The sequence below is a fragment of the Lissotriton helveticus genome, chromosome 2_1 (genome assembly GCF_964261635.1).
Source record: "Lissotriton helveticus chromosome 2_1, aLisHel1.1, whole genome shotgun sequence".
Classification (NCBI taxonomy): Eukaryota; Metazoa; Chordata; class Amphibia; order Caudata; family Salamandridae; genus Lissotriton; species Lissotriton helveticus.
In genome coordinates, this window is record NC_136059.1 from 1,550,147,607 (window position 1) to 1,550,291,785 (window position 144,179).

General features: G+C 44.8%; 1 protein-coding gene across 1 annotated transcript; it reads right to left on the bottom strand.

The window, feature by feature from the left end:
• Window positions 1-6,120: 6,120 nt before the first annotated feature.
• BMP3 (bone morphogenetic protein 3) lies at window positions 6,121-115,027 on the bottom strand. The gene is made up of 3 exons (XM_078676514.1): window positions 114,563-115,027; window positions 38,131-39,029; window positions 6,121-6,983 (listed from the first exon to the last, which is right to left on the bottom strand). The coding sequence occupies exons 1-3, from the start codon at window positions 114,777-114,779 to the stop codon at window positions 6,792-6,794; spliced, it is 1,308 nt and encodes a 435-aa protein (XP_078532640.1). The 5' UTR covers window positions 114,780-115,027; the 3' UTR covers window positions 6,121-6,791.
• Between the last annotated feature and the right edge of the window lie 29,152 nt (window positions 115,028-144,179).

Below are 144,179 nucleotides of genomic sequence, written 5' to 3' on the forward strand. Positions count from 1 at the left end.
TATTGACTCTGAATTAGATCCATCTAAGGATATTTAATCAGAAAAACAGCCGAAAACGTATTTCTATATAATTTAATTAAAAGAATTAGAAGCAAGTAAAGCTAATTTGTCCTACAGTTATAAGGAATTAATGGTCAAAGTATGCCCCCAGTCCAGTGATACTTTACTTTATGTCAGTTGGTCTAGACTCAATCGGCAGACATTTATCTAAGAAAGATAAACCCTTAGGAGAACAATCAAAAAGATGAAGCCAGCCTTTATAATTTATGAAGCTAAATTAGTAAAACAATTCTGCAAAGGCAGGCCAGTATGCAGTCCATATGATAATCATGAAATAGAGTTTCAGCTTTAACTACTGGCTGGCATACACCCAGATGTAATGCAAAGATAATAAGGATGGTCCAAACAATTTTCAAAGCCTGATTTCGTATGAGAACTAAGGCCAATATAATGATATTGTTGTGGCCCAAGGTATGAAGGAGGTCAATATTAAAACTTGAGTGTATCAAGGTCCCAATTTTATAGATCCTGAAGCAAATTGAATGTCCTGTAGAGGAAATGAGCCGTGAGAACGTGAGTCTAATCAGGCCCCTATATTCTGAGTTTTTTTCCAGGAATAATTGGTGATCCAAATACAGATGGGAAACAAAGCTCTGCATTAAACAAACAGGTTGCAGAAGCAATAAGGAAAGTCTTTTGAGATATTTAGTTTTATGGTATTGCCTGGAATTTATTCATCTAAATAGAAGAACTACTATAGTTTATGATTTAAAGTGTCATTGTTTGAATGACTTAAAATCATATATTAAAGAGCAAAGAGGAATAAGATAACAGAAGTGTAGTACATCTTAATATCCTGTAGTTTTACTTTTGTTTTAAATTATTTAGGAGGGAACTAAACACACTATAAAAAGTCCACTGTTGAAATGTTTGAGTCACTTTTGGTATGACGCAGTGTTTTGTGTTGCCCTCCTGAAATAAGGTAAGAACAGTTTACAGACGGAAGAATGTTGAGGAGTTTCTACAAGGCCATTTCCTATTTTTTTTTTTTTTGCTTTAGTCTTTGCCTATGAAATGAAAAAGACTAGGCTTTAAAGATGTTACAGAGAATGGTAAGTACAGGAAACCATAATGAGTATGTCAGAGAGTCAAAGACCAATCTGAAAAATGTGGAAACATCAAAGGATCATATCAATTAAAAACACGGCTTTGCAAACACATATAACAAAACCATAAGTGTTTCTAATAATAACTGGAAGAAATTGGTGGAAGAAGTAAAGATGATTAAACCTGTACAAGTGAACCAGTCAGAGCACTATTATTAATTTGGCCTAACTTTTGGGCTTTAGTTATTTTAGAAGGGCATATGAATGCACACAATAGACTACCACTTGTCTTAGACATTGAAATCTTCCTCTTGGTATTGTGTTTGTTTCTTAAACTAGGTTCCTTGGCCGTTGCTGATCAGGCACATCTAAAATCCAGGTAGGTACTTTAGGGGATTACAGTTTTAACATTGTAGAGAACATCGTGTACACACCAATATGCATATTTCAAAAACATCTATGTCTTTTAAAGTAATATATTTTCCAATATAAACACTGGTATAATCGAATATGAATAAATACAGTTCATATAAAAAATAAATCTAGTATATATATATGACAGCGTTAGAAAAGTTCAAAGCACTGAAGGCGCATGCCTCAACATAGGGCAACAGAACTAAATTATAGTATCTTGAATTATACAGTGGATTTTGAAGAACCTTCAATACACAAAAATATACAAATGAAAAGTGAATGAACTCAGTCTTTAGGACCAATGCAAAAGCCCTTGCCTTTGGTTTTCCAAGACAGTGAGAGGGTGAGCTGTTCAAATTGGAGAGGGTGAAGGCAGTGTGCTTTCTGACATTAGCCATCTGCAAAAATATGCAGGCTGCTCAGGTTCACAAAAGGTATTGGAAAATAAAAGGAGTGCCTGCGCAATGTATATATCAAGACAAAATACATGGGAGGTAGTCGGCCTTAAAAAACTTTAAAGTGCACTCTATTTTCACAGAAGAACCTCCATTAACTCATATCATATTATATTTGGATAACATAACACTGGGTTCCAATGCACAAAGGGGTTGGAGCTGATCATTAGTGAATAGTATTCTCTCTGCCAACTGCTTCAGTCGTATGCCTTTCTGCCATTTGTAGGTGTAATGTACGCATTGAAACGTTAAAAAAGAAACCTGGCCAAGTATCAATGTGATGATGTAATGGGGGGAGGGGGGGTGAACGACTCAAAATCATGTACAATGAATATGTGGAAGATGATGGAAGAGAGCTCAAGTTCTCTTTACAACATGACCTAGGTGCAGGAGAAGCTTGGAACTTCACTATTGGTAGTGGATGTGGTGCTCCTTGGAGAGACAAGTTTCCAGCAGCCCATAGTATGCATTTCTACAGATTAAGTAGAGACAAACTTAATCAGTGGAAATGCAAACTATGGGATGTTTTACAGTTGAAGGAAGCCTCCCTGCATCTACCAAGCCTGGCCAGTGAATCGAGAAACTAGCACCTAATGCACTCACAGTCCGGCATTAGAACATGGTAGTGATTGCAGGGTATGTGTAGTTTTCATTGACAGCATAAATACTACACATCACACAATATTGAATATATCTTTGCCACGAAGTGTCTACAAATGTCCAGAAAATGTAAACTTAATTTTACTCCTGCAGGAATTGTCGATAAGCCCACACCAATATTTGTTAGCAGAGCAGAATTTTACTACTTAGCCCAAAGGGAGAATCCAGTTTTAGAGACAAACTTAATCTGTAGACATGCAGATAAAAAATCTTGATTACAAGCTGGGGGATACATTTTGAACACTGTGCAAACAGAAGTTCATCGACTGTAATTCCAATCATCGAACAGCTGCTGTGTTACCCAGCCAAATATCTAGTTGCTGAAACTGCTGAGCTCTACATAGGGAAAGATCAGGAAAAAAGACAAAACAGAGATACTCCTGTGAGTTAAATACCGGTTTTTCATGTTATACAAAACTGGCATTTCAGTAAAAGAAACTTGGAATAGGAGCTATTTTCCACAAATGGTAAATACCTTAATCCAAGCCTCGGGTATTTACTGGATGCAGTAAATACCTCAGACCAATCTGCCCCACTTTTAATTATGGTCAGAATGTGCAAATAAGACAATAAAAGCAGCCAATGTGCAATCATCCTACATCATGCATCAAAACATTAACATATTAGCTTCTTAACTTGCTAAAATAACCAGAAACAATATCTGAAAAATTGCATGATTTGGATCATGAAAAAACATTCTAATAGGATTACTCAATCTAAACTATGCCTCCTGAGTGGTTGCAATGCTGGTTGGAAGAGCTTATGCAATGACTTTGAGTCAATATTGTAAATGTGTGCTTTTCAACACAATGACAATATGTTTTTCTAGTAGACTATAGGCAACTTGAGCATTATGTGGAAGTGTTTGATAAATGTTAGGATGTCTCTTTCAAGGCGGGCAGAAAGACGGTACTGGTGGATGAAGTTCAGGGTGTACCAAAGCATCTCTCTATATCCCTTAGGGTGTTGGTTACCACCACAGTACGCCAGCAGCAATACATCAGGAGTAAATAGTGCCATGTGCTTTAACCAGCTGTAGTATCAGAAGGCACAGGTAGCCAAAACATGTGTACTGAATTAATGCAGACTGTCCAAAAATATTACCCCATTAGAGTTACTGATTGAAAATCAATGTCCTTGAGGAAGACATGGGGACCAAAAGCATGCAGTCAGAAGTAAGACATAATCAAAATAAAGGCTTGACAAATATTGTTGTGCTGAGCTCCTGTCACTCAAGAATGACATTTTAAACTGTTCTTGCATACAGAGTGATAACTGTCATCTGCGTGGCTCTAACTAAGGTCACACAACACACCAATTTTGAAGCACTGATTTAGAGAAGATTGGAAGGGAATGAAAATCATGTTAAATGTTCTAGAAGTGGATTACTGTTCATACCTGAAGTAAAGCGGTATTACTGCATTAGAAATTGTGGTAATGCTGCAGATTGGGGTGCATATATATATATATATATAAAAATAATATGTCATTTATGATAATACAAAGTGCACTTTATAACTCTAGCACTTTTTCAATATTTCTACCCATAACTTTACAATTCATGTCCTATGTGTGCCTATGTTTTTAACATAAGTAAAAGAGAAAGAGGCTGTTTAATGTACAAAGGTGTTACATACATTAAGAGAAAGTGAGTCTCATTCATATCTATGCGCTCATACATGTGCACAAAGGTTGAGCCCAGGAGCATTAGCAGGCAAGAGAAGCCTATCTTTCAGAAAGGGGCAATTATATAAGTTATTTACTATTCAATTTACTATGATTATTATCCAATTTACTTTGAACTCAATAATCAGTCTACGATCATGTAAAACATCGATTAAGAGTACACTGCTTAAAATGGGCACCCAATCTGCATTTTGGTAAGCTGGGCCAAGGTAAAGGGACCTTTAGATGGGAATATCTTTGATTCTCACTATTCACAGCATATGAACCTCATTCACAAGAAATGCTCTTGCCATTCTCACAAAGACCCCTGTCCTATAACTGTCTTTTGAAATTAGACTATAAAAGTATAGAATAGCACCCATGAACTCCAGTCATAGAAAACTGAGCAGGGTGATGGACTGAAATAAGGACAATGTTGGACCAAGATGTTAACAACCAATCAGTCAATCAGAAAGCTCTAGTTGAAGGGCCCACATCATCCAGAAAAAACAATCAACTCATCAGCAATGTGCTACTCTATACCAAAACTACATTCCTTAATGTCCTAGACCAGTGGTTCTTAATTTGGGTTCTGTGGACCCCGAAGGTCTGCAACTCCCACTCACGGGGTCTGTGACTGTTTAGAAAATTCAATAATATTAGTAGAATAATAATGTATCCATACAGAGGAGAGGTGTGGAGCAGCTCCCAGAGCGGCTGACTCTGCAGTGCGGAGCTTATGGTTCAAACCCCCATTGGCAACTCAGCATCATGTGACTCTGGGCAAAAGCTCACTTAATCTCGACGACGGCTCCCAAGCCTTGAACCCGTAAGGGGTGATATGTACGTGCTTTACAAATAGGAGTTATAATTATTATACATAAAAATATAAATATAAAACTGAAAACTTTAAAACACGCTGTAAGTGTGTAGGAAATTGAAGGTTAAATATTACATTGGAATTCTTAACTTGATTTATGGGAGAAGCAAAGTACAACAAACAGAATCTAGTATGGTCAACCGGTTACCTATACTGAAGCACTGGTATAAGCCAACATTAAAAGCGAGGTTGCAATAGGAGCAAAAAAGTGGCATGGTAGTGTCAAACATATTAGTTCATCTTTCAGAATTAAGCTGCAAACTTCCCGTTTAAATAAAAATTATGACTTTTGTACTTTTTCTGTTTGTGAATTAAATGCAACATTTCATAACTTCTGTACTTTTGACATATGCAGGTTTGTGTATACATTTTTGACATTAAAATTATAGAAACTCCATGGGCCGTGATCACCAGCTTCGAGTAGTGACTAAGTGGGGGGCCCAGAGAAGCCAAAACATTAACAACCACTACCTTAGGCCCACCCAACCTGCAAGAGTCTGCCAGAGCTCATCTACCCCAAACTAATCCATTGAGTGCTTGTTTCAGAGATTATTCACCCATACATTTCTGAGCATATAGAGTCCATTGCAATCTACCTCCCATGCATCCCACAGTGCTAAGATGCAACACCAGTGGCAGACATGCTTTATACAAGTATCACGACCATGACATAAAATAATCATTAGAAAATAATATAGGTAACCTCATCACAATCTACAGCCAGTGGGTAGACTAGCTATAGTTAAGCCCATAATATAAAAGTTCACAAGCCTCTACATAAGACTGTTTAGAGACCTTGTGGAAGAGAAGCTTGCATGTTGTTTCAACACAGGCATTGCATTCACTGATACATTTTTTGTACTTCTGTTTTCTCGATGATATATATCAGTTTGAAGGTCCTCTCCTAGTATCCCGCATTCCATGTCGTTTCCTTGGGACATTTTATTTTTCTTTGACTCATTTCTAATATACAAGGAAAGCAGCACATTTCAGAGATGAATCATGCTACTTCAGAAAATATCACTGCAGTCTACAATGACGACACCTCCCTCGCTGTAATGAAATCTGTAAATAGTAATGGACACAAGTAAAGATACCCAAATGAATGCATGAGCCCTGGGTTATGCTCTCAAGAAAGAAGTGTGAATCTGACATTATGTATTGCATGTCATACAATGAACGACAAACATTTGACAAACACGGTTTTGTTGAGTTACTCAACACAAATAGGGCAGCTTCAGATGCTCCATTTACATGTACCCCTTCAAAGTCAATAAAGAATTGAGAAACCAAAAGCCACCGTTCTTATCTAAATCTTTTTTTAAACTTTGTACAAAAATAAATCAATGTGTCCTTCAACACCTTGAAGCAAAAAATGTCTTTCATTGAAAATCCATGGTATTGACTGTTTTTCTTTCAGTTTTATCCAAAGCTATGGTCAACAATATAGTCTTTTTCAAATCCATAGAATGCAAAGTTTGTATCTGTAGCTTCTTGCAATTTTAATGTTTGTGTTTTTTGTTTATAGTTCATTTAGAATGGAATGCAGAAGTGCAAAATCAGAAAAAACTGAAGAAATACATTTACACATCAGGTCCACTCTCAGAGATTTTATCTGCATGCGCAAGACTCGACTGTCATATTAGGGTAGACCTTGAGTACCACGTTTTGATTTTCATCGAAGAATAAGATGCTGAGAGAAGACATTTTTTCGGGAACACAGCATGGTTCCGGGATTCCAGGCACAACACCCACAGCTCGCACAATGCTTTGTATGGTGGCATGATTTGATGGCTTCAGTGACTAAATAAAAAAAAGGAAAAAAAAAAGATTATTATGATCAGGTTTGATCAAAATGATCTTACAAACACAACCGTGCAGCATCAACCTATTGGAAATCAAAATGAACCAGTAGTTTCCACTGGAACGATTAACCACCATATTGATAGTTTGAGCATTCATTAAGTGCAATGTAGCAAATTGCAACTGATATATTTTCGTACATGGATTTGCTATTGTTGGACCTGACCCTCTCTGCAGGGTCACCCCCAAACTTTTTGCCTCCCTCCTCCTATTTTCCTACTTTGCCACTTATAATCAGAGCTAAAATGCTTGTGCTCTCTCCTCTAAACACTGCAATATTGACTTATCTCCAACTGGCATATTTATTTTACTTATAAGTCCCTAGTAAAGAAGTAATATAGGTACTAAGGCCTTGTAAATTAAAGGCTACTAGGCCTACAGCACTGATTGTGCCACCCACAGAAGTAGCCCTTTAAACATGTCCCATTGTAGAGCCTGTGTGTGCAGTTTTAAACTGCCATTTCGACCTTGGAAAACAAACCTTTTGCCAGGCCCAAAAATGTATTTTTAATACATATGTCATCCATAGGGTAGGCCCTGGACAGCCCAGAGGGCAGGGTGCAATGTGTTTGAACATGCCCAGCAAATAAGGATTTAAGGTACTTTTTTCAGCTGGCCTAACTGGGTCCCTATAGCTGGCTAGTGATCCATCGTGGTAGGCCTGAACTTGTGACTTTGTCCCATTCCAGTGCAACCACGTTTTCAAAGTTGCCGATTTGTGCTTTTTGGTTCTATTTTTACCTAGAACTTTAACATTCTATTTCTCCAGATCTACTATTTAGATAATTGCCGTTTTGGTTTTGCTCTATTTTTTCTAACCTAGTGTGTGATCTTTTTGTGTGGTGTTTTCGCTGTTTTACTGTTTAGGTGTTGCACAAATACTTTACACATTGTCTCTGACTAAAACCTGACTGCTCTGTACCAAGCTACCTGAGGGATGAGCACAGGTTAATTTAGGGTTTATTTGTGCTTTACCCTGACAATGTTCAACCCCCAGTCAACCAGTAACCACATTTCTTACAGCTATGCCAAGAATTTCTTTATCTTATATGTTTCTTTATTCTCTAAATTTCATTAAAACTAAGCATTCAGTGGACAATTTGTTTCTGGAAATATATGTGTATATTTTTAATTTGAGGATTGGTAATATGCTGCCAATTTCATATTTGATTTTGAGGGGTACATGTCATAATATCAAGTTCACTAATATCAAACTACAGATGTTTTGTGGCCATAATATCGACTCCAAAATATCGCCGAGACAAACCTAGATTTATATTAATAACTCTGTTGTGATACATGTGGATTAATATTTCGACTGCAGTATTGTAGTTCAACATCGACTTTGGTGTACGTATTACTATACGATTTGGGTTTACATTTTTTTTTTAAATGCTACAATTAAAATGTAGTTGATCCCTGTTGCATCTTGGACATGGGTTTGGTTTCTTTTAACAGCTGATATTTTTATGATTTTTTTAACTGTACTCTTATAATTAAATGTTAAAACAACACACAGCGCAACGTGATCAATTCACAGCCATTCGCAGCTGAACTTGGATTTCCATGAGCGCTCTTCACAAAACAGTGTATTTGTGTGCACCATTTCCATTAACTTATCATTCTGTAAACTAAAAATGTGTGAATGGCACTTTAAATTAGTTTTCCTCAATATATTTTAGTGAAAATAACAGCTTCCAAGACACTATGAAGGAATATATGATGCCGCAACACAGCCACATGCCTCACAAGGCAATTCCACAATCTAGGCATGCATGCTATAGTTTTGTCTTTCTTTATGCTGAGGGTACTAAAAAGTAGAGAAAATTGACGATCTCAAATTTTAAATAAGGTTTACAGATATGATATTGATATAGAAGAAATCAATATTCTTTAATACTAACCAGATACCCGTATACGAAACAAATATGGAAGGAATTAAATGTCATATCAAAAAGTGTGGGTCGATCTGCTAAATATACAGTGCTGTACTGTTTTATAACTAGTCCTTTTCTGTTTTCTTTCTTACATGGTAAATATATGTGTATGTCTCCACAGAATTATGAGTCTCGTTTTGATGAAAACTGGGGGTGCCAATATCTCTATCTAAGAAGGCAGCCTGTGTACCATGAGTGCGCTGCCTTCTTGGAATTAATTATCCTAACTGTGGAATGCTTACTTAAAGTCAAATACTAAATCAAGGGAGGACAGCCATATGTGGAATTAGTTTATGGGCATCCATTAATACTTGGGCTTGAACATGTCAAAATAAATCACAAGAATTGATAATGTAGAACTACAGCAAAATATGTGTTGGCTCTTTTTACATTCTTAAGGAAATTGCCATGATGATGTTTTGATGGACTTGTATGGATACAGAGAACTGTAAATTAGAGTAGACATTTTGGTGACAATTTGGGCTGGACTCACTTACCCACAATCCTTCACACAAGAGTAGCGGCAGCGGGTAAGCACTATAAGGGGAAAAGCTGCTTCCCACACCGCTGGGCTATTTGGGTTAGACTCACTTGTTCACAATCCTCCATATATATCCATAAGGAGAAGGAGGACCCACAGGGGAGTGCCATACATCGCAAGGCTTGCTGCGCCACAGGATGTGCCAGACCCAAGAGCAGGCTAAGAGTAAGCTGTCTATCCCTGTCCAAGCCTGGAGGAGGATGGGGTGGGCCATCACTCTTTGCCCTGTGATTTCCTTTATGCAGTTACAATGTGTTGCATCAATCTGCTGCCACAATGGGGAAAAGGAAAGGCACGCTACCAACTGGTAAGGAACGCCTTATGTCTAATTCCATTGCAAGTTTTTTAACTAATGCAATGGGGGTAATTGACCATGAAATTAAGCTTATTTTTGAGCAGGTAAACAACTCCAAAGGGACAATACAAGGGCTTACAGCCATTAAATCGGTTAGCAACTACAAATCTGGCAGTACACCGATCTCGCCTGAGATTCTTGTGGGTAACCCCCACCAAACAATGAAATAAGAGTTAACCCTTTTATCTCTTAAGGCCAATTACTTTTAGAGCAAGAGGAAAACTCAGGCTCCAAGTCATGTACAGACACGCTGTGTACACTGCTCAGGGTGAAAAAAAAGGGAGATAAAGGCGCATCACGCGTTAATGGGAAGCAGGTCAATGCATCCTCGAGATTCCGATTTCCCAAAGTTGCAATACTCTTCTCAGGGGAGAGAAGGTCCACAATGATTTCCCCTTTGTTCTGTTTCAAGAACACTTGGTGCCATTGAAATTCTTTTCTTGGGACAAAATGAGAGCACAAGCCAACGGGTCACTCTGCTAAAGAAAGGTGTATAAACATCAACCCCGAAGGGCTGGCTATCCTATAAACAAGCCTCTGCTGTTCCAGTACCCTTTGTTGATAAGGAATTGACTTTGTCAATTCCTAATTCCAATTCTGCCTCTGCACCATCTCTAGCAACTCTACTGGGAAGAGACTAGTGAAGAAGACAGTAGTGAATTTGTGTGTGCTACCACTTCCATCTGAAGCTATGCATTATACCATAGTGCTGAATGGCGTCCCTCCCCTTAGACCAGAACTGGTAGAAAGACATGACCAACTTGTAAATAAAGTCACTCACTGGTTGAAGGGGCAATTGTGTGACAGAAATACACTACCCGAGGAAATAAAGATGGTCCACACATCAGCATGAATTGGAAATGACCCTACAAAATACATTAGTGATTATAGTGTTAACTTTAGGCATGAAGCCATTGTGAGAAACTTTTTTTCTAGGCTCAATCCCATCAACTGGGGCTATAGTAGAATAGAGGTTGTTCCTCTGGGTATTTTCTACAGGCCAAGTGCTACATTTGTCTCATCCATTTCCCCAGTAACATGACGCAGAGACACCCCCCCTCTAATTTTTCAGTTCCACTTAATAATAAATACTCTATCCTTGCTCATCATGAAATCATATATTCACAAACAAATAGCCTAGCATTAAGCACAACATTTATAAGTTAGGGGGTGGATTTTATCTCTAGTGCGCCTGAGGTTTCATCACATCTTTATAGTGCACACTAGTTTAGTGGGTGTCACAAACATCAAACATTATGATCAAAGAAATGCCTATGCACACACCAGGAGTACAATATACAGTAATGAACAAATTATACAATGTGGTTATACAGTATCCAAGACAGCATAGCATGAGTAATCAGACGTAAGAAGCAATCGTTGTCATGATTTCTGAATATTTAATCATTCCATAACCAGCCGACACGTGTTTTGTTGCGTTGGTACCGTTTTCACGCGACTCCTCAGGACTGGGAAAGATACAAAATATGTACAGTAGAACATCTGACATGATGTTTAGTTTTACAGTGTAAATGTGTAGCATCCATTCACGTATGCAGTCCAAAACGTAAGTGTGCACCCGGTGCATCGACCGTCCAGTGTATTCCTGGGATCCGTAACCAAGGACCCCAATTTAAAAACCCATCTGTTCTTGTGTCATGTATTCCTATAGGTTCTGAATCGATCCCCCTATTCCTGACCCTATTCTGGTTAAACTAACTATCAAGTTAACTAACAGTCAGCCCATGAGGCAAGAACAGCCCCCATGATGCAGATACCGTTATCTGACGCAGTCACACTACGGCACAGGAACGTGTTATCTGATTAGGTCATAACGCTTGAGATCTAATTAGACAAGCGACATTCCTCCAGCCCCTGATAAGGCATACGACGTTCTCATAACAAATCAAACCTATGACAACCTGGAAAATCCGTGCGGCCATTGTTTTGATTTCACAGAGAACTTCAGTAAAAGAATGTGCTAACGAGCAAGTCGTATGACATCTTTATTGACGTATCTATGTCCATCCTTACGTCAATCTCGGCACCTTTAAGGTATAAATATTGCCGATCTTGCCCTATGCAAACACACGCGTGGTGACAAGACGGAGCAGCCATACTTGCCGAAGCCGAGAGCAGAAGCAGACCCCGCTGGCGCAGCCCCGCCTTCCTGACGCGCTGAGAGACGCGCTGCTATCTCAAGCCGAGAGACCCAGCACCGGCGTTTCTGGGCAGCCCTCGCAGGCAGCCTGGAATATCGAGAGCAGAGAAAGAGACACCATTCCTCATTCATCCTAACTTCCAGGTACAGAACTGAATAACCCCTCACAGAGAATTCTTTAGTTATTCACTTGGCAAAAACAAACTTAACTTAAACTGTAACTTTCTATTCCCGCCCACGCATTAGACTTAGGTCAGGTACACGGGGTAGGCGTATTTAGAAACACCAGTTGAGTACGTTTAGTCAAATGTATATGTGTATGTAAATATATTTTAATCATTTTAAACATCATATGGCTCAGAAACCATATCAATGTTTTTACAGTATTATTTTATACTATTGCTTTTAATGTATGCACTTTACTTAACTATAAGTATTGCAATAATATCGATCCATTTCTCTTGTACGAGAAAAGAGACTGATCAATAAATAACATCTTTTTATTGAACACGCCCGTCTCTTCCTTTTCTCTACAATCTGATGAGACTAAGAATGCACGTACTGACTGAGTAAAATAATTGCCTTGTGCTCACACGACTCTCGAGATTGACTCTTGATTAGGGGAGAGCAAAGTTGTCATGTTCTATGGTTGTCAGAAACTAAATCCCTTCTTGTCTAATCAGGGGAGTTAATTCTTTCCTGAACATTCGAGAAAGTTTCTAGCGAACTCTGAGCTACGCTGGCAAACCCAAAAATTAAGTCTAGTATCGACAGTAGTAGACCTAGTTAACGTCTGGTCTAGGCCTTTACTGCTGTAGGTATTATTCCAATGCGCAGAGCCTATTGGGAAAATAGGAGCTACACTACATGGCGCCCAACGTGGGGCGCACCTGCAACTGAAATAGAACCATTCTTTCAAAGACTCTATAATGGGAGTTACATTCTTATTGTAGACCGCAGATGTTGTAGTCTTATGCCCGGGACTCCTTATCTAGTCACTACGACGGCGAAGGTCAAGTGCTGTGGACGCTCTTTATTCCCCAGCTCCTTTCCAGACAGGGAGGCAAGGGCATAGCCCAGTTTGAAAATTACTTCTATTCGAATAGATACTTTAAGCAGAATGAAAACAGTGCTTCTTCAGACGCCTACAAGGCTCACGTCATCAAAAGAAACGTATGATCTACAAGTCGCAAGGACGACTGCAGAGATACATACATTATTATCAACTAATTCCCCCGTACATTTCGCGGAAATCCTGAGCGAAATCTTAAATATTTCTGATACCACTGGGGTCTCAAAGGTATTTAAGACAGTATTTTCGATGGCATTAACACCATTCAAAGCCATACTGGGTATTTTTCCAGATTTCGTCCATTCGATTTTTGGCGGACTTCCCCTGATCCTGGGACTAATTGCAGGAATCCTATTCTTAGTCCTTATTTTTCGTTATGGCAACCCATGTCACAGATCAAACTCTCGCGACAATGGAAGATACGATCCTAGCCATTGGATACCGGGACCGGATATCAAAAATCCTGGGACTATCCCGGCTTAGAGGCCTGAACATGACTTGGTTTCTATAATTGCGACCAATGTGGCAAAGATGTGTTTTACCTGTATTGAGATGTCTGCTATGCGGAGAAGAATGCGTGTTAGACACCTGTCTGACGCTACAATCGGATGCGCCAGTGGATGCAGATACACTGTTGGTTCCTACCAAGGTTCACGCTTTGTGCTGCCCTCAAAGGCTACCAATCCTGATGACGGCATTCCTGGAATCTTCACCACTACGATTGAAGAGTAGTGAAGTTCAAGATGAGAGCAGCATTGAACAGGTACGACCTTCTGTCAGCAATGCGAATCAGAATGTCAATGCAGACAATCATGCGCACGAATGCATGGTTACCCCTATTTCCGACTTAGTGGAACTTTCCCATGAAGCTGTTGACAGTTTTTTCGAAAGCCTGAATGATATGATGTTCTCTCCAGAACAGAAATAGAGACTTTTGAGTAAACTCGCACACGGCGTTCCCTGAATTCGGCCTTCAACTTTAAAAATAAAGTCACATGAACAATTCTTCCCACCAGTTCACGGACAACAAATTTTAGCAGCCCAAATTATTTTTCACGAATTTTTCGGGACACTTATCTTCTGCTTAAAGTAAGAAATTATTCCTAGAGAACTAAGATTTCTATTTTTAGATACTTTATAAACTTTAGTTGCCCGCTGGGATGTTCACAAATATTTTATTATGTGATGAGATGGTCTCGAACTTCCTTTCTGTATAGCCATATTAAGAGCCATTTCATGTGTATTTCTAATATACCAAATAAGCAATAATGCATACAAATGCGTGTTTACTTTTGCATTTAATTCATAGCTTAAGTGCATACAATATATATGACTGCAATTTTTCAGTATATTTGAAAATTTCAATATGCATTTATGTATTTTGGGGTGGTAAGGTATACACTATACTCTATAGTATGTTGTACTATGTTATACTATGCATAGATTAGTAAATATGACCATAGTTAGCGTGGAGTGGGTGTCATGTATTCCTATAGGTTCTGAATCGATCCCCCTATTCCTGACCCTATTCTGGTTAAACTAACTATCAAGTTAACTAACAGTCAGCCCATGAGGCAAGAACAGCCCCCATGATGCAGATACCGTTATCTGACGCAGTCACACTACGGCACAGGAACGTGTTATCTGATTAGGTCAAAACGCTTGAGATCTAATTAGACAAGCGACATTCCTCCAGCCCCTGATAAGGCATACGACGTTCTCATAACAAATCAAACCTATGACAACCTGGAAAATCCGTGCGGCCATTGTTTTGATTTCACAGAGAACTTCAGTAAAAGAATGTGCTAACGAGCAAGTCGTATGACATCTTTATTGACGTATCTATGTCCATCCTTACGTCAATCTCGGCACCTTTAAGGTATAAATATTGCCGATCTTGCCCTATGCAAACACACGCGTGGTGACAAGACGGAGCAGCCATACTTGCCGAAGCCGAGAGCAGAAGCAGACCCCGCTGGCGCAGCCCCGCCTTCCTGACGCGCTGAGAGACGCGCTGCTATCTCAAGCCGAGAGACCCAGCACCGGCGTTTCTGGGCAGCCCTCGCAGGCAGCCTGGAATATCGAGAGCAGAGAAAGAGACACCATTCCTCATTCATCCTAACTTCCAGGTACAGAACTGAATAACCCCTCACAGAGAATTCTTTAGTTATTCACTTGGCAAAAACAAACTTAACTTAAACTGTAACTTTCTATTCCCGCCCACGCATTAGACTTAGGTCAGGTACACGGGGTAGGCGTATTTAGAAACACCAGTTGAGTACGTTTAGTCAAATGTATATGTGTATGTAAATATATTTTAATCATTTTAAACATCATATGGCTCAGAAACCATATCAATGTTTTTACAGTATTATTTTATACTATTGCTTTTAATGTATGCACTTTACTTAACTATAAGTATTGCAATAATATCGATCCATTTCTCTTGTACGAGAAAAGAGACTGATCAATAAATAACATCTTTTTATTGAACACGCCCGTCTCTTCCTTTTCTCTACAATCTGATGAGACTAAGAATGCACGTACTGACTGAGTAAAATAATTGCCTTGTGCTCACACGACTCTCGAGATTGACTCTTGATTAGGGGAGAGCAAAGTTGTCATGTTCTATGGTTGTCAGAAACTAAACCCCTTCTTGTCTAATCAGGGGAGTTAATTCTTTCCTGAACATTCGAGAAAGTTTCTAGCGAACTCTGAGCTACGCTGGCAAACCCAAAAATTAAGTCTAGTATCGACAGTAGTAGACCTAGTTAACGTCTGGTCTAGGCCTTTACTGCTGTAGGTATTATTCCAATGCGCAGAGCCTATTGGGAAAATAGGAGCTACACTACACTTGCATGCATAAAAGAGAAGTAAAGAATCATTTCTATTGATCCGGAAGTGTCATTATAAACACCCGCGCAAAAGTATACGTAATGGTGTGGCGAGGTGTGTTGTCCACATAACAATTTTGTATATATATATATACCCCCTTTTTTTATGATGTTTCTCGAAATTAGCAATAATGCTTGTCAAATGTGGGCGGCACTTCACGGCACTTTACGCTATTCGCCGACCACTATGACACCTCCTCATAGAAAGTTAATTCTTCCTCTATTACAAGAAGTACTTTTCACCATGCTAAGGCCAATTTTGGCACCTTTGACTTTTAACGTTTAGCTGTATGTTATTTTTCTTTATTTATATTTTGGCATGCAATCATTTTTCTTTTTGATTTTTTCACTGTACTGCTGACTTTCTCCAACTAGCTCACACTAAACGCCCCATACTCAATGGATATTTTAGACTTTCTCTTTCAAGACGATCTGCCATCAAACCAGTCAGTATCCACCAATTTACTCTTTTCCCTGTTACCATGGCATGATTTTGCGTTTCATTTTTTTCAATAATAACGAACAGAAACAATCTTGTCTGCGCGTTTTGTTTACTTCCTGGTTTACTGCCAATGAGTCTGCGCTCTAGTCTTTACAGATGGGCGAGCCCAATTATTTTCGCGTATTTAACCACTTCCGGTTTCCGGGTCACGTGTCCAGAATTTTTGGAACACGGCGACCCGGGAGACAGGATTGCGGCTTACGTCTCCGCTCTATCAGTAAGTACCTCTACACCTTTTCATTTAGCGAAGCTGTAGATACGGATTCCTTTACATATAGATGCCCGTTTATCTCTGGCCACCCTGTAACGCATGGTTGGTTCCTTTTCCTTGACAGATACCTGACTGCAAGTGATCCCCTCCGGTTTTTGGTTTACTGTAACTACTCCTGGGCTATTTTATACTGGTCTTCGCCACACGGGGTAACTTATTTATTTATTTATTTATTTTTTGGGGTGGATCGACATCTCAAATCCCCTACCGTTTTTTCAATACAGGTTCATATCATTGTTTACCTCTTTACATAGGGTACATACACGACTCTTTTCTGTTTTCTTTTTTTAAAGTGCTACATTTACCAGAGTCGCTTAGAGATTTTGGAGAACTACCCGCTTACGTCATCTCTACTATCTTACTTTAGACACTGGTATTTCAATGATTTTTTCACTTCTCCCCTTCTGGCCCTATCCTTTCATATCCCTACCTGACCTCTTTTTACTTTTTACCTGGTTAATTCCTGACTATACAGACTCTCCACTACCCAGGATTCAACCTTTTCCGGTCAAGAGCCCTGCCGGGGCGGAACTATCACCGGTGGAGCGGTGAGCATTTTAATCCAGCTAACCCCCCCTTATTGTTATCTATCACTTCTCATTTCTACCCTAAGAAACGCCCCTCACTGCATATACCCCTCTTTCTAGTATATATTCTAAAAACACTGTAATCCCTTACTCTTGTCTTCTTTTCTCTTTATTTCGTTTTTTCCTTTATCTTTTCAAACAGACCTTACAATCTTCTACACACACGTCGCAGGTTTGCTAGCTTTTTCCTCATATTCTCGGCTACTCACAGCACGTGCATTTTAGGCACTTTTTGACACGGAATGAACACTTGTATGAATTGCCGGGCACCCCAACACACCTCGCCACAGCATTACGTATACTTTTGCGCGGGTGTTTATAATGACACTTCCGGATCAATAGAAATGATTCTTTACATCTCTTCGATGCATGCAAGAACAGATGGGTTTTTAAATTGGGGTCCTTGGTTACGGATCCCAGGAATACACCGGACGGTCGATGCACTGGGTGCACACTTACGTTTTGGACTGCATATGTGAATGGATGCTACACATTTACACTGTAAAACTAAACATCATGTCAGATGTTCTACTATACATATTTTGTATCTTTCCCAGCCCTGAGGAGTCACGTGAAAACTGTACCAACGCGACGAAACACGTGTCGGCTGGTTATGGAATGATTAAATATTCGGAAATCATGACAACGATTGCTTCTTACGTCTGATTACTCATGCTGTCTTGGATACTGTATAACCACATTGTATAATTTGTTCATTACTGTATATTGTACTCCTGGTGTGTGCCTAGGCATTTCTTTGATTTACATTGTTGCATGTCAGCTTTCCCTGACATACAATTAATAGAGTGGTTAAGGGCTTTTCCCACTCGCCAGTTGCACCACACTTAAGATTTTCACCACTAAACGTTTTGCATACACTTTTGGCAGAGCGCCCTTTAATCTACTCTGTGCTTCCCAAACCCTTTCCAGTCATTTCATCAAACATTATGATGGTATCATTTCAAAATACTTTAAATACACCTTCCTCAAATCATAAGGGAAAATTGCTAGTTGAAATTTCGTACGTCTGAGGTAAAGCATAAACATTCCATAATGGCTAGAGTTTATTTGTGGGTATGATATTATCTGTTGCCAGGAAACATGGGTTACATATCCCCACTATGTTCAGGGCTTTATAACATATTTTACACCAGCAATCCTGGCACTTTAAGGTAAAACAAAGGGCTGGCTTTTAACCTTGGTATCCCTTGCCCTTCCAGGTAGTTACCGGGACAAACTTAGCTTCACCCCAATTCAAACTTTTGTGGAAAGAAGGCAGCTCAAAGAAATTCTTGGTAACATAACAGATCCCCTGGGAGAACCTCAAACACACTTTATCCATATCCCACAAGGTGAAGCACTTAATTTGCTCACTTCTAGAGATTTCCTTCAATGTGCTCCTGACTTGTTAACCAATATTCTGGGCAGGGTGCACTTTAGTATAACTGATTGTATTCAGTTTTCTCGTGATTTGTTTTTGGATTATTTTGTAACAGAGAATGTGTTCAGTGATCATCATTTTTTCTCAATCTCTTACAACAAATGCCCATCTTTCTCCGAGTCACAATGTAATCCTTTTACGAAGGGGAGGGGGTGGTCGACAGACGGCGAGGGAAAATACAATTTATAAAAAGGAAACCACTTACCTTGCGCTCGCTGATGCGGTGAGCGCAAGGTAAGTGTTTTTATTTTTATAAATCTTATTTTCCCTCGTTGTCATCTGTCGATTCCCACCCCCACACCCCACCACTCTTACCAGGACGGGCCACTCCAAATATATATGATTCTATTAGGGAGCTTCAGATTGTCCTTGCACCATCACGCAAAGCTGAAACCTTACAGATGATTTCATTCAGACTGTTTACAAATACACACTGATTTCTTACATGCTGTCAACTGGTAATATGGGGCACGGTCCTTGTTCGAAAATGTCGGGTAGCCTATAAGAAGACACTTGGAAAAAGGTAATTAGTGATGATGAATGCAAATCTTTATTAGCTACCAGCTTCCTGAAAGATGCCGGAGAATTCTGGCAGGTGATCAATCATCTGTATTTCAGTAGCTCCATAGAGACAGGTCTCGAAACAGTGATCATGTCCAACACCTGGATAGACCATAAGGCGATATCCTTCCCCCAGGTAAATTGCCTGCTGCTAGAGGGGATGTCAATATGGGACAATCTAAAGGACTGCTATATATAGCAGCTATTACTTAATGCAGCTCCACATCAGGCCCGGAAGGGGTCATTGCACATTACATAGTAGGCACCGCTTTTAACAAACATCCTGACCGCGTTTAGCAGAAAGGGCCCTCCAAAACTTTGTCTACGTCAGAATAGTACCCTTCTTTAAAAAAAGAAGTAAGAGTGGCCCAAAATGTTATTGCCCTATACCGCTTATCAATTCAGTCACACAAATTATAGGCAGGATTTTATTGGAATACCTTGAAGCTCGAGACCATGATAACAACTTTATCTCAGATCTGCTGTTCGGTGTTCATGCTGGTCTCAGCATTAGTGAGCAAGTGTCTTAACCTCTACCTATTAATAAATACTCTGTAGTTAAGATGGAGCATTCATGGAGCCTTTCCAGACCTGAGATCGTCTTTTGACCATGTGAACCGCTCGCAGCTCTGGCCCATTACGATTGGCAGGGCGGGGAGAGCAACATTGTCAATTTTCTAAGACAGCTGAATGTGTGGGGGTATGGTAATAATGGCAAGACAACAAAACAAATTAATTTAGCAAGAGGAGTATGGCAGGGTTGCCTGCTGGTACCACTTTTGTTTACGTTTTACATAAATGAACTTGTTTGTGGGCCTTCAGCCATTGGGACTTGCCCACTCCCAGTGCTACTCTACGCAGGTGATGTTCTGGTTGTAGCCAAGATCCCACTTGGGCTGCACAAACTACTCGACCAATTCACAATTTTGTTAACAGATCTAGAGTTATCTGTAAGCCAATTGAAGGCCCACGTAATGGTTTATGGTTAATAAAAATAAGTCCTTTTTGGTAAATAATTACAAAATCATGTCTGTCTCAACCTTTCCATATCGGATGGTTCTACTTTATGACACTTCCACCTGGAATCCACCGGGATGCACTATGAAAGCAAATCTTGCGAGAAGTGTGTGACATTCTAAGTTTGTGGAAAATATGGTTCTCAAATCTCTAAAACAGCTGGTGGATGTATATAGAGGGACGTGTCTATCGGTTTAACCTACGGTTTTGGGTTATGGGGAATTAAGGATTACTTCACTATTCAAAGAATCAAGAATGGGTTTCTCAGAAGACTCTTGGCAGTCCCCCAGAGTACTGTAACATAGGTATGCTACGCAGAATTAAAACTAGTAACATATCAGACAATATTAGACTTCAGCCACTCCTCCTTTGGCGCTCAATGTGGACTAAGCCAGAAACCGTCTTTAATTTAACCATAGGATACTGTTGAACTGTTTGAAACTAGACTATGTGATAAAGTTCTCATGGCTAGCTTACATAAAAAATGTTAGCTACAGTCTGGATATCTCTGAATTGTTTAGGAATCTGGAGGCTTGCTTGCCCTTTTGCAAACATACAATAAAGGCCTGCTTTCTTGCTTGGAATAGACATAATAGGGACCACATCGAAAGTGCCAAAAGTATAATATCATACTAAGGCCTTGATTCTGTAATCCAGGTATGGAACTGTCTCTCCTGGGTCTCTAAAAACTATCACAGAGCTCTACGCACTAGGTTGAGACTGAACCCGCTGCCCTTTATAGTTGCTTTCCTGAGCCAGTTCTATATGCCACCAGTCTGGCAGTGCTTATGGCAGCTAAGGAAAAGGATCAAGTGGGGTTTTGGAGATTGGTGGCAAAGGGGAATCGTACCGGAGGGGTGGTTAAGGATGTGTTCCTTGACAAAACAACTTGGGTTGAGCATTTTTCAAAGTTATATAGGGCAACAGATGACATCGCTGAATTTGACAAAGATAGACTAGGTTTAAACCCAAGTGTAGATAAATTGGTGTTTGAGATAGAGGAAACAGTGCTAGCAATTGATGCAGTCAAAAATGGGAAGGCGCCCGGAGTAGACAAAATCCCGGGTGACCTATACAAGCATGAAATTAAAGTCTGGGCACCATACATTAATTCTTTATGCACTGTTTTAGCAGCAGGCGTTGATTTTCCGGATAGTTGGAGGGGTCTGGAAATCGTACTAATTTTTAAAAAGGGTAATAGGAGCGAACCAGCAAACTATCGCCCCATTAGTTTAATGGATATTTTACAGAAAATCTACGCAAGGCACATTTTAACACGTGTGAATATATGGATGGAGGAAAGCTCTGTACTTACTAAGTTCCAAGCTGGCTTCAGACCCAGAATAAGCACTATAGATCAGGTTTTTAGGTTTTGTTGTTTATGTTGGAAATATGTTCATATAAGGAAAGGGCATCTTTATGTTGCATTCGTTGATCTTAGGGCCGCCTTTGATCTTGTTTCATGTGAATTGCTATGGGAGTCCTTATATTCCCAAGGAATCCCGGCTTGTCTTTTACAGCAGATCATAAGGCTGCACGAAAATAATTATGCTAAAGTAAGATGGGGGCCAAATGGCGAACTAACAAACGCTATTCCAATCAAGCGAGGAGTGCGCCAGGGATGTGTGTTGGTCCCCACATTATTTTCAATGTTTGTTAATGATATCCCTTCATACCTAGAGGGTTGTAATAATGATGCACCAAAACTGAATGGAGAAAGGGTTTCGTCACTTTTATTTGCAGACAATACTATATTGATCTCACAAACACGTAGAGGTCTGCAATCCCTTTTAAATTCATTCCAAACATACTGCAACAAGAAAGGCCTTGAGATTAACACCAGCAAGACTAAGTACATGGCCATAAACCCCCATAAATCTTTTAAGGGGAACCTGTTCTTAAACGCCCAGAAGTTAGAATCTGTGCATAGCTTTGTCTACTTGGGTGTTTCACTGGATGCGAAACTCTCGTGGAAAACACAAGCGGAAAAAAGTAAAATTATATTTACACAGAACACACTGCCTATTATGAAAAAACACGGGGCGAGCCGTAGTAAGGCACTTGAAGTCTTTAAGTTTAAGGTCCAGTCGGCTGCTTTGTATGGGGCAGAAATATGGGGGCATCCTACAAGAATGTATTTGTAAATAGTGAAAATAAATTGTATAGGACTCTCTTATGGCTGCCAGCAAATACACCGTTATTACCTTTAATGCTTGACTTAGGCATGAAGCGCACGGATCATTAAGCTACCCTGAGACCTTTGTTGTTATGGGTGAGACTGTGGTGTACACCAGAGCTATCTGATTTTAGAAATGGTCTGGAGGAAATAATGAGATTGGATTTGAATTCCTCTAATATTTGGTTAAAACATGTGAGTTCTTGGTTAAACAAGATTGGGTTAGCACAGTTCTGGGAAGAGCCTTTGAGCTTAACCCAAAACTCAAAAAAATTGCTGAAAACTGCATTTTGGTCATACATCAAGCATGACTTGTCAAATGTCCAAGTGGGTGGTACTCTGATATGCAATTTTCTTATTTTTAAAGACAGTCCCTGCTTCAAACAGTTTTTAGAGGAGGTTCAACCACCATTGGCTAAAACTCTATACATGAAATTTAGATATGGAACCCTGAAAACTAACAAGACCCTAGCGAGATGGACAAGTAATTGCACAGACAAGACTAGTGACCAATGTATCATGTGCCAAAACAGCGTAAGAGAAGATGAGTCACATATCCTCTTTTTTTGTCCAGCTTATGTGGCTGCCAGGAAAAGATGGATTAAGCCTCTTTGTCTTAATATAGGAATACGCTCTTATAAGGAAGAGAAAGGATTATCAAGACTGATACTAGGCAGATGATAGTCTTTGGTGTTAGCAAATTTTTACTTGCAATACATTTTCTACGTGATAAAGTGGGTCTGTAGTTATAAAAAGAATTGTAATATAATTTAATTTTGAACTTTTCAAATGTAATGATTGTTCTCATTTTAGGCTAGCTATATATCCTACATATATTCACAATTTTAGAGTTACTACTATTGGGAAAAACGAAAAAATGAATTTAACTAATGTTCCCATTGCGTACTTTTAATTGATGCCTTTTTAAATTAATTTATAATGAGATTTTATTGTTTCGATTTCCTAACTGTATCCATAAATCCTCAAAATGACTTGCCCCTCTATGTGGATTTTAAATTGTGTGATGATTGGTTTTATGTATCTTTTATGGCTCTATTGTGCCGAAATAAAGATTATAAATGAAATAAGGGAGAATTTTGTATCAGCTTACTTGGTAAAATTATGAAAAGCGGAAATCTAATAAAAAAGCAGTTTCTTGTATATGAAGGTATTTTAAGAAAAATATTATTATCGACTTTGTTAAATGCTATGGATATGTCAATGTTATCATCTGTAATACGATACAAGTCATCTTATTGTGCCACTAAAATAAGTTCTGATTCACAGCCAGGGTGCAAGCCGGATTGTAAGACATATTCAAAGAATTTCCTCCACAAAATCTGGAAGTTGGATATTAGCCTTCTTTTATAGCATGTTTGTTTTCAATGAAGAAGAGACAGTGGCCAAACGTTGGCTGGTTCTTTCAGTTCACTAGTTCTCATACTTTTTACTGTTGGTCCTCAACTGTTGGTCCTCTCTTTTGCCAACAGAAAAAGCTGAAGGTTTTTGAAATGTACTTTAGGTGGGTACTCAGTGTGGCTCTCTTTTATTCACGTCTATTGCCACCACTCACACAGCCTTGGACCCTCCTCAGAATTTTTGCTCAACCTGCCATTAATCTCATTGGTTTTCACCAGGGAATCTAGTCTGCCAACCACCAGGGGGAGAACACCTTATCCAACCTCTGCCGCATCACTCTAGTCCAGCTGAACACACAGCCTACACAGCGGACACTTTAGGACTCTAGAGGGTTATGATTCCACTCGCCTGCCTCACTCTCCAAGCAGTGCTGACTACCCTCTTTAGGCCTGGAAGGAAATGAACTAGGCAAAGGACACTTGACCTTACAAAGTCATGCTCATTTTGGATTTGCTTTTGTTAAAAAGGTGGGGCAGAGCATCTCTAAGATGATCTCTAGGGTGAGACTGAAAATGTAACAGCAATTTATCTTCTGGTTTCAGGAAGGTTCCTCTCCTTGTAACCTCTTTAGCTGTTCCCCACATGGTTTTATTTCAAAGCACCAGGGTGGACCCTCCATTCCTACAACAATGCAAGACACACCCTATTAGCTCCATGTGTAACTCTTTGAACCGATAACATCATGTTAACCCTTTTCATTCCACAAACTACTTTAGAAAGAAAATGATGGACATCAATTGCTTTGATCACCTCACATACATTATATTATTTTGCAGGACCCCATCTGTACTTTTTCTATGTCATTGGTTCTGAAATGTACCTTGACTACTGTTCCACCCTGGTAATAACCAAAATATCTTTAACCTTGCTGTAGGAATCTGAAACCGAGCACCTGAGAGGCATATCACATTTCAGTTGAAACTTTCCTTTTCAGTGACCTCACCAGCTGTATATTGTGCAACACATTGCACTACTCCGAAAAGATGGTGCTAGGAGATTCCTCTTCAGCCAACCCTCACCTGTGGAAGAGGGATTCCTCCGGCTACTAGAGGAGTTAGATAGCTCTTTGACTAATTACCTCCAACATGGCCCCTATGTTGGTCAAACGTGTGGGAGTGTATTTAATTACAAACTCCAAAATTTCATGTTTGCATCTCTTTATATAGCCATTGCAAATTTCTATTTCTTTGATGGCCAGTCCAACTAGCCCCCATCTTTGCTAATCGTATATGTATTTTTGAAAGTTTGTTTAATGTTATTATGGTATACTCAAAAGAACAGATTTGCTCTCACCTATCACTACATAAAACCCCTTCAGAAGGCTGACCAGGGATGGCAAATTATGCAATGTTCTGTATCCAATCCAGAAATGTTCATGTATCTTTCTTTCATGTAAAATATGAGCAGTGTTCCCTTTCACAATTAAGACAATTGAAGGTTTTTTATGGCAGACCCCCTTTAACCTAAAATGCTTTCTTGGTAACAGCATCTCTCATTTTCTCTAGGCTCTTACCTCTCCTTTTTGACAAAGTTAAAACCAAATTCTCAAATAGAAGTCCAAAATTCTAATTTATGCTTCACGTGCAGGTCAAGAAAGAACAGGAATCATAGAAATTCCTTAGAACGCCCAAGGAGTGTCCTGTAAGGTCTTCACAGCTCGCGTAGCTTATATTGTCCCATCAAAACTTTTGCAGAATATAGTAAGAATCAGTTTAGACACAACACTTGTACTAGACCTTAGTTCAGCGTACGTGTGCAAAAAGTGCCATCTACAGACACATATGCAGATCATGATTCATATAATCATGTTTTAGAAGGTTTAGACTTTCACATGGAATATAGAATTGATATCTTATGTTAACAAAACTTGATAAAATGTACTTTCACCTATGACACTAAATATCAGCTCTTTAAGCAACATTGAGGGAGAAGAGTACCAGTGGTTTGTTTTGAATATTGTATTTCGATGGTCATGAAATTGAGGCACAAGACACTTTCACAGGGTTGAAGCCAGGGTCGGACTGGGCACGGAGGAGAGAGGGGGGGTGCATGGGGTGCTAGCTAGAAGCACTGCTCCCGCTTTTGTTACAGGGGGCTGATATTGCAGCACTGCTTCAAAACCGGCCACCAGTGACAAAACCGGCCCCCACGGGTACAAAACTGGCCCCCACCCCATTTTGGAAGGTGGCAGGTCTGAAACATCATAGATATCAGTTACAACTCCTATTTGTTTGTGAATTGTTCCCAGCACCAAGCATACCAATAGAACTGATTGAGAGAGGAGGCTCCTGATTTTTGAAGCACAAAATGACTTTACCTGAGCTGACCCCTGCCTAAAATTGTCTCTGCTTCATATAAGTCAATGGGGAAAATATGTTCCCTAATTTTTGTACTACAAAATGTTGGTTTCATGCAGCCTTCAAATGGGGGTGGACTGTGACAGGCTATACAATACCATGTAATTCTAGTGTACGTTCAAGTCTCGTGATGAAAAAAAATATTTCTTATTGCCCAACTGCTCATTTTATCGACCTCTGTGTAGTGTGCGCCCTAGCTTCCCGTCACTGTACGTGTGACGCAAAACATCACGACGGGAAGCGGTGATGACTGCGCATGCGCGAACGGTGGTTCGCGCTCCAGAGTGCCCGGAGCGTTAACGCTGCTATACGCTCGGCGCTCTTTCTGCGAATTGTAATTACCCATATTAAACCTACCATTACACAATAAGTCCTGGGTCCTAGTCTTCATTTAAGTGGAGTACACGACTCCACAGTGGCGACGAGGAGTGGGATCTCCCACAGACACCCTCCTCAACAGGAAAAAGTCGAGGAGAGAGAGAAGGAAGACCTGGGGACATCACAGACTCAAGCTGATACCTTGTCCAATGGAAACCTAAGGCTGGAGGAGCAGAAGGAGCATGGCAGAGGCGTGCAAGAGAGAGCGACACCCAACCAGTGCCCCAGAGCCAGAAGGCACGAGAGACCGGCAAATAAAGCAAGGTAGGAGGGCAGCATTGCCCCGATAAGGCCCTGGCGGAAGGAGGAAACAGTGGAGTAGGGGGAGGAAGAGAACCCCGTCCCGACACGGAGCAAGAGGAGAATACCAGTGCGCCAGGCAGCCCCAAGAACCGGGGAGAAAACGCCAGCGCGACTGGCAGCCCCAGAAATCAAAGGGAAGAACCAGAGCGACAGGCAAAAATGAGCACCCAAGCGACCTCGCTCACAGCACTGATGCCATTTCTGCCCAAACCAGGCGAACCCCAGATGAAGTGGGAGGACTGGAAGGAGTACTTCAAAAACTACCTTGAAGCATTAGAAGATGAAAGCGGGGAAGAGTTCTCGAGTGCAAGGAGAAAACGAATTCTGCTGCATAACCTGGGCCCTGAAGGAATCAGAGTGTTCAAGAACATAGAGCCAGCGCCCTGGCAAGAGCCTGACGACGATGTGTACAAACATGCCCTGGAAGACCTGGACACGCACTTTCGCCCGGCGGTATGTGTCTCCGTCGATCGCTTCAACTTTCAACAGAGAAAACAAGGTGAAGGAGAACCCATCGAGGACTACGTTGCAGCTTTAAGGAGGCTAGCGGTTACATGCAAGTATGGAACACTCCAAGGTGACTTTATAAAGGATCAGATCGTGATGCACACCACCAATAAGGCCGTACAGGACAAGTTGTGGGCACACGGCGAAGCGACACTAAAGGAGGTAATTGCGATGGTGAAGAAAGCGGAGCTTTCGAAACGTTGCGCTGAGGCGGCGAAAAGAGAGAATGTGCAGAGAGTGATGGTCAACAAGGTGGATGCCGCCGAAGCGTCAGGCAGAAACAAAATGGCGCCAGGAGAGAGCAGAGGAACCAGCAAATGGGCGGGAAAACCGGGGCAAGCAGGGAAGCAAGTAGGGGACAGCAAAACCGCATGCTACAGGTGCGGAAGCACGAACCACGCGGCCCAAGACAAGCGATGCCCGGCTTTCCGCGCCAAATGCATGTACTGCGGCCTGATGGGCCATTACGAAAAGGTGTGTCGGCGGAAAGGGAAGAAGTCGATGGTGAACTTCATTGCACAAACTCAACCAGAATTGGAAACGGAGGAGGTATCGGATGAGGACGATCGGGTGCTATGCATCGAAGAACAAGTGATGGGAATTGACAACAAGCGCTCTGATAAACCGCGTGCAGACATGCTGATCGGGGGAGTCAAGATAAGAATTGCAATAGACTCGGGGTCCCCGTATACCATAGTCCAGAGGTCGGTGTGGGAAGAAGAGTTTAAGCCCATTCTGGGTTCCAAAATGGAGCGACCAGACATACGTCCGAAATCGTACACAGAAAACCCCATCCCCATGGTAGGCTACCGGAGCCTGAAATTCGAATTCAGAGGGAGATCTGCAGTGTGCAAACTGTACGTAGCAGAGAAAGGCCCCTCTGTACTAGGATGGCGAGATCAGGGAGATCTTGGAATCGAACTGGATCCGGGAGGTGCGGAACAAGTGTTGCTGACGGACTGCAGTAAATGGCCAGACGTGGAGAAAGTGAGAAGAGACTTCCCCAAAGTGTTCGGGGGGAAGGTAGGCAAATTGGAGAAGTTCATGCACAAGATAGTACTAAAAGAGAACTCCCAGCCGGTGTCCCACAAGGTCCGTAACATACCCATAGCGGTAAAAGAAGCGGTACGACTCGAACTGCACAGACTGGAGGAACAGGGAATCATCGAACCCATCGACAGTTCGGAGTGGTTGGCGCCCCTAGTGGTTGCCAGAAAACCTAACGGCAAGGTGCGTTTGTGCGTGGACCTGCGCGAGTTGAAAAAGTGCCTCGTTGAAGAAAAATTTTCCTTGCCAAGGATCGAAGAAAAGTTAGCCATAATGCGAGGGGTCAAGTGGTTTTCCACGGTGGATCTCACGTCCACCTATCATCAAATAGACTTGCACACATCCAGCCGGAGGTTCACATCGTTCATCACGCCCTACAGATGCTACAGGTTTCGCAGGATGCCCTTAGGGCTAGCATCCGCCACAGCGGTGTTCCAGAAACGAATGCACCGCCTGTTCAAGGATGTCGATGGCATCCAGTACTTCCAAGACGACATCCTGGCCATGGGGATGGACCAGGAGGACCATGACAGGAAACTATACAAAGTACTGGGTGTGCTACAGGAGAAAGGCCTGACGGCGGAATGGGAAAAGTGTAAACTGGGCATGACAACTGTCACGTACCTGGGGCACGAAATAGGCGGACAAGGGATCACCCCCAAGAAAGGAAATGTAAAGGCCATTTGCGATGCCAGAGCCTAGGCATCGCAGAGTACTATAGCAGGTTCGTCCAGCACTTTGCCACAAAAACCCACAAACTGAGGCAGCTGGTCAGGGAAAAGACGGCGTTCCAGTGGGATGAGGAAGCGCAAAAGGAGTTTGAAGAGTTGAAAATGAACATCAGCCTAGCGGTGCAGCTACACGGGCACGATCCCACAGGACAAACGATCTTGACTACGGATGCCAGCGAGAAGGGGCTCGGAGCGGTACTGGCGCAGGAGAGAGAAGATCACACAGTGGAAACCCTGAGTTTTGCGTCCAGAGCGTTATCCTCCACGGAACAAAAGTTTAGCGTAATTGAGAAAGAAATGCTAGCTGTAACATGGGCCATGGGGAAGTTCCGACAGTTCCTGTGGGTAACGAGATTCCGTTTGCAGACCAACCACAAACCACTGGTCAAGGTGCTAACCTCGAGTGGACACGACACGGCCACTCCGCACATAGCCAAGATGACCCTTAAGCTTTTAGACTACAGGTATGACGTAGTATACATTCCTGGCACGCGTAATAAAGTTGCGGATTATCTCAGCAGGGCCGCGGCCATGGAAGATGCACCTAATTCTGAATTGGAGAATGAGGAGATGGTAGCTGTGATGGAGGACACGGAAAAGGCTATCAGCAGGCAGGAGTGGGCACAAGCTTATGAAGAAGATGAAGACTTGCAGGAAGTCAAAGACTGCCTCATTAAAGGGTGGCCAGAAAAGAAGACACTGAGGGAAATGATCAGAAAATTTTATGAGGTGCGAGGAGAATTATCAGTGAGCGATTCCGGCATCTTCTTGTATCGAGGGGACAAAGTAGTTCCCCCAAAATCATTGGTTGCAACCCTCCTGTGTCAGCTACATGAAGGTTACTTAGGCATCGTCAAAACCAAGGGAATAGTGAAACAAATGTACTGGTGGCCGGGAATGGATATCCAAGTGGAGAGGGGAAACATCACTTACAACGCAACTTTTACCACGCAATGCTTTTACATCGCAGCTTTTACAACGCAAACCATTACAACGCATTGTGCTGGGGGGCGCTCTAGGATAGGGAATATGTTTAACTTACTATCCAACACCTTCCCTAGTGTCCACGGGGACTGGAGTTGGAATAGTAAATTAAACTATTCACTATCCAGCACCCCAAAGCGCTATGCGTTGTAATGGTATGCGTTGTAAAACTCGCGTTGTAAAAGCGTGCGATGTAAAAGCATGCGTTGTAATGTCGTACATCCGTGGAGAGACACGTAAGAGACTGCGCCCAGTGCCAATGCGCTGACAAAACATTGAAACCATTAAGGCCAGCACTAGGTAGATTTGAACGCCATGTAATCCATGGGAAGATGTGTCAGTTGACATTCTTGGTCCAGTGTTGGATGACCAAGGGACAGCGAAGTACTTGTGTGTTATGGTGGACAAATATTCCAAGTGGCCGGAAGTTCATGTGCAAGAGGAAATGGAGTCCGACACAGTGATAAAGTTCCTCACATCTGTGTTCCTAAGAGAGGGGATTCCGGGAACTATCCTGACAGACAATGGCCCACAGTTCACATAGGAGAATTGGATCAGGTACACAGAGAGAAATGGAATCAAATCCAAGCATACTTCAGTGTACTACCCCGCGAGCAATGGACAGGTAGAAAGGTTCAACCGGGTCCTCATGGGGTCCATCCAAGCTGCCATAATGAAGGGCAAAGACTGGGAAGCATAAATCCAGAGCATGATGTGGGCGTACAGGATCACACCCACTTCGACTGGGTACAGCCCCTTCCAAATCTTAAGGGGTAGGCACCCCTTTACTAAGGACAATGTGATTTGGAGAGAAAAAAACGTCACCAGCAAATGGTCCCCGGCAGTAGTCCAGCATAACCTGGAGAAGGCGCAGAGGGTGTACACTGAGCACTACAACCGGAGAAGGAATGTGAGAGAAGAGGATCTGGAAAGAGGAGAATGGGTGAGGGTAAAGTTGGCAGTACTGAAAAAGAAAGGAGAAAGTAAGTACAGCCCACCCCTACAAGTGGAAGAAGTGTATGATCGAGCTGCGTTACTCAGTGACGGGAAGGTGTGGTCCCAAGATCGTATGGCGAAGATAAACAAAATCGTACGATGGCCTACAGAAGAAAGAAGCAATCACTCAGTCCTTACACAAGAGGATGGGGTGGAAGGTGCGGCTGCAGGAGACGACGACCAAGAAAGCGAAGGAGAACAAGTAAGGAGAGAAGATCCAGAAATACTGAGTGGTAGAGAGACAATAGCCGAAAGGGGTGTCACGCCCCAGAGAGGTGAACCAGTTATGCAGAGAGATGCAGCGGTGAGTCATGCACCAGAAGGGGCCCGTGAAGTCACCTCTCCGGTAAGGTGCACACGTGCAGGAAGAAGGGTGGTCAGACCTACACGCTTTAGAGACTTTATATTGGAAGACTGTTGAACTTAAGAACTCAGTTATTGTGTGTATGAAAAAAGGGAGATATGTAGTGTGCGCTCTAGCTTCCCGTCACTGTACGTGTGACGCAACACGTCACGATGGGAAGCGGTGATGACTGCGCATGCGCGAACGGCGGTTCGCGCTCCAGAGTGCCCGGAGCGTTAACGCTGCTGTACGCTCGGCGCTCTTTCTGCGAATTGTAATTACCCATATTAAACCAACCATTTCACAATAAGTCCTGGGACCTAGTCTTCATTTAAGTGGAGTACACTGTACACGGCTCCACACTCTGAAAATGAAAAGCTGAGAAAACCCAAGGAGATTAGAACCTGCAATCGCTAGTTTAAAAACAGAATCCTGCATTGAAAGCATTAGCCCACTGCGCCACCATACCCAGATGAATGCTAAATAAACTCTATAACGGAGTTCACGAGGCCCTTCTCTCATGTCAGTTCAATACGACAGAAAGCAGACGTGGGGAAAACCTCTACTTTTTTACCCGGCTGATAGATTTGGAAAGAGTGTGTGTTGCACGGAATGCGGACCTGTCCAGCCCCGGTTGGTCGTGCACCTGCTCAGCTGTAAGTTCTTGAGAGACGCGGTGACCTGCTGCAGCGCGCGCGGACGCGGGAGGGGTGACGGAATGACGTCGACGTCTGGCTTCATTCCTGACTAGGGAGAGAGAGGGCCTGGCCAGCACGCGGGCAGGCGTGCATCAGCGCGCACCACTGGAGGCCGATAATTGAAATCAGCGCAAGGGAAGGGTCAGGAATTTAAGAGGAGGAAAACGCGGCCCAGCTGCTGCCGATTACCCAGCAGGTTGTTAACTTTCGCAGCCACGCCATTCGGCTCTCGAGCGGCACCCGGGGGGGCGGGTCAGCGAGAAGGGTGGGTAGAATTTGGGAGAAGATGGAATGCCTGAAGTCAAGAAAAACACCAGGCTTCGCTGCAGGGCTGCAACACCTGCGACGGGGAGGAATGCCGCGCGCGCCGATACCAGGCCTTCGAGATGACTTATGCCAAGTGCCAGAAACCCTCAGAATAATAAACAGTTCCCGTATGCAGTGGATATCAGTAACGCGGATTGCCCCCAAAATTCAACCTCCTGCTCGGTTTAAATCTTTTTTTTCTTGCAACATCTGGTTTCTTGTAACCTAGGATTCCCGAGTCGTAGCGGATTAAAACGCTGTATGGAAATTGTAAAATGAAATACTGTGGTTATTTTTCAAAGTTTGGGATTCCTTAGCGACTGTTTTTTTTTTTAGCTCTGCTACATAACATCAACTCTGAAAATTGTAAGTGCTTGAAATTGCATTAAAACATGAATCACTCCAGTTTACATCTCACGTTAATGGAGTCCAAACTTGCAGTAAACAGATAACTACCCTGTTTTAAAAGGGAGAGTGAGTGGTAAAGCCCTGGAACACATATCAGACTGATGTTGCATGGTGTCTGGGTGGGCAAGTTGAGTAGTCTAGCACCCGAGTGCAGCACGTGCAGTGTGCTGTGTGGAATGAACATGGATTCGTTTTTGTGCTCCATTGAGTGGAGCAGCGAGGAGGCAATGTGCAACAGTGACCAGACGTCCTGGATTTTGCCAGGACGGTCCCGGTGTTCCATGTCCTGGCAGATTTCAGGAAATTTAGCTCATGCCCCGGTTTTTAAATAGAGTCCACTGAAAACGGCGGGAGGTGCTTCTTATGTTTTACAAAGCAGGGACAGTTAACAATTGTTTCAAGAAAGCAATTTATTTAACAGGCAAGCTACTGGGGTTAAAAATTGCATTTTATGTATGTTCTTACTGCCTGTTCTCTCATTCTCTGCTGAGGAGCACAGTCATTCTACGCACTCACTCGCTTGAGGTAAAATTGTAGTCCTTCTATTTTTGTGAAATGGCCCAGTTTTTGGCTATAAAATTCTGGTCACCCTACAAGGAGCACTAATGCAAACAATGGAATTGCCCCCACCTCATGCCCTGGCTTGGTAGTAAGACATCTCTAGCTGGGATGCAGAGGCCCCCTCGTGGCCCTGGGCCCTGATATGGTTCTGCTGCACTATTGATCCTTGTGACTTGGGGTGAATGTTTGCATTGTCCAGCATTCTGTCCATCAATTGTTTCTTTTGCATATTTCTCCCTAAGTGGGAAGTGTATTACCAGACGTGGGTCCCGTGCTTACTACACCACTGGGTTCAAGCTAGCCTGGCTGATGAAGGGTGATGCCCTGAAACTGGTCCCAGGATGCTTGTTTCCGGTCCAGGGAGGACCTGGCTTGGCAGTTTGGGCTGGACTGTTCCCACATGAAACAGGGTCAAGAGTGATTTGCATATGGCTGGGTCCAAACTGGGGTGGTGTGGTGAGCAAAAGAATGATGGATTAAACCCAGATCCTTTTTCCTGGGGTGAATGGTTTGCATTGTTCAGCATTCCGTCCATCAATTGTTTCTTTTGCATAAGTCTCCCTTAGTGGGAGGGTATGCCCACACGTGGGTCCCGTGCTCACTACACCACTGGATGGCTGATGAATGGTGATGCCCTGAAACTGGTCCCAGGATGCTTGTTTCCGGTCCAGGGAGGACCTTAGGCTTGGCAGTTCGGGCTGGACTGTTCCCACATGAAGCAGGGTCAAGAGTGATTTGCATATGACTGGGTCCAAACTGGGGTGGTGTGGTGAGCAAATGAATGATGGATTAAACCCAGATCCTTTTTCCCGGGGTGAATGTTTGCATTGTTCAGCATTCCATCCATCAATTGTTTCTTTTGCATATGTCTCCCTAAGTGGGAAGGGTATGCCCAGACGTGGGTCCTGTGCTCTCTACACCACTGGATTCAAGCTAGCCTGGCTGATGAAGGGTGATGCCCTGAAACTGGTCCCAGGATGCTTGTTTCCGGTCCAGGGGGGACCTGGCTTGACAGTTTGGGCTGGATTGTTCCCACTTGAAATAGAGTCAAGAGTGATTTGCATATGGCTGGGCCCAAACTGGGGTGGCGTGGTGAGCAAAAGAATGATGGATTAAACCCAGATCCTTTTTCCTGGGGTGAATGTTCAGCATTCCGTCCATCAATTGTTTCTTTTGCATATGTCTCCCTAAGTGGGAAGGGTATGCCCAGACGTGGGTTCCATGCTCACTACACCACTGGATTCAGACTAGGCCGGCTGATGAAGGGTGATGCCCTGAAACTGGTCCCAGGATGCTTGTTTCAGGTCCTGGGAGGACCTGGCTTGGCAGTTCAGGCTGGACTGTTCCCACAAGGAACAGAGTCAAGACTGATTTGCATATGGCTGGGTCCAAACTGGGGTGTTGTGGTGAGCAAAAGAATGATGGATTAAACCCAGATCCTTGTGACTGGGAGTGAATATTTGCATTGTCCAGCATTCCGTTCATCAATTGTTTCTTTTACACTATTGATTGACACACCCCTGACTTCATTATGAGATGTCCGGTAAGTAGACGGGGAGCTACGAGGGCCAGAGTTAAAGAATCTGGCTGGTCCATCCTCTCCAATTACCAACCATCACAAGTTTTTGAACTTAGAGAATAACAGGCTGAACCTGGATTTACTGGGTCCAACACCACATGCAATCCCCTATCAATGCAAATTTGGTTTTACCAGGTGCATTCTTGAAGCCAGTAAAACCAGAATTCTGTTGGGACTCCGCTAGACTGTTGAGCAATCTATATCCATGGCACAGTATCTGAAACACATTGCATATGGAGAGTGGTGCAGTTTGTGGATGGAGCATATTGTAGGCAGATTTTTCTGCATATGAGATGATGGGCCAGATGTAGGTAAATCTCATTTACCGATTCATAAATACCGAATTTTACCGATTCGGTATTTATGAATCTGTAAATGAGATGTACGTAAAAATTCGGTATTTTTTACCGAATCAGTAAGATTCGGTATTTACCGATTCGGTAAATACCAAATCGGTATTTGCTATTGAATCCTATGGGCCTTGAAGCCCATAGGATTCAATAGCAAATACCGTTTCGGTATTTACCGAATCAGTAAAAATACCGAATTGCTAAGGGGGACAGGGTGTCACTTTGACACCCTGTTGCACCCCTGTAACTGGCGTTTGCCCCATGTGGCACACATACATGCCCTTAGGGCATGTCTGTGTGCCACATGGTACATGTGTACATGCACAGATGTGCATGTACACAAGATTTCGGTTTTTACCATGCAATTGTATTGCATGGTAAATACCGAATTCTAAAGGCTCTGTAGCACTGTTAGAAGTGCTACCTACATCTCAAAAGACATATTCGGTATTTTCACCGAATGGTAATTTTACCAAATCGGTAAAATTTACAGAATCGGTAAATTTACCGATTCTGTAATTTTATTGATTCGGTAAAATTACCGATTCGGTAAAATTACCGAATATGTCTGTTTTGTGAGCCCCTACATCTCCATAGCCCTTTACCGGTCGGAAACGGCCGAAAATCGGTATTTTCGGCCGTTTCCGACCGGTAAAGGGCTACCTACATCTGGCCCTATGTACCTGAACATGTTACAGCTGAACTGTTGCCCACATTGTGTGCAGAGCTTGACGCGCATCCAATATTGGATGTTGCTCATATCACATATGGGCTGTGGTATTGATTACATTTTGGCTATGGCTCAGACTGCATGGGAAGTAACACATATCGCTTGTGGGAATGGAAGCCATTGCCTGCAGGTTGTGTTGTAAAGTCTTTATATAGCTTGTGGAGCAGATTTATAATGGTGTATGGAAACATTTCATGTGACACATTGCATTTGGAGTGTGGCATAGATGAAGTGAGCAGAGCAGTCCAAACTATATGTTGTATTGGTCTAAGTAGGCAACACACCTTAGTGTGGGAATCACTGCAATTATAATACGGTGCAGTCTGTACATTGAGTGGATGGCTAAAGCAGACTGTATGGAAGAAATTGTGTGTGTGGCCTGGCACTTACGGCATGTTGAGGTGGACACAGAATTTGTGAGCACTGTACCCCAAACCTATGAAATTTATTTTGAGAGGACTCTTTGGTCTCAACGAGCTGTTGATCTCTGCAGCCAGTTATTAGTAAATGCACTTGCTACCGCAGCAGAACTATGCACGTTTCCCATTCTAGTCTAGTGTACCATGGCTGCATGTTCTGCAAGAACTCTGGGATTCAGGAGGGGAGGCTACCCTGTTGTTTTCTTTAGTCCTCTCTAGCTTGCTAGCTTCAGCATTGGTTTCCTAGGGCCCGCGCATTTTTCAGGGCCCCACACCCTTTACTTATGAGAATAAAGCATGGGAGGAGCGGAAACCCTACAAATCCCTACAACATTCACTACTGATTTAAAAGCAAACCTACTCTATTTAATAATGACAAGACATCTAACATGCCTAATACCAGCATATGACAGCAGATGCTGTGAGTTTTCTGTGCCGGGCTCCACAAAATATTCAAAATGCCGGTCTGTATAGAAAGGTGCATGCATGCAGGAGGCAGTGGGGATCCTGAATGCATGCACAGTTATACCACATATATGACCCTTTCCCAGGTGATGATTAAAAGATGGAGGCTGGTGATCAAACATGGCTCCTTACGTGCAACTTAAAAATGTTTTCACTCTGTAACCGTGCAATATATTTTCATGCTTAACTTTACTTTCTTTTTACTTTCACCGTTGACTGAAAACCTGCCTATCATTTCAACACAAAATGAACATGCACACATTTTATTCACAGAGAAGTTACTAATAATTGGGTCTTAAAAAAATAGTCTTACTTATAAGCCCAAAATGCAACTTAATATTATGGATTTCAAAAGACACTCTAACTGAAATATTTGAATATGATGGTTTGAATTGGTTAACAGCAATACTGTTTGTTTCTAATTAGAGTTGGACGAGCCTAAAAATTAACAGTGAGAGCCAAGCCAACAGTGTGGCTCGGCTCCGAGCCCACGCTCGAGAAGAGCCCTGAAAATGTTTGCTTTGTAAATCTTACAACAAACATCACATATAATGCGACAAAGTCTCCATAAAATAAAATCAAAAAGTGTATTGACATGTGGAAGCCTTGACATTAATACTTCACATTACACAAGGTCACATTTATTTTTCAAATGCACAATGATATTAAGTGATTTCCCAACAATCACAGTGTTTGGGACAAGACTTAAACGTGCTCCCCAGTTCTTAAGTTGGCATCTCCTGGGTAGAGTGAGGATGGCAATCAGAAGCCGCATGAACACTCGGCTTGTGATGGGCTCCAGGTTCCAACACGACCTCAAGCTGAGCCAGAGCCAGACTTCAGGCTCGAGCTTTCACTGGCTCGCCCACCCCTATTTCTAATTATCTTTATCTGCACAGCTCACAACACTTGAACATATAGCCCTGTTCAACAGAAAAAGGCAGAGAAGGAAACAGATTTGAAAAATACATCATTGGTCTTTCTACTGTACCTTTGGCATGGGGAACTGGCATGCCCCAGAACAATAATACGCATCAAAAGACTTGGGTGAAATAATCCATTCACTCCAGCCGATGTCCGCAAAGTCCACTTTGAGGTAGCGCCGAGCACAGTTTTTTGGTTCATTCCACTGCTTCCTCCTCGCCTTCTTAAGGGTCTGCTCATCAAACTGGAGAGTCTGGCTTTTCTGCCGGTTGCTCTTCTTTGGCTTCTTCTTGCCCTTTGTCCTCTCCGCAGGCTTTGTTTGCAGGGATTTGTAAGGTTTGCGCTCTTCCCATGCCTCATCCTCATTGTACTGATACTCTGCGCCTGGCAGCTCATTGTTCTGCAAGGGCAAAAGAACATCTGCAGACCGTTTCCTCCTCTGCTCAACTGCAGCTGTCTTTGAGGGTTTCTCTAGTCTCAATGGGCCAACAACCAAGGAATTCCGATGCCCCTGCAAACTAGACACCACACTGTCTGGCTCAGAGATGGCAGAGTCATTTGCATACACAAGTATGTATGGCACCTGGCTGGATGACGACCTTTTCCAAAGAGGAATTCCTGGTGACGTGATGTTGACTCCAATCAAAAGCTCCTGTTTCTGGTTCGCCTCACGCAGGACCTGAGTAATGTCCTTCCACTGCCAAGGTAACATGTTTGATATGTTTAAAACAAAATGGCCAAGGGCTCGGGTGTGGTTCTCCTCAGATGCAAAGCCCCAGAGGGTAAGAGCTACCTGAACCCCTTGTTTCCTGGGCCCATGGCGCTGGCACCCACCCGAATGAGAACACCTCCAACTCGCGTTCAAAGAATCCCCAATATAGTAATGCAGCGTAGCAGACAAAATATTTTCTGACTTTGTCAGCGATGTCAGATTGAAAACGTGAACTTCTTTTCCGCCAGCATTTCCTGAAATAAATACAAGAGAAATAATGAGAGAAACGTCTGTTTGAGGTTTTTTGTATATAATTCGTCTGTTCTCCAAAACCATGTTGGCATGGCCCTAAAACAGATGATCTAATGAGCTTCATTACCATCATGTTCAGTTCACAAAAAACAATAAAAATACTTTCTTTTATTTTTCACTTCACAAACATTTCAAGAAGTATCCAAGAAAACTGCACGAGACACAGGTACTATTGGAAACATCATGTGTCACATCCCTTGGGGTCAAATACCTCCTATGAGGAAATGTTTATAGTGTTGATTTAAGCAGAGGGGGAATAGTGCCCGCTCTGCAGATGCACATTTTTTCTGCATGGGCATAAACATTTCCCCGTGGAGAAATGTGTTCTTCTACACCCCCACTAAATCTGGAGATAGTATATTGCTCTGCTTACCTTGGAACAGGAGTTACTCCAGTCCTTGGCTGGAATAAACTATTTCCAGGTTAAAAGGGCAGCAACGACCCCAAATCCACCACCCTCCTTGACAACCTCGCCAACATCGGACTAAAACAACTCGTCACCACACTGACCCACAAAGCAGGACACACCCTCTACCCCATCTTCGCCGGAGAAAATAGCATCCACTTCAGTAACACCACGCAACCCCTGTGGACCAACCACCACTTCCTCGTTGACAAACCCAAGCCACCCAAACCTGCTCCGTACCCCCGAGAAGGGGCTGGATCAAAGTCACTAAGGAACAACTTAACTCCACCCTCAACCGCAACACCCCCACTGCTGCAACTTACTCCAACTTTGCAGCCAGGGTACCCCACACCTAGATCACCAACTGTGCAGACAAGCGCTCCCGCTACGCAACCCAGACAAACAGGGCCCTAGGAAAGCCTCCTGGTTCACCACCGACCTCCAAGAACCAAGAAGACAGGCGCACCTACAGAAGAACTGGAGAAACAGCAAGATGTGGGAAAGCTACACCACCTACAAGAACGCTATGACGGAATACCACCAAAGCATCATAACCACCAAAGGAACCTTCATCCACAACAAAATCCGCGTCCACTCCAGTAACTCCAAGGAATTCTTCAGCATCATCCAGGAATTCAGCGAAGCCACGGACATCATTCCCTCCCAGGACCTCTGCGACAAGCTCGGATCCTACTTCCACCTGAAGATCACAAACCTCTACAACAACTTCAACAACCTCACACCTGATTTCGCAGCCACTCTCCCGGCAACGCCAACCTGCCCACTATCTCCTCCTTGGCCACGGTCACGACCGAAGAGACTGCATCAACCATGAGAGGCATCCACTCAGGGGCTCCCACTGACCGCTGCCCACCACACATCTACCATAGACTATAACGCGCCATCAACACCACCTTCGAAACCAGCACCTTCCCCGATGACCGGAAACGCACAGAAGTCAGGCCCCTGCTCAAGAAGCCCTCAGCAGACCCCACGGACCTTAAGAACTACCGGCCCATCTCGCTCCTCTCCTTCACGGCGAAAGTCGCTCAGAAGACATCAACGCAGAACTAACAAGATTCATCGAAGATAACGTCATCCTCAACAACTCTCAATCCGGATTCCGCAGCAACAACAGCACCAAGACCAACCTACTCGCCGCCACAGACAACAACCACATCTCTTTGACCAAGGCCATGCCGCAGCTCTGATTCTATTAGACCTGTTGGCAGCATTCAACACCATCTCCCACGCACTCTCGCAACCAGATTACACGACACTGAGATACAAGGAACTGCCCTCGACTGTATCCGATCGATCCTCAATGCCAGAAGCCAAAGGGTCTGGCTGCCACTCTTCCTCTCTGAAGCCACAGAAATCAACTGCGGAGTCCCACAGGGATCATCGCTCAGCTCAACCGTCTTCAACATCTACATGACCTCGCTCGCCGCCATCGTCCAACAGCACGGCCTCAGCATAGTATCCTACGCCGATGAAACCCAGCTCATCCTCTCCCTCACGAAGGACCCCACCACCACCAGACCCAACTTCCAGGAAGGAATGCAACACGTCGTAGCCAGGATGAGCAACAGCTGCCTAAACCTCAACTCAGAAAATACGGAAGTCCTCGTTCTCGGAACCACCCCATCGGCATGGAGTAACACTTGGTGGCCCACCGTCCTCGGCAGCCCCCGAACCCCACAGACCATGCCAGAAACCTCGACATCGTACTCAACTCCTCCCTCTCCATGAACCGACAGGTAAACACCGTCGCCTCCAGCTGTTTCAACACCTTCCGCATCCTCCATAAGACCTTTAAATGGACCCCCCCCCCCGAGTCAAGAAAGACAGTCACCCATGCACTCGTCACCAGCAGGTTGGACTATGGTAACGCCCTCTAAGGCAGCATAAACAAGTCCCTACTCCGCAAGCTCCAGACTATACAGAACACCGCCGCCAGACTCGTCCTCGGCATCCCTTGACAAGAGCGCATCAGCCAACACCTACGGTACCTCTACTGGCTCCCCATCGAGAAGAGAGTCACTTTCAAGACACTCACCCACACCTACAAATGCCTACACAACACTGGACCCCAATACCTCAATGACAGAATCACCCTCCACGTACCCAAAAGGAACCTCCAATCCGCCAACCTCATCCTCGCTGAAACACCAGGCATCCACAGAGCCAAAGCAGGGGGGAGATCCTTCTCCTACATCATGGCCAAGACCTGGAACGAGCTCCAGATCGACATCAGATGCGTCCTCTCCCTGAACACCTTCAAGAAGACTCTCAACACCTGGCTCTTCAGCGGAACAGAACTGCTGACAGCACCTTGAGACCCTCACGGGTAAATAGTGCGCTTACAATTCCCTGATTGATTGAGCGTCCCATCAGGTAAGAGTGATGGGGGGGTATTTCGACAGACGAGGACGAGGGAAACATAATTATTTATTTCATTTTCCCTCTAGGTCGTCTGTCGAATACCTCCAACCCGGCCCCACAGCTTTTATCTGCATAAGATAAAACATTGAAAACATTCAGACAGTTTCCGGTGGCCAAACAGGAAAAATGGTACACCGAGGCCCTAAGAAAAGAGAAACAAGAATGCAGAAGGATAGAGAAGAGATGGAGGAAATCATATTCTGAGGAAAATAAAAAAGCACATCGCGCAGCCCAAGCTAATTATTATAAACACATCAAGGCTGCCCGCAAAAACAACATCGCTCAACAGCTCATGGAAGCTGATAATTCTCCTAGAGAATTGTATAGGATTCTTGACACTTTTGTTAAACCTATAGCATGTATTTGCCCAGATGACTTCTCACTAAGTCTATGTGAAGAAGTGTCATCTTACTTTGAAAATAAAATAGAATCCATTTATGACAAAATCCTAGGATCTCAACCTAATAGCGATTCTCAAAAGGCCTCCTCCCTCAATGAGAACACTAACCTTACCTTAACTACATTCCCCCCTATAAACATCGAAGAGCTTGACACAATAATGACTCAAGTCAAATCTGGATCTCCGGATGACCTTATTCCCGCCAAAATTTTAACCCCACTTCGTACCCTGTTAGCTCCCTACATTCAGGATATCATCAACCAGTCTCTCAAAGAGGGAAAAGTACCAACTGAATGGAAGAGAGCAGTGGTGAACCCAATCCGCAAGAATGCGGCCCTTCCTTGGACGGAGCTTTCCAACCTCCGTCCTATCTCGCTCCTACCCTATTACAGCAAGATGGCCGAGAAACATGTTAATGCACACCTGTCCAACTACATCGAGGCAGCGGGCGGCCTAGACCACTCACAATCTGGTTTTAGGCCCAACCATAGCACCGAATCAGCCCTTCTGTCAGTGACAGATAACATCAGAATGCTACTTGACAGAGGGAGCTCAGTGATTCTGGTGCTATTGGATTTGTCCGCTGCCTTCGACACGGTGTCGCATGAAGTTCTTCTCGGCCGTCTGAAGGGAGCTGGAGTAGAAGGGACCGCCCTTGCGTGGCTGGAAAGCTTCCTTGGAGACAGACAACAAGGGGTCAAATTAGGCTCCTATAAATCTGTCTGCAGGAAGCTTACCAAGGGGGTACCACAGGGCTCATGTCTAAGCCCCACGTTATTTAACGTATATGTGGCCCCCCTAGCAGAGATCATTAGATCTCACGGGTTTTCACCCATCTCTTATGCTGACGATACTCAGCTGCTTTTCCCCTTTCAAACCGTTACACCCGCAGTCATGCAATCTTTCCAAGACGGTATGAGAGCGGTGGCAGGTTGGATGGCCCAGAACTTCCTCCAATGCAACGTGACCAAAACTGAGGTCATGTTGTTTGGAGGGGCCTCCCTGCTCTGGTCCCCGGAATGGTGGCCACCTGAGCTCGGACGTGTCCCAGCGCCCAAGCAAACCATTAAGAATCTGGGGGTACGCCTGGACCAATCCCTGATTATGAAAGATCATGTCAATCAGGTTGCGGGAACGTGTTTTCGCACAATTGGTCTTTTACGGCGTATCTTCCCCTTCCTACCAAACATCCATAGGAAGACGCTGGTTCAGGCACTAGTCCTTGGACGAGTGGACTACTGTAATAGTCTACTCATATCTGCCAACCAGGAACAACTTTGCAGACTGCAGGTAGTACAGAACACCGCGGCAAGACTCATCCTGAATGCTCCCCCCCGCACTCCTTCCCGCCCCCTCCTCTCCCATCTTCACTGGCTCCCGGTGCAACAGCGGATCCATTTTAAACTTTGCTGCATTATGCATAAATGCATCTACGGTTCTGGTCCCAAATATCTGAAAGATATCTTTCGTCCTTACTCTCCTGGACGTACCCTACGCTCCAGCAACACTATGTTGCTATACGTCCCTAAAGTAAACAGAGCAAGACAGGGTGGTCGTGCCCCCTCCCTTAAAGGTCCAATGCTGTGGAACTCCCTCCCCCCCCAGCTAAGACAAATTCCTCATCTTCTTAACTTTAGGAATAAATTGAAAACCTACCTATTTACACAGGATTAACTTAGCTCCCCCTCTGCCCTTTCCCGACCTACAGTTTTGCTTTATCTCTCTCAGAAGCCACGCGCGGAGATACCCCTTCGGGGCTGATTCATGCGCGATACAAGACTATAAATAAATAAATAAATAAATAAGCGGCTGCTATGGAAGGGGGCAGATTGTAGTTTCTGTATGTACAGACACGGAAATATTTCACAAACTTACAGAGCTAAACATTTTTTGTAATTCCCACTAACCACCCCTCTAGTGGGATTTACTACTGCGGAAGTGTCCACACTTATGACAGAGAAATCTGCAGTAGTAAATTTATTACTGTCTTTCACAAATGTTTTGTGAATTCCTGGGAGAAATAAATGGAGGTATTTTCAGCTATAAACGTATATTTTATTTGCTATGAAATTACATTTTATCATCTAATGTAGTTTTTATAACAATGAGAAATGTTCATCTGATCAGGGAATTCTAAAAGCTATTATCATTCTATGAACAAAAGACATTAGTCACTGTCGATAAAGTAGGTTTTGTTAGCATGTAGACTGCTTCAGGTTAATAAATCGCTAGGTATATGTTATGTTAACAGTATTTTTAAAGCGCTCGATTACCCAAAGTTTGTCTTGGCGCTAGCGGAGAGACCACAACTGAAAGAACCCTGTTTGAGTTTAATTATTAAAAATCCAGGTTTTCACTTGCTTTTTCAAAGCAAGCAATGTAGAAGCAGCTTTAATATGAAGTGGATTCCAGCATAAAGTGGCTCGAAGGGTGAAGCTCCTTCCACCCCACTTTGATTTCTTAAATCTAGGAACTTCAACATTTCTTGCTCCCTGAGATCGTAGAATTCTGCTAGTGTAAATGAAGACACTCTTCTCATGGAGTGTATTTAAGGAGATCTCTAATCAGCCTGCCACGACGTGACATTCCCCTGCCAGCCTTAACATCAACTGACTGGGAATTCAATTCCTAACATTCCAAAAGAACCTTGAAACACAGGTTACACTACACCAGTGATACTCACAGTACGGCCCGTGGGCCGCAAGGGGCCCTCTTGACCTTTACATGCGGTCCCTGAGCAGCAGAAGCACTGGGCTTCTGTATTCTGGACTCAGCACTAACATGAACAAAGAGTGTTATATATACAGCAAGCACTTATTTAAAGGTTAATTGCAGTTAAACAAAAGGAAGTAACTAGGCCATTAACTTTAGGAACACCTTCATTTTTAAAGACAGCAAACATGTAAAAATACAATATTCTTTTCAAAATTCAAAAAGTGTATTTTATTGACCTGTAGAACAATTTCACCTTAGAAAATCAAATTGTAGCAGTGTATTCAGAAGTATTTTTTTCAAGGGATGGTTTTCATACATGAATTTAGAAGCATTCATGCTTTCTCTCCCCCGCCCCCACCCTGACAGCAATGCCATTAGTTATTACATCCAATCACAGGAGATGGTTTTGAACAGCAGGCATCCTGAAGTCTTGTATTTTGAGGTCCTTTTATATGTGATAATGAAGAAAAAGGTGAGATATTGAAATAAAACAATTGCCCAGGGTCACACAAATTGATCGTGGAGAAGCCGGATTTCATCCTAGGATTTCTGGTTTCACATTGCGCAATTGAGTTCAGCCGGTAGATATACATGCTTTGCTTCCTCTACACCCACTTTACACCCCCTCCCTTGCTGGCATCAGTGGGGCCCTCGGTCACCCAAAAGACCACATTTTGCAGCCCGTGGCTAATTGTTTGTGAGTACCAATGCACTACACCATCATGAATATGGCAGTATATCTAAGGCTCTGGAGAATACATGAAATCACATCTCCAACTCAAAATTCGAACAAAGTATCCTAGAGTACCCTGGTGCGGTCTTGCATCTGACCCCTACTTGTGTGGTTTGTGTATGTATTACTACTGGTCTGCACACACTCAGTTTGAATTATAACATACCACATAACGAACATAGTACTATGTCAGGGAAATTAGACAATCACATTAATAATAAGAATCTACCTAACTTGGCTACTCAGTGAGTGTTCTCTTAAACAGTTCAAGTCCACAAACCCACAAGCAGAACTGCTCCTAGAAACACCCTTGTGCACAAAAATGTTTAAGTTTCGTGGCCCAGAGTTTTCTGAGGAGCAATTGATGGTGGTGCCAGCTGCCACGGTTGCCGAACACCAAGGCCGCCTTGCCTTGAATCCACCATGTCTCTTTTTTTCCATCACAATCACCTTCCCATTTTCATCTCTTTATATCACTTTTGCAGGTTCTTCTGCATCCTTACTTTTTCGCTTTGCCACTGTTTCCCTATCCATCTTTTCTACCTTTCTTCTCACATTTTTTACTTTCTCTTCCTCTTGGTCAAATGATAATGAAAAGTAAGCCTAGTACTCAAAAATTATTGCCGGTGCCCACCAAGTGCAGCCACTGGTACAACGTACGCACTGTGCACAGCCTACAAATGGGAATAGAGTACCCTAGGGAGCAATCTATATACATTAATCATCCTATTAATAATATGAATTTATCAAGTTGAAGGTCAGTTCCTTAGAGTCATCCCAACTAGAAGCCCGAATTGTACTGTAACATTCAAATTTCAGCCATTTCATTATTCATATGTTCTGTCCTTACTGTTACTCTGCCAACCATTTTACTTTTTATTTATTTGTGTATGTAATGTTGCTGTAAAGTGCTTGGACCCAAACTCATAGAGGTTGTCAGCACATGTACTCACGATAGCTAACAGCACAGAAGAAGTATTTGGCCTCAGACTTTTCGGTCTCTGTGATGCCTCTATTTTAACGTTAATTCGTGAGCTATGTAACCCTTGTGATACGTTCATCATTTGTGCCTGCAGTGAGATGCGGGCTGTTCCCTCTGCAAGGATTTTTTAACTTGGGCGCCAAGAAAAATCCAACTGGGTCTCTCTCCTGGCAATCTCTACAGAGTGCAAGATGTTTCAGATTATTTTAATGACTTCCAAAGTCGGTTTCGGAATTGTCAGCCAGGCAACAGCGGGGTGAAATCCTTTCTGCGTGCACACTTCTAACAGTACATATGGTAGTGTAGGATGCAGAGCAGCTGCTCAGGTGCGCAGGCGGCACGCGCTGCTGACCCACACGCACCGTTGTACTGGTCGAAAGTAAGGTCAATAGGGAAGGTGTTTTCTGGGAAATTTAAAATATAAATCTGCACCAGGTGATGAAGAAACTTTAGTTTTTATTAATTAAATTAATTAGTGAACTTTTAAGTGAAATGACTTAGTTAAATGCTGAGGTCAGGTTCATTACTTTTTAAAATTTGTAATTTTTCAGGCACTTTAGCCCACAAGAAAGATACTCATATGGTATGCTGTAGCTTTCTTACCTATTTCATTTATTAGATATTACCATATGTGGTAATAGTTAAGCATTCTTGTGGAAGCCAATAGTGCCTATAGTTCAGCTTTTGGGATTACCATTTCTTCTACCTCACACAGGACGGTGGTGGATTTAAAAGCAGGTGAAAAGGAAAATAGTGACAGATGGCAGAAAGTAGGGATGTAAAAAGCCTGAGTGATATCTAGATACAGGAAGTTTAGGCTGGTGAAATAAAGAGGCATGCGGTGAAACAAGGCTAGACATTTACAATGCACTACACGGTTTGGCTGCCCGCAAAGGGATGGCCGCAGTGTCTGACTGTAGGCTCTGCCTTTTGGCCAACCCCTGCTGTTAACGCATGCACTGTGAGGGGTGACCCCTGCTGCAGGTTGGACAAAGGCCTTTCAAAGGAGTGAACACCCCGCTGGCAATTTTAACTGCATACAGCTGAAGTCTGTGCGCGGCAGTGTTTAGCCGTAAATAGATGGTGTGGACCATGGCCGGACTGGGAAAGGAAACCGGCCCTGGCAAAGAACTCGGCCGGTGTGGAGGGGGGAAGGGGTGAGAGTGGAAAGCTTTCTGCCGCTTTTGTTACAGGGGGCCAATATTGCAACGGTGCTACAAAACCCGCCGCCGATAAGAAAAGTGGCCCGCCCCCCCAGGGATGTAAAATCGGCTCCCACCCTGGCAGCCCACCAGGGAAATGCCCGGTGCCCGCTACGGACAGTCCGGTCCTGGTGAGGTCGAATGAACAGTGGCATACTTAATATGATAAAAAAAACTCCAGAACCTCAATGAAAAAACAAATGTTAAAATGAAGTAAGGTTGGCTTTGGATATAATGGTGTCATTTGAGATATCATTAGTGATGTCACCAATGATGCCATTTATAATGTCACCAGTGATCTCATTCATATATGATACCATAAACAGCGCATGATGTTTTAGGGTTTCCTGTCTTCAGTGGTCGCTTCCACCAAACAAAACTGGTGCTTGCATGCAGGTACAAGACACTATTGCCACAATGGTTACCCCTCTCTGAGTAATAGGCATGCATTCCAAAGACCTTTTAATTAGTCTCATTCATTTGATGCAGCTGCCAGTGATTTGGCTCCAACGTGGAGCCTTTCTTACACCTATTATTCGCTACAACATTTCTAACTACACCTTCCATCTCATTGCTCTTCGTCTTTACATCATACGCATCTCCTCCACGTCCCCACACTTCCCCAATCTTTATACCACCTTCTTCATATAGTTTGTCCTTCTTAACCATTACAGCAGCAGTATTTTGTTTTCATAACAGGTACTACTATTAACTTACCACTTATTAAGTGCTCGCGGAAGAACCCATGACCCCCTAATATGTGGGCCTGTATACCACATTAAAATGTACACAATTTTTATATTTCACCTCACATAGTCCCATTGTTTCATCATACCTCTCCCGGATCTAATTCCCCTGAGCAGCCACTCCTTTTTGCAAATACTTAAATAACGTTTCACCCACTACCCATAAAGCATTCATCAAAAAGGCCCTTTTCCTTCCCAGCATGTAATCCAAACCATCTAAACCCCTAAAAAACTTGCAGATATCTTCTATCACGGCATCCAAGGTATAGGGGAGCAGTGTGCATATAGACAAACCTTGGCCTGCCACACACCGATGAGAAACATTTGTTCAATAGTTGCAGCAATACATGCACATACACTCTCTGAACATTATAACCCACTGGTCTTCGTGTCTTTTAATGGCACGCCCCACCCGTGCAATAGAAAATCAACAGGCTCCCCCTAAATGACAAACATTCTCATAATTATTGTATAAAACTGGAAATTCTGGACATTTTTAATAATTCAAACATTACAGTAATGTTTAATTATCCCTTTAAAAAAGTAAGCTTTAGATCGGGTGAGGATTTTGCATGGTATTGTAAGCCTCCCATCCCCCACCACACTCCAACACCTGCTCCCTGCCAGGACACGAGTGGATACAAGACTCTAATTATGGCTCAATACAGCGTTGCTCACTGACGCTGTTTTCTTTAATTAAAAACGCAGCCCTGTTTGAAGCATGATGTTTGTCTCTGTTCCCTTGGGGCATGATACATTCTTCTCGTGTCCACAGCCTGGCGCCCTCCTGAGATCAATGCAGGCCCCTCCAGGTGGGGCCCCCGACCAGTTTTAAGACCTCTGTTCAGGGGCGGCTTTAGGCATATGCAAGCTGTGCACCTCCACAGGGCCACCAAACCCCAGGGGCCACCACGCCAATATATATCCTTAATATAATAATCCTCTGAGGATGGATACATATTTGCGTGGCGGCCCCTGGCAGGGATTTAGTGGCCTCCGGCTCTATTCCACTTCCAAATACCCCTCCCCCCCCCCTCTTCACTGGCCTCCGCCCTCCGCCCTGCCCGGACCCCCTCTTCCGGGGCCCCCTACCTAGGCTCCCTGCCCAGGGCCGCCATGAGCCTAGAGCCGCCCCAGCTCTGTTACAACTCAACTCACCAAAGAAAGTGGAGTGCTGTACTGCACTGTGGGCACACTGTCAATTTGGCCCTCTACTTACTAGATGACTATTGGAAACAAATACAGAACCTCCCCACCCACAGCAACAGTTTTGTTGTCTTCCTATTTTTCCAGTGCCGCACTGTGTGCCTCCTGAATGCTCTTTACCTCCTGTACTTGAAAGTGTTAATGTTGACATTAGTTTTTCTTGTTGTTCCTTCTGCTTTTTCAAGATCACAGGGAGCACTTCTCTCCTGTACTTACTAACCAGCTGTTGACTGCAGCCGCCTGAGTAGCCGTCTCTCACATACATCTCACCATAGTGCCAATAGACTCTAGGCACCCTACTTCATGCACTATTGCTTTTGCTTCAGACTCATCATCTTGCGACGATCTTGCGACGTTGCAGTTTGAGTCATTCCTTGGACTACCATACCCTGCGGTGTCTTCCTTGAACACTCCTGCCTCTTCCATCTTTTGAGAGACGCCTTCCTCTACATGCACTGCTCAGCCAGTTACCTCCAGTGTAAAACGGCATTATCTCATGCCATCTCCTCTTGCAAGGTCAGAGTCACGCCTTAACCACACTCAGATAACTCCTGTGCAACACTTCCCGCCTCACTCGGCTTATCGCCAAAAAGTCGCAGTAGAACCGCAAAAGATGATTTCAACAGCATGTGGGTGAAGAACGTCTAACAACTGATAAAGTGTCACATATTACAGGAACCAAAAATATTGCAAGACAACCATCTCAAACTGTGGTCCCCATACCACTCAAAGAAGCCTTTTAAAAGACATAATATAACTGCATCCTACATGTACCCTATCCAATCACAATCCACTTTGTACAATATATTGAAGTGAAGAAGAGAAGTGGATACACTCTGGCCAATTCACAAGACCTCACATGACAGGTTGATCCTCGTGAACTGCTGATAGCCCACCAGATGACCAGGCACCTAAACTCAACTAGCCACAACAGAGTTTCCATTGGTCAGACAACATGCAATCATTTTGGGTGGAAGATTACATATACAAACACCTTCATACGAATCAGACCATGTTAAATTCTGAAACATCTGAAAACCCTCTTTGTATGGCATACACTTGATTTGAAACACAGATTCGGAGCTGCTGCTAGCCACAATCAAGTGTTATTTATCAGATGACTACACCTCCCTCTCCCACGCCTCCGCTCCACCCCTTCGCTTGCGACGGACACCAAACCTGACACCTGGCAGTCAATATTCTTGTGGATACCCAGAAAACCTGACTAAAAAATGACTATATAGAGCCTGTTGGAAGTCAGTCCTAATTTCAGGTGCAGAAGATACATGTTGAAGTGTGCGACAGCTTTCTTATTTAGCCCTCACACCGTTCCAGTTCAGTTCAATACTTTTTTTTCTCGGTAAAATACCATGAAAGAGGGCCACAAAAAAACAGTAATAACATAAAATAATGTACAATACTTAGAAAAAGAGTAAAGACATTTAAAATGCAGTTCATTGAATGCGAAAAGCTAAAAGCACAATATCACAAAGTATCAACCATTTTTCTAGTATTATTGCAATATAGATTAAGATCTTAAAATCAAACAATTATTATTAATTAATGATAAAAAAGAGCTCAAGTTCATTTGGGTTGGGAAACTGTACCCATTTTCCTCCTGACATGCCACTTACTCAATAAATACCTTGAAACTGCAAACACCAAGGAGGTAGTCAAATCAGTCTGTAAAATTCGAAACGCCTCCTCATGCCTGATGGTACCTAAATATCTGCATGTTGGAATTATCCACCTGGCCCTTGCCTTACTACAGTCTGGGCAAAAAAACAACATATGGGCTACCGATTTCTTTTCATATCCACAGGATGGGCAACCCATTGCAGCTAGAGTATCTGACTTCAACCATCTTGAAGGGGAAACATCCTTTACGACGCAACTTTTACCACGCAGTGCCTTTACAACGCAGGTTTTTCAACGCAAGTCATTACAACGAATTGCGCTGGGGGGCGCTCTAGGATAGGTAATAGTTTAATTTACTATCCAACACCTTCCCTACTATCCACGGGGACTGGAGTTGGAATAGTAAATTAAACTATTCACTATCCAGCACCCCCCAACGCAAGTCGTTGTAACGACTTGCGTTGAAAAACCTGCATTGTAAAGGCATGCGTAGTAAAAGCATGCGTTGTAACAACGTACATCCATCTTGAAGTATTGGTGCATCTAAAAATGGTTGGGTACAATAAAAATACTAGGACATTGTAAAAAACACTTGTCAAAATACCTATTCTCTGTGAGGTTAAGAGTTTATAGCCTATAGGACCTAAATTGGGTTTTAAGCTCCTTTACTGAGATATGGATAGACAACTTCCCCAGGAGCTTTCCGCAGATTGACTTGGCCCAATTCATTGAATGTGTCTCTGATATATTTGATCCAGGGGAAATCGGCCGCAGCAGGATACCTGAAGATTTCCTCCGAACCATTACGACAATATGTCAATTTGGGGGTAGCCCAAAGTCTCCTCTTGGAAAATTAAAGGCCTGACCGCCGCTTTTTCCGAAATTGGTCTAAGACCTGCATCTAACCTTATGGGTGTTAAAAGGGTATGGACCGGGAGATACAACCCATGCCTCAGAAACCAATTCTCCGCTAGTACAGTCCTGTCAGTACTGATGCTTTCCATATCCATGTTCATGAGCATTAGACACCGTTCCAGTGTCGGGTGCAGCCACATTCCTTTTCACTCAGTCAGTTTAACATTAAAGCGAGAAGTGTACCGGTTAAACATTTTAAGCTATTTAAGACATTTTATTTGTTCATTTCCCTTTTTTTAACCTTGTCCAGGTAGGTGGTTGTATTCACATAAACTCTTGATGACTGCAAGACTACATCTTGTCAACATCTATGGGAACTGCCTGTCTAGCATTTGTTGCTATGCAGCCCAAAGACGTAAGAAGACAAATGTGTGGCAAAATTCAACGTGCTGCTTTATCCTCTAAAGCCAGGATATGTGTAAATCGTGGTCCACACGTTTTCCCATCCCTGGTTTGTATTTCTGCTCTAGGGGCTTCCTGCCCTTGCAATTACTTGTTCTGTGTATTGTTACTTTTACTACTTCTTAACGAAGAGCCTCCGGTATATAGTTAGTTAATGACACTGGGTGTTTCCTGCTCTTGCAATGAATCCTTTTGATTATCAACACAACTTCCACTTCTGATCCAGAGGCTTAATGCCCACGTAGCGCTCAATTTAGAGTCCTGCTGATGGGTTACTCCATTACACATGTGATATCTTGTCCACCGTATTACAAGTGCATTATATCCAATAGCACTTCTTATTTTAAGATGGACAGGATATCCGCCATGTTTGTGAAAGGGTAACCCGTCCACTAAACTCTAAATTAGGCCCCTAGTTACTTACATGTGAAATGTAATCAGACACTACTTGCTTTACCAGGGCCCTGAGATATTCACTAAATCATGTCAGTTCTTGGTGCAGAAAACTCATGGCCCGAATCACAAAAGTAAACTGAGACAAAATCCTAACTTTACGACTTCCGGTATTCACAAAATGCATTTAGGAGTACTAAAGTTAGGAATCCTAACTTTAGTACTCCTAAATGCATTTTGTGAATACCGAAAGTCATTAAGTTAGGATTTTGTCTCAGATTTCTTTGTGAATCGGGCCCTCAAATGTTTACTATCTTACATGACAAACTTTCAGTCAAAGCATCACTATGCTATACCTTTTGTTACATATTTGGAATTTAAACAGTTGAAAGTTAAGTCACAGTCTGACAATATTAATTCTCTCAGTCATTCTGTCGTATCAGCTTTCTTTGTAGGGCATCCTCGCGTATTAGCCCTTAAAGGAGAATGCATTTGGTTACCTTTAACATTATTTCTGCTTACTAAGCCGAAGAGGTTTCAAAACCTCCTTTAATATATATATACATATTTTATACTCCATTTTGTACAATATTTTTCCACTTTACTGTTTTCTAGCTATCTGGAAATTGACATCTTTTATTTTGAGTATCCATTTCCTCTTTCTTTCCACCCTAAACAGTGTGCTTTATTGAAATGATATTGTACTCATGGTTTATTTTCTTTAACTTATCATTGTTCTATCATACTTTACGAATGCAAATAAATTCACATGTATTTGTACTTTGTCTTAGCTATCTACTGTTCCGTTCATAATGTTATCAACTCATGATTAATTTTTTCAATAAAGCATCTTTAAACTCTACACTAACTGAGTCACTTGAAGCTTGTGACCTCGTTCAGATGGTGAACAGCCCAACACACAAGGCTGGCCATATTCTGGACGGGGTATTTTCCAGTGACTCAAGATTATCTACTGGCCCCCCTTTGCCGCTGGTCTGGTCAGACCATCTTGCAGTGCCGCTAGAACTTGCTCTCCCTGCCTCGGCCACGGCTAACCAGGTCGCCACCACATATGCTCTCAGGAGAAATTATAGAAACATCACCGACGAAGCTCTTGCCCCTTACGTTCGGGCCATAGAGCCCTCCACCTCAAGAGAGGCTGGTGAGGCAGCTCAAGAACTCGCGGACTCCATCATTACTGCAGTTGAGAAGCTTGCCCCCGCGTCTCTCCGCTATGTGGCGAGACAGAAGCCCACTGCTCCCTGGTTCTCTGAACATCTGAGACTTCTGAAGCAGAGCTGTAGGAGTAAGGAGAGAAGCTGGAGGAAATCTTGGGATATGAAGGACTGGGAGGAACACAAGTCCGCTTTGCGGGAATACAAACAGAGAGTGATCAAGGAAAAGCAGGAGTATTTCTCCAATCTTACAAGTTCTCTAACCTCATCTAGAGAACTCTTCAAAATTGCTGATTCGCTGTGCTCTCTCCAACTTCCAGATCCAGTGGTGAGCTCACAAGATCTTTGCAATAACATCTCGGATTTCTTTTATAGTAAAATCGCAGATACTTCTTTAGAAGCTCAACGCCACTCCCTGGACGATGATGTTCCTCTCACTATAGCCAACCTTGATACTTTGGTTGAAGGCCCCTCCGAATCCTTCACCCAATTTCCAGCACTATCACTGGAAGGACTTAATCTCCTGCTAGACAGGACCAAATCCTCTTCCCCAATGGATCCTGTACCGCTAAAAAAGTTAAAGGAGTGTAGAAACAGCATCCTTCCGCCTCTGCTTGAAATCATGAACGGGGCTATGGTCCAGGGTGTATTTCCGCCGGTGTGGAAGAAGGCTATAGTTAAGCCTCTCCTTAAAAAACCGTCCCTGGACCCGGGCCTCCATAAAAATTTTAGGCCGATCTCTTTACTCCCAGCCCCGGCAAAGATGTTAGAAGCGCACCTCAATACACATCTTTCCACCTTCCTTGAGTCTAGTGAGTATCTTGATAGCTCGCAGCACGGATTCAGAAAACATCACAGCACCGAATCCGCTCTCACTGTTTTTGGTGGATAATATTCGCCGCAAAGTTGACCTTGGCCAAACCACAGTGCTGGTCCTATTAGACCTCACGGCTGCGTTCGATACCCTGTCTCCCGCCATTTTAACATCTCGGCTTAGGGAGGCAGGGGTCACTGGACCGGCCCTGAGTCTTCTTAACTCCTTTCTCCATGACAGAGAACAGAGAGTCATGCTTGGAGATTTCCTCTCCCCTGCCAAGTCATTGCAATGTGGGGTGTCACAGGGGTCGGCCCTGAGCCCGACCCTATTTAACATCTACGTGGCCCTCCTTGCTAGACTAGTAAGATCGCAGGGGATGGAGGTGGTGTCTTACGCAGACGACATCCAGATCATGGTGTCGCTGGCCCACTCTGTCAGTACATCCGCATTCAGCTTTAGGTCATGCTTGCAGCGTGTGGCGGAGTGGATGATCCTTAACTCCCTAAAGCTGAATGGCGACAAGACAGAGGTCTTGGTCTTCGGTAAAGACCAACACGTGTGGTCGAGCGAATGGTGGCCTTCATCTCTCGGCACCTGCCCCACTCCCTCCCAATCAGCCAGAAATCTCGGCGTCATCTTTGACACTTCACTCTCCATGACGCTCCAAGTTAATAGGACAGTGGCCACTTGCTGGGGTGTCATCAAGATCTTAAAAAAATTCTCCACTATCTCTCTCTCCAGGCGCGCAAACAGTCTGCGATTGCTCTTGTTGGCTCCAGGCTTGATTATTGTAACTCTCTCTATGTGGAGTCCAACAAGGGCCTTATCCATCGATTGCAAACTGTACAGAACGCCGCAGCCCGCTTCGTCCTGGCCCTTCCCATAGCATCATCTGCCACCACTGCTAGGAGAAATCTTCACTGGCTCCCCGTCCAGTTTAGAATCTCCTTTTTAAGCTCCTATGTCTTACATATAGAGCACTTGTGGCTGGCCCTGCGGACGCACTTGGTACCCTGCTTACCCGCTATGTACCCGCGAGATGCCTACGATCGGCCGGGCTACACCAATTGGTAGTGCCCCGCGCTAGGCTGACCAGATGGGGAGCGAGAGCTTTTTCTGTTGCCACTCCCCAGCTTTGGAACTCCCTTCCGGTGGAGATCAAAACCCTTCCCTCCATCAACCTGTTTAAAAAGGCCCTTAAAACTTGGTACTTCATCAGAGCCTACCAATGAGATACTGCTGTCTGACCTGGCTTTTTCCTTTATTTGATGTAGGCGCCTTGACGCCCATTGGGCTAAGTTAGCGCGGTATAAGACACAATTCATTCATTCAACTAAAAACCTTTCGTGGTGGTCTGCTCCTAACGCAGAAAGTCACTCTCTCTTCCACGATGTCACTTAAATCAACGTTTCTGATGGTTCAATTTTCTCTTATAAAGATGGCGTCCACCTTCCCCCTTGCAATGTCGCATTCCTCTTAAGGGTTAGTGGCCTAGATCTAGGCCAGGATTCTAGATATCCGGGACTAGCCTGGGAAAGGTGTCCGGTACTACAACTCCACCGTGGAACTACTTCCATGAAGATCCTTCCCGGGAGAAATTGGTTATAAGGCGCTTCCAGGATTTGGGCTCCCTCCCTGTTGTGGCTTCTCTCTCGGCTCTCTCTCTCTCTGCTCAACTGTCCTACTGCAAAACATGTCATAGAGGTGTTCTGTCAGATTCAAAACATCCACCATTCTTTGAGTGACTCGGCTTTGGATGTTTGTAGAACACTCTTTCAGGATCACATCAAATACACAGAAGTCACAGAGAACAACGGAGTGAAATATTTACTACTCAGCACACTATACAGATAGAAATGCCGTAAAAATTACCCAGACAACGGGAAATAATTATATACACTCCATATGTACTCACTATCTATTCCGTCAAGTACTTCTTTTGCATTAATGACACGGAGCTAGGGACACCCAGGTGCAACAAAAGCATAAATAAATCCAAATTAAACAATACCTTCAGAAACTATAAAGGAACGGGGTGTGAAACATAATATAAGGGTAAGATATTTGATTCTGCATTTTGACAAAACATCAGACGTGGTATTTAACTAAACATGTGAACCGTGCGTACTTTTTATGATGAAAGCATATAATGAAACCCCTACCACTGTCTTGGTAATGAATATCTATATGTTATGGGCCATGAAAATTGTTTCGCTGTCAAGTAGACCTAAAAATACACACTACTTGCTGAACAACATAATACTCTTCGTTTTGCGCTCACAAAAAAGGAAGATGAAATGAAAAGTATTTTGCTACCAGAAGGTGGGGCTATTATCTCACAATTCGACAAAAAAACTCCCAACACCTATTCCGCTGAGCTGTTGTCGGCTTTCCAGGATTTAAGAGCCAACTAGCTCAACATAGAAATACTACAGAACGAATTTTATGAAATTCACAAGTATGTAGGTGGAAAATGTATCTAAAACGAACTTCGATACAGATTATTTTCTTGTTTGCTGGTGGCCATATTGAAAACCCTACTGGACTGCGCTTCGGCAATGGCGGAATTAGGCGAATCAAAGCACGCAACTGGTTTTATATGAACTTACTCCTGTTATTTGTAGAGAGCTCCCCCCCCCCCCCCCAAAAAAAAGTGGGGGCATCGTAGGCTAGGCTGTTCTGCCGCTAATATGCCAAGTGGTGGTCAGGGCCGTTTGGTGCAGCCGCACTGGGCGCTGACCTGGGGAGGGGGGCACTGACTTTAGGGGGGTGCTGTGTTTAGCAATAACTTATCATTTAAAAACACCTGCGGCACCAGTCACTTGTGCTTCCAGTTTTCAGGCCACATTAAAAATGTCAAGATAACGGGAAACATCATTTACTACGAAGGAATTACCCCGCATAACATTTACCACGCGTCACTCACCACGCAAAGGTCTGTTCCACGCGTATGCCTTCAACGTCCGTCTTTACCACGCGAGTGGTATTCCTTCCTGTCGTTCTGCCTGTACGATCTGCGTGGGCTTGGGGGGGGGGGGATTTAGGGGCTGGGGGGGGCTAGGTGGGAGTTGGGGGGCGGGGGCTAGGGGGGGTTGGGGGGGTCTCCCCCCCACAAAAAAAACAAGCGGATAATAATAAATAAATAAGAAGAAAACTTTAAAAAAAAACGCTCTACAATGCCTCAAAACGAACAAGGAAATAGCCTCACCAACAAGGAGACGTGTACGTCATAATTGAAGTCCTTTATCAATTTTGATAGACGTGTTTTGACGCTTGTTTCCGTGGTCGGTGGAAGAAAGGGCTGATGGGGAAAGACGTACAGGGGTCAGATAAGAATCTAAACTTTGTTAATTAAGGTATTATTTAAGCGCATTATGAAAAAAATAAAAATAAAATGTAAGGGAATCTGTTGTTTTTAATTGTTTAAAACATCGATCTTTTCCTTCGTACTGCATGTAGCCTATCAGCATCGTTATGTAAATTTAAATGGGACGTGAGATGTTTCGTAACGTTATTTTTGCGGAGTAAAAACATGCGTTGTCAAATGCTGCGTGGTAAAGACACATGCGAACTAAAGTTCGCGTGGTAATGCCATGCGTGGAACTTGTCTTCGTGGAAAAATCATATATTCCAAGATAACTCTTGTGATAATGTTCCTTGCTAGAGAGAGAGATCAGAGATTTGTCTAGGGGCAGTTTTCACTTGCCATAAAGTAGCGCAGAGGGTTACTATGCCTGCTGCTAAGAACTCTTACCATGCAGAGATCTGTATTTTATGTGGATAGCCCAGTGGATTACCGCGTTAGTCACAGATATTTTTTTGTCAGCGTAGTTCATAAAATACAACCCTAATATAGAAGAACAGTGACTGTTACGAACTGTAATCAAAGACCTGCTTGGCAGCTGCATAAAATAGGTTAGGACCTCATGTTTTTTCCCGTGTCTTTCATGATTTATTCCTAATGTTACTGAAAATCAGGGCTGGATTGGGAACAGCCCCAGTCCTGGCAGATTGCTGCTCGACCGGCCCTGGGAACGAGGGGTGGGGAGCTAGTGAAAAGCACTGCTCCTGCTTTTGTTACTGGGGGCTGATATTGCAGCACTGCTGCACAACTGCCCCCCACAGCCAAAAAAACAGCCCCCACCCATCCGGCCCACTGGGGAAACGACCGGTGCCCGCTACGTCCAGTCCGGCCCTGCTGAAAAGGGTTAGTTCCGGTAGATATACATTCTTTTTAGCTAAATCAGCCTTTATCAGTGCTTTAAAACAAATTAAATGTATGTGGGACAGTGTCTATGGAGAGATGAGGGGCACTTTTGCACGGTGGTCATGAGGGAATCTGAGGAGGAGGTCATTCCAATGTTCTAATAATTGTTGAACATCCACCACAGGAATGAGGAACAAGGGCTTAGAAGCTTCAGAGCTGCAGGAGCTTCTAAACCCCTACTGTCTTCTGCGAGGCTTTATTTTAAATTAGAACATTGGAATGTTGGGAGCTCCATTGAAAACAATGGAGTGCTCTGGGCTTATAATGGCTGGTATAAGCCTGGAGATCCAACATTCCAATGTTGCTTTGTTCATAGCTCTGGCTGTGAACAAAGGCTTCAGGTAGCCTGAGGGGATTCCAATCCCCTCACGTTCCCATAAGTGTTTTTTTTGTTTTGTTAGAACATTCTGCCCTCTGGTGGCAGAATGTTCTAATAGCCTTACTGCCCTTCGTGGCTGGGCTATACCGGCTATTAAAGTCCCTCGCCTTCGGTTCGGGCCTTTAACACTGGAGAGGGCCTTTAATAGCTGGTATAGCCCTCTACGGCGGGCTATACGGCTATATTACCACATTCAAGGCTGCAGTAGTGATTGTCAAACTTGGACAGTAGCACTATAAAGGAGGCTGAAGTTAGCCCCTGAATCTTCCTCAGCTCTGCCAAATTGCTTGTCTTCATAGAGCCGAGGGAGATACAGGAGTTGAGGAGAATTCCCTTCCCCATCACTCCTTCCTGAGCTTCAGTGACACTGTGAACCATGGGAGGAGTGAATGGGGAAAGCTTGCTGCCTCCATTATTCCAATGTGCAATCCACTATGCTGGAAAGGTAAAGGAGAGGGGAAGTCAGAGGCTGTAGAGCCCTGCCATGAAAAGGATGGTGGTGCAGGAACAAAGAGGGACCTCCCCCCGCCATGGGGATACATTCAGGGGGGGCACAACATGTGCCCCTCTGTCTGTATTTCCACTGAGTTCCTGCACAGCATGGATGGCACCGTCCATTCTGCTGGAACTTTTTTTCGTTCCCATTGCAGCGCCTGTTTTTCGGTCACCGCCATGGGAAGGGCAAAGGACCGCTGACTGTATCACAAGTTGAACTCGTGTAACATGAGTTCAACTTGTGATATGGTCAGGGCTGGCTTTAGTACTGGTGGCGCCAAGTGCGACAATGTTTTTTGGCACCTCCAATGACAACCACCGCCACGGATTCCCTCCCTACTACCCTTCAACAGTCTCCAAAACCACTCTCTCTCAGATGCATTTAATTAATTTTATAGCGTCACTCATAAAAGTGAAGGGTGTCGGAGCACTTTACATAACACACACATTACACATAGACTATAACATAACGTGTTTTTGTAAAGCGCACGTTTGCCCAGAGGTCTCTTGGTGCTAAATAACAGATGTTCCTTGTTACCCAACTCAATGGTACTCATTTTATTGACCTCAGAAGGATGAAAGGCTAAGCGGACCCACCAGGATTTGAACCTGTGAACAAGAGGTCAAAACACAGGTTCCTGCAATGGACGCATTAGTTCACTGAGCCACCAGACCTGGCTCTCAATCAACTATCAATCATAGGTGTGTAAATCAGTGTATAGGAAATGTTACATAAGACAGAGGACAACAAGGGGTGGATTCACGTCATCCATACAAGTAGGCAGTATGGTTGAAGAGTACTTGGTCTGGAGAAGCACACACTCTGAATGTAAAATGAAACACAATGGATTGGGACTCTCTTTAATAACGAGAACTAATTTGTACCCAAATGAACCCTTTTTGCAACATTAGAATATTGAAAGTCTGGGGAAAAAATCCCTAGGCTCTAATCTACACCTTGAAGTCTGCACGCAGTTCTTTGATGACAGTTAATAGCTCACTGTAAACAGTAACTAACAAAAGGAAGTCTCTGACAAAAGCAGTAACCTGTTCACATTACATTCACTTTGTGATCTGCATGGTACATGTTCTTTTCAGCAGGCATATTAACCCTCTGCCCTTCCTTACCATGACTCAAAACTTCCAGAAGTCAAAACTTCTACTATAGGAAACTCCAATCTCACCAGGAAGAACATTACTGGAATTTTCTTGACATTTTAACTGTTGCTTGAAAATTGCTGGAGCTTTTAAGCACAATATAAACTAGCAAACAGGGCCCCCCATGCGAAGTCTGCACCCGATGTGGTGGCACCGGTCGCACCGCCCTAGAGCTGGCCCTGGATATGGTCAGTGGCTCTTGCGCGAGTTTGGCGCAGCTGTGCCGGCAGAGAGCTGGCGCAAGTGTGCAAAACTTGTAATCAGGCCCTATGCTCTAATAGTTATTATTTCAATTCATTAACTTCCAATTGACTCCCTGATATTAATGCACGCCATTGAAAAGCCTACATTGACTGTTGATAGAAAAACTGGCACATTTTTTTTTTTTTTTTTTACTTTTTTATTTGCATTTTGTATAGAACTGAACAATACAGTCATGTATCCAGCAACACTCTTCCCTCTAGTTCCACACCCACCCCCCCTGAAAAACACATTGTTGATATGCAATACATCGCAAATTCGTAAAAGTGGACTGTACCTCAAGATTCCATCCCACCATTCCCCCCACCATCCCCGCCCGCCCTCTCCCATATGAATCCGGAACGCTCCGGCATGCTCAATCAGTCCCCAGTCCTCCATCCAGACCATGGTAGTGTCTCCACTTAGACCAAATTTTTCGAAACTTCCTCGGGCACCCCCGGGATTTGTAGGTGACCCTCTCAGCCGCCATGTAGAGGTCTAGCCCTCGCCTCCATTCATCTAGGCCGGGCGGAGTCGGGGATCCCCACCGTCTCACAATGTCTCTTTTGACTACCACCAGGGCGAGGACCAGGAAAATTATAAGTGGGCGTGGCAAATCCACATCATTGGACATTCCCAGTAAGGCCAGCTTCGGCTCTTGTGTCAGCGGAGCTCCCAGGACCTCCCGCAATTCTGAGAAAACACTGGACCAGTATATTTGGATCACTGTGCAGGACCATAGTGTATGATAGAAACCACCCTCAGCCCTTTGGCATCTGAGACATCTGAAGCTCTCGATTTTCCCCATTTTATGTAGCCGCACCCTGTCATAGTACGTCCTATGCAGTATATTATATTGAATAAGGCGCAGCCTCGATTTTATCGCTACCTCACGGGGGTGCATTAACACCAACTCCCAGTCCAGATCTTCCAATGGTCCTACTTCACTCTCCCATGTAGCCCTGAGCTTCGCAAGGTCCCCCAGCATGTTGTTGGTTAGTGTTTTGTACATAAGTGAGACTGCTTTCCCCTGAATCTGCTCCTGCAGAAGCGGCCCTTCCAGTGGAGCATACTCCGACAGTCCTAACAGTTGTATTTGTTGCGCTTTCCATGCGTGGCGGAACTGGGTGTACTTAAAAAACTGAGAGTTTTGCAGTCCATACTCAGCTCTCATGCTCTGGAAGGACTTCAGTTCTCCCTTAACTATAACATCCCCGATGATGGAGATACCAATTTTGTCCCACCACTTGAAACCTTTTAGTTTGTGTAGCTCACGTAGCCATGTACAGTGCCAAAGTGGTGTCTGGCGAGTGGGGTCTTCTCCCATCCTGTGCGTTTCATGGCTTTATTCCAGGCGCGTAGTGTCGTAAGGGTGGCCGGGAGCAGTTTGTGTCGCGTGGACCCTCCATATAGGTAGTGCAGCAGGTTGTGTGTGGATAGGGTATGTCTTTCTAGGGCATAGGTTGGGTGGTCTGCCGGTAGGTGTAGCCATTCATTAATCGGGGTCAGGTGTTCCGCCCAATAATAGGCTTCTAGATTTGGGAGCGAGATTCCTCCACTATATTGGTGCCTCTGAAGCGTGGATAACGCTATCCTAGGTTGTTTGCCTAACCAAAGAAATGCCCGGAGATCCGCGTGAATCCTGTGTATCAATGTGTCTGGGAGGGAATAATATTCATTTTGCAAGGCGTATAGGTATTTGGGAAGGATAATCATTTTATATAAAGCTGCTCGCCCTAAGAGTGTGAGTGGCAGGCGTCGCCATCTTTGCATGTCCGCGGTTGCGATGAGGGAGACCCTATCTACATTTTTCTGACGCGAGAGTGCCTTGTCCAGGGTAAGGTAAATCCCCAGGTATTGAAAGCCCTCTGTAGTAGTTATTAAGTGCTGGGGCAGCGTCGTCCAACGAGCACCCCCCCCCGGGTCATACATGATTGATTTATGCCAGTTAATCGTATAATCGGAAAGGGCCCCATAATTTCCCAGCTCCCGGAAGAGCTCCGGGATGGTCGACTCCGGTGCGGTGATGTGTAGGAGGACATCGTCCGCATACAGGGACAGCTTCTCCCGAGCCGCATCCACGTCTGCTAGTCTAAATCCACTAATTGTCGGGTTCTGTCGGACCCTGGCCGCCATGATTTCAATGGTGAGTGTGAAGAGAAGGGGCGAAAGAGGGCACCCCTGTCGGGTCCCTCTCTGTATCTGAAATTCCCGGGATAGACTCCCGTTCACTCTTACCCTGGCTCTCGGTGCAGTGTAGAGGAGGCGAACCCAGGCCTGGAATTTGGGGCCAAAGCCAGATTTTTCTAGCACTCCTTCCAGAAATGGCCAGTGCACCGCATCAAAGGCCTTTTCTGCATCGAGAGAGAGGAACCAGTGCGGTGCCTCTCTGTCACGCACCTCTTGAAGCCAATTGTGGGTACGTCTAATATTGAATTTTGTGGCTCTGTCCGGGAGGAAGCCGGTTTGGTCTAGGTGTATCAGATCCGGTATCACCGATCGTAGCCGGGTCGCCAGGATCGTCGCCAGGATTTTCACCTCGGTATTCAGGAGGGATATTGGCCTGTAGGATGAGCATTCCCACGCGGTTTACCCTCCTTGTATATTGGAACGAGTTTAGCCGTGGAGAGGTCAGCGGGGAGCCTCGCCTCCTGGTAGGCACCTAAGAAGAGGTTCCGCAAGTGTGGAGCCAGGATATCCGTTGTACATTTAAAGAATTCCGCCGGGAAACCATTAGGTCCTGGGGCTTTCCCTGGCCTCAGTCTGCCAATTGCTAGAGAAACATCCTCTATCGAGATGTCGGCTTCAAGAGCCTTAACTGCATCCGGGTCTAGGGATGGTAAGTCAATCTGGCTCATATAACGGAGGGCATCATCACTCGATCCTCGGTTCCTAGCAGTATAAAAACTCTCATAGTGGTCAGCGTAGGCCTCAGCGATGCGTGTATTTGTGCAGGCAAGGCTACCGCTTACACCCTTAACTTGTTCTACCCACCTCGCCGCCCGCTCCTTCCTACTAAGCCACGCTAGGAGTCTGACCGATTTGTCCCCCACGTCATACAGACGATGAAGTGTGGCCAGGTTCTGTGTCTTAGCCTCATCCGTCACTAGGTCCCTGTAGTGGCGTTGTGCATCTACTAGTTTTCTCAGGGTGTTAGGGGATTTGTCGCTCAGGTATTCTCTCTCCAGGACCATAATCGTCAGTTCAGCTCCTGCCACCACTTCCTGAAGTCGTCTCCTCCCTTCACTAATTCTACCCATTATCCTGTCGCTCATGACCGGTTTCAGGGCTTCCCAGAGGGTTACTCCTGAGTCGACCGTTCCTTCGTTTTCAGCCAGGTAAACCTGTGTATCCGCCCGCACCCCCTTCAGGATCATTGGGTTTTTGAGTTCCCAGGCGTCCAAGCGCCAGGCAGCCCCTGTAGCGTTGCGTCAGTGACCTACTGTAACTAGTAGAGGCGAGTGGTCTGAGATACCTCTCGCCCTGTAATCTGCAGTCGAGTCCGAGGTCAGGTCTTGTCTGGACATAAAGATATAATCTAGACGCGAGAAAACCTTATGGGGGGCCGAGTAAAAGGAGTATGTAAGTTGCCCCGGGTGCAGCCACCGCCAAACATCAGTAAGACCAATTGTGGAGATCATCTGGGCCAGGGGTGTCTGAGTAGTCTTAGCGGGCGGCGACCCTGAGCGATCCAGCGTCCTGTCCATGACATCGTTGAAGTCCCCGCCCACTAATTGAGTGGTGTCAGCCGATTCTAGAAGTAAGTTTGCTAACGTCTTGAGTGCAATCGCCTGTAGTTTAGGGGGAGCATATACGGACACTAGTGTGTACATGCGTCTACGCCACCTCCCTTGTACTCCCACGCACGTTCCCTGTGGGTCCACCCATGTGCCTGTGATGCAGAAAGGGGAAGCGGTCTTCAGGACGATGGCCACCCCCCTGGAATCCGTAGTGTAACCTGCGTGGGCCAACACTTTGTAGCGTCCCCTAGCTATGAAGGAGCAATTGGACCCTTTTAGGTGCGTTTCTTGTAGGAAAATTACACCTGGACCCAGTCTTTTAATGTATGCGTTCACTAGCCCCCTCTTAACTTTGTTACCAAGGCCATTCACATTCCAGGACAGGGCGCTAAGTTTGGAAAGGTCAGTCGTTTGTGTATCTAGTGTACCTGCCATTCTGCTGTGTCAACGTGGTAGCGTGGGTGTTTCCTGGTGTATGAGCGAAGAATGTTGCAATAATAAACATGACTGTTAACAATCAACCATTTCCCCCCCACTTCCCCCCAGAGTCCCCCCCAACAAATTGCCCGAACTTCCCCTGCCCCCACCACCCCCTCCCCACCTTCTCCCCCCAGCCATCCCATACTTGTAACCAAGAAAGAAAGAGACTTTTGGGCGGTAAAGGTCTATCGCCCTCCCTCCAACCACCCCAACTTGAAGGACACTAGGGCCCCAGGCTAGGCGGTCACCAATTTAATTGTCCAACTAGTGACTGGACGAGTTCTGCCGTCCCGTAGGCCGCTAGAGGCGGCACCTAGTCAGGCTGTGAACAATAGGGTCAAACCAAATTCAAAAAGTGGTGTCCGTAACTTGCGTGTCTCCGGCAGTGGCTCACTGCAATTCCGGATACCAATTCCAGACTTCCTCACGAGTTGGAATCCTGCGAGTCCAAGCCGCAGTCCTCCGCGCCCCCAGTAGCCCCTTGTTCCATTTCCCGATCGCCTCGACCAAGGGGTGTAGGGAGTTATCTGTCGAGTCCTCAAAGTCTGACGATCTTGTGCTTGCCACATCGATCATTTAGTCTACAGGGCGGTTGTCCAGGCTGTTGAATCTGTTACCCAGCGTCAGGTTCATCTCCGCGGTTACATTTCGGTCTCTTTCTCCTCTGGCCAATGCAGTGTGTTCCGAGTTCAATGGTAGGAGTGTATGGTGTTTCATCCAAGGGATGTGGGACCGTTGTGTCGTAGGCGGGCTTCTCTGGAAGTTGGCTGCCGCCATTTCGAATCTGACCCTACGGCCCTCCTCCTCCGCTCCCCGGAGCATGGGTCTCTCCTCCCAAGCCTCTTCCGGGCGACTGAAGAAAAGCGACCGGCCCTTATATAAGACCTTTAGCTTCGCCGGAAAGAACAACATGTAGGAGATGTGCATGTCTCGCAGTTTTGCTTTGACCGAGTCATAGGAACAGCGCTGTTTCTGCACATCCTGGCTATAGTCCGGGAATATCATGATGTGTGCGTTTTCCAGTCTGATTTCCCCTTTTTTCCTTGCCTCTCTCAGGATGAGGTCCCTATCAGCAAAGTTGAGGAAACGGGCAATGATCGGCCGTGGCCTCGCTCCCTCCGGGGGTTTCATCAGCAGGGCCCTGTGCGCCCTTTCTATGATAAAGCAGTTCGAGAAGTTGGCCTGTGGGAATGTCGCCATTAGCCAGTCTCGGAGAAATGCTGCAACGTCGGTCTTCTCAATACCTTCTCTAAAACCCACGAAGCGAAGGTTGTTGCGTCTTGCCCTATTTTCGGCATCATCGACTCTCCACAGCAGCTGTTTGTGGGACGCCTGTATCTCCGCCATGTCTTTCTTTAGCGCCGTAAGGGAGTCCTCCGTCTCGCTGATTCTGGTCTCAGTTGCGGTCACTCTCTCTGTTAAATTTCTGAAGTCCTGACGTAACAGGAGGACCTCCGAACCCACCTCGCCTATTTTTGTCTCCAGTGCCATTCTAGAGTTCTGGATATCTGCCCTTGAGGCCTGTATTGCCTCCATAATGATGGTCGTGTCTGTACTTGTGCCAGGTTGTGCCGGGGCCATCTCCCTCTGAGTCCGTGCCGTAGCGTAGCTGTCGATGGTTTCCTGTCTGGCAGTCCTCTGGGCCGGGTCCCTTTTCCCCATGACCGGTCTCGGGCCTGAGCAGTATCCACTCCCAGTGGCTGGAGGGTCGGTGTAGGTGGCGAGGGGAGGGGGGGGGAAAGAACACCCCAGTCCGGGCACCCTGGTTCAGTAGGGTCTGTCTACAGCGGATAGGCCAAGTGGGAGTTGTGGACGGGCGGATGTGGGAAGGGAGTCTCCCCGGGTCCCACTCACAGTCGCCTAACGGGGCGGGTATCGCTGTCCTCCACTGCGTGGTGCCTCCGGTTGTATCAGGGCCCCCCACTAGTGGGCGCCGAGTGTCGAAAAGAGGCAGCTCCCCCGACGTATCTCCCAAATGAGCGCTAGCTACGGTGGGTGCCCACAGTACTCACAGCCTTGCTTCACGGGGGGGGGAGGGGTCCCCAGCGAGGTTCGATGTTTCGGAAGGGACGGCGCCGGCCCGATCAGGGCCTGTTCTCGGCGCTCCCTAGTGTGTCCCAGCTCCCCCTCTCACGGCGGCAACACAGGTTTCAGGCCCTCGCCGACAAAGTTCGAGGCCGCCCCCGACCCACAGCTTCGTCAGCAGGCCGCGCGGGAGGCAACCGCAAGTCCAACCAGCCAGCTATGTCGGACTCTCCACCGTCTAAGGCCCAATCTTAGGGTGGAAGCAGGGGGGGAGCACCAGCAGTCACGGCCTCCGGCGCGAGGCGGCCCCCCCCTCCTTCGTCGTCTGCAGACCCCTCGTCTCGACGTTCTCCTCCGCCACCGTTCACCGCGGCTCCACGGTCCTGGGCTCTCGGCGAGTCTCCGACCAGCTCACCCGCCCGCCCGGCAGGGACCCTCCGATACGGAACACCACTCCGCAACCTCCGGACACAGACGGACGGTCCACCTGGCCCGCCTCCAGCCAAGTTGTGGCACCGGATTCGCCGACAGAGAGGGGCCGCAGGCAGCACGACCCCGGAGCCGGGTAGCTCTCCACTCAGGATGAAGACTCGGGTCCGGCCGCCATCTTGGCGCGGATCCGCCGCCGTCTCTCTCTTTCCCCCGTTCGGCGCCGAATATGGCCTCGTAGTCCAGCAGGATACTTCAGATCAGGCCGCTAGGTCGGCGGGGTCTCACTGGCTTCAATTTCGTGATGTTTTGGAAGTTCGTAGGGCTGTTTTAAAGACGGATTCGTGCAGTAAGCCGGGAGCCGAGCAGAGGCACGTCTTACTCCACCATGCTGCTGGCCACGCCCCCAAACTGGCACATTTGTAACCACTCTGCTTCTCACATCGGCCATTTTATAGATATTAGCCCACTGTTTAGGTCTGGCAAGACAAAGCAGCCTGCTGCTGGACCTATTGTTATTAATTCTTGAAAATATACAGATTGAGCCTTAGATCCTCCTAGAGAAGTATTTATCTTTTACCCCAAGCAGTTGGGTGATGGGTTTATCATTCCATGTTGCCTGCTAGGGCATGCTTGCATTGCAATATGAGAGGAACAACTTTACATTTCAACTATCCATTAAACCATCACACACAAAGACTTTATGGCAGAGATGGACTGTATACAGAAATCAATATTTGTTGTTTCTCTTCAGCACAGCAGGCTTTTCTACTTATTTAAGCTAGACTCAAAACGCAAGCCAAGCTATTGATTGTTCCAATGCTTGCTTCTCTCGCAATCTCTTTGTGCTTCCATACTTTCAGAAACCATAGTTGTGGGTCCCGAAGGTGAGCCAATGGAACACTTTCCATGGGAAAGTTAGAAACCGAACAGCCATGTCCACTTTGGAATTACTTTGATGGCCTGTATGTTTTGTCAGCAACTCTCTTTCAGGTACTCTTTTCAAGGCACACTACATCAATATTGAATTTTATACATCGTTCTACCGAAATATATTAGCCAGAATCTTGACTAACAAAAGATTGTGAAAGTAAGAATACATGAGTGAGTATAGATATACATTATTTAATTCCACATCCAAGTACTTTGATGAAGGCATGTAGATAGGCAGCAGAGAATAAGTATACTTACACACACACAATATTTTGCAGCTGGTATTTAGATTACGATATTTAACCGCATGCGCGCTAGCGGGTTTTCCCGCTGTGCGCTGAGATTTTGAAAATCGCGCGTTACGTGACAAAGCCAGCTCGTCATGCGCGTAGCGCAGGTAACGCCCATGACGAGCTGGCTTTGTCATGCGCGCTGAAGGGGTTAAGTGGCACAATATTGTTGTGCGTGACATACGACTTGAGACCCTCGCGGGTATGTAGTGCGCTTTACAAATGATTGATTGACTCCTTTCAGATGCTCTCTGCACTGCAACTCACAAAGGTGACATGTGGTTTCCAACAAACCCCACTGGTGATCAGCAGTGTCACCATTAACATCTGCAACAGTGAACTCTCACAGTCTACATATGTCCACAGCAGGGCTCGAGTCGGGGGACCACGCGGGTGGACGGCATCCCCCCACTTATTTTACTGGGAGCTCAATAACTGGAGCAAATGGAGCCACACATTCACTCTTTGGCCTCTCTGGGGCGAGATCGGAGCTCATTCAGAACGCTGCTCAGGGGCTGGCTTCTCTGATGCAATCACATCTAAGGGGTGAGTGAGGGGAGGCAATGAGTCTGATGGTGCACGCCACCTTTTGTGACGTCACTTCCCGTCGTGACGTAAGCGTCTCCCCACTTCTCTTTTTAGGACTTGTGCCCTGGTCCACAGGGTTGATTTACAGTCAGGGACAACACCTACAGATTTCAGCCGTGGCCCCATGGGTGTCGTTCCCCATGCGAAGCCGAGGGCTCCCGCCCTTCATGGGGACCCCATACAGCCTGAGGCCTATCAATATCAGTCAAGTACGGGACTCTCAGGGGCTTCTCACCACATTCTGCAGAGGGGCCACATCATCAGTTCATGTTATGCCACTGGGCAGCTAGTCCATGTTCAATCGCCAGCCCACAACGCATGCGCAAATCAGCTTTAAAAATTTATGTTACCGATTTCAGCAAGTGAATCATTTTCTTACACATAGGGTAAATTATTAACAGCGATAATGATAGGGGAAAGCAATATTGATTTGTTCAAAGGTGTATTTCTTCTTTGCACGGAAGAATTGAGTTGGTTTTTTTTAAGGAAGCAACATTAAAACATAGGGCTTAATAAGGAAATTGGACTGAATATAAAATCGGCACAGACAATACAGGGTATGCGAATATGCGAGGTATTTATAGTTGACATTTGAGCCAATGTGCAGCAACTTTGCGCCTTCAATCAATACTAGAGACCTATATGTATAAGTACGTTCACAATCAGCTTTATTATTTGGCATTAGACAGATGTAATACATCCATGCTTTCTAGCAACATGAACGAGGCCTCATATTTTCTGTTGGTTATAAAATGTAGGTCGAGGGTTATGTTGCAAGCCAGGATGAGGACTAACCTAATTACTTTTCTTTGACATACTGTTTCTAATTTATTTATTTTTTTACATTTTCTAAAATACTGTGGTGTGATATTCATAAGAGTTATGTTTTGGTGATATTTACAGGTCAAACATTTTTTACCATATTTATCTTTTTACAATTCTCACCTGGAGGTTCCATGTTATTTTTCTTTAAAAATGAAACGAGGTTTTTTTTTTTTTAACATTTGTTTTCTATTTGTACAGAAACAGTTTGAAGACCAAGCTACTTCTACATTGCCAGTAACACAAATGTACCAGTATTCATTGGCCAGCAACAAATAATAGGGCCAGCCCGCACTTGAACAACAAGCAGAGGTTGTCAGACGATAAGAACCTCCCATAACATAAATGGAATGAACATTTACTGACTTGATCTATTAACCCCTTGGCCGCGGCGGTAGGGGGGAGGGGGGGTGGCGCCGCCATGCTCGTGACGGAACCACTCCTTCACGAGCCGCGGTGGCGCTGTGCTTGTGACGGAATGGTTCCGTCACGGCCCCGCCCGCTCAATGGAACGCTCAGCGCAGGCGCGGAATCAGCGCCGCACAGGCGTGGCGGCCGGGCCGTGACTGAACCATTCCGTCACCAGCACATCCCCACCATGGCTCGTGACAGAATGGTTCCGTCACGAGCGTGCAAGGGGTTAAAAATGTTGTTGTACTTAACATTTCTTATTTATGGCACGGTTAAAGGAATAAGGCACACAGGTGAATGCGGTGGGTGAACATTGACAGGTTTGCCAGGACTCACTGGTCTCAATACTAGCCCTGCAGTGTTGGTGCAAAGTTTATCATACCTAATAACTAACAATACCACTGGAATTTTTATTTATCGGATGCAATTATGAGTTTCCCTATGAAAATGGAACATAACAGGCAGATGCTTTTCTGTCCCATAAAACGGATGTACCCTTATTTACCGGTCCTTTATCAACCAGCGAATTTGGCCAGGTTTGATCTGTTGAACTTTCTCGGGGGGAAACAAGACCATTGGATCTTATCACACCAGGAGTGATCAAACCTGACAAACTCAAAATTCCAACCCCCATGCAAACAGGGGATTTCACAGATTTTTAGTGAACAAGACAGCCATAATCGCGGCATTAGAAGGGAGGGGTTCATTTGCAAAACAAATCAATACAGTTCTGAAGAAGGTTATATAACTTGAATACATTGAGTGAATTTTCTGTGGTTCCTTCCACAGACTCAGAGAAGTGGATCAAATAATTGAGGAATCGTTTGCTAAATCCACAGAGAAAATGGTATCACTACAAGTATAACAACATTATCAGTAGATACCTACAAACAATGTAAGACCATATATGAAATGTGCTCCCTAAGGATATGGGACTTACCCACTGGGTATTTAGATATCGTAAGCACAAATATTGTTGGACAAAATATCGTGTCAAAAATATCGAGGACAAAAATATCGTGAAAGTAAGTTACTATATGTAACTCCACATAAATGTACGTTAATGATATATATATTCAACATTCTTAGATGTGGATTTAAGATGAATAAATCTATATTTACATATTTGCACTTACTTTCTTGATATTTTGATCCTTGGTATTTTTTACATGATATTCTATTCACATGAAATTTGTGTTTCCAATTTTCTGTCAGTGATCCACCCACTGCGCTGCCAATTTTCAGATCAGAGCTTAAAGACCATTTACTGATTCTGAACTAAGTCATGTATTCATTCTTTTTAATCTAAATGTGAATTTATTTATCAAATTTCTGAGATACTTTGTACATATATCTACCTTAGGATATGGAAAAGAAAATGGCCATTGTTGCCTGCTTCCTATAATATTTGGCACCATATCCAAATGTGCTGCATCAATGTTGTGATATAATCAAATAGTACACCTCCATCTCATTTCTTGTATACAAATATTGTTTATTAACAGCTTTATTCTAATTTGAAAATTCGTACATTTTCAATTTCACCAACATTCTCTTAACTAAAATGACCCTAGCCGCCAAATGATGTTTCCCTAGTTCAGTAGCTTTCTCAAGGTCAATAATTTATTTTTTCATCACAAACTTATATTTAAGTGTTAATTTCCAATAATTTATTGTAGGTTATGTGAAGCAAAATTAATATTTACTGTCGTGCCAACAATGCATATGAGCAGGTGTGGGGTCCAAGTGGTTCACACTGGATTGAATATATACATTACTGGGGCAGATTCATCGATGACATCCTAATATTTTGGACAGGGTCTATAGCTGATCTTACAGACTTTAAGGACATCTTAACTCTAATGTATAAATATGTAATTTACTATAAACTATGACTGTAAGAGGATACAGTTCTTGGATGTAGAACTGTACACATGTGGTTCCTGGCAAATAAGCAAGATGTTTAGAAAACAGACATCCTGTAATGTAATACTGCATGCAACAAGTGCTCACCTAAGACATCAGGTATCTGCTATACCATATGGGGAAATGGTTAGGGCCAGAAGGAACTCCAGCTCAGATACAGTATATGTTAAAAATCTGGATGACATTGGACATAGGTTCACCATTAGAGGTCATGACATACAGATAATTAGAATGACCTACAATAGAGCATTGAAGCTAGACAGGCAAGCTACATTAAGAGAGGGTGGGCACAGAGATTGCATGTACACAGACACCATCAGACTGATTATCATATATCGCAAGAGCATACATTATGTCAGTAGGGGGATCAATAGGCATTGGCACCTTCCGAAGAAAGGCACTAAGATTGAACCACCTATAATTACCAGATATCCAAATATTGCTTTTCAGAAAGGAAAGACACTCAGAGGTCTTATCCGTCCCAGTTACCCAGGTAATAAACAATGAGATAATTGGTTAAAACCACATACAAAGAGTTCCCACAAATGCGGACATTGCACAATGTGCAGAATTGCTAGAGAAAAAAAGTTGTTCAAATATAAGAGTATCCCCACATTCCATATTAAGAGTGACATACACTGCACAACTTGCTATGTTGTTTACATTTTGGTATGTAAATGTGATAAGATTTATGTGGGCAGTACAGTGGGAATGGTTAAGGAAAGGATGATGGAACACTTTGGAGCACTGAAACAAGGGGATCCCAAATATCCTTTTGCCTTACACTCATTAACATGTATGTAGCAAGACAAACAGAGGAGCTTTCAGTTCCATGGTTTAGAAATGGTGCAGCTAGACAAAAGAGGAGGCAATCGTGAAATACACTTGAGATGACAAGAAGCTATTTGGATAATGAGAATTAAAACTGTGGAAGAGGGGCTTAACATTGATCATGAATTGCATTACTTTCTGGGAGACTAAGAAAAGATTGTATTTTCTGTGTCATTGTAAATATGTCCACTACATATCTATTATTGTATGTATAGAAGAAATGCTTAACCTCATGATGGACTATCTAATATGGATAGGCTATAACATCAATTGCTTATAATGTATAAATTGACAGATAGAGAATGACAATAGCTTTCTTTATAAGACTTTTTCTCTGTAAATTTGAGTGCACGTCTATTTTACTTTTTACTTTTCACTCTGACTTAAACTAGCTTTATGAACTGGGGAGTCATAGTATCACCATTAATATATAACATAGCGTACACTTGTACATCAGTAGGCACAGCGCTATTACATACTTCAGAGATGTCTTCATCATAAATAGACAATATTCCAATATGGTGCCCATGCTGGAGCCCATATGCATTGTTGGAATCCCGCTCTGGGAGATACTGTTCATTTTGAACCAAATGGTGTAGAATAGAAGAGGCCCTCTAACAAGGCAACCTCAAATTAGCTTAGACTGCTATTCTTTCACTCTATCTGCAGATGTGTGGCATGGCAGGATACGTTTAGATGACCACACTTTTAGCATCTAAACATGATGCAAGCCTCAAGCTCATATAACATGTCAATTTGACCGTATAAATTGAACCCGTAACATGGTATTGATATAAAAGGTTTAGCCGAGTTATCCAAATATGTTTATTTTTATGCTCGGCCTTACTTCGCACATATAAACGCAAGTAGTAGTTTGACCCACTAAGATGGACGCTGATTTGGGCATTCTTAATGAAGGCTTTTTTTATGAGTAATCCATCAATGCGTACGTCACAGACTTGCCAAAACTAAGTATTTAAGAGTGCTTCAAGATAGCGCCGAAGTAAAACGCCAAACACCCTATGATACAGCACGATGGACCGGGAGTACTCTCTCTAAAGTAAATGCTTGATGAATGCTTACAGATGAGTGGACTAAATGACACTGTGCTATGGGAACTACAGATATAGATTTCGACGAGTACGGTGGGAGATATGAGAGATTTGTTAGTCCGTATGTAGGACAGCCGAAACAGTGCACCAAGAGTGTCGGTCGCCATTTGGAATGCCTGGGGAATCCGTGTAGCTAAGAGCCATAGCAGGTCTCTGGAACACAACAAAATGATGTTAGTGTGAACCAAGTGAGTTGGTATCATAGGTGACCAACAAAACGGCCCAGCGGTGACTGTGTAAATGAGAATCCCTTCTCACAGGAAAATAGAGTGAGCGTGTATTAATCAAATGGGTGGCTGCAGGGGAGAATAAGTTATAATAGGATGCTGAATATTGTCAGGATATTGATACTGTGACTTATTAAAATGGAGCTAGTGTGGCGGTAGGAATGGTACTACTCACCTAGAGAGAGTGTACTGGGTGAGCGAGTTACAATATGTAACTGACATACTGATAAAGCAACTATGAAAGAATTTTCAAGTGTTTATAAAACTTTATGTAAACAATGTGGATAAATAGGTATGATGGGGAATGAATACAGCCAGGAGGGTGACACTGTTACGAATAAAAGTGAAGCCAGTGTGAAAGTTTGAATGGTAGCGTTTACCTAGAGAGACGATAATCAGGGCTCGCTACATGAAGCTAACATTTGGCATATATTACATTACAGACAGAATGGCTCACCTGTAGAAGAGCGCATTAAACAGCACACATGTTAGGCGGGTGCAGAACGGTCAGAGATAAATGTATAGTACCTTTAAAGCAAATCGTTTTAGTAAGTGGCAGGAATATAAGGTGCTCTCATTGAATTACAGATTCATTAAGACTGAAGAGAAACTAAGACTTATCACGTCTTGTTGCGACAGGACCAGATGAGTCCTGGGGCATATTGGAAATATGAATATGGGCCTAAGATTAGCACACGGCGATACTGACGCTCTTACTTATTGGGTGACTGAAACCTTTTGACGCTATTTAGGATACACTGTAGGCGGTTTGGACAATTTAGCCATAGACAATACAGCACTAAAAGTACAAAAAACATCTAACCAAGGCAGTTCACTTTGATGAAGTTATACGGGCTGGCATTAACTAGCTATAAAGAAATATCCTTTGTTTTTGAGGGACGAAACATACATCATAACATGTGATCATGATAGATCACACTAACTTTTCGAGCACAAGATGTTTTGAGTCTCTGACCCTGGTGAGGGTACATCAATCAATTTACTTGGAGACTCCTCCCTTGAACCTTGTAATATTTGTGATTGTAGTCCTGATTCCTGTGTATTGCCCCTTTTTTAAAATGAGCACCAACAAGAGAGGTTACCTTGAGAGGGGGACCACTGTAACAGGGACCCTACGCCGTTAACTATTTAGGGATAACCATGTACCACTCGAAAGAGATGTTGCTAGAGTGCAATCAGAAAACAGCAATGTGCTCACTTTCCTCTGAAATTGACCTCTGAATCACATTGCCACTCTCAGCAATGGGCCTTGTCGCAATCGCAAAAATGATGACTAATCTGCTTTGCTAATCTGCCCCTGCTAATTCTGCGAAAACGTTTCTGTGAGCTTGACGTGCAACTTGGTAACCTCATTTTGGGTAAGTGTGCGTTGAACGGTGGACTTAACTGAACTGAAAATCCCTATAGAGAGTTGGTTTGGGTGTGCCCAATTTCCAGGGTTACTACCTGGCAGCACAACTGCAATGGGTAGCACTCTGGTTAGCAGGCCACCATTAACCAGAAACTGGGTATACTAGGGCAGAATTGCAAAATGGGGGAGGGAATGCAGCTCTATTTCCCATCACTTGGACCCCCAAAGACTTTCCATTGTTGTTTATCCCTCACTGGGGTACCTGAAGCGGGCCATTATATGAGACTGACTCTCCCATACCCACCTGCACTAAATTTAAAGGGAATGACCCACATAAGGAGGTGCCCTCATGGCAAGACAGCTGAAAGCTGGGAAGCAGTGGGTATTAGCACCAATGAAGACCAATGAAGACCTCTACGGGGACCACTCAATTAAGAGCTTACAATCCCTAGCAGAGAAGTATGGTCTGCGCAAAGGCCAGTTCCTTCTTTATGGCAAAATTCTAAATGCAGCCTAACAGCAATGGGATTCTGGGTAAACAGAATGCAAGACACATTCAGTGGTACAAGCAATGAACATGATGGGGAATGGGAGAAAGATTATCACATGCTCTAAAGAGCAATACACACAGAAACCTACCATCAGCCTTTACAGGGTACATAAGAATTAGACATTGGAAGGGCCTAACAAAAGAAAGAAAGCAAAAAAAACAATAGAATTCCAGCAAAAAGAGTACCGTAGTGCCCGCTTTATATATATCCAATTTATTATCTTACATGGGGTGTACCTGACACCACAAAGGCTAAACACCATATACTCAAACATATTCACAGAATGCCCAAAATGCAGACACTTGCATGTTGACCTCAGAGTCTGCTTTGGGAATGAATAATGATAAAACAGTTTTGAGCAGGAGTACTTTCCAACCTGACCACAGTAACATACCTAGACCAACTCGAGAGCTGCATAGTGTTGGTCATTCCAAAGGGGGAAAGGCCAAGGTTACCAAAAAGTACCTGGACCTCACATTATTACTAGCAAAAAAGGGCAACAGCAATGAAGTGGAGACACCCACACACGACCAGCATGGAGGAAGGAACTGAAATGGTGGACAACAGTGGAAGTTGCAGAAAGGTCTTTGGGAATAGCCATTAGCAGGCCAATGCAAAGATATAGTTTCAAAACACAAAGACATAGAGGCGCTGGATAAGGTGCTGTGAAAATATATGTAAATAGATATGGAGACCACAATAAGCAATAGCACTGAAAGTGAAGGCCCTGCAACAACAAAGTAAGCCCAATTGCAACACCCAAATGGCAAATACTGTCCAAGCTGAAGGATCAAACATAACACCCCATGGTGAAACCGAAGCTTATCAAAAAATTTGATTTGCACACAGATCTGCACTGTTAGCAGCTGTAAAATAAAAGTATTTAGCCAGACAATCATGTATTGCTGCTGCACGATTTTGAGTTGTGAGCCATTGTTCGCCCATATCCATCTCCCCGCCAAGAAGCCTTGGACTGCCCAGCCCATGCTATTACTGAGAGCCGAGTGCTGAAGGGATACTTGGCCCAGCTACTCAGGCTTCACAGTAGGCTAGGCCTCGGGACATCAGGAGTAAAAGGCCTCAGCCCCCACGCCTGCGCCCAGTAACTCCTGCTTCAGGGCTGGACTGGCCGTAGCGGGCACCGGGCGTTTCCCCGGTGGGCCGCTAGGGTGGGGGCCGGTTTTGGGCCCCTGGTGTGGCGTTTTTGTTACCGGGGTCAGCAATATTGGCCCCTTGTACCAAAATCGGCCGAAACCGTCCCTCGCAAACTGCTCGGCTGCACCCCTCCTCAAACCAGAGGGGTGCCGGCCGAGCAGTTTGCCAGCGTCGGTTTCGATTCCCAGTTGAGCCCTGTCCTGCTTGCTTGTAGCCGTCTTAAAGGAGTTCGGACACCGGCCATAGAATGTACAAGATGCAGACATGCCATTGGAAACTATAGATTACAGCTGTTGTAATATGTGTTAAAGGACAATAAAATACATAAAAAAACTGGACGGGGGCCTCGAAGCTCATTTTGCATTATTCACCCGAGAAGTCCCATACACTAAGAAATGTGTCAATATTGACCAGAATCAAATCTGAATCAGTGAACTGATTGATTAAGAGATCTCAGGATAACAGGTCTGGACACAGCCGGCCATGGACTCACTTTTATTCCCTCAATGTATTTTTCAGTCTCCACTCCCTAGCTACTAATGTCATGTCACAAAAGTGTACCCCTCATTTTCTTAACGGTCTTCTTCCCCATTTTTCCAGTATTCCAATTTATGTCAGAAAAGTGTACCCTGATCCAACTTTTATCATTTCCCTAAATTCCACTTTCCTATTCTTTCCGAAAAGCCTGTGTAATTTTACATTCTCTTTTCATTCATTTCTTTACTTCGTTTTAATTTTGACTTGAAGTTGATTTTGTGCTGTTTTAAAATGTAAATATTGACCAAATGGTGGTAAGCTCCACCCTTTTATGATTTTCTTGTAAATCAAATAAAAGTATTAATATTAAAAAAAAAACTGATTGGCCATCACCATGCCAAATCTCTGCTGCTATTCAGTGATCTAATAATAATCCTCGCTCCCACCTTGGAGGAGCACTGAAAGACTGAGGCAACAACAACATTCCAAAATAGGTCGGCTCACCAACAACTGTGTCTTCATTTTTAATCAGCACAAGGATGGCAGCCAATCAGCTTGCCGCCCTCTCCTCCCAGGAACATTTCTCATGCATCATTAATCTGGAACACTGTCCGCGAGCGTGAGGTGTGCTTGTCATTAGGAGGAAGTGCTGACATGTTTATGGACTGCCACGTATACCCCTCCCGGGCACAACCGGTTGCAATAATCAGCCTTTTCGGTACAGGTCCATCGTTAGCCGTCATTAAATTAAATATTTCATAAAATATCAAAGCACGCGGAGCTATTGCATTAGTGTAGAATGCAGCCTTTCTCTAAGTGACGCAAAAGGCCACAAGCATCTAGCAACCATTAAGTCTCGAAATAATGAGTTTCCTGATACACTTCTTTGTGTGCACAGGCAGGACTTGATCAAAACATGAGCCCTGGCTCTGGTGCAGCCCGGCTTATCGCCGTGTTTGCCTTCTTAAGCAGTTGTTATCTTTCATCTTCCTTATCTGGTTCTCAGGAATGTAGTGACAATATTTGCTGAACACTCCGACCTGGAGTGCCTTCTGTTTGACACACCCACCTCCTTAGCTAGCAGTAGTACAGCAGGTGCAGTGCACCGGGGCTTAGAGGTGTTAGTGGCGGTATACAGCCTTTACAACGAAACTTTTACAACGCACTACCATTACGAGGCAACTTTTACAATGCAAACCATTACAACGCATAGCGCTGGGGGGCGCTCTAGGATAGGGAATAGGTTTAATGTACTATCCAACACCTTCCCTACTATCCACGGGGACTGGAGTTGGAATAGTAAATTAAACTATTCACTATCCGGCGCCCAAAAGCATTATGCGTTGTAATGGTATGCGTTGTAAAACTTGCGATGTAAAGGTAGGCGTTGTAAAAGTATGCGTTGTAACGTCATACATCCGTTAGTGGACAATGCACCCACATTAGTCAAGTCAAGTCAAAAATATGTTTATTGTGACCGTAGTCTTTAAACAATGCAATTAGAATAGCACAGAATGGAGTATGACTTATTATTTTTAAAACTTTGTCCATATGCGAGGTTTATACACACCATTATCAAAAATACAACCAAATCAGTAAAATTTACAGTTATCTTAAAACTTAATTTATCTAAAATACCTAATCCTATTCTTATTACTCCATACAAATACAATCTGCTAAAATCTCATACAGTACTACATGTTATTCTGTATCTCTCAGTGCCATCAACGACATCTTTAAAAATTTCCCGAGGGCAATTGCAATATCAATGTAAGGGATTTCTGTTAAGAGCCTTGCTGCCTGTGCTCTTGTTTTTACCTCATATTTTATGAAGACAGGACGCAACCAAAGTTTCCTAAGATCTAGGAGTGTAAAACAGTCTAACAAGATATGCAGCGGGTCTCCCTTTGTCCTTAAGTAACACTTGCAGTGACCTTCCTTATCTAACATTTTTGCATTCAGGTCTCTGTTTATTACCCATGGGTTGATCCCGATTCTGATTCTGAGGATCTCTTGTCTGTATCCACAATTGGGTAATCTGTCGAGGTAGGGGAACCAATTCTCAAGGGACCATGCATTTAGCATATGTACCACTGATTTTTTCTTTCTTAGATAGCCTCTATCAAGCAATTTCGAGACTTCTTTCCCTCTTTGCTTCAATTCACCTTTGGTACTGGTGATTTGCAATGAGCTCTGATCCCAGTCGAGCTCAAGAGTGTTACAGATTCCCTTCACTTTATCCCTACTGGACTTCGCCCATTTTAGCTCGCTTTTCTGGATTTCTTTGCGACACCAGTAAGCCACTTTTTTTGTATCAGGGTCTTCTAATCTCTTCCAGAATCTGATCACAGCCATCTGGGTTAATATTGCCCAGGACTTTGTATCTATTTCTGTTCTGATGGCTTGAATCATAGCAGATTTAGGAAGTGATAGGAGCCTTTTTATGCAATTTCCCTCTATGACGTCCCAGGATCCCCTACCGCTCAAATAGAGGATCTCTGCGCCATAGAGAACTTGGGGGGGGATCATTGCCTCAAAAGCTCTGAGCATTGGCCGGTGTGACATCTCACCATATTCCCTATTGAACCTTTTAAGTCCGCATATGGAGGAGAGAGCCTTTGCTTTTTGCGTTTCTAGGTGGGTGCTCCAATTTAGTGCCCTATCAAACCAGATACCCAAGTAACGGTACTCATTTACTGTCTCTAATTTAAGGTCCCCTATGTACCAGCTAAATCTGCTAGGTTTTTTCCCGAAACATTCGGTACAGGTCCATCGTTAGCCGTCATTAAATTAAATATTTCATAAAATATCAAAGCACGCGGAGCTATTGCATTAGTGTAGAATGCAGCCTTTCTCTAAGTGACGCAAAAGGCCACAAGCATCTAGCAACCATTAAGTCTCGAAATAATGAGTTTCCTGATACACTTCTTTGTGTGCACAGGCAGGACTTGATCAAAACATGAGCCCTGGCTCTGGTGCAGCCCGGCTTATCGCCGTGTTTGCCTTCTTAAGCAGTTGTTATCTTTCATCTTCCTTATCTGGTTCTCAGGAATGTAGTGACAATATTTGCTGAACACTCCGACCTGGAGTGCCTTCTGTTTGACACACCCACCTCCTTAGCTAGCAGTAGTACAGCAGGTGCAGTGCACCGGGGCTTAGAGGTGTTAGTGGCGGTATACAGCCTTTACAACGAAACTTTTACAACGCACTACCATTACGAGGCAACTTTTACAATGCAAACCATTACAACGCATAGCGCTGGGGGGCGCTCTAGGATAGGGAATAGGTTTAATGTACTATCCAACACCTTCCCTACTATCCACGGGGACTGGAGTTGGAATAGTAAATTAAACTATTCACTATCCGGCGCCCAAAAGCATTATGCGTTGTAATGGTATGCGTTGTAAAACTTGCGATGTAAAGGTAGGCGTTGTAAAAGTATGCGTTGTAACGTCATACATCCGTTAGTGGACAATGCACCCACATTAGTGCTATGTTTTACTGCCCGGCCTGTGGACAGCGAAATGTTTGCCTCAGTTGCACCAAGAACGTTGCTCAGGGCTGGACTGAGAACACAAAGCAGCCCTGGCGATTTTATCGAGGCGTATTCTTTTGTAAACAGGGGACCCCTATATATCTAATGACCAAGCTATATATAGGGAACAACGCAATAGGTAAAGGTCGATAGCTTGTTGTAATGAAACAATCGAAAAAATATCTGTAGACAGTAACCACTAGTACAGAAAAAGGGCACTAACGTATCTCCAAAAATATATATTTCTTTTTATTCGTCAAAACAGTTTGTTATTAAGTTAAATTTTGAAATGTTCTTTGTTTTTTTCTCAATATATAAAAAATATTGCATTCTTTGCACATAATCAATATACAAAGAACATATCAATCAATTAGTGGATGAATACGATAGACGTAAAGTTGATGGAGGCAATGCGGTAGATGTAGACAAAGAAAATTTCAAAATTTAACTTAATAACAAACTGTTTTGAAGAATAAAAATAAATATATATTTTTGGACCTTTACCTATTGCGTTGATTTTATCGAGGCGGCCACCTGGTGGCGGGGAGGGAAAGGGGGTGGAAGAGCGTGCAAGTGTGGAGCACTGCTGCATAACTAAACCGGCACCTAGCACTGCTGCTTTTGTTACTGGGGAACGATATTGCATCACCGCCGCAAAACCGCCCTCCACCCTTCCAGCCTCCCGGGGAACTCCTAGTGCCGGCTGTGGCCAGTCCGGCGCTGCCGTTGCTGCACCACATGTTTGACAAACAGAAAACTTTCACTTGCTGCAGGCTCCAGCTTCCCTGTGTCAGGCCTGGACAAGTGCCAGGAGAAGAGAAATACACATACCAAAAGCTTTCTAAATCGCAATGTGAAAGGAAAGTAAAAATTAAGGAAAGCGGCATGGGACAAAACTATGTAGTCAACGTGTTTGATTTCGATGGACCAGTGAGGTATATTGAGGAGTTGTTGAATAAGATGGTGGAACATTGGTTCCGTGCACCTGCCTTCATGGCTCGACCTCATGGTCGCAGGTTTAAATCCACGGAAATACCGTCAGTCTTTCATCTTGTGAGCTCGATAAAATGACGGCTAATTAGTTAGGTAAGAATAATCACCTGTCATTCATTCCTAAGGTATCCCTCAGGTGGAACTTGTGTTTAACAAATTCATATGTTTTATCTTATATCACACAGGAAGTAACCACTCCAGCTAATGTTGGGCCTGTCGAATTGTCTTGCTAGAGGCTTGTAGATTTAATGACCTGGTCGCAAAATATAGGTCTTAATTTGTGACCAGTACTTTTGCGACCAAAAAAAGACTTTTAAGAACAGACAATGTACTAATAGGTTGGGTCTTAAAATTCAGAATTATAGTGGTTCAGGATCCTACCTATCTCATGCATATTAATGGATGTAAGTTGCAAATTCCTAGTCACTATAATTGGAGGCCATTACAGGGGTAGTGCCCTGCTGGCACAACACCATATCTGTGATTGCTTTTTAATAAATCAATTTTACTTTGATGAAGCCCATTTTCCTTAAAGGAAATCAAACGCTGTTTAAAAATAAAAGTGTATTTTATTTAAAAGTGTGTTTAAAAGGAGGCAGTGGTTCTCTGGACCCCTGCCCCCTCTTAAACAAACTTCTTTTTTTTGCATTCTCAAAGGAGAAGGGGTCTCAAGGGGACCCCTTGCCTTTTGATAATGAGTTAGCAAAGTGATCAGATTTCAGTCAAAACATTGAGACATTAAATACCGATTCGGTATTTAGAAGGGGGGTCTACAACATCCCCCTTCCAGAGACTGAATAGGTATCCATTCAGAATCCCATTTTAACAGTCCGAAAAACTTTTCTTACCCTTAAAATAGGATTAGTAAATAAGTAAAAGCCTTTCAATTGTCGCAAACGTTGAATCGAGGCATTTTCAACCATGAAAATGCTTAGTATCAGGCCCTAAGTTATCAAAGGAAAAAGAATAGGGTGGGGTGCCAGCTTGTCACGATGAAAAGGGAGAATATATTTTAAAACCTTTAGTGTGCTCAGGGATGGACTGACAATCCTTGAGCAGCTCGGGCTGAATTTGCCTTGAGTATTCTGACATGCTGTGAATATGAGGTGTGAAGTGGTGCACAGAAGCTCCCTGTAAAATCAGACTTAGGATCGTACTTTCTCCTTTGAACATGCTAACAAAAGGAGAATGTTAACTCCTATAGAGCAGTGGTCCTGTGGGATTAGTGGAGCACCCCTGCAACAGCAGGGGAGCGGCCTCTAAGTCTTTGATACAACAGAGGCCATCCTGCATTAGACCTACTGAGACAATGGTCAAACTGCCCCTGATGACACCCCCAAGGTAAAGAATTCAGCATTCTATACAACAGCTAGTATTGACTTGTAGGTAATAAAGAAATGATCTGCCCGCAGTGTTGGAAGCGCACAGTTGAGCATAGTGGTCGTGGTGAAGGGGCCCACCTCACTCCATATGATCAAGGACAGTGCTTCCAGTCCTGAACTTTTCAGTTACAAATTATTGATATCTGGTGTGGTAGTCTATACGATCCTGGACCCTTCCCTTTACCTCAACAGAGTTTGATTGCCTTGGGAGCCTACCATTTTTTGCTATTTGGGTATACGCGTAAACCACACATCTGCAGACCTCACTCATGCGATGTCCTCGTTGCGGGCCCAAGTGGGATTTTGGAAGTCACTTCCGCTCTCTGTAGAGGGTTGCATAGCACTCTTCAAAATGGTAATGGTGCCCCGTCTATCGTATATTTTGCCCCCCATCTCCTCTATATTACAAGACACTTTTTCAATCCCTTGAGACATTGACGCTGGAGTTTATTTGGTGCAACACACATTGTAGGGTGGCACTACATAAGCTTTACCTACCTACAAATGAGTGTGGACTTGAGGGCCCACATTTTGAGCAATATTATTTGGCCTCCGAGCTCCTGTAGGTGGCCAGATTGCTGGTGGGCCATCAGACTGCTGACCTTCTCACCCTGGAGCTTGACTAGCATTTTACATCTATTTGACCCTTGCTCGTGGGTGTTGACCATGGCGCCACTCTCCTGCGAGTATCATTCTGTTGTTATAATCGGAGCCTCATTTTTTCAAAGGCAACCCACCCATATGCCCCTGCACTTTCCTTGCTTGCCACCCAGGGGAGGCCACATCACCTCCGTAGCAGAACTGGGTCCCTGGCCCGAGAAACACTTTCATACACTAGGTGACCTGTATTGCGATGGCACTGTCATCCCTTTAGGGTCCTTGATTAGAGAGAAAGGACTTACATCTGGTCACTTCCTTCTCTATAAGTCTCTCATTAGGGTACTCTCGACTAGATGGGGAGACATGCTGTGGGAACACCAGATGCACCCTACCATTCAGTACCACCACGCACGTAATGATTGCTGATGGATATCTAACACATTGGCTCGCTGACTCCCTATGTACCCATGAAGCAACATCATTCATCCCCCTGTGCCGACATTGAGAAGCGGACCTGAGCCGACTGTGTATACATAGGGAGTGGCCTACCCTACTGGAGAGCCCGGTCCGTGTCCCATGGAATGTCCTCTTTCATCTCCTCAAGCTTTATCTTATTCATAGAGCCTATCTGGCTCCTAACATGATTAATTGTTACTTCCAGTGCACAGACGCTGCCTGTCTCCACTGCAACCTGGTCAGTGCAGACTTTTTGCACATGCTGTGGGCCTGACCATATCTCCACCTGTATGGGTAAGGGGTCGCCTCACATCTGTCAGCCTACACGGGGCACCTCTCACTGCACACTAGGGAGGTCTGACTATTAGGCCTACACTGCAGGGACAGAAAACATTAAGCCATCTCCTATTTTCTTGACTTAGGTCTTCTGTTAGCCAAATGCCTAATTCCTCCTAAATGGAAATCACCCCCCACCCCTCATGTTCATAGCCTGAGAACAATCTATGACCACTTGGGCTCAGACAGAAAGAATTGCCCTAGACTTGAAAGACACTAAAAGCTTGCACCAACACCCCCTGGCAGCCAGCTGGCACACCATCCTGATTGATTCCCATAGTGCTTTGCAGCTCTTGACCGAGACCTTTGGATGCACACCAGATGCCATGGTAGACACAGGTTCTCCGAAAACACATCATCAACAAGATGAATTGCAGGTATCGCACTGACCGCTCCTTATGCCACTTTGTGGTTTCCTTCTACTGATGTCTTGATGTAACGTCATACATGCTAGTTTATTGGATGGGTGCGGGCCCTGTTCTTTGTTTGTTGTTCCCTGCTTTATATTTTGCTTTTTCATCTGGAGTTTAATTAAATCCTTCTCATGCTATTGATGGAACACCTTGAACCTGGCATTGGCATGATTACTTGCATACTGAACTTTTTTTGCTGTATTACTTTGTACCACATGCATTGCCCTAAACCATATCAACTGCACTGCTGTATTTGATTGTATCCATTTCTGTGAGACAAAGCTGTTGTGGTAACAATTCCAGCGATAATGTATATGTTACTGAACACTAAAACTCAATAAACAAATTTAAACAAAACAATCAGGTGTGGTAGTCTAATTAGTTAGTTTAATGGAAACAAGCCAAGATTACATTACCCAGGATGCATAGGGCTGAGACACACAAGCTCAGGACTAGAAACCATGTCCGTAAGGATTTGGAGTGAAGTGGTCACCGTAGTGGTGGAGGATATGTAGATTTTTTCAAAATATTTAAAAGCATTGACTAGTAGACAGTAACTGACTTTCAAGGTGAGAAGTAGTATCCATCAGAAGCGGCCAATGCAGGTAAGAGTGGTGTGTGGGGGTGGGAGGATTCGACAGACAACGGAGAGGGAAAATTTAATAAATAATTAATTTTCCCTCGTCGTCATCTGCAGAATCCCCCCCACCCGCCCCACCGCTCTTACCTGTACAGGCCTCTCCTGTATCCATAAAGCAAGTTAAACTATTATTATGTGCCAGAGGAAGGGTATGAGGTCTCTTATATTGTTCACCCCTGAAGGTCTTCTTCAATTTAAAGTCATGCCCTTTAGGTTAAATAATGCTCTCTTCATTTTTCATCACTTGGTCCACATTGTGTTGTCCGACCCGGAACAGTTCTGCATGGCCTACCTGTATGAAAGCGCAGCATTTAGCAGTTCATGGGAGGACCACGTGAGGGACCTGGAACTGGTGTTAGCGAAGATGAAAAACAGACCACTACAGAGTGACAGAGGGGGCCATGCTCTGTGGTTTGTCTTGAACACGAGGTGGGGAATGGAAAGATTGAGCTTTAGAAGCGAAGGTAGGAGCTATACTGGTCTGGGATGTTCCCACAGCTCTGATTCAATTAAGAGCTTTTCTAGGCCCCACTGGATATTACAGGAAACATGAGCCTACCTAGGAGACCATAGCTGCCCCTTTCACAGCCACGTCCTCAAAACCACAAACCAGAAGGTGATCTGAACTGAGGAGTGTCAGAAGGTCTTAGAAAACTTGAAATCTGCACTGTGCAATGGACCCACTCTAAAGACTCCTGACTACAGTCAACCCTTCATCGCACAGGGAAAAACTTCTGACAAGGGAGTTGGGGTGATCCTCGCTCAACTCACTGACAAGGGCAAGAAACATCTGGCTCCCTTCCTCAGCAGCAGCTTACTGAGAAGGGAGCACAACTGAGCTGCAATTGAAAAAGAGTACTTTGACATAGTGTGGGTTCTCTGCAGGCTTAGTCTTTTCTTGTTTGAAACATGTTTATTATCTAAACCAAACAAAAGCCCCTCAGGTGGGGATAGCTATGATCGGAGAGAATTCTAAGTTTCTCTGGTGGTCAGTCTCCTTGCAACAATTGTACTATATCATAGACCACAAGCAATGGGTATGTAGATGGCCTTTTCCACCGGTTTCCCCAATCCAATGATCGGACTTCTACAATCGTGGAGTAAATTCTATGCCATTTGTATGTAGGGGGTTGGGAGGTGTCTTATGGGACAGAGAAAGGTTCCCTTCATTGCTCTAGAGAGTGTGCACCCTGTCTTGTGTTATTTATAGCAAGCTTCATAGGTGCTAACCCGACTCAACACCTACAACAATCATACATGTGCACTGTAAGCAAAGATCCCGACCCAGAGCAGAGCTCTGTGGACTGAAGGGACACAAATTGCGTGCAATTCTTCTAGAATATGATATCATCATTTCACCAAGCTGTAGAAGACTGACAGTGATGGCAGAGGCAAAGACTTTAGAGACAAGCCTAACCTTTCTACATCTCTCTGCCAGGCACAGTTACCTACTGGCATCTCCTAGATTAGTTTGCCAGTCTCATACGACCAGGTCTACTACCAGGTCCTTCCCTCAATGTGTGTGGGATATGGAGGTCATATGTGTATGAATGACTTCTGGGTGAAGAGGTTGTGCAAGAAGGTGGTGTAACACAGGTGCTGTGGTCACAGTGAAATCCATCTGGTTTTACTAAAATCAGGTGGTACCTAAGCTGGAAGGCTGGAGTGAGCCTCAGACAGAATTGCAGGACTCATTTGGGACAGTCCAGAGATTTTTTGTAGTGTGTCAGACTTCGGGGTGCAGATGATAGAATACAAATGGCCCTTCAGAAGCTTAGGGAGTTTATCTTGTGTTTTCCACCCCAGTGTTGACTGGAATACCTTCCCCTCATTGGTTGACATGTAATTAAATGGGAATGCCTCACTTCCCTTTAGATCCCTTTTTGGGTCTCCCTTGACAGGAACCTCTCATTTCCACCCCTACCTAATTCCTGCCTACACCTAAAGATACTGCTGGACCAGTCTTAGTGGAATAAGCAAAAGGCAAGAACTACTGAGAACCGGTCTCAGACCTGACTGCTGGAATATGAATCTACTGTTTACGGCTTTGGTATAGAGATAGGACAGAAACTTCCAGACAGTGTCCAAAGATTTCCCTTCCAGAATCCAGGGTCTCCACACTCTGGCTTAGAAACTCGCTGTACTCTAGGGGTGGTGTAAATATTAATTACACAAAAAAGAGATTGGGGACCAGGAGCGGAATGGAAAGAAGGAGGTCTAGTACCCGTGCTCCCACAAAATAACGTGTCTACACTAGGTGGGTGACAGTTCCTCATATGTCAAAGAAATACAACCCAAATTATGGTTCGTAAAAGAGAAGAATAGAAAAATGCTGGGTGGTCAGACTCACGGTAGGTTGGTATTCTAAATGAGGTGGGGGAATTCCTCCTTTTGAATATAGTGCTCTCACACACCCTTGCGAGTGTCATGCTTCATCATTGGGCATTGCTCCTCGTGTGGATGGCGCTGCAGTCCCTCATGGACCCAGCAAGAGGGCTCTTTAGCGGAGATCTTTTAAGGAGATGCCGCAGTTGTGCATGCAGGTGTGTGGGCCTTGGGAAGATAGTGAGTGATTGTGTTAAAATTACCGAACGGTACCCAGAAACAATGTTTATTTGGGGGTCCGAATGGTAAATTAAAAATGTGTTGATCCTGGAGCTCCCCTTCAAAGCAAATGTAGAGGGCGGATGTGTGACTCACTGCTGCTCTCAGGATGGGTGCTGTAGTGAAAAGGTCATATGTAAAATAAGGTCAACATGTTTCGCGCCTTCATGCGGTCCCTAGAGGATCCGTTGGTGTTTCGTTGGGAGCGGAAAGTGAGTGAAAAACAAACAAGAAAAGACAACAGGTTCCAGGCAAAAAAGAACATGTGAACCTGTGGTACCTTATTCCTTAAGGTGCTTTTGCGTCTTAGGGCTGATAGGGACTCTCGCTGTGGGTACCTATCCCCAACCTGGTAAGACAAAAAGTGTGGAGAAAGACACACATACATAAAAGACCAGAAAGTCATTGTCATTGTGGAGTGTTCATTTTCTCTAGCATCCACTCAGAGGTGTGATATGCCGCTTGCATGCACACATAATGACTTTATTGTCCGGTTGTGAAAAAGTAATTAAAAAGTGAGACACATGTCTCATGATTCAACCATTCAACGTGCATGCGGGTGAGGTTTCCTACAATTTCCACATGCACATTGCCTATTGTAAATGGTCCCACCACTAGGGGACCAGGTGAGGTAAGATGATAGCTCAATGTAAATTGACCCAAGTACACCTTTAAAATAGATCTCTTTAACATAGGCCATAAGTCATGCGATCTGATGGGGTAATGGACCAATGTGATCGTAATTGTGGTTCAGGTCCTGTTTATACTCAACATGGAGCTCCAATTTAAACATCCCGGTACTGTCGTGCATACACTATACTGCCAAGTGGTGTACGCTGTAAAAATACATACATATATAAATACCAATGTAATTTTGAGCATACCCCTCTTATCTGCGAACAGGCTCCGTCGACACCCATTCGGTAGGAGGCAGAGTCACTGTGTGGGCAGGAAAGAGGAGCTAAAATAAGTAAAAGTAATCATTGAGAATCGGGCGTTGTCTTTACTGTCAGACTGCATCAATATGTGCCAAGCCAAACAGCGGCGCTCAAAAATTTCTAGATAGGTACTCACATGTGCTCGCCTATCTCGTCTCTAGCGACCTACCCCTCCGTGCTGGTGTGCCAGAATTGGAGGGGAACGGTCTGCTGTGCCTGCCTAAATCCATTCTGCCTGCAACCGCCATCCGGGTTGCATGGGCGGGTCTGCGCGGGATTACGCGTTTCGTGGGTGGGGCGATTACACCGGCCAGTGCGCCTTCAATAAGGATAGAAGAGGTTTGGCAGCCATCTTAGAGTGGAATTATAAATACGAATCCGCATTCTGTACATATTAAGCTTTTGTGTCCTCTTATAAAAACACAATAAATGAGCAAAGTTTGTAGCTTCCTCTTAGAGCAACTACACTAGATGTATGCAAGAAGTATAACCACAATGTCTGGAGCCATGTCTATACAAGCATGAGATCAATAGTAATACTTGTGTCCACTTGGTACCGGCATATATGGTTTATGTGAGGGGTTGCGCAGTATGTCAACTCTGTCAGAAGGGCCCTTGACAGTGGTCAATGAAGGGGAATTTTCAAGGTAGTCAATAAACAGTGAGTCACTCTGATGTGCGGGAGGTTAGTATATTCTATAAGTGTCTTCATAATGCATACAAAGGTGGTATATGCACGAGGTTTAGAGCGTAGTGCGAAGCAACCACAGAAGGCTGGATTTCGCGGCAGGAAGCAGAATTTCTCACCAATGAGGACCCACGAGTGCCTTATTGCTAGACGCTACCAAAGATCCACAAAGGAGTCAACCCCCCACCAGGCTGCCCGTTCGTGTTGGGTATTGACTCGGTCTTAGAACCACTCAGCAAGTTCTGGAACTTCTACCTACGTCCCTAAGTGAGCAAAACCCCGTCCTATCTCAGGGACACTACATAGGTACTCAATCTGATAGAGAATTTTTCAGAACCAGGAACCATCGACATTTTGGTCACCATGGATGTGGAGGCCCTATATACGAACACACCCCAGGACGCCACAATGGAGGTCTTGGAGTCTACCTTGCGGAATATCACACCCTGGCACTATGAGACACCGATATCCTTTATCTGTGAATGCGCCTCAATTGCACTTAAAGAAAATGTATTTGCCTTCAAATCCCAACTATACCATCAGATACAGGGTACCAGCATGGGAAGCACTTTTGCTCCCAGTCTAGCCTGCCTGTACATGGCAGACTTTGAGGAGAAACACATTCTAGGAGAGTCCAACCCATACAGACAGAATATTCTGATGTGTCGTTGTTTTATCGTCGACATAATCCTCTTTTGGAGAGGAGACGAAGAGTTGTGCATCACGTTCTGCGACTGGGTAAACACGCTAGATCCCTTCTTAAAATTCACGAGTACCAGATCACCGGATAACATTCCCATCCTAGATCTGCTCATTTCCCTGGACAACGGCTCTCTACATACAACCAACTACAGAAAGCCAACAAACAGAAACAGTCTTCTTGTCTATGAGAGCCATCACCCCAAGGCACTTAGGAATAATTTACCAGTTGGACAATTCCTGCGCCTACGAAGGAATTGTGACACCGTTATGGAATTCGAAAAACAATCAGAGATCCTCACAGACAGTCTGAAAAAACTGCACTACCCCAGTAACATCATACGTCAGGCACACAAGAGGGCAAGAAACAACCCGCGAGCTGCCCTCCTAGAAGTGAGGGAAAAGCCCAAATCAGAGATGATTACTTGTGTCACCACATTCACGCCCAGCTCTAACGCAATTCAGAACATAGTGAAACACTGGGACATACTGAGGACAGGGACGTTTACGCCTGGCCCCCCTCCAGTGTTTGCATTTAAACGTACACAAAACCTGAGGGACCATCTTGTCCACACTCGACCAAAACCAACTCTTGAGAGACAACCCACACTCTGGGCTCTACCACCCGTGATGGGTCACTTCCCCTGTGATTCCTGCGCCACCTGTGCTGAGACGACAGCCTCAAAAGAAATTGACCTTGGCCTTACGACACCATGGCGACAAACCAGACACACAAATTGAACTGTGTATATACCATTCTTTGCCCCTGCGGCAAGAGGTATATTGGCATGACCACAAGACAGGTTAAGATAAGAATTGGCGAGCACAAGAGCACAATACGGCGGGGGAAAAACATACAAAGTTGCTTATCCATTTCTCAGAACAGAAACATCCTGCTAATAGTATGAGGTGGACAATCATTGACTTAAACCCCAATTGGACCAATGGGACCCTCTTTAGGCAAGAACAACTGTGGGTCCACAGACTAAGATGTGACACAGAAGGACTCAATGACGAAATCCCTTGGGTTGAGTTGGCTTACTGAAAGACTAGGCCCTCCCAAACCTCCTTGTTCGCACCTTCACATATAAGATACCAGAAACGAGGACATTCACTAACATCATTATACCCAGCACACTGCAGATCAAACCATGTCACTGAAAAAATACTACACCATGAACATCCTATGAAGACTTTTATACATTACCTTGAGGGCATTCCATTCTCGGCCTACTATCAATGGTCGATCCCACTAAATCAAGAGACTGTCTAAACCTCGTGCATATACCACCTTTGTATGCATTATGAAGACACTTATAGAATATACTAACCTCACGCACATCAAACAGAGTGACTCACTGTTTATTGACTACCTTGAAAATTCCCCTTCATTGACCACTGTCAAGGGCCCTTCTGACAGTGTTGACTTGTTGCGCAACCCCTCACATAAACCATATATGCCGGTACCAAGTGGACACAAGTATTACTATTGACCTCATGGTTTTATAGAAATGGCACCAGACATTGTGGTTATACTTCTTGCATACATCTAGTGTAGTTGCTCTAAGAGGAAGCCACAAACTTTGCTCATTTATTGTGTTTTCATACGGGGACACAAAAGCTTAATATGTACAGAATGTGGATTCGTATTTATAATTCCACTCTAAGATGGCTGCCAAACCTCTTCTAACTTTATTGAAGGCGCACTGGCCGGTGTAATCGCCCCACCCACGAAACGCGTCATCACGTGCAGACCCGCCCATGCAACCCGGATGGCGGTTGCAGGCAGAATGGATTTAGGCAGGCACAGCAGACCGTTCCTCTCTGATTCCGGCACACCAGCACGGAGGGGTAAGTCGCTAGGGACGAGAGAGGCGAGCACATGTGAGTACCTATCTAGGGATTTTTGAGCGCCGCTTTTGACTTGGCACATATTGCTGCAGTCTGACGGTAAAGACAACGCCCTATCCTCCGTGATTACTTTTACTTATTGTAGCTCCTCTTTCCCGCCCACACAGTGACTCTGCCTCCTACCGAATGGGTGTCGACGGAGCCTGATCTCCGATAAGAGGGGTATGCTCAAAATTACATTGGTATTTATATATGTATGTATTTTTACAGCATACACCACTTGGCAGTATAGTGTATGCACAACAGTACCTGCATGTTTACATTGGTGCTCCGGGTTGAGTATAAACAGGAACTGAACCACAATTACGATCACATTGGTCCATTACCCCATTAGATCACATGACTTATGGCCTATGTTAAAGAGATCTATTTTCATGGTGTACTTGGGTCAATTTACATTGAGCTATCATCTTACCTCACCTGGTCCGCTAGTGGTGGGACCATTTACAACAGGCAATGTGCATGTGGCAATTGTAGGAAACCTCACCCGCATGCAAGTTGAATGGTTGTATCATGAGACATGTGTCTCACTTTTTAATTACTTTTTCACAACCGGACAATAAAGTCATTATGTGTGCATGCAAGCGGCATATCACACCTCTGAGTGGATGCTAGAGAAAATTAACACTCCACTATGACAATGACTTTCTGATCTTTTATGTATGTGTGTCTTTCTCCACACTTTTTGCCTTACCAGGTTGGGGATAGGTACCCACAGCGAGAGTCCCTATCAGCGCAAAGACGCTAAAGCACCTTAAGGAATAAGGTACCACAGGTTCACAGGTTCTTTTTTGCCTGGATCCTGTTGTCTTTTCTTCTTTGTTGTTCACTCACTTTCCGGTCCTGACAAAGCGCCAATGGATCCTCTAGGGACCGCATGAAGGCGCGAAACATGTTGACCTTATTTTACATATGACCATTTCACTACAGCACCCATCCTGAGAGCAGCAGTGAGTCACACATCCGCCCTCTCTATTTGCTTTGAAGAAGAGGTCCAGGAGCCACACCTTTTTAATTTACCATTCGGATCCCCGAATAAACATAGGTTCTGGGTACCGTTCGGTAATTTTAACACAATCACTCACTATCTTCCCAAGGCCCACACACCCGCATGCACAACTGCGACGTCTCCTTAAAAGATCTCCGCTAAAGAGCCCTCTTGTGGGGCCCGTGAGGGACTGCGGCACCACCCACATGAGGAGCAATGCCCAATGATGAAGCATGACACTCGCAAAGGTGTGTGAGGGCACTATATTCAAAGGGGGGAATTCCCCCACCACATTTAGAATACCAACCTACCGTGAGTCTGACCACCCAGCATTTTTCTATTCTTCTCTTTTACGAACCATAATTTGGGTTGTATTTCTTTGACATTTGAGGAACTGTCACCCCCCTAGTGTAGACACGTGGTGTAAGTATTACCAGTTTCCCATCCCGAGTGTTCAACTAGAATCCTGAGGACTTTGACCAAGACTGCCAGGAGGGGCTGCCTGAACCCACGGGAGAAGGCGAATCGACTGCTCATGAGGGACTCTGGAATAAAGAAGATGCAGCTCAGAAGGGGAAGGTCTATAAAGGAGAGAAGGTGGGATGAACTAAGCTATCCTCTGCAACATGGTATAGGGCCTGCCCTGCTCTATGAAGGTGAGGCCTGGGAGCATTGTGGTGTCCCCCACAGCGTGATCTAGACCCCTGGAAGATGTGCTAAACTGACAGATAGGCCTGAGCTAAGTTTAGAGTACTCACTGCTACAAGCAGGGATGAAGGCCTAAAGTGTTTGGACAGTTAGGCCTTCAGGCACCCGCCACCGCCAAAACCAACCTCCACGAAAGAATGAAGGCCGTCGCAGAAAGGATGAAGAACAGTCGCCTGAAACTCAACTCTGACAAGACGGGAGGTACTCCTCCTCGGCTCCACCCCCTCCGACTGGGACTACTCCTGGTGGCCGGCCACGCTGGGAGCTACACCGACACCCACCAACTATGCAGGCAACCTGGGGTTCATCCTGGACTCAACACTATCAATGACCCAGCAAGTCAATGCCATTTCCTCCTGCTTCAACACCCTCCGCATGCTTCGCAAGATCTACTGATGGATCCCCACCGAAACCAGAAGGACGGTCACCCAAGCCCTGGTCAGCAGCAGGCTGGACTACGGCAACTCGCTCTATGTGGGAACCACGGCCAAACTCCAGAGAAGACACCAACGCATACAGAACGCCTCCACACGCCTTATCCACGACATCCCCCGCCACAGGCACATCACTGCCCGCCTGAGAGACCTGCACTGGCTCCCTGTCAGCAAGAGGATCACCTTCAAGCTCCTCACCCACGCTCACAAAGCACTCCACAACACTGAACCGACATACCTCAACAAATGTCTCACCTTCTACACCCCGAACCGCCAGCTTCACTCTGCCAACCTCACCCTCACCACCGTTGCACACATCCACCAAACGACCACTGGATGCAGATCATTCTCCCACCTCGCCGCCAAGACATGGAACACCCTCCCCATCCACCTGTAACAGACCCAGGACCTGCTGACCTTCAGGAGACTTCTCAAGACCTGCTTGTTCGAACAGTAGCAGCACCCCCACCACCCACAGCGCCTTGAGACCCTCACAGTGAGTAGTGCGCTCTACAAATAAATGATTGATTGCTTGAACCACCCATGGTTTTTGATGCAAAGCCCTATCTAATAATATTTGCAGACAAGGATTTACACAAAAAAGTACAACTCCTTGAAAAAGGCACAAACAAGGAGAAGAAGTTTAATTTCACCTACCTTTTACAACTTTACATTTGTCTTGTACGTTATAACACATATAAAATGGGAAACGTTTTTACCTTAGTCTATGCATAGTTCTTTAAATTGGAAGGGTACTCTTTCAGTACAAAACATATGCTACTGTCGTGCAAAGGTATGTGCATAGCGCAAGGCAGACTCAAAGTGTGCACGCCCTAGGGAAGGGATCAGCAATGTCATATGGTGGATGCAAACAATAGATATGGACTAGTCAATAGTCCGCGATATTTGATCAGCATTGTTCTCCTATACATACATTTGCTTTATAGTTTCTGTTCAATTCCTGCAAAAAACATTTTGCTTGGTTACGGCAGGAAGCTATTATGAATTGTGATGTTGAGTCCAGAGTCTTTTACTAAATATATTCCAATAATTTAAATTACATTTTTTTGCATCTTCGTATGCATAGAAACATTGTCCATGTGATTGAATTCTTCCAAACCTATCACACTTTTCCAAAATATGTTTATAATAATAATGTTGACTTTCTCTCTAGAATACACAAACAACTATACCGACTCTTGTGACTTTTTAAGAGTTTTTGAGCAACAACTAAAGTTTTTTGAAGTTTCCATCCAACCTTCCACCTATAAATGTCTCTGTTTTAAGGATAGCATTTGATAGCAGGCGTGTGCGCTTCCGCAGCACCATGACACTTTATTCACTAACGACCTACCTCCTCCAAGCACCCAAACGCCCCTCCCTGTCCCCACCCCCCAAATTGGTGGCACCCAAGACAACATGCACTCAGGGAGGATTCTCAGGAGTTCCGTGCCTCACTGCTGCACCACACGCTGAACTTCCGAACCTACTTGTATACCTATGCCCTATTTTGTGATCCCTGCATTATAAATGTTGTAAAGCACTCCGATACCCTCGGGTCTGGTCAGCGCTATATGAAACTCCTAAATAAATAAATAAATAATAGCTGTGAGCATCTGGCTTTTCATGATGTCGTCAGCACAAACCTCTCAAAAAAATTAACGACTGACTGCCACAAATGCAGACTCAGGGGACAAGGCTTGTCCTACATTGAAAGCAATATGACCAGATCCAACCAGCCTGAAAATCACTCCACTGAGGCCTTCAGACAAGGAGTAAACTTATATGGCAGAAGGAGCCAGGGCCATGAAGATGCTTCCTATCCACGAGACGTCATCAATGACAGTAGAAGCGCCAACCCACAAAGCATTTGCAAGAAGAAATGGAAATGATAGAGATATAGGGTTGATGCCACCCTTAACCCCTCCCATGCTGATGATGAGCTCAGCTCGTCATCAGCCACGGTGCTCATGTGCTGATGACGAGCTGAGCTCATCATGGCCGTTAGAACGCTCACAAGCGTGGATAATTCCCCCGCTGTGCTGAGCGTTCTAAGGAAACGGGTGTGGCCGTGACGAGCTCAGCTCGTCATCAGCACACGAGCACCGTGGCTGATGATGAGCTGAGCTGATCATCAGCACCGGGCGCTCTGCACGCCCCCCGCTCCCCAGCACAGCGGGGGAATAACCCCCGCATCCAAAGGGTTAAAGAATAGGGCCCCAAATGCTCAGATTCTCATAAAACCAAACATTAGAGTTTTTTTAGGAATTATTTAAAAACCAGTGAGTTGACTAGTTGCGTTGGTTAAGAGCATACAATGGACCTCATCGTCACCTAACATAACTACCATGACCACTGGCCTCTCAACTAGCCTTACGAGGAAATTTTCACAATCATTATTTGTGGCATTGGTGCCTGCATTGGAACTGAAACTAATTTCTACAGACCCATACTGTTGCCTACACTCATCCCAGATGGTACTGTAGATGGTACTGTATATCATCTCAAAAGTATCAGCACATTACCGCTCAACTGCCTGTATATCAAAGCACTCTGAAGTGGTTGAAAGAAAGCATCGGTGCCATCATGGAAATCGCCTCACGTGAAACCGAGAAACATTTACTTTTTTATAAAGATGAGGGGCAAGTGATTCTCTTACAGTGTTCACATATCACTGCATTTAAAATCAGAATTTATCAGTTGATTGCCAAATTATTGGCAACTATTAAATTAAAGTAAAATTCTGAAACCCAGTGCCATACTCCAGCGACCTCTTCTGTTGAAACCAGTGGTGCATCTGGAGAAAAGCTCATATTACTGTGAGATCCCGTAGACCCCTGACAGCGACAGCTTTGTCTCTGGAATTAATCAGTTATATGAACAAGATTCTAGCAGAACAGGTTGTGCTGTTTTTGTATTCGCCCCACAGTATGGAAAATGGTTATGGCTTTTATTTTAAGTATTGCAGTTGCACTGCAGCCGTGTTGTCACCGCGGGGCAGGGCCTGGCTCCCCTGATGCCGAGGGAGCAGAAGTGGTGACTGCACCTTACGTGCACATGACGGTTTGGCCAAACCATCATGCGCACTTTGCATGTTCTCCACAGGCTGTATTGTACAGCCTTGGAGGAGAACATGCACCCCCTCCCAGTCCCTCTCTGAGTGTCGAACCACGGCGCTCAGACCAATCACAATGCTGCTGTAAGGCAGCATTGTGATTGGTCAGGGATTCTGGTAATCTGTATGCTTCCTGGTTCCTGCTGGAGGAGTGGCGGCGCCTGGTGACGGCAACCATCAGGTAAGTTTTCTTTTTTTTTACATAGCCCCCCACACAGTTTCCTACCAGCCACCACTGCCAGGAGGCTTGTTTCTGGTCCAGGGCTTGGCAGTTCGGCTGGACTGTTCCCATGAGGGGCAGGGGCAAGACTGATTTTCACAAGGCTGGGTCCAAACTGGGGTGGCGTGGTAAGCAAATAAACTATGGATTTAACCCAGATCTGTGACTTGAGGAATGTTTGATTTGATCAGCATTCCGTCCATCATCTGTTAGTTTTACTTTTTGAAAGTTGGCATTTTTCTGCCCTTACCACCTTGTGACTGCAGCCTGCCCTGGGTCACATGACTGGGTGTAGCTGACAGACTTATGAATTCCTCCTAGACAGTCCCACAATAGAGGTATTAGGTGTGCCTGAATGGGCCATCTGCTGGCAGGTTAGGGGGTGGAGCTGAGCACAGCTCCGCCTACACCTGAATATCCTGTACTCTGCCTTCACACAAAGGGCTTAATGACTCTGTCTTGTCACTGCAGGCAGCTGGGAGCCAGGGCAGGAGAGTTGTCAGGGCATTCCATGCACTTCAAAGAACCTTTCCTGAAGCTTTTCCCACCTTCCATGAGAAGGAAACCACGGTATAAAAACATGACCTACAAACCCAATCTTTAGTACACTTCAGGACCCCTGCGTTCCTGGAAGAAGGGCTGCTATGCTACTGCATGGACTGCCCTCTGCTGGACTACCGCTCTAAATGAACTGCTGCCCTTCTGAACTGACCTGCTGCCTGCAGCCCTCTTGCCTGGGTAAGAAGAACTGGACCTTCAACTTCATCTTGAATCCAGAGTGACTTCACAAGCTCTTGAAATCAAGCTTTTGGGCTCTTTGCGACTACGAAAGGGCTTGTTCGCACTTGAACAGCGCTGCACACACTGAAAATCCGCGTGAGCCACCACCAGCCCGTCTCTTCGCACAGCAGCATCGACAGCCTGCAGGAGACAGCCAACGCGAAGCTCCAGCCTGCCCCGTCCTCGAATCTTGGCATGTTCTTTGAACCACGCTGATTGCCACCTGCAACGCTCTCCTTCCTACTTAAGACCCTCTACAATGGGAACAGGACTCTTGGCTCACAGCTTGAGAAGTGAAAACTTCAGCAGGACTAATCTGGGACTGTCTCTGACCTGCGCTCCATCGCGGTTGGTCTGAACTTTCGATCTGACCCAGTCCAGTGCAGCCAGTTAGCTGCGGTTGGCGCTTTCTGGTTTAAGGCACTATTTCTAATTTTTTTTCTTCAAGAATTCATAACTCTGGTTGTACTGATTGGATTTTTGTCATTTTGGTGTCAACTCATTTATTAAAATAGACTCTATTTTTCTAAACTGGTTAGGGATTTTTCTTGTGTGGTGTTTTCACCTTATTACTGTTTGTGTGCTGCATAAATACTTTACACATTGCCCCCAAGTTAGGCCTGACTGCTTTTTGTTCCAAGCTACTCAGGATTAAGCACAGGTTAATTTGGTGACTTTTTGGTGTTCGCCCTACAAGGGACTGTGGCTGTTGCTTGACCAGAGCTCACACCCCACCAACCAAAAACCCGATTTCTCACAGTTATGTTTAACTGACATTTCCACCTAACTATAACATCACTTTAACCTTTGCTTGTTTTCAATGAATTACTGTGTTTTTTAATGTAATGTAAGATGCCCCTTGCATGTGTGGCATAGGGTTGGGTGTAGGGCCTTGCCTGTGGCCACTATACACCTTAGGTTTTTTCAGTGAATTTATATGTTTTTTAACATAAAGTAAAATATTGCTAACATAACTATCTGTACTTTAGGCTCTTCATTATGTAAGGAAGCTTAAGTATGTGGAAGGAGTGAGCTTTCCGCGAAGAACTGCACAGAGAGGCCAACCTCACTGTAATAGCAGCTCGCCCACCTAATTGGGCTTGGGTGTTTACAGCGAGGGGGCTCTCCATGAAAAGCAGCTAAGAGAGCGCAGGTATGTGCATAGTATGAACTCGCCCACCTGAAGGGGCTAGGTGCCTAAAGGGGGTTGGCTCTACACACAGTATGCACATGGAGTGCAAACTGTGCTTAGTAGTTGTTTCCCCACCTAGTGGGCTTAGATCTCTGGAGGCAGTGGGCCCTATGTACAGTCTGTACACTGAACACAGACTGTACGAAGTACAGGCATGCCCACCTAATGGGCAGTGGGTCTATGGAGGGCGTGGATGCATGCACAATCTGCACACTGAGCGCTGACTGTGCGTGGTAGGAGCTTGCCCACGAACTGGGCTTACGTCTCTTAACCCCTTGTGTGCTGCCGTCGGCCATCGGCCGACGCAGCCCCGCCCACTCTTCAAAACGCCCGCACCGCGGCGGAAAAACCACCGCGGTTAAGGCCTTAAAAGAGTGGGCTCTGAGCAAAGTGTGTGGATTGAGCACAGACTGTGCATGGTGGGAGCTTGCTGAACGAAGAAGGTTTAGATCTCTGGAGGGAATGTGGCCTAGACACAGTCTGCGTACCCAGTGCTGACTGTGTGTAGTGGGGGCTTGTTCATTTAATAGCTCTTGGATGTCAGGAGGGAGTAGGCTCTATGCACAGTCTACATACTGAGTGCTGACGTTGTGTAGTAGGGCCTTGCTCACCTAATGGGACTTAGGTCTCCGGAAGAAGTGGTCTCTGCGCACAATCTCTGCACTGAGCACTGACTATACATAGTAAGGTCTTTCCCAACAAATAAGGCTCGTGGGTCAAGAGTGAGTGAGATCTATCCACAGTCTGCACACTGAGAACAGATTGTGTGTAGTAGGGGCTTTCCCGACTAATGGGGCTTGCATCTCTGAAGGCTGGCTATGCGCTGGACGAGATTGCCCATCTAATGGGGATTGCGTGACTTGGGGATTGGGCTCTATGCACAGTCTGCGCACTCAGCCAAGACTTTGCGTAATAAGGCCATGCCAACCATATGGAGCTGGGGTCTCTGTAGGGAATGGGCACAGTCTGCACACTGAGCACAGTGTGTGCATAGTAGGTGCTTGCCCACTGAATGGAGCTCATGTTTCTTAAGGCCGTGAGCTCTCAGCACAGGCTGCAAACTCAGTGCTGACTGTGCATAGTAGGGGTTTGCCCACCTAATAGCTCTTCCATGTCTGGAACTCTTTGGGCTTATGTCTCTGCAGAGATGGGCTGTACATGCAGTCTCAACACTGAGCGCTGACTATGCTTAGTACGGACTTACCCATCTAATGGGGCTTATGTGTGGCTCACTGGTTAGTGGAGAAGTGTGGCTCACTGGTTAGAGGAGGCAGACCTGGAAGCAGAGGTCAGCCCGGGACCAGGGTTCAATTCCCGGCTCAGCGGGGTCTTGAGTCCTAAAATGTCCATGGACTCGACAATTCTCGCTCCGGTGCCTACTTGATTTACGGGTTCACACTCTGCGACTCTGGGCAATAGCTTGCTTAATCTCCACAACGGCCCCTCGCGGCGGGATGCCTGGCTTTCACCTTGCAGATACCCTGCCGGGGTTATCTCACAGGGGAATACCAGGACGGGTTCCCTAAGCAAGCGCTTAGAAACCGCTCGGTGATTTGCGCTATATAAATTCCTGTACATTTACATTTACATATGTGTCTGGAAGGAGTGAGCTCTATACACAGTCTGCACACTGAGCCCAGACTGTGCACAGCAGTGGTTTGCCCCCCTGTAGGGCGTGCGTCTCTTGTGGAAGAGGGCTATATGCACAGTCTGCACACCGGCCCCTATCTGTCCATAGTTGCGACTTGCCCACCTAATAGCATTTGCAGGTCTGAAGGGAGGGGGGTATAAGCACAGCCTGTATACTGAGTGCACCCTGTGCATAGTAGGGGCTTGCCCACCTAATGGAGTGTAGGTCCCAGAAGGGTGTGAGCTCTGAGCACAGTCTGTGCGCTGAGTGCAGACTGCCCTTAGTAGGGGGTTGCCACATAATCGGGCTTCACGGTGTATTGGGAGGGCAGTCTCCATAAAGAGCTTTCCACAGCCCAAAAGCGGCAATTTTTGGGGGGGTCTCTATTAGTCCCATGGGAGTCCATTGGACTTCTGCAGGACCACACGAAGGCCTCACTGAGTCCTACAGGAGTCAAGCAGGACTATGAAAACATAAAATGTTGTTCTCTTAAATCTCGGTGCCAATAGGGGGGTAGGACTCCCCCCCGCCCCAACGGCTAGGAGGTCACAGTATCCTATCCCTGACCCTGTATGTCCTTTTTTAAAATATTTTTCAGGACTCAGGGACCAAGTCCCTGTATCCATTATGGTGGCCGCAACATTTTTCTTCATGCTGTAGCCAGCCAATGAGTTTTTGCGTGTTTTTTCACAACGGGAGTCCCCTGCAACAGATATCTATAAATGTTGAACCTTAAATTCTCTAAAACGGCTGAACAGGTTTACATTAAATCATGAAAAACAACCTTTCTGGGTAAAATATCTGGGGCCTCATTTATGTGGCCTTGCGTGAGTTTTGCGCTTCCGATGCGTCACTTTTTGTGGCGCATCGGCGGCGTAAAACATGCCTCCTGATGCGCACTATTTACAAAGTGACGCATCTAAGCAGATGCGTCACTTTGTAAACCCCTGCGCTACATTATACCTGCGTCAGGTATAATGTATGCAGAGGGGGCGTTCACCCGCAAAAAGCCTCGTAATAGTGACGCAGTGAAATCTATGAGATTTCACTGCATCACTTTTAGGACGCTGTTGCGTCAAAATCTTGTGCCTGCCTCACAGCAGGCGTAAGACTGACGCAAGCCCTTTCACATGGGGCTTTCCCCATGTGAAAGGAGGCATTGCTGGAGTTGCGCCACTTTTGTGACACACTCCAGCAATGCGTAACTTTTGCGCCTATAGATATGTCAGAAAAACTGAAGTATCTGTAACTCCTTGCGACATGATGCGTCATACATTAAATATGACGCGTCATTGGTGTCGCAAGGAGTGCGCAGTGAAAAGTGACGCATCGCTGTTTTCACACAGGGATGCGTCACTTTTCACAAATGAGGCCCCTAGCTTTCTGCCAAATTTGGTTTAATTATGTTCAACCGTTTTTTTCTTCATTGCTAATTTTCTCTATGGAAATTGCACGGGAAAAAGGCGTTTTGGAATCCCCATTTTTCTTGGCCCCCACCAATGTCAAACCTACTGGCTTTGAAAATGCTTGTTTTCCAAAGCGCACATAGCAGCATCCCTGCAGTTGGAATCACTGTACACAGCTGCACCCAGCTGAATGTGGCACTCATTGCAATGACCTTGGGGAAGGAAGAGGCGTACTCAGCTTGCCAGTGGCTGAACCCGTGACCTGTAAATTGCACACAGGCATCTACAGCAGACATAATAATGCACTGAACGGTTTTACCAGCACGAGAGCTGCTCAACTCTGGATATTTCCCTGCCTCTTTGTCGAAGTCTATCGAAACTTTAAACCAAGGGATGAGGGGGAAGTCCAGATGCTGGCAATGTGCCAGTCGGCGCTTGCTGCAGCACTTGGGAGTTCACAGCTTTCCAGGGAGTCCATAACCCCCCAACCCCACGCCCCCCTCACCTTTCCTGCACAGACCTGTCTCCTAAAGATCAAAGAGGCCTCTGTCTTCCCAGCTGCAGGCTTCACTTGCAAATGTTAGCTTAAGTGTGCTGCAAGGAAAGCTGCCTAAAACTCACACCCAACTCTCTCTGGATTCTGTTTTCATTGCCTGACCGAAAAGATTCCTTTTGCCCACTTAATAGCTCGGATATCAAAACGGTTAGCTCTACTGCATTGCACATTTACAGGTGTGGAAGATAACACATCTGGTATACCAAAAATCTTGCTGTTGTACGGTGTAGTGTTCTGCGACTGTTCAATTTGAGAAGAATTGACAGCCCGTTAGTCCAATGTTCTAAGAAAATACCAAGGTTTTAATACCGACTTTCACTTACTTTGACTACACAATATTGAGAACCAACATATCCTCAAGGTACGTAGATGTCGAGCTAAGACATCTATACTTCTTGAAATGGGGTCTCTAGTTGGCAGTGATTTGCGCCGTGTCCAAGTAGGAACCCTCACTCTGGTCAGGTCAAGTAAGTTACACCCTCAGAATAATCTGTGCTTACCCCCTTGGTAGCTTGGCAAGAGCAGTCAGGCTTATCCCCAGGGGTGATGTGTAAAGTAAGACAGTAAAAACACCACAAATGGACTCCACACCAGTTTAGAAAAATAGCCAATATGTCTCTGAATAAAACAAGCCCAAAACAACAAAGATCCAACATTCACAACTCAAGATATGAATTTTCAAATTTAAATAATGCTAAAGTTCTTTAGAAATCAATGGTTGCGCTTGACCAGTACAAAATACTTTAAATGCATTAAAATCAAAGACGATGCGTGACATAGGGGAGGTGATGCATCAAAAAGGCATGTGATGCGTTTGTTTCTTACTGCTATGCAGGTAAGTGGCATGTTGGTGCTCGGGGACAGTGTGTTGCGCAGAGGAGGTAATGCGCCACTCTGTGATGCATCGGTTCCTTAAGGTGGTGCAGAGTCTTTGAAACCCTAACGCCAGGTGACGATTCGTGGCGCAGGGGAGGTGAAGCGGCATTTGTGGGCAAGATACCTCGGTTCCTTACTGCGTTGCTGTGTTATTGATGAAACTGGTGCCCAGAGACAATGTGTCGGTGATGCATCGAAGGTCAAGTCGATTCCACAGCGGAGAAGCAGGCGCTGTGTTGGATTCCGAACGGTTCACAACAGATTTTGGTGATGCTGTGCAAAAGACTCACGCAGCGTTGGTTCTTCAGAGGTGCTGCTATGAAAAGGCAGGTGCCTGCGTTTGAAGCTGAGGTTGTTGTGACGAGCGGGGACTTCGCTTCGGTGCTGGCATCGCTGAGTTTTGCAATGAGGCTCCAGTTCCGAATGATGGTGGGAGTCGATGCGTTGATTTCTCTCCTTGTTGCACCAGAACTCACTTCCAAGGGCCCATAAACTGGGTTTGACACCACTTGGTATCTCAGGGCTCTCAGTAGTGCTGGCAGATTAAGTCTTTGATGGACCTGAGACTTTTTAACAAGTCCTTGGAGAACCTCAGAAAGCAGGATATAGAAAGCAAAGTCCAATCCTTTCACTCTCAGGACAGAAGCAGCAAGCCAGCACAACAAAGCAAACAGCAAAATGACAGTCCCTCCTGGAGCAACATAGCTCTTCTTCCTTGTAGAATGTCACCAATCCACAAATGTTTTGAGTATATGGTGTCAGAGGTCCGGGAATTATACCCATTTTAGCCTTTGAAGTTCGCAAAGTTCAAAGAAAAGTCTTTGAGGTGCACAAGACCCTGCCATTGCTGGTCCTGGCTCCTGACACACTACAAGGAGGGTAGAGACATCCTTGTGAGGGACAGGCACAGCCCTACCCAGGTGCAAGTGTCAACTCCTTCCACCACTCTAGCTCAGGCAGACCCATCCGCCTGGTGATGGACCATCGGGATATGCAGGGCAAACTTCAGCTCCGTTTGTGTGTGACTGTCTAGAGTGAATTCATAAAGCCCAACTGTCATCCAACCCAGACGTGTATTCTATGGAGAGGCACAGAATTGTTAAGCGCGAAAATGGCAACTTTCTAAAAGACCTGAATATTAAAATCCAACTTTGCAGAAAGATGTCTTTTTAAAGTGTGATTCCAAAGACCCAAAGCTCCAATTTTCCATCAGCTCGCAATTGGAAGAAAAACCTGTAAGGTGTTACAAGGCAGCTCCAAAGCTAACCTGTGGGAGAGATAGGAAGTACTGCAGTGAAAAACAAAATTAGCCATATTCCACTACCAGGAATTGTAGACCATGACAGTACATGTCCTACGTTTTAAGTACACTGCACCCTGCCTGTGCGGCTCCATTGGGTCTTACTTAGGAGTGCCTTACATATAATGAAAGGAAAGGTTTAGGCCTGGCAAGTGGGTTAAATCACCAGATAGACATGCCAGTTTAAAACTGGACACACAGGCTCTGCAGTGGCAGGCCTGAGACATGTTTAAAGAGCTACTTTTGTGGGTGACGCAATCGGTTCTGCAGGCCCACTAGTAGCATTTAATTTACAGGCTCTGGTCACATGTAGTGCACTGTACTAGGGACTTACTAGTAAATAAAATATGTCAACCATGAAGAATCTAATCATACCATGTTTTAGAGGAGAGAGCATATATACTTTAGCACTTGTCAGCAGTAGTAAAGTGCCCAGAGTCCTAAAGCCAACAAGAATGTCAGAAAAATAGGAGGAAGAAGGCAAAAACTTTAGGGATAACCCTGAAAAAAGGCCAGGTCAAACACCTTTGTGTGCTTATCTTGTCGATATGTTGGTGGTTGACACTCTGGAGTAGGAATATGTATATGTCGATATTATTAATGTCAACATTTGACATACAACTGTTTAGGTTAGTCAAAAAAGATGCATTAAAAGCTAAAATTCTTAATTTTTTTGTTGTTTGTCATCAGTTCTTCTTTTTTGGTGCGATTAGCACTTTTTGGCTGACCTCCAAAGGGCCAGAGCAGTATTTACTACCTCCACCTAAACTCGTGACATCAAACCGCATGTAAATGGTTATATCCACCTTCACTTGCCTGTATACCTTGGATGTACGCTGGCTTTTCACTCACTTTAGCAGGTGCCCTGCTGATGCCTTAATCCCTGATGGTGCTTTTCCGATTTCAACATTTCCATTGGTCACTACCTTTGAAGTATTCAAAGTCCTGTCACTACCTCTTGAATTTTGACATTTGGGTAACTGCACTCTATTCCAACACATGCATGCTTTCATCCAAACTACATAACTTTTTTGGAGAAACTGTTACCATATCCTCTGCAAGATTAATTCTGACACAGTTTTTACCTTGATAAAGTTAAGATAAAAGGTGCTAAAAGTAGCAAAGTATGTGTCTGCTCTCCAAATTCCAACAAGGAAAGAATATCTGCAGTTTGTGACATATCACTCCTTGTAAATGCATACATACATGTTTACTTTTACATCCAATGCCAATATATTTTCAGGCCAAATTTAACTATATTGTCTCATCTAAAGTATATCAGTGCTGTATAAAAAGAAGTGTTCTGATGGTGCAACAGGCATATGGCCCAACTCTGCACACCTCATGGGTGTTTGGTATTTGAGAGACGGGCCAAAAACACTTGTGCGGTCCCTTCTGTAATACCAATCGTGCTGGCACTAGTAACGCGCTGGTGCAATCTCAAGGTGGCTTCCCCCTTGCAATGCGGAAACACTTTGGCTCTGTGCCCATGTGTTGATGCGCAGTCAGTGTGCCACCCGAGGGCGACCTTTGTAAGGAGCGAAAGGGGTTCAATTGATACCCGATGCCCCCTTGCTGGCATATGCGGTCACTCACTGCACCCACCTCCAGGGGGATATCCGCCCCTTCCCCCTTGAAATTAAAACAATATCGAGAGGCAACAAAACAAAGTGTAAGAAAAGTCAATGCACGAAGCAAAGAGGACAAGAGTGATGGATCCTTTTTATGTTTGTCTTTTATTTGTGTTCTTCTTCAGAATGCATATCACAGGCTTCCTCAAGGCTGAATGTTAAGAAACACAAATGTAAAAAATGTGCATGCCCAATAAAAGGCAGAAACCCTCTGATACATGTTACAAAATATCCAATATTGTAAAAACACACACCATATAAGCCAATCATTATACAAACAGAATACACATAATCCCACAACAACATACCAAATTGTGATCCATCGGACATGCACACGTTGCTCTAGAGATTTATACAACACAACATTACGACATGCCAATCTCTATCACAAACCTTATAAATATGTGCAAGCATACAGAAATATTAAACTGATAGTAAATGAAAATCAGCAAGCATAAATGAGAGCACAAATGTAAAGAAGAATTGTGCAAGACACAAATACAAAAAACATAGTGTACACAATAAATGAGTTAAGGGGATACACATAATAAGTGGGAACACATGAAAAAATTAAAAGAAATTGTGAATAAGTACAACAGGAACATAAAATTAGAGATTACAAGTTAAAAAACGTTCCAAAATGTTTAAAAGAGGCCAATAAAAACTTACTGATGTGGCTGTAGATTTTCACTTTAGCGTGCATTGGCCACAACCAAGAATGCCAGTGAAATTGTTAATGATGTATAAATATTGCACTTTACAATTCAGGTTAAGGGTACCAATATACACAAAGCACCCAAACCCTTGGCACCCATCACCACAGCACCCATTAACACGATACCACCCTTTTCACTAACCACTTCTCTGATGAGTGCAATGATAACCACCACACTGATAACCATCACTTTGACACCCAAACGTTGGACAACAACCACACAGACATCCACCTCACTAACACTCGCCACACAAAGAGCCAACACACTAACACCCACCACAACAATCTCACCACTTCAACCTCCGTCAATTGGACATCCACCAACTGACAAACATATCTTTGGTAAAAACAAAAATCAATATTCTAACCTTTGACACCTCTCTATTGAAAACCTACCACATTGACAAGCAGCAAACTGACTATCACTACATTGAAACCCACCACCTCAACACCCACAGCCTCAGTGCTGCCACATCAACCAATTTCTTACCCATCAAGTCAAAATCCACCTCATCAACCACCAAAAACCTGACAACCACCATTTTAACACCCTCCAAATGAACACTCGGAGCTTTAACACCCATCGCCTCACCACCAGCATATGCAGTACTGCCACTTCAATGCTCATCAGATCTGAAATCTACCACTGCCATACCCACCTCTTTGACACCAGTGGCGTAACATAGGCCCCTGTAGCCCCTGCGGAGTGGGGGGGGGCCCAAACTCTAGGAGTCCCCTCCGCACAGTACCCTGACCTGAGAGCTCCTGAATAAGTTTGGAGGGGAGGCCCTCCATGTACCTTGCAGGGGGTCACTTCAACTTTCGTTACACCACTGTTTGACGCAACCACCAATATACACTTCAGTGACCGTTTTGACATCCCCAATCTCCACACCCAACACTACAACCGCCCATTAGTTAAAAGTTCTCAAGCCTATCTTCCCTACGTCAACACAAAAAGTAAAAAAATCACCACTTCATCAGCAACCACTTTGACCCACAACACCTTAAGATCCACAGTGTCTATACCCACTGTTACAACTCCCATTTTTACAACTACCACGTGTGTCATCATCTCCCACTTCTGAGGATTTCAAGCATCCATTGTTGCACCAGCCACCTGTCTCAAAATCAGACTCCATTACCTGTGCTGTGCGAACAGAGACAAACAAACTATGTGATACAACTGACCGCCAGGTCCCACCAGACTCTGGGTCTCTGGCAATGGCTTATATACGCCCTCTGTCTAAAAATATGTGAGTAGCTTCCCAGGTCTCCTTCTGCCTGGTTTCCAGAATGGTACAAAAGGTGGTGATGGACGGAGCATTTGAACCAATCAAACACACCCAGTCAACAGATCTGGCTTTAATCCATCACCGTTCTTTAGCCCACTCCACTCTGCCACCCCAGTTCAGACATGGCCATATGCAAATCAGTCTGACCCTGTGCCTCATGGGAACAGTCCAGCCCGAACTGCCAAGCCATGCCTTCCCTGGACCGGAAACAAGTTTCCTAGGACCGGTTTCTGGCATTACAGCCGTCTTCAGCCAGGCTTGCTTGAACCCAGTGGCAAAGTGGTTTCCAGAATGTCATGCCTTGGAAGGTGTTTGTTTAGAGCTGATAGCCGGCCCCTAGCATCTTCAAGAAACAAGAAAGGAGAAGAGGGAACAGGAAACATTGAAGCAATAAATTGATGCGTTGGTGGTGTGGACAGGCAACACGGGAACCTTGTGCGTTTGTAATGTCATGCCAGACGTCTGTTTAGTGTTTAACCACGCCATTAGAGAGGCCAAGAGGGGAATCTTCCAGTCGCCATTGCCGGACGGCCGTTGACCTGTCCCTTCTGTATGGTTTGGGCCCTCACTGTCCCGCCACAGATGTGTTGGTTGCCAGACAGGGCCACCTTGCTCTCACCAGGCGCACGCAGCATCGCGGGTTGGTTCACTGACACCGCCCGATACCACCAGCTGGAGCACTCGGGGGTTCTTGAGGGACACTTATGGAGGAGGGGTGGGGAGGTGTTAAAGTAAGCAATTACCTCACAGCCTCCACAGCAGCTCGCTGACCAGCACGCACTGCGCGCCGGAGTGAGCCCGGTACATGCAGCCCGGGGGGGGGGTGAGGATTCCCGGTTGGGGAAGGAACTGGCAGGGAGCAGGTGATCCATAGGCGGCGGCTTCTAAGCGGTGCTCGCGGTGTGGTCTGCACGCCATGTTTACACTCAGAGTCCCCGGGCTCCGAGTGATGGATGGCTTTTTGAGGGCCTGCACTGTACTCGGCGAGAGGTATGAGGGAGCTGACCAGATATCATCCTCTCTCTCCTTCCCGCCAAAAGCACCCATCCATGGGTCTCCACATAGCCCTAGCACCCATGGGTGTTGTGCAATCAGTGTTGCAACAGGTGCAGTGGCACCGAAGCCAACCGCCCCCCCCCCCCCTATGCACCCTGATTTCGGCTGCCTGCCTTTGAGATAAGGGGGGTCGGTTTCCTCCCTTGCATGAGGTCCCACTGACGCTTTCTACGCCGCTGCCACCTCTACTGAACCGGTCAAACCCAGGGCGGGAGCCAGTGGGTGCCAACAAACGCCAGGGGGAGGGACAGCTCTTATACGATAATTGGGGGAAGGCAGCAGCCTCTTTATCAACTCAGACACCCGCACCCCCACTCATTCTCAAGTGCCGAGGTGTTAATCCCCCGCTGCACGAAATCCCCTTCCAGCGCCCAGAGGCGCTTGCCAACCCTCTCTGAGCGCCGGGCGGTGGGGGTTCAAAGAACAGGCCGGGCAGACACCTGTTCAGAGAGAAATAGAGGCACGCAAGGTGCGGGGTCTCGGGAATGTAAGGAGTGGAACCATGTGCGAGGGGAGGGGGTCGACCTCCGCGCCCTCCTCTTGACACGGGAACATCTGGACAGTGAAGCACGCAGTTTTTTTTAACGACTGAAAGGCACTTCATGAGAAATCATTAGTTGCAACTGAAACACGCAGGCAAACATTAACCTGGCCACACATAACACACTCGTACAGGCAGATACATAGATGTACACACCCCTGACACAAATACTTCCATACACAGCCTTAAAAAAAACTCCCACCCATACGTAAATACTCGCGCGCCCACACAAATTCACAGTAGGCAGGCACGCACTCAAAGGCATATAGATATCACCACGCACACTTACATACATGCAAAAGACATGCACACACTCATGCACTCTAATAGAGATCCACACGCAGGTGCACTTTATGAAGCACACGGAAACACAGACACATATTCACGCACAGTCGTACTCCTACATTCACACACTCACAGACCCAAGGCATGCAGACAGACAAAAACATGCGGACAGAGTCACCGAAACACCACTCGCCGAACACAAAGATACGCCAGGCACACGGACTTACAAACCCACACAGGTACACCCCCGACACACACAGACAAAAAAGAGATAGATAAACGCCCGGAGCAATGACAAAAGACAGGTACACAAACAGGCAAGCAACACTCGGACGCCTTTTCCTGGAAGCCTGCACTGAGTGGGTGCCCCTCGCTAAGATCTCGCGCCGCCACCAAAGTGGTTTACAACGACTGCTTGAAAACCTCTGCCACAGTAACCCTGCAGTAGATTCGATTTCCCTAATTCATAAACGTTTCAGCTATCTCTCCTACTACCCCACGAGAGGAACATTCCTGGTCCCTTGGGACATTGAGGTAACCGGGAGATAAAGCCACTTGCTCAAGATCACGCAACTTGCTGCAGTGAGAAAGAAGCTGAGACTCGAACCTATTAGACGACTGCAAAATATCCAACAGGTTCGAATCTCGGCTTCTTTCACACTTGAGCATTGCAAGTGTGTGTCTGATCCTACAGAGCATTGCAAGTGTGTGTCTGATCCTACAGAGCATTGCAAGTGTGTGTCTGATCCTACAGAGCATTGCAAGTGTGTGTCTGATCCTACAGGGCATTGCAAGTGTGTGTCTGATCCTACAGGGCATTGCAAGTGTGTGTCTGATCCTACAGGGAATTGCAAGTGTGTGTCTGATCCTACAGGGCATTGCAAGTGTGTGTCTGATCCTACAGGGCATTGCAAGTGTGTGTCTGATCCTACAGGGCATTGCAAGTGTGTGTCTGATCCTACAGGGAATTGCAAGTGTGTGTCTGATCCTACAGGGCATTGCAAGTGTGTGTCTGATCCTACAGGGCATTGCAAGTGTGTGTCTGATCCTACAGGGAATTGCAAGTGTGTGTCTGATCCTACAGGGCATTGCAAGTGTGTGTCTGATCCTACAGGGCATTGCAAGTGTGTGTCTGATCCTACAGGGAATTGCAAGTGTGTGTCTGATCCTACAGGGCATTGCAAGTGTGTGTCTGATCCTACAGGGCATTGCAAGTGTGTGTCTGATCCTACAGGGAATTGCAAGTGTGTGTCTGATCCTACAGGGCATTGCAAGTGTTTGTCTGATCCTACAGGGCATTGCAAGTGTGTGTCCGATCCTACAGGTGGGGGATCAGAGGTCTGCAAATGTGTAATCTCTAGTATCGCAGGGGACCTGAAACCGCCCTCTCTTGGCCCCAGATCACCCTGTCAAGTTACGTTACTGCCCCCCGTGCCCCCTCCTGCGCACAGGTGCTTGGGAGTACTTACCGCGGGCGGGCAGGGCTCGGAAGCTGCGCACCGTGTTTCCGTCCTGGAGCTGTCGCCGGAGCCCCCCGGGACCCTGCTGCTGGCGCCCCCCGCTGTAGCGCTCGTAGAGCCGCAGCATGTGCTCGGACACCGTGTCCCCGGGGGGCAGCCCTCGCCCGGCCCGCCCCAGCGGGAGGCCCAGGCACCCAAGGAAGAGCCAGAGCCAGGGCAGCGCCATCCCGGCCGCCGACAGGTGACAAGTCCCGGGACAGGGGGCACAGCAAGTCCGAATCTGCAGCTGCGTTTGGTGGCTTCTCGCTGAAGGATGCCCGCGATCCGCCTCAGCGTGAAGTTTGACACTTTCTGAAAGTTTGCTAAAGTTCGGCACCCAGCGGTGGCGGCTCGCCTGTAACGCACACGGTGGGTGCTGCCGCACGAGCTCCTGGCCGCCGAGTATCCCTGGTCCCTGCGCCGCTCCCTCTCGCCGTCTGCGGCTGGGCAGCGCCGGGATAGTGCTGGGGGCGGCCGTGGGAGCGGCGGAGGCTGCACCTCCGCGGCAGCCAATGGCAGCGCCGCCCGCTCCGGGCCCGGCTCCCCCCGACGCCCCTCCCCGCGCCGGTGCCCCCCAGGCACCTGTGGCGCTGCCCTCTCATTAGACCAGGACGTGGCCGTGCGGCAGGATATGCCCCTTGTAGCCATTCCCCCTTGGGCTCTTAGGGCAGGCCAGAGGGGCTGGGCTACCCGGCTATCTAAGTGTTGATGGCTAGGTATTGGGAGTCTGATAAGGACTTTATTCAAGATCGGTTGAGTGCCAGCTTTAAAAGATGCTTCGTTATTAGATTAGAGAGTTTCTTTATGTATCTCACTGGTACACCCAGGGTTATTCTGCGTGTTGTCGGTGATTTAAATGGGCAGGCGCTGGCGGGTACTGAGCACCTGCACTTATTTCATTTCACAGGGAGATCACCTGCACTTTTCAGCTCTGCTGCAATATATTTAATGGGAGAGCATGCACTTCTCAGGAGCAAATAGGTGCTCTAAATAGAGAGTTCCTGCACTTTTTTTTATCTCAGTTTGAAACTGTGAGGACCAGATGCAGGCAGGCGATCGTTTGCAAGTACCAAATAGCGAATTTTTACAATTTGGTAATCACAAGACACCCATGTTCAAATGTGTTGTTTACATATGTAGCACTTCCAAGTGGGGTGCAAATAGACCTACCTCATGAATATTAATGAGGCAGAGCTTTGTTTGCAACCCATTGATAATGGGCAAAAATCGCACAGATGGTGGCCTGCTGGGGTCTTCAGAACACACGTCTGTGATTGCTTTTAAATAAACAGTGGTTAATTTGTGAAAAAAATAAGTGCTGGGGAACTCGTCAGGAGGTAGCTTGCACCAGCCCATAACGCCAGCCATGAAACCCTACAAGTGGGGAGAGGTTGTGACGTAATGACCAGAGCTGCTGACTTTGGAGCTGGGGAATCAGGTTCGAGCCTCGGCATAGGGTCAACATCCTGTGATTGTGAGCAAATAACATAATCTACCTGTGCCTTTCTAAAATGTATATGTCCTTAACTGGTGCTCATGAAGCTGCAATACCTTTGGGTAGAGTTTGCGCTATAAGTGCCGGTATTGATGACAAAGTGCTGGTGCTGAGGGCTGGAAACCACAGGCTCAAAATAAGCACTATAAATAAAGCAAACTTTTTGTTAAAAGGCAGCCCGTCTTCCTTAAAAAAGACAAATTAGGTCAAGCCTAAGGGCAGCGCACACGGGCTACTCGCTCTGCTAGACATGCTGTATTAAGATATGCACTGGAAGCCCCTCCCACTCTCCGCCCACATTTTTCATTGACTTGTGTTATCATCCTTCATAAATTCTGGCTTCTGATTCGTGAGTAGGCTTGTTAGTCCCTCCTTGGTGATGACATGAAAATGTTTTGCTATTTTGTTTGTGCTTTGGTCTCGTGTTGATAAATGCAAAAAACAACAGTTGACGGACAGAATGCAGAACAATGTCATACATTCACCCCAGTATAGAGATCTGGGCCTAAAACCATCGTTTTTTTGCTCACTATGCCGTTCCAGTTTGAACCCAGCCATATGCAAATTACCCTTGACCCTGTGCCCCATGGGAACAGTCCAGCCCGAACTGCCAAGCCAGGTGTTTAGCTAGCATTCGCTGCACCATTTTATGTTCAGCTGCCATTTTGGATCATGTTGTCAGCTACATATTCTCTGACTCTAGAAGCAGGCTGCGGAAATGTTAATTTCTCCAAGGTTAGGCCTTGCTCTGCTAATGAATACACTGTTCTTAGTAACGCATTCCTTTTCCATAGATGGAGGATTTCTCCCAACAGGCCTAGCGATAGACACGAACAGAACAACTTTGGCATAAAGATAATGTGTGCCCGGTTCTCAGAGTCAAAACTCTTCTTTCTGTGCTTCTTTGTTTTAGCTGCACCTGCTAGTGGATTTCCATTATGGGCGGGACATTCTTGGCTCAGAAACAAACAAAATGTTTCTCTATGTTTACTGAAGTTAGCCCCTCTGCAGCAATCTGAGGAGGCTGGTCAGACTGGTCTCCGCTCAAGTGTGCCTGAATAAAATATACTTGGCTTGTATTCTCTACTGTCTGATCAACTCTTCATTTGTATGGAACGCTGAGAGGTGGTCACAAGTGACCCGGCTGGCCCTAATTGGGTCACTTTCTTCAGTTGGCGCCCGAACAGGGATTCCATCTGGAGACCCACCCTCTCCCGCGGACGGGTGTGGAGGTCGGGGTTATCGTTGGGTCAGACAGGCGGACCAGGGATCCCTGCACGAGAGAGCCCTGAACTCGCAGCTGTCCCGTCTGTCTGACAGGGCGGTGCCTCGTCATCCAGACTGGGGTTACAATCTTTGAATTAAAGAGGAGCCCCTTTAACACCCAGTGGGATTAGGGCACTTTAATAGTAGAACAAAAGGAAAATCCCGTGGGGTAACCTATTCTGTGCGTCAAGATAAGAGAAAAATTCTCTGGTTGGCGCCTTGTTATATATCTCATTCACTTTCTTCTCTCACTCTTCATCCTATGGTAAGTTCTTGTGCCATATATAATAGAAGGACAATTTACACCACATATAATTCAAAGGCAACTGTATAGATTGGATATAATATCACATTTATTTCATTACAAAAAGCAGTTAAAATCATCTATCTAAAAGAACTCTATCTTCAGTTCAACATATTAAAAACAAAATATGATAAAAACAGTTACATTTTATGACAAAACTCATAATAAAAACACAATATAGCAGCAAAAGAGAGTTTCAAAAATAGACCAAGCTAGTTAGTCTTGTAGTTTAACACATCTATTCAAAAAAGGGCTGTAACTCGCATTGCCAGGTGGCTAGTACATTTTCCTCCTTTCTCCAACAATGCTGAGTAGATAGATTGTGTATATAGTTAGGGCGTCGACGCGTTTCGATGGGTTTCTTAGTTTATTCCATCTTTATCAAGACCAAATAATGACTCTCTTTATCAATTGTTTTGAGCATAAACCTATAAAACATAATCACTATTAGAGCTATAAAATACTGGCATGATATAAAATTCAATTCATCTAACTATTCAGTTGCATGCAATTAGTCTAAAACTCAGTAGCATAGATGTAGCCTGTGGATCATGTAACCTCGTTATTGTATATAAGAAAACTTTTTTTCAGTTACCCACAAAGCTATATCACATTGCATAGTAGGAGTATATTCATAGCCTCTCTTTATTCTCTTTAGATTCGGGTTGCAGTTTATCCCCTTATGTATGGCTCAATCACAAACCTTCCTATCTCACAGATTCATGGCATGGCATACTCACTTCACACATTCCCCTCTAGTCCGACATTCGTACCTATTCATATGTTCTCCTGATCTAGCCGTAGCTTAGTATATTGTCACTGGTTTAATTAATCTCACCTTCTCAAGTAAGGGAAAACAGCTTTTATCTTCCTATGGCTCCTGTGTTGTCTTTAAGGTGTGGGCCTTATGATGTGTACCCACTCGTAATTCGATCTGATTCGAAGGTATGGGCCAGGAAACATAATTGTGGATGGACATAAATAAAGATCACCGTTATCATTACTCTTACACAGTCTAGTCTGTAACACTGGGGGAAAAAAGATTAATTCTCACCTTCAATTAAGTGTTTAGCACCTTTAAAGTTACATTTGAACCAATCCAAATGTTAGAGTTACTTTCTTGAGAGGCGATATTCTCCCTGCAAAGATGTGAGATATGGAATAGTTATAGATCCCTTTGTGTTTATTCTCTCACTTTCGCTAAGTCTCGATCGGACTTGATATATAAATACCAAGCCATGCCTTGCCTTCCCATTTTGGCAGTTCGGGCTGGACTGTTCCCATGAAGCACAGGGTCAGACTGATTTGCAGATGGCCATGTCTGAACTGGGGTGGCAGAGTGGGCTAAAGAACGGTGATGGATTAAACCCAGATCTGTTGACTGGGTGTGAGTGTTTGATTGGTTCAGATGCTCCGTCCATCACCACCCCCTTTTGTACCGCTTTGTTCGCCATACGTTGGCAGGGTATGCTCAGACGTGAGTCCCATGCTCACTTTGCCACTGGATTCAAGCAAGCCTGGCTGAAGGCGGCTGAAATGCCAGAAACCGGTCCTAGGAAGCTTGTTTCCGGTACAGGGAAGGCATGGCTTGGCAGTTCGGGCTGGACTGTTCCCATGAGGCACAGGGTCAGACTGATTTGCATATGGCTATGTCTAAGCATGGGCGTATAATCCGTTCCACTCGCGGATTTTCGGCAAATTCGCAATCCACGAACTCTCGCGAACTTGCCGAAAATTCGTAAAATCCGTGTGAAGCGGATTTTTTGCTTGGTCGCACTTCCCAACTAGAATACTATACAATTTCGCGGGAGTAAACACTTGCGAACACGTAGATGCGGCGGGCAGCGACAATCTCGCAATTGCGAGATTGCAAAATTTGCAATTTCGCACAAGAAATCCACCAGCAGGCAGCATAAACCTTGAAAATTATGATTTTTATCAGAATAACTCCTCAGGTTGACATTTGCCTGCACTTTTTCTTTGCAAGGAGTCCATTTGGGGGGGGGGGGGGGTGGGAGGAAGGAAGTGCCCCACAGTCTCCAACTTCCTTTTCCTGTCCAGCAGGCTCCTCCCAGTGCTTTCTTCATGTGCTGGTCACTTTGATTTGGATCTTGACCTGGAAGGGTTACTTTTTGTGGATGCTGCTGGATATTTGGATTTTTGCAAAACTGAAAGCACTCAGCAGGTGCAAAAGTTCAATCTTATCATTAGTAACCTTTCCCTGTAGTGCTTCCTGAGGGTCCCCTTCAGAGTTCATTTGCCTACTTGCAACTATTCTATGACCCTGCTCTGACCCTCACAGCAGGCTCAGAGAATAGCTACAAGTATACAACAAAGGTCCTGTTAAAAAATTACACTGCAACAGAAAGCAATTACAGACAAAACTGAAAGCACTCAGCAGGTGCAAAAGTTCAATCTTATCATTAGTAACCATTCCCTGTAGTGCTTCCTGAGGGGCCCCTTCAGAGTTCAGTTGCCTACTTGCAACTATTCTATGACCCTGCTCAGACCCACACAGCAGGCTCAGAGAATAGCTACAAGTAGGCCACAAAGGTCCTGTGAAAAAAAATTGCACTGCAACAGAAAGCAAATTACAGATAAGGAAGCAGGTGCCAGCCAGACTGGAAGTTTAAATTCAGTGACACATTAATCAACCCCAAATTAATTCATGTCAGTTGAAGCAGGGCAGGTGTGCTTGCTTTTTTTCACCCCCATAATCTACAGTGATAAACCAACCAGAGGGTGGCAGTGATGTACCAGAGGGTGGCATGGGTGTACCAGAGGGTGGCAGTGGTGAAACAGAGGGTGCTGTGAACCTGTGATGATGAACCAGACGTAGAAACAACATAGTCGCGGCCGTTGCGAGCCGACAAGTAAGTTCGCAATTGCGAACTGGTACACAACCCTCGCGAACTGGCAGAAACCCTTGCGAACACAAAAAAAAAAAATCCGCAAATTCACGAGAGTTCGCGGATTTTGCGGATTGCGAATCCGTAAATACGCAAGTTCGCGGATTGCCAATTCGCAAAATCCGCCCATGAGTCAGACTGATTTGCATATGGCCATGTCTGAACTGGGGTGGAGTGGGCTAAAGAACGGTGATGGATTAAACCCAGATCTGTTGACTGGGTGTGAGTGTTTGATTGGTTCAGATGCTCCGCCCATCACCACCCCCTTTTGTACCGCTTTGTTCGCCATACTTTGGCAGGGTATGCTCAGACGTGAGTCCCTTGCTCACTTTGCCACTGGATTCAAGCAAGCCTGGCTGAAGACGGCTGAAATGCCAGAAACGGTCATAGGAAGCTTGTTTCCGGTCCAGGGAAGGCATGGCTTGGCAGTTCGGGCTGGATTGTTCCCATGAGGCACAGGGTCAGACTGATTTGCATATGGCTATATCTGAACTGGGGTGGCAGAGTGGGCTAAAGATTGGTGATGGATTAAACCCAGATCTGTTGACTGGGTGTGAGTGTTTGATTGGTTCAGATGCTCCGTCCATCACCATCCCCCCTTTTGTACCGCTTTGTTCGCCATACGTTGGCAGGGTATGCTCAGACATGCGCCCCTTGCTCACTTTGCCACTGGTTTCAAGCAAGCCTGGCTGAAGACGGCTGAAATGCCAGAAACCGGTCCTAGGAAGCTTGTTTCCGGTCCAGGGAAGGCATGGCTTGGCAGTTCGGGCTGGACTGTTCCCATGAGGCACAGGGTCAGACTGATTTGCATATGGCCATGTCTGAACTGGGGTGGCAGAGTGGGCTAAAGAACGGTGATGGATTAAACCCAGATCTGTTGACTGGGTGTGAGTGTTTGATTGGTTCGGATGCTCCGTCCATCACCACCCCCTTTTGTACCGCTTTGTTCGCCATACGTTGGCAGGGTATGCTCAGACGTGAGTCCCTTGCCCACTTTGCCACTGGATTCAAGCAAGCCTGGCTGAAGACGGCTGAAATGCCAGAAACCGGTTCTAGGAAGCTTGTTTCCGGTCCAGGGAAGGCATGGCTTGGCAGTTCGGGCTGGACTGTTCCCATGAGGCATAGGGTCAGACTGATTTGCATATGGCCATGTCTGAACTGGGGTGGCAGAGTGGGCTAAAGAACGGTGATGGATTAAATCCAGATCTGTTGACTGGGTGTGAGTGTTTGATTGGTTCAGATGCTCCGTCCATCACCATCCCCTTTTGTACCACTGGTGAGAAGTGTAAAGCAGAAATATTTGCCTTGCCAGGTCGCATTATCACGTATATGCGTTCTCTTATTCCGCCCAGAAAGATTGATTAGGACAAGCTATCGGCTTGTCGTCAGAAGAAAGATGAGAGTGTGTCTGATTTTTTTCACCCGGTTTGAAAGTGTGTTTCTGGATTATAGTAGACAGGACTTGTCAACTGAAGGTAGTGTGCGTTTGTTCATTCGTAGATTTGTTTCAAATCTGCTCCCTGAGATCGCTGCTCGATTACAGGTTTCTGAGAGCACCTGGTCCACCTCTTCTCCTTCTATTATCTTGAATATGGCACAGTATGATGAGCACAGTGAAAGTGAGGATAAGGGGAAGATGGAGAAAAAGCATAAACATTTGAAGACAAAGGTGTGTTGCAACAGGCTTCTCGATGGAATGGTAGAGAATATGGTAGTTTAACATGACAGCTTCCTCGTACTAGCAGGAATACTACGCCGATAGGGCAGAATCAGTGTCCATATTGTAAGGAGGAGGGACACTAGCGCAACAAGTGGCCTGTGCTTTTGCAGACGGTGGCCTTCCCAAGAGGACGAAGGTCTCGTGCATGGGGTCATGGCGATGGTGGCCAGGAGAGGGCTCAGACTGCTGAGACATCGCACGGTCGTACTGATCAGAGCTACTTTCGCGACCCTCGCGGAAAACTGCATTATCATGATGACTATGATACGGATGAGGTGACCAGGATGTCTTACAGCTAGGACAGCCGGGGACGGGGTGAGGGACCAGTTTTGATACCTGTACAGCAGCGAGGTCCGTACTATAGTGCGGATGTGCATGGTTCAACTAAGGAGCGTTTGGTGGATACAGGTGCAACAAAAAGCTCTATTTCTCGTTCCTTAGACCCTGGGGGGCTCTGTCTGGCCATAATAATGTTTCAGTAGGATTATCTGGTGTACTGGTTGTGAGTCCCATTTCCAAACCTCTTGTGTTGATTATTGGTCCTTACATGGTGCATTCGCCATTATTATTGAGGTTCAATTGTGGAGAGAATTTGATGGGTTTGGACTTGTTGAAGAAATTGCATGCTACAATTTACTGCTACTGCTGAATTTAAAGATGTGCCACCCACACTGTGGACTACGGGCGACACAGATGTTGGTTTGTAGCAGATATGCCTGTTTTGATTTGTGTCAAGGAAGGTGCTATTTTACCCCATATTCCTCAGTATAAGATACCACAGGCAGGTGAGCGACCTTTGATTAAAATTGTGCAGGATTTGATTGAGAAAGGAGTGGTTGAGGAGACGACTGCTAATGTTTGTAATAGCCCTATTCTTCCTATTCTTAAAAGGACACCTTCGGGTCCCTCTGAGTATCACAAAGATGTTTATCGTTTTGTGATTGATTTGCGTGAAGTTAACAAAATAGTGATTCCCGAGTTTCCAGTGGTCCCTGACATTACGACTCTCTTGACGATGATTCCTTCTTCTGCTAAATTCTTCTCTGTCATTGACTTGAAAAACGCATTCTTCAGTATTTCCATTCATCCTGAGAGCAGATATCTGTTTGGATTCAGCCTCGCCGGTAGAAGTTTTAGATTCTGTCGCACTCCTCAAGGCTATACAGATTGTCCGAGTATCTATAGTCAGGCATTGAAAGGTCAACTGGATTCCTTGTCACTCCCTACAGGTAATGCATTGCTACAATATGTCGATGACTTGCTCATCGCTTCAGGTACAGAACAAGGTTGCAGAGACAGTACAGTCAAATTGCTGCTAGATTTAGCTCAACATGGCTATAAAATATCCCTTTCCAAATGTCAGTATTATCGACAGGAGGTCACCCATTTAGGTCACCTACTGTCGAAGGAGGGTAGGAGATTGACCCCTGAGCGCATTAGTACCATTGTTAAAATGTCTGTCCCGAAAACTCAGAAAGACACGCGTGCATTCATAGGTATCACTTCCTATTGCAGGCAGTGGATACCTGGCTACTCATGGCTTATTAAGCCCCTGCTTGCGCTAACACTAAAGGATGTGCATGAACCCTTGCCTTTGACACCAGAGTATCAGCAGTATTTTGAGCAATTAAAAACTGCAATTTTCTCGGCTCCAGTGCTTGGTACTCCTAATTATGCTAAATGCTTCGTATTGTACGCCTATGAGCTGGGTGGTTGTGCGCTTTCTGTTTTAACACAAATATTTGGAGATAAGCAACGGCCGTGTACTTATTTCTCTGCTGTGCTTGACCCTGTTGCCCGAGCCCTCCAGAGCTGTCTAAGGGCAGTCGCGGCTGTGGCTATCTCAATAAGATAGTCGGCGGGACTCGTACTCGATAATGACCTCACAGTTATGGTACCTCATGCTGTGGATACGCTTTTGAATAAGACAAGGCCACAGCACCTCACCAGTGCCCGTCTGACAGGTTATGAGCTAACGCTCTTTCAAAAGCACATTACGGTCAAGCTCTGTGCCACTCTGAATCCAACTACGTTACTACCCCTCCATTCTGAGAACGAGGGGATTGACATACATGATTGTTTGAGGATACACTTGAAAATGTGAAGGAGATATGGAGTGAGGCCACAGTGGAGAGATTAGTAGTGTGGCAAGAAAGTACAGCAAATTTGAATGATGAGGGATGTTGAATTGACAAGTCAGGGAAGCAGAGATGGATGTTGCCAGATGCATATGTTTGTCCTGTAGTCACTAAGGCTCACGGGCCAGCTCATATCAGTGCTAAGGGTATTTGCAAGTTGTTAGACCCCGTATGGCAAAACAACAACATCTCCGAGACAGCTGCACATTTAGTAAATACTGCATGGTATGCATGATGCATAATCCTGGCATGGGTACCCCTACACCACACGGAAATTTTGCACCTCCCACTTTCCCTTTTGAGGTCCTTCAAATGGACTTTATTGAAATGGACAGGGTCAATTATTTGAAGTATGTGTTGGTGGTTGTGCGTTCAGTAATGGGTTGAGGCTTACCCCACTAAAGAAAATATAGCCATTGCAACTGCAAAGATACTCCTGAAGGAGTTCTTTCCTCATTTCGGCTTGCCCCGTTTGATCTGGAGTGATAACGGAAGTCATTTCAATGCCAAGGTTATCTCAGTTGGTTTGTGAAGGACTACTCATCAGACAGAAGTTTCATGCTGTGAATAACCCCCAGTCAGCAGGTTTGGTTGAGAAGTACAACAGTACTCTCAAACTGAAATTGTCAAAAATTCAGGAGACAACAGGGTTGCAGTGGCCAGATGCTTTACCATTAGCTCTTTTGTCCACAAGAACAACAGCCCATTCTAGGACAGAAATGTCACCCTACGAGGTTGTGTTCGGATGCCCGGCAATTGTCTGGGGTGTCCCGCACCCACGTAGCTATTCAGAGATTGAGAACCCTTTATTGACCGATTACCTATACCATTTAACTGAAAATTTGTGTTCTATTCACCAACAGATAAAGGAATCGCTTCCGCCTATACCAGAGGGGCCTGGTCATAACATCCAGCCGGAGGACTGGGTGCTACTTTGCAACTTTCAGAGGAAGAAGTGTTTGGAGTCCCGTTGGAAGGGGCCCGAGCAAGTGCTCCTCGCCACCAGGACTGCCGTAATAGTCGCTGGCCGAAAGAATTGGATACATTCCAACAACTGTGCCGAGTACCGCTGCCCTTACCCTATGGCCAATGGGTGAGGGATGGTATTGGAGATGCTCAGGGAGTGAAGATTCCTCAGTTCATCCTCTTCAGTGACGTGCAGCTTATATGGACCCGAACTGATGCTGAGATCGACAATGTGCTAAATGCAGCGGTCCCTCCTGAGATCAAAGCCATTAAAGAGCCCCTTTTCGTTGACCTCTCTGTGCCTGAGTCAACAGGTATAATTTGCGTCCTCGGGTGAAGGACAGTGCACAAAAGGAGAAGTCAGACTACTTAGGGATGGACTGTGCAAGTCAGGGTGTACTTTGTCAATAGTACCTATGGTGTTAGTTTAGGGTGAGGCGAGATTGGTGCATAGTTCTGATATTGGACAGGATAGATTGAACGTGCTCCCTCAGAGGAGGGTACATTATCCTGTGCGATGTGGGATTCATCAAGAGCTAGGACTGAGCAAGTACACCACTGGTCCTCAAGAATGCCAACGTTGATGAACAATAGGAGCCTGTACCAGTGAGGCTCAGATGGACACTGGGAACAATTGCCCCCGTTATTACTTTTTACTGCATTCCCCTTTTTGCTTCATAATGTATCCGTTTGGTTGGCCTATAACTGAGAAGGAACATCCATCTGCACCACTGCGTCCAGAATGGGGTTGGTCCACAAAGAGTAAAATGGCTTTGCATTAATAGTTGGCATTGCCCTAGTAGCAATACTTGGAATATCTTGGTTTCTAGAGGAGAAGTATCCTGTACCTTCCTTGGTTGGTACAACTCCCATTCCTCCTGAATACATGTTTGTTACTTTGGCCCCTCACAAAGGAGAGCACCGCAAGTCTTATATGAATAATGTATTTGTCAAATGTTGCATCAGGTTCATGAGGTGTCTAATACAGCTAATTGCTGCATTTGTGGATTGCTTCCCTCAGTGACTCACAAAAGTTATAATTTTTGTCCATGCCACTGTCATACATCAGTAGTTGCAAGGGTTGTTTTATATTGCTCAGTTTGGTGCAGTTTCATCCCCACTCTTATACTCTGAATAGGACACATGCTGAATCTCGCACTGTGGTACAGAACGTACATTTCCATCACAGGGTTGCCCCCATTGGCCCGACAGGACAAGAGGCGTTTGGTAAATTGTTTTTTAATATTTCTTTTTATTAAACAATAAAATCAACATTACAAGGTGCATTGTCATGTTGTACTAAGTTTCCTTGGTGTAATATACTGGTTTCAGATACATATAAGTTGTTACACATCATTAGTTACATGTTCTCATGACAGTACTGGATCATCTTGAATGGTTGCGTCAGTGGGGTACAGATGTCACCTCTATATGCATTCCAATCTTTCCATATGCAAGACCACTTTTTGCGGGCTTCCCCTTGCTACATATACAGTTTTTCCCCAGGATATGCACCAGTCCATATCCCTCTTCCAGGCTGACACGGTCGGAGCCGGAGTTGCTCCCCACATTTGGGCAATATTGCGTTTCGCCACCATCAGTCCCAGTATGACCCACGTTATGTTGTTGTTGTTTAAATCTGTAGGTTCCTGCACATTAAGGAGACATCTTTTGACCTCCAAAGGGATAGTCTGATCAAGTACCTCACCCATTACAGCATTTATTTTCCCCCAGTATCTCTGTATGTGTCGACATTCCCAGAGTATATGCAGGAATGTTCCCTCACCTCCACCGTTCCTCCTGCATATGCCGTCCTCCGCCCTGCCCATTCGTACTAGGCATGGCCCTGTTATGTAGATGTAGTATTTTGAGTTGTATCAGTCTCAGCCTAGCCGAGATCGCTACTTCTCGTGGGGGGGTAACCGCTTTTGTCCAATCTTTGTTATCAATGATAACACCATCCCTTTCCCATTTTTCTTTTAGCTGTTGGAGAGGTTCAGCGGAATTGTTTATTAACTTTTTATATGTGAGGGAGATAGCTTTCATTAGCAAGTTCCCATCCAAAAGTCTGTCCTCGAGAGGCGAGGATTCCGGGGGGGCATCACCCTTCCGGAGGCATGTCTGTAGTGCATGTCTCACCTGCATATATCTGAAGTGCTCAGTGTTGGTCAATTCGTGATCCTATTGTAAGGAGGAAAATGATCTAACTTCACCCCTGACCCAAAGGTCACTTATCTTGGATATCCCAATAAGGTCCCATTTGTCGAATCCTCTCGATTTCCACAGGTTGCCAAGCAAGTCAGAGTCCCACAGTGGGGTGGCTAGGGTTATCCTATGTTCCCATCCCAAGTTTCTGGTGGCTGCTTGCCAAACCTGTACAGAGTGTTTAGTTGTTCCTGTCAGATATCGTTTCCCTGCTTTTGTGTAGAGGGCCAGGTTATAGTTCCCTCCTGGGAGTGGCCATCGGTCAATTGCGTAACCCGGGTCGTCAGCTCGCCTGTATCTGCCATGGTAATGGCAACTAGATGTGCAGCCCGGTAATATTTTTTAAGGTCGAGGAGACCGATACCGTCATCGTACAAGGTGAGGTTGAAAGTGCTAAACGAGGTTTCCCACTCCAAAGCAGGCTCCATTGCAAACTTTCAATCTCTTTAAAATAACTCACTTGGGACTAAGTCCAAGGAGTTATGTAACACATAAAGAAACCGGGGTAAGGACATCATTTTAAATAAGGACGCTCTACCCAGCAATGAGAGCGGAAGTGTCTTCCATTGCTCCGAGTCCCTCTTTAATTTCTGCAGAGGTGGCAGGAGATTCTGGCTGAATTTTCTTGTGGTGTCTGTGGTGACATAAATACAGAGGTATTTAAAGCCCTGAGTGGTGATTTGCACTGGACAGCCCCTGGGGAGGTCCGGAGGGGGTCCCTTGAGGAGGTACAATATGGATTTACCCCAGTTGATCGAATAACTGGAATATCTACCAAATATTGCAAAGAGGTCCAGTACAGCTATGAGGGATTTCTTTGGGGAGGCTAAATAGAGGAGTACATCATCAGCATATAAGGAGATATGGTCATCCCATGTGTCTGCCTACTTTAATCCTCGTATTACCAAGTCCTTCCTTATCCAGGACGCCAGGGGCTCTAGGGCTAGAGCAAATAGAAGAGGGGAAGAGGGCAACCCTGACGAGTGCCCTTACTAAGAGTGAAGAGTCCCGATTTGTTATTGTTCACTACCACTTGGGCTAGGGGCTTCGAATAGAGGAGTTGTACCCATTGGATAAATCGGGGCCAATTGTTTTAAAGTCCTGTATGAACGCATACAAAAGAGTAAAGAACAAGACCTGGTTTCAAATGGAAATGGCTGATTTTCAAGGGTTTAACACGTCTGAGTATTTCCATTCTTGACAGGTTCGAAATGTTACCAAGGTCCAGCCAATATCAGTGTCTGTGGTCAACACAACAGCTAGTTTCTGTACCCTGGGGACCAGGAGGATAAAGGTGGGGGCGAGCAGATGCAATTCCACACACAGATTGAGAATGACCGATAGTCCACCCTTAATCCCCCCCCACAATGTCTATTTTGTCTGTGGATCCCAAGCTTATTTGGGCTCCTGTGGGGTTTGCCAGACAGGTGTTATCTCTCTTTTCTCCTTCCCCCATTGTATATAGCTCAGTCCAATTACCATAAAGATCATCAGCTGCAGCGTTGGAGTATATACCTGTTCTGAATCAGAAGGGTCATTGACACGAAGGATATAGATCAGACAGATACCACCTTACAACAGTTTGAGGATGCCATGAAGAGTATCGTACCTTTTTTGGGCTCCTTGTCCAGTAGCCTTAACATTCATCGGTTAACAAGGGTTGTTGAAGGGGTTATTAATACAACAGCTGGTATATTGACAAACATCACTGCTGAGCTTCAGACTACATGGTTAGTAATCTTGCAAAACCGGATGGTGTTAGATGTTATATTTGCAGATAGCGGCGGGGCCTGTCGCGTTATTGGCAGTAGCTGTTGTGTGTACATACCTGACCATGCCCCCGATGTGTATGCTGCCATACAGAAATTGCATAGACTCACATCTGACATACACCAAGAAAAGGGTACTTGGACTCTCTCTGGATGGTTCTGGGGTATGTTCACGTCCTGGGGTTGGAAGATCCTTATCTTTCTAGCTGTGATTGCGGATATTTTCTTCACATGTTGTCTTTGCATACACTGTCTGCCGACCTGCTGTACTTTTTGTATAAGGGTTCTCACCTCTAAACCGAAAAAACCAGCCTCTGCCATCAGGTTGCAAAAAGATATTGCCGACATGATGCAGATTGACGAGGGCATTTTTGATTCCACATCATTCCTTGCCATTTCTATTCCCGATACTGAGTATGTGAATTGCTCCAAATGTTGATGCCCTTTGCTTCTCAATATACTACACCTCTTTTTCTTCCCAAATAGTTTAGCGAATGCTAAAAGGAAGGTCTGATGAAAGGAAAATGTTTTGCTATTTTGTATGTGCTTTGTTCTCGTGTTAAGTTAGCATTCGTGGCACAATTTTATGGTCAGCCGCCATTTTGAATCATGTTGTTAGCTACATATTCTCTGACTAGAGAAGCAGGCTGCGGAAATGCTCATTTCTCCATGGATAGGCCTTGCTCTGCTAATGAATACACTGTTCTTATTAACACATTCCTTTTCCATAGATAGAGGCTTCATCCCACTAGCCTAGCGATAGACACTAACTGTTAGGACACAGACGGATGAGACTGGAGAGACAGCGCTGCCAGTGCGCTAACCGAACTACAACCCCCAGAACAATCACGACGGGAACTACGCTACCCAGCATGCCTAGCGCGGCGCATGCGCAATGCACACAGGCAGAAGTGCCGGCATAAAACGGACTGAGGAAGCAGAGGCAGCCGTCGGATATTCCGTGTCCACAGTAGGAATCTGTGCATCGACCTAGGTGAACCTTAGACAGGAGGAGCGGCTCTTTGCCGAAACTGTTGCGCTTTTGCCCCTGTCCCCGCTCGAGGGTTCGAGCTCTTGTTTCAGCGCGAAACCGCGCCACAGACCCCAGTCCCCGCTCGAGGGTTCGAGCTATCTGAACAGCGCGAAGCCGCACCTCTGTCCCAGTCCCCGCTCGAGGGTTTCGAGTGATTTGAACTCGTGCCCCTGGAGCACGCGGAGCGGCAGTCCCCGCTCGAGGGTTATCGAGCGCACTGTTCCTGCGCATATTCAGACCACGTGCCACTGTCCCCGTTCGAGGGTTATCGAACAAAAAGGATTGGACCTCCTGATTACGTTTGTTTCTTTCCGGTCTCACTCGAGAATTATCGAGTGGGCAAAACCTTGTTTTCCGTTGTACTTCGCTGTTACCCTCTGTTGGATGGTGTCGGGACCGACATCAATGCGGAGGACGATCTAAGGAAGAAGCGGTGCTCTCCCCCTGTAACTGATTTCGAGTGGCATTGCCGGCCACTTCTTAGCACGGTGTCCTCTGTTGGGGAATGCCGGGACCGGCATTCGTGCAGAGGACGGTTGGAAGGAGAAGAGTGTAGCCCACAACATCGGTTCCACCCCCTGCTCATGACTTATTGTTTTACAGCATTTCGTGTAATCCACTTGTGTGATTAAAACTTGGATTGCACCCAAAACAACAAGCCTTTTGTGTTTGTACTGGTCTTGAAGGCCAGAGGGTTCTACCTTTCTCAACCCCGGGGTAACCAGGGGGTTACATAATATTCGACCTACGAACATTAATCCACCTCCTGGTTGAGTAAGGAAACCTGGCAGCAATGGACGACGTATTGGCTGCATTGCTTGACGTACAGACAGAGCTAGCTCTGTCCCGTCAGGAAACTGTTGATCTGAAGGCAAGGATGGACCATATGCAGCGGAATCCCTTCAATGCAGGGGCTCATAGCACAGGCCAACCAGCTGCGGTAGTGGTGGAAATGCCGGTCGCCATACCGTTGGCCACACCAGAAAGACACAGCGGTGACCCGTCTACAGTTCAGGTGTTCATAACACAGGTGGCGCTCCATTTCTCCTGTAAGCCTAAGTCTTTTTCAACAAATCAGGCGAGGGTGGCATTCATGATTTCGTATTTGGCAGGAAACGCGGCTCAATGGGCCGTGCCCTTGGTCAGCAGGGATGACCCACTTCTGTACGATTGGGAAGCCTTTCAGGAGGAATTTGTCAAGGTGTTCGACAGGAGAGCAGATTCGTACACCGCGGACAGGGAATTACTACAGCTGAAGCAGGGATCTACCGGACTCGTCCAGTATCTGAACGCATTCAGGCGTCTTATAGCAGAGACCAAATGGCCACCGGCCAAACAGACCGCGTTATTTCACCAGGGAGTGAGCGAAGAGCTGAAGGACGTGATTGCGCAGATAGACCCCCAACCAGCGCATTGCGAAGACCTGATCAGCTTGGCCCTGCGCCTAGAACATCGACTAAGCGAACGCCGTGGTGTTGGACCAAAGAAGGATAAGCCCCCATCCGCTTCGGGCCATCCAGGGTCCACCAAACCGCTTCCGGCTCCTCGGAATGAACCCATGGATATAGGGGCTGTCAGAGCCAGCCTAACGGCAACGGAGGAAGAGTCCCGCAGGAAACAGGGCCTTTGTTTGTACTGCGGAAAGAAGGGGCACTACGTCCGCGAGTGTCCGGCGAAACCAAGAACCAGCCGTTCACGCCCCAGCCGACTGTCCATCGCAACAGTGGAAAAGGGGGCGTAAAACTAACAGGCTCCCGGAACAAAGAAGGGGATTCCTGGAGTCATGGATACATCCCTTCCATACAGCGGCGCGACTTGACTAGTTCCAGACATCTCTTCATTCCTCTAAGTATAAAAGTGCAGGACGAGTGGGTCTCTGTCTCAGCGATGGTGGACTCAGGAGCCACGGGGTTGTTTATGGATGAGAAGGAGGCAGAACGAATCGGGGTCTCGCTTCTACCTTGTTCGGTCCCAGAGGATGTTTATGCGGTGGATGGGCGCCGGTTGGTTTCAGGGCCCATCAGTCACCACACGGGGAATAAGGAGGTGTGTTACGGACCACAACACCAGGAGGTCATGGACTTCAATATCATCTTTGCCCCGCAGTATGGAGTCATCCTAGGGTTACCATGGCTGAAGAAACATAACCCTTCCATCGACTGGGAAACCCAGAACATACGAATGGACTCCCCTTACTGTTCCCGGTTCTGCGGCATGTCCTTAGAGCGCCCAGTAACGGAGAATACACAGGGGTATGCGGTGGCCACGGCAGCCGAGAAAGAAGTGACACTCCCAAGAGCATATCAGGAATACCAAGACGTCTTTGACGATATGCAAGCGGAGACGCTTCCTCCGCACAGGGTCTATGACTGCCAGATCGATTTGATCCCTGGGGCCAACGTCCCTAGTGGGAGACTGTATGCGTTATCAGAGCCCGAGAACAACCACCTCCGTTCCTATCTCGATACAATGCTTAGGTTGGGGTTCATAAGGCCATCAAGATCCCCGGCGGCCTCCCCTCTTTTTTTTATTCCAAAAGCCAATGGAGAACTGCGCGCTTGCGTGGACTTTAGGGCATTGAACGCCATAACCGTCAAGAACAGATACCCCCTGCCACTCATAAACGTACTCCTGGAACAAGTCAAGGGCGCAAAGGTGTACACCAAGCTTGACTTAAAAGGGGCGTACCACCTCGTCCGCATGCGTGGTGGTGACGAATGGAAGACGGCTTTCAAGACGAGATTCGGCCTCTTCGAATACAAAGTGATGCCCTTCGGGCTTTGTAACGCCTCTGCGGCGTTTCAGTTCTTCCTGAACGATGTGCTAAGAGACATCCTGGACGTGTACGTCGTCGTCTACATAGACGACATACTAGTGTATTCTGATAACAACGAGGACCATGTGAAGCACGTGTCATCGGTCCTACAGATACTACGGGAAAACTCCCTATACTGCAAGCTCAGCAAATGCGACTTCCACGTCACCTCGGTGGAGTTCCTAAGGGTAATGCTAAGCCCTAACGGCCAGACGATGGCCGAAAGGAAGGTGAAGGCTGTTGTAGCCTGGCCGGCCCCTAAGAACGTTAAGGAAGTGCAGAGCTTCCTTGGCTTTGCCAACTTTTACCAGAGATTCATCAAGGGGTTTTCTGGTCTGGTGGCTCCCATCACCCATCTACTAAGGAAATCGTCTACCTTTCTGTAGGACGCTGGAGCGCAGGGAGCCTTTGAGGCATTGAAAAGATCCTTCATAACTGCTCCTGTGCTGGCCCATCCCGACCCGGATCTACAGTACATCGTGGAAGCGGACGCCTCGGATATGGCGGTAGGGGCCATCCTCTCGCAACGGAACAAGGGGACAGGAGTGCTACATCCGGTGGCTTTCATGTCCAGGAAGCTTAACGATGCCAAGAGGAATTACCATGTAGCCGAGAAGGAGCTGTTGGCCATCAAGGAGGCCTTCACGGAATGGAGGCACTTGCTGATGGGGGCCAGGCACGTGGTCACGGTGTTCACCGACCACAGGAATCTTCAATTCATGACCGCGGCCAGGCAGCTGTCTCCGCGTCAGCTGAGGTGGATGCAGTTCTTCTCCGGCTTCCACTTCACCATCACGTACAGGCCAGGTACCAAGAACAAGAAAGCAGACGCTCTATCAAGACAGACCAGCAGTGCGGAGCGCCCCTCGCCGGCCATCAGGTCCATAATCTCTCCGGGTGCCGTGGTAGGAGCCATCCAGCCGGGGGCATTCCTCCGTGGAATCCAAAGAGGAGTCCGCACCTTCGAGTGGAGGACATGGCTTCGCCGACACGAAGAATGGAGGGTTAGGGACGGGATACCGGTAAAAGGAGATTGCATCCTGGTACCCACGGCTATACTGAGGAAACAGGTGTTCGTGTGGTGTCACGAGTCACCTAGCGCAGGACATTTCGGGCTGGAGAAAACGGTGGACTACGTGTTGCGTCAGTTCTGGTGGCCTTCGGTAAGAGCTGATGTTCGTGGATGGGTAGTTTGTGCAGCCATGAAATCGGATCACAGGCGACCCCAGGTACTCCTGCAACCGCTGCCAACCCCTGTTCGACCATGGGAACGCATTTCCTTGGACTTCATAGTAGGCATGCCGAAGGACCAGGGGTGTACTGCCATTCTCGTCGTGGTAGATTACCTCACCAAGATGGCTCGTTTCATTGCCTGCAAAGGGGTACCAACGGCGGGTCAACTGGCTGTCACGCTCCTAAAAGAGGTGGTGCGCGTCCACGGCCTACCCAGTGTGATCGTGTCGGACCGCGGGTCGCAGTTCACAGCCCGGTTCTGGAAGTCTTGGTGTTTTGCTCTTCACGTTACTACGGCTTTATCCACCAGCTATCATCCCCAGAGAGACGGCCAGACAGAACGTCTTAATCAAACACTGAAGCAGTATCTCCGCTGCTTTGTTGACCAGGGCAAGGAGGAGTGGGTGGATCAACTATGGCTTGCTGAAATCGCATACAATAACGCCACTCGCAGCTCCACGAAGGTGTCGCCTTTTTACTGCAACTATGGTCATCATCCCAGGTTCCTTCGGCTGGTCCATCCTGTGGCCAACTCGGGAGTGCCTGCAACCAACAGAAGGGTTGCACACATCAAGGACACGATCCTGAGTACCAGACGTTGTTTAGAGGAGGCCAAGGAGGCGTACAAGGCGTATGCGGACCGGAGACGGCGGCCGGGTCCGCTTTACAGACCGGGGGATTTCGTGTGGGTTTCCTCCAGGAACCTGAGGTTTCGCAAGCACAGCGTGTTCCACCCGCGATTCGTCGGGCCTTACAAGATCAAGGCGTGCCTCAGCCCTGTGACTATGAAGTTGGAGCTACCGGACAGCATGCGGATCCATCCGGTGTTTCACGTGTCACTGCTCAAACCGGCACGCTCAGCCAGACGGGCTGTCCCATCTCCGGTTGTGGTCGATGCCGACATGGAGTACCAGGTCGACGGCATCAAAGATTCCAAGCGGAGTAGGGGCAAGCTCTGGTACCTGGTTGCGTGGAAAGGTTATGGGCCGGAGGAACAGTCGTGGGAGCCGGTGTCTGGGTTGTGCGCTCCTCGTTTGGTGTCCGCGTTTCACAGGAAGCATCCGGACAAACCGGGCCCGGTTGAGGGGCCGTTGGTTGACGGGGGATGTCCTGTTAGGACACAGACGGATGAGACTGGAGAGACAGCGCTGCCAGTGCGCTAACCAAACTACAACCCCCAGAGCAATCACGACGGGAACTACGCTACCCAGCATGCCTAGCGCGGCGCATGCGCAATGCACACAGGCGAAAGTGCCGGCATAAAACGGACTGAGGAAGCAGAGGCAGCCGTCGGATATTCCGTGTCCACAGTAGGAATCTGTGCGTCGACCTAGGTGAGCCTTAGACAGGAGGAGCGGCTCTTTGCCGAAACTGTTGCGCTTTTGCCCCTGTCCCGCTCGAGGGTTCGAGCTCTTGTTTCAGCGCGAAACTGCGCCACAGACCCCAGTCCCCGCTCGAGGGTTCGAGCACTTGGTTCAGCGCGAAAACGCGTCACAGACCCCAGTCCCCGCTCGAGGGTTCGAGCACTTGGATCAGCGCGAAACCGCGCCACAGACCCCAGTCCCCGCTCGAGAGTTCGAGCTATCTGAACAGCGCGAAGCCGCACCTCTGTCCCAGTCCCCGCTCGAGGGTTTCGAGTGATTTGAACTCGTGCCCCTGGAGCACGCGGAGCGGCAGTCCCCGCTGGAGGGTTATCGAGCGCACTGTTCCTGCGCATATTCAGACCACGTGCCACTGTCCCCGTTCGAGGGTTATCGAACCAAAAGGATTGGACCTCCTGATTACGTTTGTTTCTTTCCGGTCTCACTCGAGAATTATCGAGTGGGCAAAACCTTGTTTTCCGTTGTACTTCGCTGTTGCCCTCTGTTGGATGGTGTCGGGACCGACATCAATGCGGAGGACGATCTAAGGAAGAAGCGGTGCTCTCCCCCTCTAACCGATTTCGAGTGGCATTGCCGGCCACTTCTTAGCACGGTGTCCTCTGTTGGGGAATGCCGGGACCGGCATTCGTGCAGAGGACGGTTGGAAGGAGAAGAGTGTAGCCCACAACATCGGTTCCACCCCCTGCTCATGACTTATTGTTTTACAGCATTTCGTGTAATCCACTTGTGTGATTAAAACTTGGATTGCACCCAAAACAACAAGCCTTTTGTGTTTGTACTGGTTTGAAGGCCAGAGGGTTCTACCTTTCTCAACCCCGGGGTAACCAGGGGGTTACACTAACAGAATGTCCTTCGCATAAAGATAATATGTGCCCGTTCTCAAAGTTGAAACTCTTCTTTCCGTGCTTTTTTGTTTTAGCTGCACCTGCTAGTAGATTTTCATTACGGGCGGGACATTCTTGGTTCCGAAACATACAAAATGTATCTCTATGTTTACTGAAGTTAGTCCCACTGCAGCAATTCTAGGAAGCTGGTCAGACTGGACTCTGCTCGAGTGTACATGAATAAAATATACTTGCTTTGTATTCTCTACTGTCTGACCGACTCTTCATTTATATGGCAGGCTGAGAGTTGGTCCCGAGTGACCGGGTGGCCCTAATAGGGTCACTTCCTTCATTGGTACCACCTTGTCTGCATTTGTTACCACGTTGTGATGGCTGTTTCCCCCACCGGTTGTATGACGTTACAGCGCATGCTATTACAACGCATGCTTTTACAACGCATTTTTTACAACGCACAGTCTATTACAACAAATGTTTTCACAACGTAAACCATTACAACGCAAATATATGAAATTAATTAAAAGAGCCTTTACAACGCAAGACAATACTATGCACCCCATTACAACGCAAAAATATATAACAAATAATTCTGTAAAATACCTCCTGGCACGGGATGCAGGGAAAATAGGGGGTTTGGGTGGGGAAGTGTATTAAAATGTGGGCAGCAACTATACACATATGAGAAAAAAGTACTTGGTTACAAAATTAATACTCAGGTATTAATTTTAATACTCGAGTATTAATCGAGTATTAAAATATTCAAATAAATAAAATAAACATTTTACAAGTCTGAAAATTATTAAATAAAGATAATATATCAACTCTTTGAAATTATCCGCAAATGACATAGTCTAAAACGAAGAGAACAGAAAAGAAACAAACGGACCGCCATTTTATGAGCTTGTCTCATCCACAAGTCCTACAACAGTTTCCATGACATTAAATAAAGCCTCTAGCACACAAAATGGAGGTGAAAACAGACACAATCCACGAAATGGGCATAAACAGAAACGCAAATTAAAAAATATGTTTTCACATGATATAAATAAGAAAAAAAACATGAACACAATACATATTTTTGTGAAAATAATAGTGGTACCCAAAAAAAGGTATAAAAAGAAGCCGACCACCATTTTGAAAACAGTGGTCAACTGACTACCAGCGAGAGCACACACTTTTTTAGCTGCCTCTCTCTCTCTCTCTCTCTCTCTCTCTCTAAGAAAATCTCACTCTGGCATCACATAACAGCCTCTCAAATAAAGCAAGTAAGTAAAGTTAATTGCAAATGAATAACTTGCTCATAATTTAAAAACAACAAAAAATCATTTTGATAAATATTAATTATTTTACAGTTTATCGATACCTTTTGACAGAGTTTGAAGAACAGAGTAAAATAATTGGTTTCGCTTCCTAAACTCCGAAGTAAGTCAAATAATAACATACAATATTATAAGGTATATAAATCAAAATAAGAATGCGTTTTAGAATATATTAAATTAAATATAGTGAAATGATTAAATGAGCCATCCTTAGGTGACATTATTCATAGTTGTGGGGTAAATGACGTATAGAAAAAAAATATAAACATTGAACGATGTTCTTGTTTATGAAAAAACATGAAATGTGGTGTGCTAGAGAATATTTAGATTACTCTGACATGTACCTAGGTGAGAGAAAAAAAGGAAAGTGGTGCTAAATCAATTAGTGACTGAAAATATAACGCTAGAATAATGTGTAAAATTTCAGTATGGCTATTATGTTATGAACTAGTAAACTTTTCCAAAACAATAGGTGAATAACTCAGTTTTATTTTTAAATGATACAGAAATAAAAAAGTAGTTAGATTTTTAATAAGGTTAAAAATGTGGTTAGCAGTGGACTTATAATAAACATTAAAATGTTAAAGTGGTGCATACACAGTATTAAAATGTGAAAAGAGGATTGAAAGTCAATTAATTTAAAAACCTAATCTTTTTTTAAAAATGCAAACCAATTTTATTCATATTTATTCCAACAGACTGACAATTCAGAACCCAAATTATTATCCGAAACACATTCCAAAAAGCATACAAATTCATTTAAACCTCCTTCAAACAGCAACAAAACTCTGTAAGGTGAGTACATTTTTTCAAAAAGATTCTAACCTGAGAAAACACACTTTAAATCCATAGTAATGTTTCTAATCAACTTATTTTACTCTAGCAGATCTAAAGACAAAATCATCACATGAAAAATAATCTTGATTGAAAATTCTACAATCAAAATTACAAAAGAAGGAAGACATAACATTATAAAAGCTAAATATAACCAAAAAATAAAGCTAAATCTAATCAATATTTTTTTACAGGAACATATCTTCTTAAAATGAATGTTTTTTCTCTTTTAAATGTATATTTGTAAATATAAAAATGTTGTACTTTTTATTTATTTAAAATTAAAAAAAGGTGAAAGTGTCAACTTTGAAAAAATGATGGGTTAGTAGTTTATTTTTAAAATTAGGAACGTACTTCTGCCTCATATTAGATGCAGGATACAGAAGAGGTACCACTTACTAATCGAATTAATTAATATCCATTTCCGAAGAAAACAACAGTATATTGTTGGTGTAAAAACTAATTTTAGAGATGCCTACCTCTTTTAAAAAAGTTGATAATGTGTGGATGAGGGAGCCTGGAAAAAAATGTGTATTAACAATATGATGCTAACTGCAACTGTAAAAAATATCACAAGTCAAATAATTTAAATTTCATATTGTTTTTAAAAAATTGCTTACATGATTGGATATTCATGACATTGTATATCTTTATTTTTTTTTAAATGCAATTAACTTTTTTATAAAGGTATATCACTTTTAAAAAATGAATAAAAGGTATATAATTTTATTTTCAACAGATATCAACAGTCAGTAAAAAGATCACACTAAATCCATACAAAACCAGCTTTGCCAAACCTTCAAAACAACAGATACACCAATTTCTGAACCTCATAAAATAATAGTAAAGGTAAGTTCAATTCACAAATAATAGTGAAAATGTAACTAACACTTTTTTCTCCAAGATGAGCAACACACCAAAAAATCCATATAAATATTTCAAAGCTATATTATTTTCTCCTCCAGAAAAAAAGGATCAACATTGCAAACATATACAGATAACGGAGAGCAATGAGTAGCAAAGACAACCAATCCAAAAGGTAATTAGAACTGAAAAAATTTCTCAAATCTAAATATTTGTTTCCACAGGAAGATATAATGTTTGCCAAACAAAGCAGTTAATCATCAATAAATGTTTTTAGAAAAGACTTTAAAAATGAAGAAATTTAAAAAATAATTATATGAAAATAGATTCAAACTTACATTGTTTTCTACATTTTCATTTCAGATAATGTCATCAAATAGGACAGCAAATTACATTACATCAAGCAAGGGAAACCGCCTCCTCAAGCATGCAGGGTACATTTATTTCAAGGAGAGACTAACAGAACCAAGGTGTGATTGGAAGTGTGTGCAATACTACTCAACACATTGCAAACGCAGAGCGGTTACTATGGGTGACTCTGTTTTAAGAACCACAGACCATAACCATTCTGCCTCTGCAATGGAAATTGAGGTGAGAGAAACAATTAATGAAATGAAGGATATTGCAAGCACCTCTAATTTCTCCTGTGGTTCAATTTTGAGGGAGGTTTCACAACATGTCCCAACTCATGTTGCCAGAAGTATGCCCATTATACCCAATCTGAGACATATTATACAACGCAAAAAACAGGCAAGTAACCCACAAAGAGTTACACCACAAACCTTATCTGACATACTTATTCCTCCTGAACTCTCTGTTTCTATTTCTAATGAATCATTTTTACTGCATGACAATAAAAACCCTCTGAAAAGAATCCTCATATTTAGCAAACCACGTAATCTAGTTAAGTTGGAGAATAGTGATGTTTGGATGATGGATGGGACGTTTAAAAGCACAGCCCATCCTTTCACCCAAATATACACCATTCATGCTAAAATTAACAATACAGTAGTCTCCTTAGTATACAGCTTGCTACCTGATAAACAATCCACAACTTACACTGAACGTTTAACAGTGTTAAAATCCAAAACATCCAACAAAAGTCCTAGGAAAATTATTATTGATTTTGAATTTGCAATGATTAATGTTATTTCCAAAACATACGTGGATACCCGAATTCAAGGATGTTTTTTCCACTTTTCCCAGGCATTTTGGCATAAAATACAAAAAACATCCTTAGTTGTGGATTATGTCATGGATAGCAAACTGCAATACGAACTAAAAAAACAAACTGCACTTTGCTTTGTTCCTCCTGATAGTGTAGACAGGTACTACACTGCAATTACAGAATCTGACTTTTATACCACAAACGAAGAAAAATTGGCACCCATAGTAAATTATTTTGAAGACACATGGATTGGGCATCTAAGCAGATCGGGTCGCAGGAGGAAGCCACGTTTCCATGTGGAGTGGTGGAACTGCTACTCGATCTGCTTAGAAGGAGGAGCAAAGACAAACAATGCCATAGAGGGATGGCACAACTCTTTAATCATACAATTGGCAACGCTCACCCAAATTTTTATCATTTTTTGGAAACTTTGAGGTAGGAGCAAAGTTTCCAAGAAATGAGAATGCCCCAAGCATTAACAGGTAGTCTAAATCCACGAATTAGCAAAAGATCAAAAGAAATGTCAGAAAGACTATTGGCAACAATTTTCATCGTGTGTGGCTTCAGACTACCTGGATAATGTAGCTACCATACTACATTACTAATACACACTACACTTTTACTTTCCTGTTTTACCCTACAATATAGATCTTGTCGGGTCATCTTACCTTAGATGTTTTTTTTTCTAGTCTTTATCTTCCAAAATATGTTGTACATGACTGTCTTTTTCCAATCACAAATCCACTTGCAAAAATCTCATCAAAAAATGTTGAAATAAAACAACCCATTTTCCAAAAGACTGTTTCTTCCAAAAATTAATTCTTCTTCAAATTCCTTTTTTTTCCATTCAACGAAGCCATTTTAAAAATGCGTGTCCAATCCAGAAAAAGTACTATCAAAATTAAAGCATTCCAAATAAATGAAACGAAAAGTAAAAAGGTCGATTTTCCACGAGCAAATCCATAAATATATCTTCTTCTGCTCCAGATTGTTGTTAATCCAAAACTTCCAAGTTAACGAACATTCTCCAAAATATTGACAACATTCCAAACCTTCTGAATCCGCAATCCAAATCAAGAATATAATAATCCAAAAAAGCACTGATGTCAACCATATAAAATCCACAATGTCCATCCGGAATCCCCAAAAAATCCAAGTGACGAAAATCGATCTTTTTATTTGACAGCATTGTTATAATCCAATTATTTTTGCATTATTACTATCAAATAACATTATTTACAATTAGATATCCTTTCTAGATCCTATTTTTTTAACTCAAACATTTCCAAAAGGTTAACACGTGACCCAACGTGGGCATACTCTATCACATAGTTGGTGACAAGTTACGATAAAACAAATTAAAACATTTATAAGATCTAAAAACCTCCCTTAACTCTCCTTGCAATAAAAATCACTCATGCACTATTGTATTTATGTATTTAAAAGTTTCTTACCTGAGCGCAGGTCTCCCAAGCTTCTTCTCTGTCCGGCAACGTTCCTCCAAATGGCTGCCTTTAAGTTTCACGTTTAGCAACAAAAAAGAAAAACGGACTATTTATAAATTGTTTATGTTTAACTTACTATTATTATTAAAAAGTATTTTAAACAAAATAAAGCTTTCTGTACATTTTTAAAACATTAAAATGTTATTAAATTAACACTTATTTTTTTTTAAACTTTAATATTAAAAAAAAAATACGCAGTCTCGCATTTTTTTAACTCATTTATTCTCTATTTTAAAATTAAACTACTACTTTTTAAACAAGGTAATATCCTTTAAAACACTTTCTTACCTTTGAGCTGCTCCTTTTTGCTTGTATTCACTCCCGCGATCCACACAAAATGAACTTGAATAACATAGACGCTGCAATCTCCTTGTGAACTAGAGAAATAAAAGAAGGACATTTATTCTCATTCACTTCAATGGCAAAGCGTGGGAAAATGGATCTTAATTACATTTTTTAGTATTTAACTTAATTGTAAAATTATTTATTTAATTTTAAATCATTGTTTCTATTTTTTTATTGTATTATTTTAAGTGCATGGTATTTTTTTTAAATAATTATATTAAATATAATGTTTTTAAATAATCACTATTCTTACTCCAGGGTTGTGCATCAGTATGGTAACTGCTGGATAGTGTAGGGGTACTAAAACTATACTTACTCCAGGGTGGTGCAACAGAAGGGTAAGTGCTGTATAGTGTAGGGGTGCTAATTACTATTCTTATTCCGGGGGGGGGAGGGTGTAACAGTAAGCTAAGTGCTGTATAGTGTAGGGGTACAAAATACTATTCTTACTCCAGGGGGGTGTAACAGTAGTGTAAGTGCTGGATAGTATAGGGGTACTAATTACTATTCTTACTCCAGGGGGGTGCAACAGAAGTGTAAGTGCTGGATAGTGTTGGGTACTAATTACTGTTCTTACTCCAGTGGGGTGTAACAGTAAGGTAAGTGCTGGATAGTGTATGAGTACTCATTACTATTCTTACCTCAGGGGGTGCAACAGAAGGGTAAGTGCTGGATAGTGTAGGGCTACTAATTACTATTCTTACTACAGGGGGATGCAACAGAAGGGTAAGTGATGGATAGTGTAGGAGTACTAATTACTATTCTTACTCCAGGGGGGTGCAACAGTAGGGTAAGTGCTGGATAGTGTAGCGGTACTAATTACTATTCTTACTCCTGGGGGGTGCAACAGAAGGGTAAGTGCTGGATAGTGTAGAGATACTAATTACTATTCTTACTCTGGGGGGCAACAGTAAGGTAAGTGCTGGATAGTGTAGGAGAACTAATTACTATTCTTACTCCAGGTGGATGTAACAGTAAGGTAAGTGGTGGATAGTGTAGGGGTACTAATTACTATTCTTACTCCAGGGGGGTGTAACGGTAAGGTGAGCGCTGGATAGTGTAGGGGTACTAATTACTATTCTTACTCCAGTCGGGTGTAATAGTAAGGTAAGTGCTGGATAGTGTAGGGGTACTAATTACTATTCTTACTCCAGGGGGTGCAACAGAAGGGTAAGTGTTGGATGGTGTAGGGCTACTAATTACTATTCTTACTACAGGGGGATGCAATAGAAGGGTAAGTGATGGATAGTGTAGGAATACTAATTACTATTCTTACTCCAGGGGGGAGTAACAGTAAGGTAAGTGCTGGATAGTGTAGGTCCTTAGCCCTCGAAACTAGCGAATTATCCTGACTGCCTACAGTGCAACCCACCTTGATATTGTGCCCGGAGCCTCAGGAGGTGAGCGGCGAGCAGTGACGGTGAGCCGCCTCCCTCGAACACCGCCAGAACCTCTAGGGGACTGCGGCGACTGCT

Bases quoted from the DNA above. Each gene is read 5' to 3' on its own strand.
- BMP3 (XM_078676514.1), bottom strand. From the start codon at position 114,779: ATGGCGCTGCCCTGGCTCTGGCTCTTCCTTGGGTGCCTGGGCCTCCCG. The intron at 39,030-114,562 runs GTAAGTACTCCC...TATTTATTTCAG, and splicing joins CCGAGCCCTGCCCGCCCGCG to GAAATGCTGGCGGAAAAGAA. The intron at 6,984-38,130 runs GTACAGTAGAAA...TTTTTTATTTAG, and splicing joins GCCAGTTCCCCATGCCAAAG to TCACTGAAGCCATCAAATCA.